The 127,282-nt window shown below is 38.0% G+C and overlaps 2 protein-coding genes across 5 annotated transcripts in view; one reads left to right on the forward strand and one right to left on the reverse strand.

Moving 5' to 3' along the window:
- The first annotated feature begins 15,964 nt into the window (after window positions 1-15,964).
- On the forward strand, window positions 15,965-70,814 carry ZC3H12C (zinc finger CCCH-type containing 12C). 3 transcript variants are annotated; one of them, XM_010862855.1, is made up of 6 exons: window positions 15,965-16,241; window positions 32,925-33,673; window positions 52,608-52,747; window positions 60,387-60,621; window positions 62,612-62,718; window positions 63,534-70,814. In XM_010862855.1, exons 2-6 carry the CDS (start codon window positions 32,997-32,999, stop codon window positions 64,931-64,933), a joined length of 2,559 nt encoding a protein of 852 aa, XP_010861157.1. In that variant the 5' UTR covers window positions 15,965-16,241; window positions 32,925-32,996; the 3' UTR covers window positions 64,934-70,814. The 3 variants fall into 3 exon arrangements, with proteins under 3 accessions (XP_010861157.1, XP_010861156.1, XP_010861154.1); XM_010862854.1 differs by lacking the exon at window positions 15,965-16,241 and adding an exon at window positions 20,346-29,165; XM_010862852.1 differs by lacking the exon at window positions 15,965-16,241 and adding an exon at window positions 20,346-27,732.
- Window positions 70,815-78,513: 7,699 nt separating this feature from the next.
- RDX (radixin) overlaps window positions 78,514-127,282 on the reverse strand; it is a 90,823-nt gene continuing 42,054 nt past the window's right edge. The window contains exons 11-16 of one of the 2 annotated variants that reach the window (XM_010862858.1): window positions 113,611-113,771; window positions 111,456-111,548; window positions 105,243-105,485; window positions 103,599-103,759; window positions 83,869-83,966; window positions 78,514-78,968 (exon numbers count right to left, since the gene is read on the reverse strand). In XM_010862858.1, coding sequence (XP_010861160.1) covers window positions 83,900-83,966; window positions 103,599-103,759; window positions 105,243-105,485; window positions 111,456-111,548; window positions 113,611-113,771 — 725 coding nt within the window. In that variant the 3' untranslated portion in view covers window positions 78,514-78,968; window positions 83,869-83,899. Of the gene's footprint in view, window positions 78,969-83,868; window positions 83,967-101,228; window positions 103,760-105,242; window positions 105,486-111,455; window positions 111,549-113,610; window positions 113,772-127,282 lie in introns of those variants that run through there. The other variant, XM_010862857.1, reaches the window with a different exon arrangement.

Here is a 127,282-nt window from a genome sequence, read left to right on the forward strand (position 1 = left end):
CCGGTCTGCCCGACCCCCGAGGCCTAGGGCTCTGGTACACTCCCAGCCGAATATGGAAGCGGGCCCGGGCGTCCCGGATGGACAGGGACCCACAGCCCGTCTCCTGGAGCTCGGACCCGGAGCGCCCGTGGGGTGAGGCGGCATCCGACCGCTCAGATCCAGCCCCAGCCATTCGATTTTTATTATCCGTCGGTCCAGCCAAACTGCCGCCCCCAGGCGGGCCGTGGCGAAATCCCCTCTGTCCTCCCATCCCGCCTGCACCCCTAACCCCTCAATCTCCAGACGAATTCTCATTTTCGCCCTGCGCTCATTCAGCTGGACCGGTTCCCACGTTAAACTCCCTACAAAGAGGTGTTAAAGATGTAACTCGGAGAAATGAATCCTGCTTTTCTTCCCTTAACTGCCTCGTCCTTACCCCCTTGAGGTCCTTAAAAACAGCCTAAAGCTTCCAAGGGCTGATTACTCTAACTGGGTATCTTGCCGTTTGGGTAACCGTTAACAATTCTGGTTTGTGATAGATACAGGGATGAAATACTAATCCAGATTTAGGGAAAGTTTTCCTATTGGTTGCAAGATTGTGTTGGAATATCCCCATGCCCATGAGACGCTTATTGATTCAGGTTTATTTAATTTAATTTTTTTTAAATCATCTTAGAATAGTTGCAGAGATACTTGGGCCTCGGTATATTTAGAAATTTGAGAAAGTTCATCAGTTCTCTTATTTCCTCATTTAGTTTTTCTAATGCATATTGTAAACGGAAAACAGTGAAAAGACTCATATAAGTTTTGGACTTTATTAAAATCACAAGGAATATAATGTGTTATATATTTTTTAAAGTCAATATATTTAGGGTATGAGGGTATGACTTTCATTTACTTAATCACATATTCAATATTAGTAGCGGTTTCTCAATTTTGGTGTTATCTGTTATTTGAATATAAGTATAGCTTCACCAAGTATTTGTAAAATTGTGTTTCTGTTGATAACCCCAGGAAGATTATTTCAGACTTGCCTCTCTGTTCACCTGTTTTCCAGTTTGGCATTCTGATTTTAAATTACCTTAATCTGTCTACTTGAAGGTACCCTACAAATCAGAATGGACTAGTAACTGACTGTGTATCTATAATTTCAAATGTTTGAGTATTTTATTTAGTTTAAGAATTCATTTTACTTTCAAAGTAAGTTACATTTCTACCTCCAGCATCACACAAATACTTAAACACTACATGTAAAGTAAAATGAACTTTTAAACAAAACAACAAAAAAGAGGCCACTTTTTTTAACCTGCTTTTAAAAATGAAAGTCTAATGAAATTAGTTTATTATAATGGAAAATATTAAAAGATAGGAAACAGAAACTTGGAGTGTTTGTATGCTGATGGAAGTTTTTATTAGTCATTTCCTTTTACTACATTTTTGTTTTAATTACTGGACTAATAAAAGTATCCTATTTTATGTTACTGGCTTCTCTGAAGTTATGTTTTCATGGATTATATCTGCCAAATTGGACCCCAGGTGTTCAGTGGATATCACAACTGAGCAACTGTATTTTGGATCTGATGGCATAAAGATAATTTTCAGGTCTGTGATGAGATAGCAGTTCTCTAACTTTGCTTTGGTTTTTATAGCTAACATAATAATAGCTATTGAAGAGTCGGACATGACTGGGTGACTGAACAACAATTATGCATAGATATGCCAATGTCATGCTTATCCTTTGTTTTTATTATTTTCATTCTGCAGATGAGGAAACTGAGACTGAAAGTTTAAGTAACTTGCCCAGCCTAGTAAATTGCAGAAGGGAGTTTGAACCCCTGAGTCTGACTTTGAAAGTCATCCCTTAACTACCGGGCAGCTCTGCCTTCCTGTGATACTGTTTTTTAGTTTGTCCTTTAAACTGTGTGTTATTGTGTGTTTGTATGTTGATAAATATAGTTTGAAAATGTAAAGATGCATGATAATTCTTATGCCCAGTGAACTAGCATCAAGTAAAACCCATAAGCAGATGTCTGAACATTCAAAGCATTCTGCCTTTAAGATAAATTATCAAATCTCTAAAGGTGGATAGGGAATAAAAATCCCAAGATCTTCCTGCTTGCCTGGAATATTCTTCCTCTAGTCCCTCTCACCTTTTGCCTGGTTCACAGCGCATTACTCAGGCCTCAGCTTAGATCTCACTTGGTTTACACCATTGTAGGTTAAGATTGATAGTAGGTGACACTGTGCCAAGCACTGTTCTAAGTGCTGTACATACATTAATGCATCTAATACTTACTGCACTCCTATGAAGAAGTATTTCAGTACTTTTTTTTTTTTTCTTTTCTGATGAGGAAACCAAACTAACTTGTGTTTAAATAACTTACTAGAGGTCTCACAGTTAATAATGACAGAGCAAGTGTTCCAACCAGTTGGATTATTTGGTTCAAGTTGGCTGAGAACCAAATATTAAGGTCTCTTTAACTTAATACATGTTAATAAATATATCTATCATTGTGAGATTTAAACTACATAATGGCATCATCTCAGAGGTTTGGTTCTAAAAAGGTGTATCTTTTTCTTGTATAATTGGAATTAACACTGTTTATAGAGCTTGGTGCTCCATCTTTACATCCCCATTTAACATGCACTAAGGATTTTCTCATGAGCGTAAAAATAGTTCAAACATTTTCTTCCCAAGAACCTATTTTATGTAATCATTCTCCTATTTCAGTATTTGTTACTCCCTAATATTTTAATGGCTTCCCAGGTAGCACAGTGGTAAGGAATCCACATGCCAGTCCAGGAGACACAAGAGACTCAGGTTCAATCCCTGGTTTGGGATGATTCCCTGGAGCAGGAAATGGCAACCCACTCTGGTATTCTTGCCTGGAAAATTCCATGGACAGAGGAGCCTGGCAGGCTACAATTCATAGGGTTGCAAAGAGTCGGACACTACTGAGCAACTGAGCACACACAATATTTTAATATCATACTTGAGTTGAATATCATAGTAAAATTTTTTCTACATCTGTGTTCTTAGGATGAATTTGTAGAAGTAATGATCAAAGAGAATAAACTTTAAGGTCTTTGATGATGAAAAAGTTTTCCAGGAAAGCTGATTGATATGTACACTCATTAGCAAAGAGAGAGCTGATTGCATTCCATGTATGAATGCACTATTAACTTAAAAATTTTGGCAGTTTGCTAGAAGAGCGTTAGCACAATTTTAAGCTGGTTTTTGTTCTACTTATATTTTAAGATATTAAAGTAGAGCAGGTTGATTAAGGAAAAAAGCAGAGAAAAGTAAAACCACCTGAAATTTTATCCATAAATAGCTTCTGCAAATATTTTGATAAACACTCTCCTATTTTTTGTATTGCTGTATTTACATGTTACAGAATTTTTACTTGGGTTTTAAATTGAAAACACAAGCATTTTCTAATCCCTCATCTTTAGGTGAAATGATTTATTTATTCTCCTGTGTTTTCAAAATACTGTGAATCCGTCTATCGCACTTGCATAGTTGGTGATAGTTAGCTATTTCATTTTTATTCCTTTTTTGCTTTCTGTGCCTGTTATTTCCATCTATAAAACAACAGAAGAATACTAGCTCAAACCTAAATCTGTCATCAGGATGAACAGTCATACAAAATGTTTATAGCTGTACCCTATACTTTGTCTAGGATCTTCTTTATCTTATTTGGAGTCTTTAGGCTCCTCAAGGGCCAGGACTCTGGGCTGTTGTTTTATCCCAAGTCTTCTACTCACCTCATAGATACTTCATGAATGTTAAAGGCCACAGAGTATGCTCTTTAAATGGATCTGCTGAGATGTGGTAGGATGAACAAAAGCCAGGAAATGGTTAAGAGATGATCGTAATAATCAGTGCAGAGCAAATAACACAATTGGTATACCCAACATTTTAAAATTAACTTAAAATGTATAATGTCATTTCTTGAGTGGCCGTATACATTTGCCCTATAAAAATATAATGAGCCTTATCTACCCCACTTAGCTGGGAAAGGTTATTATAAAAGTGAATTTCTAAAAGTTAGTCTTAAGATCTTCCAAGAGCAAAATGTTTTAACTTTTAAATAGAAAAATTTATACCCATAAATTATATTTTTCTGCCTTCAAGTCATATAGCCTTTAAGTTTACTTACTGTAAAACATAATAATAGCCAATATTTATTGGGCACTAATTTATGGCAGGTACAGTATTAAGCACTGTACTTCTATTATCTAATTTAGTTTTACATCAACTGTATAAAGTTTATACTGTTGTTTTGCCTATCTTCCAGGTGATGGAATAGAAGTTATCAAGATTTCTGATTTATCCTAACTAAACAGCAATGCTTGTTTAGCTTTATTATTATTATTATTATTAATGATGATCAGGACAGCAGAATTCAATGATTTCTGTTGATTTATAGCAGTGATTTTTGGTCGTTTTTCCTTGTTGACGTTGTCACTTCCTCTAATTTGAAGCAGATAACTGCTATGGACTGTGAAGCTGAATGACAACAGCTAATATTATGGCTAAAAGTATTTTAGGTAACAATTAAAGGCCTGTAGGACTCTCAGACTGCCTAGGTTGGCAAACTGAGAGACTTTACTTTGAAAGAGAGCAGTTGGACCCCTGATGGTAGCTAGTGCGTGCATGCTAACTGGCCTCAGCCGAGTTCAACTCTGAAACCCTATGGACTGTAGCCCGCCAGGCTCCTCTGTCCATGGGATTCTCCAGGCAAGAATACTGGAGTGGGTGGCCATGCCCTCTTCCAGGGGATCTTCCCCACCCAGGGTCAAACCCACTGTCTTCCTCCGGCTCCTGCATTGCAGGCAGATTCTTTACCCCTGAGCCACTGGGGAAGCCAACATCAGCTAGACCTGGGTTTAAATCCCAGCTCTGTCCTTTACTGGCTGTGACCCTAGACAGAACTCAGTTTCTCTTTGATTTCTTGTTCAGTACTTTGCAAGTTGTTTTTACTAATTCAAGCTAATGAGTGTAAAAGTGTCCAGAACATAGAAGACACTTAATGTTATTATAAAATGATATAGCAGTATTCACTGAATTGATTAGACAGAGATTTTGTTTTGTTGTTCTGTCTACTTATTCACTGACTCTTGTGTTCTGAGTAATTGAGATTACCAGATTAAAAAATATTTGTAAAATCAAATTTACTGCTTTTAATATGTCAGTTTACATTTTGGATTTTTCAAAGTGGAAGTCGCTCAGTCATGTCCAACTCTTTGGGACCCTGGAATTCTCTAGGCCAGAATACAGGACTGGGTAGCCTTTCCCTTCTCCAAGGGAGCTTCCTAACCCAGGGATCGAAGCCAGGTCTCCCGCATTGCAGGCAGATTCTTTACCAACTGAGCCACAGGGGAAATGCAAGAATACTAGAGTGGGTAACCTATCCTTTCTCCAGGGGATCTTCCCGACCCAGGAATTGAACTGGGATCGCCTGCATTGCAGGCAGATTCTTTACCAACTGAGCTCTTCGGGAAGCCCTACATTTTTCAAAGGACTCTCAAATTTGTTACCTCCTGTCTTTTAGGGTGAAGCTAAAATTAGTTTCTGTTCTTTGTTCTTAGTCATCTCTACTCATTTCCTATTCAAAATTATGTGGGCTTAATTTTATCCTTATTCTGTAACTTTGGTCATTTTTAAATCTTGGCTTTTACTTTATAATTTATTGTTTTGTATACTTACAGGGAGCAGGTTTCCCATGTAATTAAAGCTGCCTCCCCACTGTTGACTTAAATGTTTTTTATCTTTAAGTCATCATGTTCTTTGAATTGCTCCCACTGAGTTGGCAATTTTATGCATTAGATACTTCTTGGAATTTTGCTGTCATTTTAAATGATTAGTATAGATCTAAAATGCTGGAAATGTTTAATAAATTATCTGTTTTGATAAAGTAGGTATTTCTATTTTTGCTAAGATAGAAAAGTGCCTTAAGTAACATAAAAATTTTAAGTCATAAAGTGTGTTAAAATTAGCAGTATCATGCATAGGAAAAAAAATGGTTTCAAATAGAGATGTTTTCTAAAGGCATATCTATCATTTTATCTTTTAAAACTAAATTTTGAGTTAAAGTTAAGTATTTTTTTTCTTTTTTTTTTTTTCTTGCAAGATATTTGCTTTACAATATTGTGCTGGTTTTTGCCATACATCAACAGGAATCAACCACAGGTATATATATATTCCCTCCTTCCCGTCTCCCACCCCTCTCACCCTCTAGTTGTCACAGAGCACAGGGTTGAGCTCCCTGAGTCAGATAGCAACTTCTCACTTGAGTTAAATATTTTAACACATTTATTTTATCACGTTTTTAAAATAGAGAAAAAGTTAAAAAAAAAAAAAAGATACATAATTTTCCCCTAGAGATAACTTAAAGTTTTGGTAATTTTTTTTTTTTAATTCTCCTACTAACTATAAACACATCCTTTAAAAAATTTGTATGCATAGGTAGTTTTGTTCCTTACTGTTCATTCAATATACTATGTTTTCCTATATCATTAAATATCCTTTTAAAGATCATTTTTGTATGTGAATATTGTGATTATTATTTTGAATGCCAAGTGGCATTCAGCATGTTCAAGTATGACTATAATTTAATCAAGCTTATATTGCTAAGTATTTAAAGTATGACTATTTTTTATTGTTATAATGAACAATGATAAATGTCCATGTATGTAGATCTTTGTACACACTTATGAATGTATTTTATACAAATTCCTAGATGTGATCATACAAATTGCCCTCTGGAAAATTTGCACCAATTTATATTCTTTTTAGAAATCCATGTGTGTTGCTCTCAGTACCCATCACTCTTTGCCTGTACAACCTGTCTTTGTTAATTTGATAGATAAGAATGACATAATAGTGTTAAGAAAGATTTTTCAGTAGAGTCAGAAAGATTGAATTTGAATTCCTGTTCTAACATTTGTATATTCTTGGGCAAATTTCTTATATTTTCCTTAGCCTCAGTTTTTTGTGTGAAATTGTGATGATAGTACCTATATATAATATCATGGTTGTGGATATTAACCAATAATGTGTAAGCCCCTGAGAGATGTTAGTAATCATTATTATGAATGAGATTTTGCCTTACTATATTTTATACTTGATATGCTTATATATTATACCTTGTAGTGCGTGGTATAAAGGAAAGTTATTCAATTTTAAAGAACCTAGTTACCCTGTGCTCAGTTATGTTTGACTCTGTGACCCCATGGACTGTGGCCTGCAAGGCTCCTCTGTTCATGGGATTTTCCAGGCAGGAATAGTGGAGTGTGTTGCCATTTCCTTCTTTGGGAGATCTGCCCAACTCAGGGATCAAACCTGCATCTCCTGCATTGGCAGGTGGATTCTTTACTACCCAGCCACCTGGGAATCCCCTACTGAACTTTTATGTACTGTTAGTTATATTGTAGGACTTATTTCTAGTACGTTTTCAGTTGAGTCTCTTGATTGTCAGGATCTTAGTGACTCCAAAATAATACCAATTTTTAAAAAACTTCAGCTTTTTTTCTTGTCTTGTTGCATTGGTTGAAATCATAGAACAGTATTGATTAATAATAGGTATTTGAGCTTATTTCTGATTTTAATGAGTCTTTTTCTGTTATTTCATATTTTAAATGCCAATGGCTGTTGTTTCCTGACATAGGTATCCCCTGCTTACATACATATATTCCTGTAAATACCTATAAAAGTTAAACATAAGAAGCTTGAAAATAGATTTATATATTATGGGAAGATTCCCTTAAATTACTAAATTCCTAAGTATCTTTTAGGCACATCTTCAAAATGCATTTTCAGCATTTGACTGATGTTATTTTCTTTTTCAGTTAAGCATGCAGTCAGTCATTTTAAATAAGGCTTAAATGTCAGTAAGGCTGACTTTTACTGCTTTCAGTCCACTAAACGATTCCACCCTTATCTCAGACTTTGAGACCCACTCTACTTTTCACCACTGTCCACTGCTACATGATATTTATAAAATATGACTTAAAGTAAATGAAGCAGATTCGTCTCTTGGAATAAAACCCTTTCTTCAAATAAAGTCTTAGAGTCAGAGTCCCAGTGCCCTCATTACTCAGGCTCTGAGGCAGTTTGCAGAACACTTTAAAATCGACTGCCCCTCAAAAAAGATTCAGATAATTTACAGATCACAGAAATGACACTGCTACTGAAACTGAAGTATTCAGAGGCCAGCAGGAAATCAACCTTGTGATATAATAACATTTATATTAAATAATTTTGTATCAAGGTCCTAATTTAGCTTGATTTCAAAAATAATTAAGTATAGCAACATATACTATATTAAAATATGGTATTCACAAATCTAGCTAGTATCTAGTGTCATTGTTAAATTACTAAAATTTGGATCCTGAACACTCTTCTTTTTTCTACAGTTTTCCATCCATCCAATACTATATTTTTAAATACCATCTACATGCTGCTGCTGCTGCTGCTAAGTCACTTCAGTCGTGTCTGACTTTGTGTGACCCCATGGACTGCAGCCCACCAGGCTTCTCCGTCCATGGGATTTTCCAGGCAAGAGTACTGGAGTGGGTCGCCATTGCCTTCTCCATCTACATGCTAATGACTACCAAATATTTATCTCCAATCCCGACTTCTCTCCGTTACCCAGCTATCTTGGGACAGCTCTACTTGGATAGCAATTAGTATCTGAAACAAAATTATCTAAAACAGAATTTTTGTCCTTCCAAATCTGTCTCTTTCCAAGTCTTTCCCACTTTTGTAAGAGTTAATACCGACTTCTCAGCTGCTCAAACCAAAAATCTCAAGGTTCTTTGTTCTTCATGTCTCTTTCATCTTCCACATCCATCCAAAACAGGTCTTTAATCATTACTTATGATTAAATTAATTGAATTAACAATGTTCAATATTAGAAAAATCTATTATAGAATAAAATCTACTGGCTAATGTGTATTATTATAATTTGAATATACTATATAACTTATCTTTCTTACATTTAGGACTTTTGGATAAAGTATAAGTAAGATTATACATATATTTGGTTAGTTTTGTCCATCTTTGTTAGGTTTGTCAACATAATTATGCTATTCTCATAAACCGGTTGGGATGTTTTTCATGTTCTTAGGTGCCCTAGAAAATCTCAGTAACAGGAGTTTGCTAGATACCCATAGAACCTATAGGTTTAGTATTCTTTGTGAGAAATGGAATGGAGGGTATAAATCTTAAAGTTTTTATTTCTTCCATGATTATTCACATTTAAAAGCCTTTTATTCCTTTGTCTGCCTTTATTTTTGGTTTGTTTGATCACTTTGACCTTTGTAATTTAAATGTTTAATTGCTTTCTTTTTTTATAATACATTTACACCATTAATTTTTCCATTGAGTATCGGTTTGACCACATCACAGGTTATAATCCTGTTGTCATCCATTTTTAATGTCCAGAATTTTATTTTTCTTTAACCACCAGGTTATCTGGAAGAGAGATTTAATGTATATGAAACCATTTACCTCAGATTGGGACTTGAACCCATATGCCAGGACTTGAACCTAGCAAAACCCAGTTTGGGACCTGAAGCCAGCCAAAATCCTGCCTGGGACTCTAACCCATGTGGCTAGGACTCAAACCCAGCCAAAGTCCACACTCTCCCACCTGAGATCTCAGACCTGGTTTTAGGACCTAATGAAGCTCAGTTTCTTGATGTCTCATTGCAGAAAGAATTCAGTGAGAGACAAAGTAACAGATAAGAGAAGTGGCTTTATTCAGAGAGAAACACATTCCACAGAGTGTGGACCTTCACAGAGGGCGAGCGCAACTTTGAAGTGTGGTGTGGTTTGCTTTATGGGCTGGGTAATTTCATAGGATAACGAGTGGGAGGATTATGACAACCATTTTGGGGAAGGGGCTGAGATTTCCAGGATTGGGCCGTTGCCCATGTTTTGGTTTTTGATGGTTGGCCTTGGAACTGTCTGGCGCCTCTGGGTATATTATTTAGCTTGCTGATGTGTTACAATGAGTGTGTACTGAGGATTAAGGTCTAGTCAAGTTGACTTGTCTGCCATCTTGATCCATTTGATTCTAATCAGTTCATGTTGTGTCCTCGGGCTATGTCATTCTTTTAAAGGTTGTGCCCTGCCACCCTCCCTTCTGTTTCATATAGCTACTGAGTTTTTATGGTTTTTATCATTTAAGGCCTATGGATAAACTAAGTAAATCTAATGCTTTGGATTGTCAGGGCTTTGTGTCATCATTGTGTAAGGATAGGATGGTGTAACTTTCAAAATAAGCTAAGTTCCCAGTTTATTTTAAAAATATTTGTGTTCTATAAACGGGGCATATCTGCCTGCAAATCTCTGCACCTCTTGATCCTCATGTGCTCCCTTCTGTGTGTGTGCTAGGATTTCCTGAGGTTGGAGGTTGAACCAGCAGCTCTGTTTTTCTATGCTCTTTCCTAGTTTAAAGTATTTCAGGGCGTACCTTCCAGGTACTCCCCACTCTTACCCACCAAATTGTAAAGCTTTGGAAATAAAAACTAGTTCCTTCCTGACCGGTTTCTGGATGGGATGAATATATTGGCCAAGAGAAACTGCAGAATTATAGAAAGTACTCCACATTCTTTAAAATGGACGGTGGAGACCATTCTAGTTATCCCTATAAGTAAGAAAAACAAAATGCCTTAAATTGCTGCCCTTTTATTTCCCATTAACTTCTTTATTTTTCAGTGTTCTTTCAGGCCTTTTGATTACATTAAAGAGACCTCTTTAGAGGTCCTAAGGTCTTTAATCTCTCCCTTTGAGTAAGAACGTCTGCAGGGAATCAGAGGCTTCTAATGTTTGAAGTCAATCCTGATCCACAAATTAAAAAGATTTTCTGTACTAAGAGAGTAGGTTCAGAATATAGTTACTATAAATGTGATTCTGAAAAAAAAACCATCAGGAATTGGCTTATAAGAAAAAAAACTTCACAAAATTAATTTTGTGAATTTGGTTGATGTAGAAAATTTTACTACTGGCCTAGGTGGCTGGGAAGCACATGCCAGGTTGGCAGCTGCAACTTAGCTTCTAGACCATCGCATGCTGGGATAGCACCTGAGTGACGATCTGGCAGGTAGAGAAAGCACTTTGGAATTCCTAAGTGACAGCCAGAAAGCAGAATGTGAATTTGGCAAGAGCTCTGCCAGGTGCTGAGTCTTGGGCCTAAGCATTCCTCAAAATAACATGTAGATCATAAATGTTTATTCCCCACATTGATAGCAAATGAGTACTTAAGTTTTATGTGCATTTTAATAGGCTGAGTACTTATTTGATGATAAGCACCTAGTATAAGCTAATTCAGTTCAACATGGATTTATATTTTATCAAAATCCTGAAATAATTTCCTGTAAGTGTGTACTTAGCCTCTTCTGCAATTTTTTGTGTTAGCTCTTAAAAAATAGTCAGAATTAGAAGATAAAATAATCAGTTATTTATTTTAGAAATACTAGGTCTAGGGACTTCCCTGGCAGTCCAGTGGTTAAGAATCTGTACTTCCACTATAGCGGGTATGGGTTTGATTCCTGGTCTGGGAACTAAGATCTTGCATGGTGTGTAGCATGGCCAAAAAAAAAAGAAAAAGTACTGAATCTAGAGACTGATAGTTTAATTGCTAAATCTTTGCTTCCTAATAAAGTAGTCTTTTGCTTACCAAACCCAATGGCTTAAGAATCTCTTCCAAGAGTGAGAACTGTGGTGAAAGCGTTCTATGCTCCCTGCATCCCCTTCTCCCCAAGCATGTGTGTGTGCTTGCACACATAACGCACACAACACACTCAGGCACAGAGGAGGAAAGGTGAACCGACGAGGAAGAAGGTCCAGAGACTGTGCTAAGTTTTTATATTTAACAATCTTTCATCAGTCTTTTCAAATAGTCGCTTTGTTTAACAAGCTGTCCGTAGAGTATCCATTGTACCCCTTCCTCAAGAATCTTTCACACTTAGATGCTTAATAATTTCTCTGATCATGTAAGCGTCACATTACCCTCACTGATCTTTCTTTTCAAGTTTTGATTTTTTGTAGGGAGACTGGCTGGAGGAGCTAGGACAGGAGTATTTAGACTGCCAAATGGCAGCATTAAGTCTCTAGGTATCTTGAAGGCTGAGAAAGAAGATTGAAGATGCATTAAAAAGAGGAGGCAGAAGAGCAACTAGAGCGCACCTCCTGCCCTGAACACTGGCAGTGCCCTGGCGGTGCCCGTCCTCACCTTGCACTCTTCTTTCCCAGTCGGTCCTGGCCCTCTGGGGCTTGTGGAGGCTGGGAAAGGACTGCAGGGTTGAGAGTGGTAGTCTGGTTAATTTTGACCAAGAATTACAGGGTAAAGGAGAGCCAAGGTTTGCTTCATTGAACCACCTCTGTTTTCTCGTATGTGTATATGTGCTCAGTTGCTCAGTCATGTCCAACTCTTTGCACTCCCATAGCCTGTCAGGCTCCTCTGTCCGTGGGATTTTCATGCAAGAACACTGGAGTGAGTTGTCATTTCCTCCTCCAGGGGATCTTCCCAACCCAGGGATTGAACCTGCGTCAATTGCATCTCCCATATTGGTAAGCAGATTCTTTACCACTAATACTACCTGTTTTCCCAATTCACTGCTATTCCTTCTTTTTTTTCCTCTTAAGTTATTGTCCTTTTATTTATTACTAGTCTTTAATTCATACATAAGTGGGCATGCCTTTTTTCTCTCCTGCCCCATTGAATCCATTCTCCTGGTTTAAAGTTCTTAAACAAACAAAAAAAACTTATATCTCTCTCCCCACCAAAATATCTTTCTATATCTTACTCTTTTTCCTGCCAAACTTTTTAAAAGAATAAGATGCTGTCATCTCTTCTTCAGATCACACTTACTCCTTAACTGGGAGTTTTTAGCCTGTGTTCTGTGGTTCCCTGAAGCGTCCATTGATAGAAATTGGGCATTCTCTGATTTGAATGGGGAAAAAATTAGTATTTATATTTATATCCTCTAATTGAAATTTACTGTTTCAATTGTTAATGTAAGCAACAAGTCCAATTTTAGTAAGAGCAAATGTTTCCCTATTGTGTTACAGTTGAAATAAATATTCTTAACTATCACTTTTAACTACTTTTGAATCATTAAGAGTTATTAGATCTGCTACGTCTTATTATTTTAATATATTAATAAAAGGCATATATTTTACTGTATCACATTTTTACATATTTTGATGACTATTTTAATATAATTGATTTTTTGTAATGCAGTCTGTATTTTACCCATTTAAAAACATTACTTTGAAAAGTGGTGTATAGTCTTCATTAGACTGAGAAAGGATCTATGATATAAAAACTTGGTTAGGAGCAGCTGCCTCTTAACCCCATCTGTCTTCATATCTCCAAAACAGCTCCCTCAGTGCCACTCATCACCTTTACCCGATGTCCTCAGTCATTCTGCAGTGTATTTGTATCATTTGATGCCATCAATTATTTTTTGTTACTCTCTCCCGTTTTGTCTTTAATATCAAATCCTTACTGGACCCATTGGCTCATCTTAGAAAATATCTCATAGTACCTTCCTAACTTATCTGCTTTGAGTTTCTTGTCCCTCAAAACTAATTACAGCCGGAATTACCATCCTAAAATGTAGTTAGAAACACGTCATTCACATGCTCAGAAACTTTCAGTGGTTCCCCATTCTTTCTGTTTTTATTTCAAGTTTTATTTTATATTAGTGTATAGTTGATTTAATTACCTTTCTAAAATGTGGGTAGAACTACACCATTCCCTTTTTCAAAAACCTTCAGTAATTTCCAGGTAACAAAGTTGAGACATTAGTATGGCATTCAAGACTTTGCATGGACTATCTACATCTTGACTTTCTAGCCTCTTCTACAGCAGAATTAAGCTCACATTTATTCTGTATATTTTCTCACCTTTCATGTCTCTGGGCCTTTGATCCTGTTTTCTCTAGGGAAAAGTCATTCTTTCCATTCCTTACTCCAGTCCACATCTTGCCCTACCACAGACACATACACAATAGTATATACAGGAATGTGTGTCATCATTGTCATTCTCTTCTTAGCTTATACATCCACCTCTCACAACTTTCTCAAATCTGAGCAAATGTCTTTGTCTCTTGCATTCCATGATTTCAGGCTTCCTTGGTGCTTCAGTGGTAAAGAATCCTCCTGCCAGTGCAGGAGACACAGATTCAATCCCTGGGTCGGGAAGATACCCTGGAGAAGGAAATGGCAACCCACTCCACTGTTCTTGCCTGGAAAATCCCGTGGACAGAGGAGCCTGGTGAGCTTCAGTGTATGGGTCGCAAAAGAGTCGGACATGACTTAGCAACTAAACAACAACAACTCCATGATATATCACTATTACTAGCATTAATTTTGACATGCCCTATATTGTATAGGTATTCATCTGCTTGGTTTCTTTAGTATATTTATATTCCTTAGTGTAGCAGCTGTATTCATGTATCCTCTCTCATCTTCACTCAGTATCTCTCATAGTAGGCATTCAAATAAACAAACATTTCTTGAGTGAATACATGAATTCATTGAATACTGACTTAACCTGGTTGATTTAGTTTGATTAGGTGAGCATGGACCAGGCTGCTATTGTTCTGCCTTTCACCAGAGTATTATAAAAAGTGTTAGTTGTGCACATTTAAAAATGGAATTTGGTCACCTAGCTAACATCTGCAAAAATGCCATAAGAACTAAGTTACTTCATATCTAATGATAATACTATCAAAATAGAGTCCTAAGTCATAGGATTTTTTTCATAAAAGATTTGTTAAATAACAGTTATTTAAGGGAGAAAATTATTATGGCTTTAATTTTTTATAGTAACTTACAGATCTTAAGAGAAAGCTAATTCTGAAGAGTATACTAATTTATTACTTTATTAAATGTTAATGAAATTATGAGAGAGGTGGAGGCAATGGCTGATCATTGTCTACAGCCATTTATTTTAAAATAAGTTTCCACAATCCACCATCTATATTGCTAAGCTGAAAGAAATGTTTTCTCATTTTCTGTAAGAAAACCTTTGTTTCCTTTCAGGTGCTTATTATACTTTCTTCTAATTTTACTTCCATTTTCTTCCATGTCCCTTCACTTCTACCCACCATCAAAATCAATGTATTTCTTGTAAATTACTGATTGCCATTCCTTTTTTAAAAACAAACAGGAAACAGACCTCTGTATTTCTGCCTTGTTTTCCCTCATCCCAGCCATTTTTTAAATGTTGTTATTGATTTTTGGCTGCGCTGGGTCTTTGTTGCTGCACACGGGCTTTCTCTGGTTGTGGCGAATGGGGGCTGCTGTCTAGTTGCAGTGAGTGAGCCTCTCATTGCAGTGGCTTCTCTTGTTGCAGAGCACGGGCTCTAGGTGTGTGGGCTTCAGTAGTTCTGGCACTTGGGTTTAGTTGCCCCAAGGCATGTGGAATCTTCCCAGACCAGGGATTGAACCCATGTTCCCTGCATTGGCAGGTGGATTCTTTACCACTGGGCCACCAGGGAGGTCCCCCAGCCGTGTTTATACTCATATTCCTTAGTAAGCTTTTTACCATTACCTTCTTTTTTTGGAATATTTTTTTCTTCCAGTTTTATCAAGATATAATTGCTGTAGCACTATATACATTTAAGGTTTACAGCAGAGATTTGACTGACATACATTATGAGATGATGATTGTAGTAAGTAAACATCTATCATCTCATATAGATACAAAATTAAAGAAATAGAAAAAGTATTCTTCCTTGTGATGAGAACTCTTAGGATTTACTCTAAACTTTCATATATAATGTACAGCAGTGTTATTTATATTTATCATGTACATTGCCTCCCTGAGTGAAGTTGCTCAGTCGTGTCCGACTCTTTGCCACCCATGGACTATAGCCTCCAAGGCTTCTCCATCCATCGGATTTTCCAGGCAAGGGTACTAGAGTGGGTTGCCATTTCCTTCTCCAGGAGATCTTTCCGACCCAGAGATTGAACCAGGGTCTCCCACATTGTAGGCAGATGCTTTAACGTCTGAGCCACCAAGGAAGATTGCATCCCTGGTACTTTTTAATCTTATAACTGGAAGTTTGTACCTTTTGACTGCCTTCCCCTATCCCTGCCCCTAGTAACCACGAATCTGATCTGTCTTTTTCTATTTTTTTGTTTGCTTTGAAGTATAATTGATCTACAACACAATGTTAGTTCCTGTTACACATCATTGTGATTTGGTATTTCTATACTTCTCAAAATAATCACCAAGGTAAGTCTAGTTATGATGTGTCACCATATGTATTCATATTTATTGATACCATTGTCTTCTGCTGCTAAGTCACTTCAGTCGTGTCCGACTCTGACGGCAGCCCACCAGGCTCCCCTGTCCCTGGGATTCTCCAGGCAAGAGCACTGGAGTGGGTTGCTATTTCCTCCTCCAATGCATGAAAGGGAAAAGTGAAAGGGAAATCGCTCAGTCGTGTCCGACCCTCAGCAACCGCATGGACTGCAGCCTTCCAGGCTCCTCCATCCATGGGATTTTCCAAGCAAGAGTCTGGAGTGGGGTGCCATTGCCTTCTAATTATCCTTATTAGCCAAAGTATTCCATGACACTTAAATCTTGAATTGCTTTTCTTCTAAAAAAAAACTTTTTTCCAAAAAATTTTGGGCTTTTCCAAACTAAGTGTTCTTCCCCTTTCCCTCTGAGAAACATTGTTCTAAATTATTTTATTAATTTAACAAAATTCATATTGTGAGATCATGAACAAAGGCAGAACTTTAGAATTATATTAATGAAGACATAAAATAATGAAAATCAGGGTTTCTATCATTTGTATTGAAGTTTCACTTTCAGGATAAACTTTTAAGATAAGAATTAATATTTACTATGTGCCAAGCACTTTTTTCCGATCCCTGGATCAGGAAGATCCCCTGGAGAAGGGCATGGCAACCCATTCCAGTTGTTGTCATTCTTGCCAGGAGAATCCCATGGACAGAAGAGCCTGGTAGAGCCATGCACACAGTTGGACATGACAAGTGACTTTGCACGCATGCACTATTATTATATATTTATTACAACTCTGTGCTCTTGGTGGTGTTTTTATCCCCATTTTATGGTTGAGGAAACTGAGACACGAAGCAATTGTGTCATTTGTCCAGGATATTTGGATACTTTCTGAGAGAGTGTGTGTTACGGTGTCAGTTCTTATGGCCATTACATTATGAGATCTCTCTCTTGCTCATCCTGTTTTCTGTGAACACCATGCTGGAATATGCTCTGTCCTAGAACTTCTAGTAAGGGGTCCGGTACAGGTTTCAGAATACCAGTAAATTAGATATTAGAAATAGTGGTGCATATATAGGAACACATGGCCCAGTCTAATCTAGTTCCCTTTGGTACATGGGGCAATTACTTTGTCACTGAGAAGTTTGGGTAGAATACCATATCCCTTTTCTAACATTAGCAAGATCGTGGTACCCAAATGTGGCAAAGCAAGTAAATTTAAAAAAAAACAAAACTAACAAGTTAGTCTTATGATTATTGATGTAAAAATTCATAGGACAGTATCAGCATATATACTATAATCCTCCAAAATGTTTTGATATTGGTAAGTCTGTTATTTAGTTCACAGTATTAGTAACTCAAAGATGATTATGATCATCTTCAGTTCAGTTCAGTCGCTCATTCATGTCCGACTCTTTGCGACTCAATGAATTGCAGCACACCAGGCCTCCCTGTCTATCACCAATTCCCAGAGTTCACTCAAACTCACATCCATCAAATCGGTGATGCCATCCAGCCATCTCATCCTCTGTTACCCCCCTTTTCCTCCTGCCCCGAATCCCTCCTAGCATCAGAGTCTTTTCCAATGAGTCAACTCTTTGCATGAGGTGGCCAAAGTACTGGAGTTTCAGCTTTAGCATCATTCCTTCCAAAGAACACCCAGGACTGATCTCCTTCAGAATGGACTGGTTGGATCCCCTTGCAGTCCAAGGGACTCTCAAGAGTCTTCTCCAACACCACAGTTCAAAAGCATCAATTCTTTGGCGCTCAGCTTTCTTCACAGTCCAACTCTCACATCCATACATGACTACTGGAAAAACCATAGCCTTGACTAGACGGACCTTTGTTGGCAAAGTAATGTCTCTGCTTTTGAATATGCTATCTAGGTTAGTCATAACTTTCCTTCCAAGGAATTCCAAGGTCTTTTAATTTCATGGCTGCAGTCACCATCTGCAGTGATTTTGGAGCCCAAAAAAGTAAAGTCTGACACTGTTTCCACTGTTTCCCCATGATCATCTTAATGTATCATATTAATTCAATCCATATTTTAAATTTTTTCCCCTAAATCTTTCCTGTAGAAGGAAAGCATACTTCTATAAGGAACTTTCTAAAGGCTGCATATTGTGTGGTATGTAAATGTATAGCTCTATATACATATAATTACCTATGGGTACAGAGGATGAGATGGCTGGATGGCATCAGCGACTCAATGGACATGAGTTTGAGTGAACTCCGGGAGTTGGTGATGGACAGGGAGGCCTGGCGTGCTGCGATTCATGGGGTCGCAAAGAGTCGGACACGACTGAGCAACTGAACTGAACTGAACTGAGCACTTATTGAGTGCTTACTTTGTGCCTGGCACTGTTCCAGTGTTAAGTGTTTTGTATATGTTAACTCATAAATCTCAAAACAACTATTTATTTACAGCTGAAGCATGAAGAGGTAAATTTGCCCAACATGATAGAAAAGTATGTTTTGTGTGTATGAGTATGTACAACCTAACGAGCCATCAGTGTGATGTGCTGTATGCTAAGTATAATGCTTGAGAGTAAAACACCAAAGACATTCCCATTAATATCAGGAGCATCACAAAATAATCACTGTTAACGCTGCAATGTAATTAGACAAAAGTATGGGGCAACAGATATAAAAATTGGTAAGAAAGAGGCAATCTGATGATTTTACATTCTTATATATGCCTGGAAAACCCAAGAGCCTCAGTGAAGCACTAATAGAAACACTGAGTTCCCTGAGATACCTCAGTCACTAAAGTTTCATATATGTGAATAAAATAAGTATTTTTTTAGACACCAACAATAACTAGTTAGAAAATATGAGGGAAGGAAAAAACCACCATTCATAGCAAGAACAAAAGCAAACTATTTTAAGACAAGTTTAAAAAGAAACTTATAAGCCCACTACAAAGAAATCTAGGGAACTATATTGACAGAGGAAATTTCAATAAATTATTCCTGATTAAACAATATAATCTTTCATGCTTTTTAAGCAAGTATTACTGCAACACACTCTCCATCAAACTCCCATTAGCTTTTTGGTTGAAACTTGTCAAAACAGTTCTTAAGTATCTGGAAGCACATACATGCAAAAGATTCTCCTATGATTCAAATGGTGTGTAAAGTTTTGAGAAGCGTTGCCCTGCAAAGGTCTTCATGATGTGGCTTCCCTGGACCTCGCCTTTCTGACTTCACTTTCTGACTCCTCCCCTTGCTCGCCTGCCACCAGTCATACAGGCCACCTTGCTGTCCTGCGCTCATCTCAGAGCTTTGTACTTAGCCCTGCGTCCTCCTTTTACACCTTCCTTCCACTTCATTTTGGTATCTGCACAGACACCACCTTATCAGAGAAGGCCTCCCTGATTAAAAGTTTCTCTGTAGTATCTATTGTCACCTGACATGTGTTTATTGTTTGCATCCTCTCCCTCTGTGAACTTGCTGAGAGAAAGGACTGGCTTTGTTCCTGCTGTATCCCCAGGACCTGGCACCTAAGAGGTGCCCATTTGCCAAATGAAACTGGCATTAAAAATTACAGGTTCGATCACTAAGAATTCTGAGGAGAGAGTGAAATTACAGTCAATCTTGTTTTTCCTTGAACAGTTTGCCCTTGAATATCACAGGCAGTAGGGACACCACCCACCCTCTGTGCAGTCAGAAATTCTTCTATAACGTCAGTCGGCCCTCAGGATCCAGGGTTCCGCACCCCCGGATCAGCCATCCCAGAATCACACAGTCTCGTGGATGCATGCATTTCAAACCCAGTGTTGTTCCAGGGTCAACTGTAGCTATGTTCTGTGAAGTTACGACAAATACTGAACCACTGCTCCTGAGGAAATACAAGATTAGGGTCCTGCAAGCCTCCTGTCGGAACATTTTCATGGACCACTCTATCCATAACCTTATTGTACATGTGGTACTGTTTGAAAAAGTGAAAGCAAAGTCGCTCAGTCGTGTCCGACTCTTTGCAGCCCATGGACTGTAGCCCGCCAGGCTCCTCCATCCATGAGATTTTCCAGGCAAGAATACTGGAGTGGATTGCCATTTCCTTTTCCAGGGGATCTTCCTGACCCAGGCATTGAACCCGGGTCTCCCGCATTGCAGGCAGACACTTTGCTGTCTGAGCCACCAGGGAAGCTAAACGGTACTGTGGTACTGTTTAGAGACACTTTATTAAGTATACACTGTCGATTCATTAACACTGAACCTATAACAGCTCTGTAACTTGTACCTGAACAAAGCTTACCTAACACGCATATTTCTTCATAAGACACCTCACGTCTTTCTTGCACTTAGCACTTCAGCACTAGACTTGGGGCCCATTTAAACAGCAAATTCACCAACAGAAAGCACAAAAATGCGAAAATCATAGAGCTAACCAGTCCTTTTTAGGACACTTGTTTCAACATGAGGGATTTGTTCAGCCTCAGCTGGAATGTGTGCTTCTGGCAACTCAGATTTTTCGCCTCTCTGCACAAGCACATGGCTGTGGAATGGCTGTAAAGCACTGAAAGCACTGCACAGCCCGATTTGGGGGTAAATAGATGTCAGTGAATAGGCAAGTTTGCAAGTACAGAATCTGCAAATAATGAGGACCAACTATGCATCATTCTTCCAATAAGTATGTACTGTGTCTCTACTATGTACCATGCCCCCAGACATTTATCAAGTCCCAACCGTATGCCAGGCCCTGTGCAATACTCAGATAATCCAAAAATGAGTTTAACGGTATTCTGGGAAAGGTTTCAAGGCAGAGTTGGGAACCTTCCATACTAATAGGTGAGATTTTATCCTGTGAAGCTATGGAGAAAGGTATTTTAGGAGAAAGAATCTTTAAGTCAGTGTTTTTAAACTTAGCTGTACATTAGAATCACCTGGCCTATGGCCATGCTTCACCCAGACCAAAAAAAATAAACATCTCTCAGGATGAAATTCATATGCCAGTATATTTCAAATCTCCCCAGATGATTCCAATGTGCAACCAAATTGAAGGAACTGCCTTAAATCCTCGTGTTTGGCTGGAGTGCAGGTTATGTGAAGGGAAGTAAAGAACAAATAAATCTGGTAAAGAGATTTTTGGCCCAGTTATTGAAATGCTGTAATTTAGCACATATTTATTAAGCACCTGTAGGCACTCTGCTAGTGCTGGAAATACAGCAGAAAACGAAATACAAGAATCTTTGGTCTGTTAGAGTTTATGGTTGAATTGTTTTGGCAGCTGTTTAGGATGATTCATAGTCTAGATTTAACTTATAGTATTTGGTGATTTTCATTTAGAAGGAATCTTGTCAGAATTCTAAATTTAATTGCAAATTACTATATCATCCTCTGATATGAATAGACCTCTATAAAGAAAAAATTGTGTTGTGAACTTCTGTGCTAGTCTTAGCATTTTCTAACACAACCATTAATTTTGTTAGCCTCTCAAAGAGTTTTTCAGTTTCTTGCACACTAGGACAATTATCTAAAACCAGTAGTACCATTGGAAGTACTAACTCAAGCATTTCATTTCTCATCTTACAGGAATTGGTGTATAAGAAACAACTGTCTTGATTATTAGTAAGAATTTATATTTAGATCAAACTTAACAATTAACAAAGAACTTTAATTGGGTCATAGTTGGTTTGCAACTCCTTTTATATTATTTGCTGTAAGCTACATTTTATTTTTTCCTGAGTTCCTTTATGTTCAATGTCCTATTATATTATCTTCTAGATCATTAGCAAAAAACAGAGACCCCTAGAGTCCTCTTATAATTCTGTCTGATACGGTTATTCCTTATGGTCTGAGTCTGTCAATTTCACTTTTAAACTTTTGGTCAAGCAGTTTTGAATTAGCTTGCTAAATAGTTATTTAACACCTAAAAAAGAAAAGACCTGTGCCAACCTCAGCTTGTATACATACTCTGAGCTGAAATGAAGGTGCATGAGTGAGCATGTGTGGGTGGGAAGTGGGAGGTACCATGCTATGGGGTCAGAAGGAGAGACTAGGCTTTGAGAGGAAAGTTGTAAATGTTATTATCATTCCTGTCAGAGATAAGGTGCCACATATACCATCCAGTTGTCTTATAATGCGGAGAATATGTCTTGCATATATTTCATATAAAATTATACAGTTTGGGTCAGCTTTTCCTCAGTTTCAGGGGTGCTTAATACAACTGTGTGTTTTAACATGGATGATATCATGTGCTTCATACTTCTTTTAAATCATACAGATCCTTTTTCCCTCATGAATTTTCTCTCTCCTGCTCCCCACACAGCTGCCTTCGCAACCTAGTACATCATTTTGGGTTCATTTATATTCCCTGAGCTCTACTAAAATCTCTCATTCCTTGAATATTTGCAAGTTGTATAGGAATTGAAGATCACCTTTTTAAAAAACTTGCTTGTTTATTCGAATTTTTAAAAAATGTGAAATGGAGCTTGCGGGGCCTTAGGGGAGAGAATTGCCTGGCCATCCAGTGGTTAGGACACGGTGCTGTCACTGCATGGGCCCAGGTTTGATCTCTGGTCCGTGAACTTCAATCCCACAAGTCAAGCCACACAGCCAAAAAAAAAGAAAAGAAAAGAAAAACTAAATGGAAAGCTAGTCATTAGGAAATATTTGAAGTCTTAGGATATGGGTTATATTGTCACTTAAAGTGACTAGAAAAGTTTCTTTGTTTTTAGATCACTGAGAAAAAATTCTACTTTGTGGATATACTATTTGTCTCTGAACCATAAAGAGAATCAAGATTTGTCTTCTCTTAGTCATACGGTGCTGAAGTATTCTTATAGTGAAACCCTAAGAATTTTGACTTGGGGAAGCATTATCTTTCTTTGTTATAGAATTGTTTCTTTTATTTTTTTAACTTTATCCCTTCATAGTATTTTTAAAGTGGTCTGTTCAGAGTTAATTTATGTAAGTCTTTTAATCACCTTTTTTTTTTCCTTAGTAGCTCTTTATAACAAAACGTTATTGAATATTGTTTTTTCCCGTCTTAGTTCTGAACCAACTGAGAAACAGACAAAGGAGCCAGGCAGATGGACATAAAAACAGCAACTCTTGTTAATGAAGCTAATGCAGAGCATGACTTAAGAGCACAGCACAAAGGGCTTAGTAACACTGAACCCCCAAATTAGAAAGATTTAATCACTCAGTCTCAGGCAGCGCTGGAGAGCAAAGCAACTCTGTGCTGTCTGCACCAGGGTGGACCCCAAGAGAAATGTGCAGAGGCAGGGCCACTCGGCTCACACAGACCCCTTCCCCAAGAGGAGTAGGAGGCCGTAGGGTAACTCCAAAGGATGCCTCTCTAGTCAGGAAGTTGGGGCAGAGAAGGGGAGACCAAGAAGAGACCTCTCATGCCTGCCAGGCCTGAGCTTATTACTCAGTTGCACAGCTGCCCTGAATATTGAAAGCAGCCCCCATGGCAGAGCCAGGGCTGTGGAAACACTGCAGATCACTGCGGGCTCTTTGATAAGCTCACCCTGTTCACCAGGAGAAATAAAAGCTAGCAGGGAGCATTTTGTTCATGTGAATGCCTGCATTCAAATTTGCAGGAGCCCATTTCTTTACTGGTCCTGTTTTTCAGATGTCTTCTAGATAGCAACACACTGCTAGGTACCATATAGGTTTTTTTTCTGAATGGATTAGGAAGATTAAATGGATCTGCCCTCAAGGAGCTTACAGCCTGGTTCATAAGTAAATGCTATATTGTGCAGTACAGACTATTCATGTTATAGAAATTCAGTAAAAACCGGACTGGTCCAAGAAGATTTTATGGAAGAGTAAGCCTTGAGCTGGAATTAGAACAAATATGATGTGGGTAGGTGAGGCTGTGCAAGAGAACATGAGTGAAGGGACCGTTGTTTCAGCATCTGTGACTTCACCTTAATTGAAGTGGGAAATAAGATGACAGAGCTTAGGGGAGCCCCCACTGTAAGGGGAGTCTTGAGAACAACCCAGAGGACAAGAGATGGGGTCTACTGCTGAGATTTTTTTTTTTTAAACCTAAGAGTGGTGTCAGTGAAAATTTCTTTGGCAGGGATGTACTTAGGGAGTATTGAAGGAAGGAGATAAATTAAGAAACAAAAGTAATCTAAGTCTAAGGAAATGAAATATAGTAAGGGTCTCTCATGCCCATCTGACTTACTACATATATAATAACTGTCATAGGTTAGAGAGTAGTCCCTGATTGATTTTGCTCCATTCTTTTACACTGGGTGCATAAGTTAGGTTTTTGGTTAGTTGGTTGTTGTTGTTTAATCAAATTAATAAGAGTTTTTTGTTTAAATTTAATCTTTCAAACTTCTAGAGACAGTTGGGAAGATTTGAATTAATAATCTTATTTCAGTGGTGGTGTTGTGAGGATCAAAAGAGATTGTAGATTGAAGGAGAAAAAAATGCATAGTAGGAGAAAGGTTCCAGGAAGCCAGGTTGGATCACCCCTGACAAAGAAAATTGATGCCAACACCAGCATGACAGCCCACGTGTTTCCCACTCATACCTCAGCCAACAGTTGAATTCTCAAATGTTAGGAAAGCCTTTGACACTGACAGATTTTAGTATTACAGCCTGATACAGCTGTTTGCATTTTCTCTGCAACTGGGAGTGGAGCAGGACCATTGGACTCAAAAAGGCCGGGGAGGGCCTCTGTTCACCTACAGGTGTTTTAATGTGCTTATCAAGTTATCCAATACTAGCAACCAGCATAGTCTAAATACCACAGCAGGATCTGATTAGCTTTTTCAGATCACTGCCTTTATTTGCTGTTTGCAAAAAAGCTTAATCCAGTCCTAGGGATCAGGCTTCCCACTGAGCCTGTGGGTAGTTTTCTCTCATTCTTTGTGTTCACAGTGGCAGGAATTAGTGAGAGGATTCCTCCTCCTCCTGAATTAAAGCTATAAAGTAGTAACTATAGTAGCAATGGGGAAAAAGAGAAGAAAGAAAGTCCAAGGGAAAGAGGGACTGTCTGTTCATACTAAAGAGTATCTTTTTTATATACAAAAGGGAAAAGGGTTCAATGTAAATTCATAAATATTGACCTCACTATCTCTAGTCAGTACATAGCTTATGTTTTATTTGGTTTTAGTTAACTTTGCATGAATATATATTATATTATCTTGATCTTATTTAATCAAATTCAGTTTTACCAAAAGTCTATTTATTAACTATACTAGTGGCCTTGATTTATCTTTCTTACCTTTTACTCATGAGATTTTTTTTTTTAAGTACCAGCACACCACCAAAAAAAAAAAAGATAAAATTCTAACTTTTTTGATTCCTGTAGTGTTCATATGCATAAAATTTGAACTCTATGAAATTCACTTTATAATTTTCAATAAACTCTAATATTAGAAATGCTTTATATTGATCTCTAGTGGCTGTATGAAATTAGGCCATGGGTGTAACTGTTGCAAAAACATTGCTGTAATCCTTGGTAGAAAAAGAATAATTCTTCCTTTAGAAATTAGTTTGATACTTAGAATCTAATCATTACATTTAGTTTAAAAGTATTTCCACAAATTTTAAAATTTTCTAACAGTTTTAGAATGACATACGTCCATGGAATATTAAGTTCTTTTTGAGGAAAAATATCTGTAGACAAACAATGACCTACAAACACCATACTTCATATTTTAGTTTTCTTTCTGGAAATACCACTAATTTTTAGGCTTTTAGTAGGCATACGGAATGTTTTCAGTGAGGTAGCTGAAAAATTTTAACCGTATAGAGTATATTTTCCTCTTATTTTGTAAACAGAAAGCATCTATCTGACTTAAATTTGACTGAGTACAATAAAGACACGCCCAAGAGTCCCAACCAATATTAACTTTTTTCTAAGTTTTCTCAAATGGTCCTGTGAGTAGTGTCTATATATTTGTATGTGAGAAGAGAGATTGATTTAGATTGATTGAGATTGTTTGGGGTGCCTTAGCCAAATTTTATACCTGTACAGTGCTTGATTATGTAACGGGAAAGCCTAACCTTGGCTTCAATGAGCTTATATCAGAAAATTGTATTTTAAGAGGAGCTTTTTGCCTTCAGTCTTCTAATTTGCACTGGAATAAAAGAGGATGTGTGTGTGTGTATGTGTGTGTGTGTACGTGTGTGTGTGTGTGTGTTCTACATCACATAAGCAAGTAGTAGAACAGCTCTAGATATTGTTTAGTAAGGAAATATTCTCACAACACCTGATGGTGTTTAAATTTTGATTGAATTTTCATAATCAGAGACCACTCAAGATATAATTTATGCAGCTCTCAAAAGCAGATAGTCCAGAACATTATAAATACTCTAGTCTGGCAATCTTTGAAACAAATCAGGATAACAAGCTTCCTCACTGACAGGGATGATTTCTGTATACTTGGTGCCCTTGTAAAATATTTCAATGTTTCTTCTTTGTAAATAACTTTGTTACTTGTTCCTGAACTGAAATTTATACATCTTACAAATTTTATGGAATACAAATACAACACATAACATCATGTTGTATATTAAAGCATAATGAAAGATCTTTCTTTCATTACATGATTAGTTTCGATAATAAAATAATTTTACACTATTTGACACAAAGTGGGTCATTTTGGTGGTTTTAGATTGAAATTAAATAGTTTTGTCTAAATATTCAGTTTGGATGACTCACTTGGCATAAAGTTGGACCAGACTTGCTTTATTTTACTACATTGTACTTCTAATGAACTTTTAAAAATCATTTCTGTTTATAAGCTCTTAAACCTTTTTCTTTTGCAATCTTACTTTCATCTTATTGTCTTGCAACAAATCAACCAGTACTTAACAAATATTTTATATTTCCTAGTATTTCCAGGGAAGTAGTTCTACTCTAACCTCTGTCTCATTTCCCCTGTAAATCATTTATTAAAGAAAAGGGGTTACTGCAGTAGTTAATTACTACTTTGACACACCTCATTTTCTTTTTTTCCTCAGAAACAAAAAACTCAAAGACTAGAGGATAGCCTAAACTTTTAGGAAACATGCAACTTTTACTACTTTAAAATATAATTGGTTTCTTTGTTTTGTTTAAAAACAAGGAGGAAAAGCTGAAGTCTGCCCAAGCCAGGTGTTTCTTGTTGGCAGCCTGCTCCCTAATGACTCTGCTCTCAAAGAGCAGCTGCCTACTAGCCAGCTTTGTATGGCCTATTGTTGCTGCACACCCCCTCGTTAATACACAGGCTGCCCGGGGCAGCCCCAAGAATGACATCAACTTGCTTATCTTAGAAACCTGCGAACCTGACGCAGGGTGCTGAGGTTGGCTTGCATCTGCCTGGCGGACTAATTGTGAGCTTTCTGGCCTGTGATTGGCTGTTATTCCACTCGGTAATAGGTTAAGCAAAGACATTGCCATTCCATCTGTTCACTCATTCATTGTTCTTCTTGCCTGCCTTGAAGTCTGCAGCTAAAATTGTGTTAAGGAGTTACTCCTGAAGCTGCTACAGAAACCAATGTCTTTGTATTTTCCTGTGAACGTGAGTATATGTGCTACTTAATGCCTTGGAAGTTAAACTTTGCTAAATATTCAGAATATTACTTTGAACTCTGTTAAGGATAGAATGCACACATTTGAAAGGCTACCAATTGTTACATAGTGCCAAAATACCAGAAAATGTAATTCTTTCTGTAAAACATGTCTGTGAAGCAGACTTTACATTTTTATATTCTGCAGTTATATAAATGATTACTTACAGTTTCATAAACATTTGCAAGACAGTAGGCATGTAAGTAACCATTTGTACTTAAAGATAAGTTAAAATATTATGATATTTTGATAAACAGTGAATTTAGATTTTATCTTCTTGTCGCATTCCTAGTTTCCTTAAGGTGTCACTGTCAGACCTAGATGCTGCAAAATGATAGTAAGATTTGATAGATTTTTCAACTGTCTTAAAAATCTAGCTTGGGGAGATGGATTGCTGTTTGATGTTTCATCTTGTTGTAATTATGATGATTAAGCATTCATTTGCTTTGTCAGCAGTTTCAGTACTCATGTATAGTTTCATGAGTTTCTTCCCACTTTTTTTTTTTTTTGCTTGCATTAGTTTTAGATATGAGATTGAAGATGTCTCTTAGAGAACTGTTGCTTTCAAGAGATCTGTAATGGGGAAGGGAGGAGACAAAGACTTTCATCTATCAGTTGGGAGGAAAAGAAAGAGCATAAAGGGTTAAAAAAGAGGTTTTCATTTCTACCACATGCCCTATTGTGTGAGCATATGCGTAAGTCTATTGAAAGTTTTCAGAAGATGGGCAGGCCACCAGTTGCTGGTCTCCTGCAGTTCCAGTAGACATCTGTTGCCCCAGAGCATTAACCAATCTGTTCAAAGGGACATCCTTCTTTTGTTAGCTAGAGAGATGCAGACAACAGCACTCACTGAAATACAATGGTAATTAAATACACAGAGACTACAGCAGTAGGTATTTATTACATATTCATTATTTTATTTTCATTGTTCTCCTACTATTACCATTTGGATAACAATCAGAACCCACTTTATGGCATTGTAACTCGATGTTACAAACAAACAACTTGATTTAACAAGTTTATGGTCTAATATTCCTGATTAATATGATGCTCTTTAGAATATAAAAATATTTTTTTACTGGATTTGAGATAAAGGATTATGTAAGTTATCTAATGAGAACTTTAAGAAAAGCTCACTAAATGGGGGAATCTTTGTGTATGCAGCAGATTTTTAGTAAATAGCCATTGTATCATAAATCTGCTTTCAGCTAGTATAAAACTTCTTTTTGGCAATTAAATAATTGTTTATACTTTATCATCAACAAAATTAGCATGACATTTTAGTTCTTTTTCAACATATAATATTATTTTTTAACTTACTAGGCCTTCAGCAAGAAAAATTGTTCATTTCCAATACAATATTTGAAGGAAATCTAAAGCTCTGTGAGTGCAGAAATCTGTTCTTAGACTATTAGATGTTTCCCTAGTACCTTTTGTGTTCATGAATATAGTATATATAAGGACCAGTCATAACGGGTCTCTGATAGAGAGCCTAAATGTTAAGCTGTATTCTTGGAGTTTTTTGATAACTGTGGGAATATAAACACTGACCTACTTTGTGTATGAGACTATCTAGGCTGCTCCTTCATGAAATGAGGAAAATTACCCTTGTTAATAGATGATTAAAGATGATTTATATGTGTTTGCATTTCAAATGGCAAAACTTAAAAGTTCATGGTTTAAAAACTGAGGAGAAAAATATTTTCTTCCTTGCATGTAATAGTAAATTTTGTGATGTTTTTGGAATCTTTGCTAAATATTTTCAAAATTATATTGGTCATTTTTAAGGCACTGAACACAAATTAAGATCATATACCATTCTTTGTTCTAAGATGTCTTATAATAAAAATTCCTTGTAAAGTTTTGCACATTACATTAAGTAATACTGCAGTCTATGAAACTATTTTTGTTGGCTTTTAAATTTTAAGAATAGCATTTAATTTTTTTTTGACTGGATTTCAAAATATTGCCAATTTTTCTTAGTGCCATATTCGTTCAGGGCAATCTTTTACTAATTACAAGTAAATAAGAAAGCATTTTAGAGATTAAAGTTTTAAAAACCAAATCTTTACCATTTGGGTCAGTAAAAATAAGTTATTTCAAATTTATATTATGTAATGGAGAAAATATATGCATCTTACAGATCTGGTAATTAAACTTATTTGTTGTTATATGTACTGTTTCATATTTAGTCTGTTGATTTATAGGAACTAAAAATTATTTAATTGCTTGCTTGATACAAGATGACATTGGATAACATTCTTTGAGGTAACCAGTGAAATCTGGAAGATGAAGAGAGGCCTGTCAGTGTGAAAAAAAAGTTCAACCAGAATATTTTAAAAGAAAAGTTGTTTTGCCTAACAAAATTAGGTATAAATTTTTTGAGGTAGTGTAAATCAAGCTTACACTTATACCTAATATTAAAAATCGTGTTAGCTTACTTGGAAACATTTTAGTTTCATAGTACTTATATGAATTATCACAAGCTAAAGGTGTGGTATTCACTCAGTACAAATGAGTTTTATCTAGCTTAATATTATAAAAAGGAAACAACTGATAATACCATTTTATCCCTATCTAATCATTATAGTCCTATAATAAAATTACACAGAGCAGATTTACATAGTGTTACCAACACTTTTAGTATGAGACTGAAAGTGATAACAGAAAATATTTAAATACGTTTTTAGGCTGGTTAATTTTCAGTTTAAAAACTTTATAATATCTGGTTTTACTTCAACAAATGTGAAAATTCTTTAAACATAATATTTCATTCTAATGTTCCCCACTGGCTGTATTTTTCATAAAGTGTTCATTTTGTTTAAAACAGTCCAAAAGAAAAACATTACAGCTCAATATTAAAATAATATTTCCTAGTTCAATTCAGGGATTTGGTCGGTGAATCATTATCTTGACGAATTATCTCACAACAGCACTTATGCAAAATCCAAACTTTTTAGGGGAGATCAAAAATGTTGCCCATTAAATACACTTCCTGCAGTCAGAGCAGATTGTGAGGTTTACAGAACAATGATGTCGGAGCTTCCAGATTGGTTTGGCAGCTGCATTGTTCTCAGAGGGTAAACCAGACGCACTTAAGTCCCGGTCTCTTTTATAGGCTTTTGTTCATACCAAATTATTCTTTCACTGTGCTAGCATTCATGATGGCACGTTGAAAGAGTGCCGCTTAGCAACCAGCTCTGGTTGCCAGGCAGCCCAGCTTCCAATAGGTTTTCCTTGTTTAAGATACTTTTGGTGGAAGCTCTACCAAGGCCACAATACAGATTTTTTTTTTTAACTGTATCCCTTTATTAGAATGCTGTTGTGATTTGTTGCTTGCATTATGGTGTCAGTATATTACAGTAGTTAATAAATCACTGAGTATAAAAATTTGCTATCAAAATCCCTTCCTTTAATTCTAGTAATTGGGCTCATGCACATCCATATTAATAGAAAGAAATTGAAATGGATACAGCTTCATAATAGAGCAGATGTATATAGAGGTCTCCCGAGGAAAATTTCTTTTTTTATCATTTGTGCAATCAGAAGCAAAGAGAGGGTGATGTTTCTTTAAAAACTAATGAATGCCATATTAGAACAATGATATTAAAGTTATCTGTCTTCTCAAGGGATAAAACCTGAAGAAACTCCTGTGGAAATGTGTAGGAGTTCTACACTGGAGGGATTTTAAGTGTACTGTTATCAAGCTAAAGATTCCATGGTCTCTTCTCTAGTATTTACCGTAGTTAATATAATTTATTTCATTATGTAGAAATATTTCACTCTGTAATAATTTAATCAAATGCATTCAAATGTGCAGCTTCTTAGAAAATCACTTAGCATTTTCTTTTAGCATTTATATAATATCTTCTTTCTACTGTAAATAAGATGTTGAGGAACTGTAGAATAAGATGTTTTTCCAATTTCCTTTTTTAGATTATTTAGGTGTTTTATGACAGTCTCAAATTCAGCTGCCACTGGCTTACTAATGTTAATCATGGATAGAACACTGAAATTGCCTTAATAAGTAAACTACTGATGTGCATATTGTCCCTCCAGTGAAGCACAAGAGAAAATAATTTTATTTTGCTAACCTGTTCCTGGTAGAGAAATAATGATGAATCTCAATAGACTCTAAAGAAACTAGTAAAATGACAAAAGTGTTTTAAACGTAAAAGCATTCCTGCATGCGGAAAGTAGAAGAAAAGATGACTTTAGCCAAATGCAGATGCAGTTAAGTAATTATCTAATGTGATACACAAGTATTTTCTGCCATAAAATTCAAGAAATTAGAATAACATTTATTCACTTATTCAATGTACTTAATTATCTGCCGCTAATGAAATATATTCCTATACTTTCTATAATTGTGCTAGAATAAGAGCTTTTCCCTCTGGAATGAAAGAGACCACTCTTTGGCACTTAATAAGGGTAGCACAGTGTTGAGAGTTGTATTCTGTTACTATGTTCAGGATTCACAAAATAAAGATTATTAGGGCAAAAATATTCACTTCTTAAGTGGAATATAATTCACTTTGTAATTATTTCATTCCTTGTTGGCTCTTGTAGAATCTGTGGTCTTTTATTACCATACCTAAATTATTTTTGAAAGTCTTTAGATTAATCCAAATTAACAGCTTTTAAATTATAGTAAGTTAATGTTTTCCTTTTCACATGGCTTTCTCTTTAAAAGAATTTTTGCAAATTTTTGTGAATTCTTTTAGAGAAAATGCATATAACCTGTCATAGCACATCTAAAATATGCTTTTTTTTATTATAATATTCTGTGTGTCACTGTAGAAACAGGCCTTTCTAACTCTGGGAAAATCTCTTCTATCTAGATTGAGAAGCAGCATGATACTGTGGAGAAAGCAAGGGTTTGGAAACCAGACAAAACTGGGTAAAAAAAAATCAGTTCCTCCACTTATTTACTTTGCTGCCTTGGAGGGAATACTTAGCCTTTCTAATTCCTAACTTCATTGTCTGAAAAAGACACGATACTATCTTGGAAGTGTGTTACGAGTAATGAGAGGACGTAGACAAAACAAAGTTGATATTCAGTAGTTTGATAACTCCCAACTTTTTTGAACCAGAAATGAACCAGTAAATATGAAATTCTAAATATTCTACATTTTTCTCTAGGAATACGGGGTGCTTTGCATTCAAGAATACAGAAAAAACAGCAAAGTGGAGTCAAGTACACATAACAGCTTCATGGGCTTGAAGGATCATCTGGGGCATGACCCAGGCCACCTTTATGTGGAGAGCGCTGACCCACATTTAAGTACATCTGTACCTTGGTCAATGGTAGAAAAACCAACAATGGATAAAGTTAATTCTGGCAAGGAAGAAAAGGAGGTGTCTGAAGAGAATGCGAGCTCTGGTGACTCTGAAGAAAGCACAAATTCTGATAATGAGTCAGAACAATTGAGTAGCATTTCAGTAGAGCCATGCTTATTAACCAAGACTCACAGACAGCTATGTAGGTCTCCATGTTTAGAGCCTCACATACTCAAATGCAGTGAAATATTTCAAGACTTTAAACCTGAAGAGTCCCAGCCATCCAAGGAAATGAAAAAACCCCCTGATGTGGTGCGAGAATACCAAACAAAACTGGAGTTTGCACTGAAGTTAGGTTATTCTGAAGAACAGGTTCAACTTGTGCTAAACAAACTTGGTACTGATGCTTTAATCAACGATATTCTGGGAGAGCTTGTCAAACTTGGAAATAAAAGTGAGGCTGAACAAACAGTTAGTACACTTAACATTATAATGCGGGAAACGTCTTCCCTGGAATCTCAGCGTTCTGAATCTCCAATGCAAGAGATTATAACAGATGATGGGGAAAATCTGAGACCAATAGTTATCGATGGCAGCAACGTGGCAATGAGGTAAGTGGGGAAATCTTCATTCATTATTACTAAACAATCTTTAAAACATATTTCTAATTTTGTGACCATTTCTCTTAATGTCAAAGCTGTTCTTCATCCCAGCATTAGCTTCCATATTTCTAATTGTGTCTTTCTTAGTTCTCGCTCTTACTTCCAGAGTGGTCAGCCATTCTCACCTCATTTGTCCCTAAATAAAAGACTTCCTTTTCCCCAGAAATGTTTCCCCCCACTCATCTGGCTAACTTTACTATGGTATAAAAATTAGCACATATCCCAGTATAAAGTTAAATATTAGTTTTAATTGAAGAATTTGAGTATGATCATATTGAACAGTTTTGGAGTCTAGAGGGATAGATGGCCTATTTCTCTACAAAGTCAAATAACCAAAATCCCAGTTCTTTGAGAAGATTTTTTTTTTTTAATTTGGGAACAAAGCCATAATTTCAGGTGTTTGTTTTTTTGTTGTTGTTGTTGTTCCACTTAAGAAACATAATTCAAAAATAATTTTTTAGGATTTTGATGGCTTAAAATGTAAAGTGAGTCTAAATTCAATTTGTATATAGTTAACTGTCCACAATGTTCAGAATACTATGGGGATATAAAAAGGTATCGGTTCTTCTTTCAGAAAGCTTAACATTTCATATATCGTTTCTCAAAGTGATCTGAGAATAACTACCAAAGAATCACTGGGGAAACTTGTGCTAACTTGTGTGCATTCTAGAGCAGTGCTTGTTCAATGGCACAATAAAAAACAAGTAAAATTAATATGAAAAACATTTTAGCTAGGCTAATAGAGACAAAATATTATTATTTCAATATATGTCCAATAAAAAAATTGTTAGAGATATTTTGGCATTATTTCTTTCATATTAAGTGTTAAAATTGGGTATCTTACACTTATAGCACATCTCAGTTCAGACTGACCATACTACAGATGCTTAATTTGTAGCCTGTGTCTACATATTAGACAGTGTAGTTCTAGAAACTGCCAAGTCCACACATAGACCTACCAAGTCTAGATCAAGGTATAGCCCAGCCATCTCCTTTTCTAACAAATACCCCCACTGATAATGGTGCCTCCTAAAATTTGAGAACCACTGTTTTATAGGAGTTAGCAAGCATTTCTGCATAGGGTATGAGAAGGATTAACTTGTAATCCTCAAAATAATACTGCTTCCACTTGATGGAAAGGGAAAGGGGATCTTTCATTTATAAGCAAACTTGCCCAAGGTAAAATGTAATTCACATCCAGGTGTCTGACTTCAGAGTCTATACATTTTTCACCATCTAATGAAAGGTGTAAAGCAAGTTAAAAATGTTCAAGTCAGATTTTCCAAAACCTCAAATACCAAGCTAGAGAATTTAAACTTGGCTCTGAGCCACAGGTAACTGACAATCTTTGAGGAGGGAAATGTCAAGAGTAGAGCTGTGCCTTAAACTGATAATCTGGCCATGATATTTATAGTGGATTATAGGAGGCACAGAGAAGGCAATGGCACCCCACTCCAGTACTCTTGCCTGGAAAATCCCACGGACGGAGGAGCCTGGTGGGCTGCAGTCCATGGGGTCGCTAAGGGTCGCACACGACTGAGCAACTTCACTTTCACTTTTCACTTTCCTGCATTGGAGAAGGCAGTGGCAACCCACTCCAGTGTTCTTGCCTGGAGAATCCCAGGGGCGGGGGAGCCTGGTGGGCTGCCGTCTATGGGGTCGCACAGAGTTGGACACGACTGAAGCAACTTAGCAGCAGCATAGGAGGCAGGCGATCAAGTTGGATGCAAACAACACTTTCTAATGGAGTAAACAGGGCCATAAGTATAAAGGTATGAAGTGTACATACAACTTTGAGAAGTCCTTCAGCAAAATAATCTCTCTGTTGTTTAATCTTTCCCACACTTGGCCATGAAATGATTTTTTTTCTTACAAATAATCCAGAACTATTGAACAAGTACCTTAGCAGAGTGATAATGTGTAAAGCCAAAACACCATGGAATCGCCAAATAAGTGAGTAATGAAGGAAGGCAGCCTAGAGAAACACCTGCCACCGTAGCCATATGCAGCTAAAAGCAGCAGAGGGGTTTTTAACAAAATACATTTTCCAGGGCTCAACTCTGACTCAGAAGTGTATGATAGAGCTCAAATAACTCTACAGTATTTTTAAAGTGCCCAGGTATTTCTGATGCATAGTCAGTGTTGAGAACCATTCATCATGAAAAGTATGGATAGCAATAGGTCGGGAGGTGGAAAAAACTAATGATCCAGGAAAAGAGTAGTTTAGAAAATACCAGTTTTAGTAGTGCTAGTAAAACCAGAGACACACAAATGCCATCAAAGAAGAGGCTTTAAGGAGAGAATATCCTGTGGGTAGAACTGAAAAAAGATCAAGGACATGACAGCCAGGAAGTCATTGTCTTCAAGAGCCATATAGTATTAAAGATAGAAAGCTGGTTACAGTATGTCAAGAAATGAAGGAATAGAGCTACACTGTTATTCTAGAAAGTTGACAGAGGAAGGGAAGGAAGAGGAGGAGCTGGGAAAGGACTTTTTAGTTTTACATAAAATGAAACTATATCAGCTGAGGGGCTTCGGAGAAAGTCTTCACAACAGCAATAATATGAGTGTTCAATTTTTGAAGCAGAGTTCTCTGAAGGAGGAGACAAAAAAGACGAAAGTGGAGAATTTGGCATTGGAGGTAAAGGCACTTTGGGGTTGTCAGAAGAACAACCTAGAGGGGAGAAACCGCATCAAAGTCCATAGAAGTGAATTCTTTTAAGTGGATGTCCTTTAGATAAATGATGTCACAGTTGAATCAACTCACATGATTGAAATCTAGTTCCCAGTGGCAATTGAAAAGTACTTTAATAACTAAAAATCTACATAAAACTCTAAACTTTTTGTATCCCAGATGATGAGATACAAAAATAAATGGCATAATGGAGGCATTTCAAACAGTCTGTTATATATAATTATCGAAAAGATACTTGTGCTGCTGCTGCTGCTAAGTTGCTTCAGTCGTGTCCGACTCCATGCGACCCCATAAATGGCAGCCCACCAGCCTCCCCTGTCCCTGGGATTCTCCAGGCAAGAACACTGGAGTGGGTTGCCATTTCCTTCTCCAATGCATGAAAGGGAAAAGTGAAAATGAAGTCGCTCAGTCGTGTCCGACTCTTAGTGACCCCATGGACTGCAGCCTACCAGGCTCCTCCATCCATGGGATTTTCCAGGCAAGAGTACTGGAGTGGGGTGCCATGGCCTTCAACATAATTATTGAAAACACACTTATACCCCCACACTATTTGGGCCCCATTCTGTTCCTTTTACTATGAAGATGGAACAATGCAGATTTGGTTCTCACCTCCATCATATATTTTATTCCATCATGTAAACTGAGATGCTTCAGGCATTTCAGGAGAGAACGTGAGAGCACATTTGTATTATAGCAGGATTATACTGTAAGTCACAGTGAAATGTAATACCACGCCACAACTTGGAAAGTGCCAGAACTTACGGAAATTTACAGTAAACTTCTACATTCTGCCACTTATGAGATCTACATAAAGTAAAAAAGTCATTTAGAAATGCATATCTACTTCAGATTCAAAATCTTAATTTTAACAAAAATGCAGAGAGATTTTACCCATTTTCTGTTGTATAAAATATAACAAACATGCTTTTACTTTTTAACCTAACATCCTACTCATGGTACTTTACCAAACCTGTTGTATAATAAATTTATATACATAATAAATTATAATAGGTAAATGTGAGAGTAAATTAAGAATAGAATATTTTATTTCCTTTCTGATTTCTCAAGCAGATATATTCCATACGTAAGATGAATATATTTTAATTTCATTTAAATGCTAGTAATAGTACTGATATAAATGACTCTTTAGATGTAAATTAAAAGTAGGAAAGAAAGGCACTTTATTAAAATTACCAAAATGGGCTTTTAAAAAAGTTAGTTCTCTACACACTATGTTTGTGATTCTGAGTAACTTGTTTAAACTGTCCAACCTCAGTTTTCAGGATTCTAAAAAGGGGGGAACTCTTATCTTGCAGGCTTGTTACTAGAATTAAAGATGATCAGTACCAAGGGCCTGGCATGTAATAGGTGCTCAGTAAATTACAATTATTATTACATTATAAAGCTAGATTCTACATTTTAATCCAGAATATAGTAACTAATGTAATGAAAACTTAGTTGTTTCAGTTTTTTTATTCAACATTTCAGTTCAGTTCAGTCGCTCAGTCGTGTCTGACTCTTTGCGACCCCATGGACTGCAGCACGCCAGGCCTCCCTGTCCATCACCAACTCCCGGAGCTTGCTCAAACTCAGGTCCATCAAGTCTCAGTGACTCCATCCAACCATCTCATCTTCTGTCGTCCCCTTCTCCTCCCTCCTTCAATCTTTCCCAGCATCAGCATCTTTTCTAATGAGTCAGTTCTTCACATCAGATGGCCAAAGTATCGGAGCTTCAGCTTCAGCATCAGTCCTTCCAGTGAATATTCAGGATTGATTTCCTTTAGGGTTGACTAATTGAATCTCCTTCCAGTCCAAGGGACTCTCAAGACTCTTCTCCAACACCATAGAATTATGTTGAATTATAGTTAATTCAGCATTTAACCCATAGGAATTTAGCAGTTCATTTTGTTCTTATGAACCTATAGGTGTATTTTAATTCTTCATATTTATATCATCAATTGTTTTCAATGATTTCTATTTGTTTCATAAAGGAGACTTGGGCTCTTAGATCTGGGTGAACCCAAAATTGCCCAAGGATAAGCCCTATAACTGTAATATACAGCATAGTTCCCAAAATGGCAGGGATCCTGTGTTGCTTTGCAGGAAGCATACTTCTTTCAGCTTATTAATATCCCCTTACAAATGTGCCACACTGATAGAAGTTATGGGTAAGTTTCTTAAATAACCAATTCACCCAAAATTGACAAATATTCAAAAATAGAGTAAACTAATAAATTTAGCAAAAGCCCTAAATTTTTGTACCAAAGTTCTTGGTTGCTGAAATATAAAATAGAATGAAATTAATATTTAGTGAAGCTGGACTAACTAGCAATTACTGACAAAAAGGTGCAGTTAATTCTTCAAAAAGCTAAAAAAAAAAAAACAAAAACTTCTCAATAATTTTGCAAATTGGTCATTCAGCAAATAGGCCTCTTTCCATAGTAGGGCAGATACTTTGATAAGTATACCATGAAGTGTATCAGTTCAGTTCAGTTGCTCAGTCGTGGCCAACTCTTTGCGACCCCATGGGCTGCAGCACGCCAGGCCTCCCTGTCCATCATCAACTCCTGGAGTTTACTCAAACTCAGGTCCATCGAGTCGGTGGTGCCGTCCAACCTCTCATCCGCTGTCGTCCCCTTCTCCTCCTGCCTTCAATCTTTCCCAGCATAAGGGTCTTTTCCAATGAATGAAGTGTATACTCCACATTTAGACACGGAAATAAAGCATAAGCAATATTTATCATATTTCTAAAGTGAAATTCTAAATGATACTGTGATTTTTATTTCCTCCACATAGCTTTACCATTCTTCAAATTCTGATTCTGTTAAAGCTGCAGTAGTTCAGCAGTGGGGTATGGAATTATTCTCTATCCACATGTATCCGATAGTTTAGTTTTTCCTTAAATGAGTCCAGTGTTTTCATTTGCCTGTGGTTTTAGGTTCAGATGACATTTCCTGCCGTTAACAAAGTACCATGTTGTGAGCCGTCAGGGAAGGGAGTGTAAGTTGGATGTCAGTGCTCTTGATTTCTTCAGTAGGCTTTCATGACCTAGTCACTAGACTTCATTAAAATTGTTTCTCTACATTCTCCTTTACCTTCTACCAAATATATGAAATAAAAGTGGTGAACAAGAAAAAAACCCAGAGCCTTATTACTTCCTCTATGCCATGTGCAGCACAGATTCTCCTGTTTCATGGAATAGAAGCTAGGCGCAGCAGCCTTCTCTATTTGATATGAACAAACTGTTGACACTCCTCCTTACCACTACTCCCTATCATTGCAATTCCTCTCTCTTGGTCAGTAAATCCAGCCTTTTGGTTTTAGAGCGAATCTCCTAACTGGTGGGTAGGCCTTATTGCTGGATGTTTGTGTAGAATATTAGGAAGATATTTTCTTTGCTAAAAATCTTAGGTGGGCCATTTTTGACCAATAGGATCCCTTCCTGTATTGCCTTATGTTTATATTTACCTTTAAGAAAGTCGACTCTATAGAGAAATTAAGAGAAGGATTTGAGCACTAAGACTGCAGACAAAGACACCTATTTATATTTGAAAATATATGCAGAAGTTAAATTGTGGACAACTTCTGGCAAAAGAACTAAGAATATTGCTTTTGTATACCAATCTAATGGCAGAGAATACAGATATAAAACAACCATCTGCTTGATCCCTACCCATCAAAAAGACTTGTCTTAGAAACCAGCTGGTGTGGCATATATCTGAACCTTACCTGGGGTGAAGAAAAACACTCCAGGTGAGTCATTGAAGTCATTTTCTTAAAGTCTAGACAGATACAGAGTCAGAATATGAACAGAAAAATGTCCAAGTTGTATTAACTTTTCTTTATATCAAGAATAGTGGACTAAGCCTACATATTTATAAAATACAAGCAGAATTTAGCAGTGTTTATAAATAGGATTTATTTATATAGATTAATCTTTCTAAAGGCACAAAAGCTTTTATGTATCTAATCTGATTTGTGAAAGTTAAATGGACTTGAGAACTCTTTTCAGTGTGAATTTGAATATTGAAGTCTGTCTTGTCTAGGCTCCATAATTTGCCTTCAGCTGTTGGGTGGGTTTGCCATCCTGTTGCCTGTTTACCATTTTAGTATACAGGGCTATACTAAATCCTCCTAGACACCTAATCCAAGTTTTTGGCTTAGATTACAGATATGAGACTACAACTTGCCAGGGTTCAATCAAAGTTGATTTTGGTTCTGAACAAAATGTCTCAAAATTATGTGCAGTGGACCTGCATAGTCCAGTATGGTGACTACTGGCTACATGTTGAGCTATTGAAATGTGCCTAATCCAAATTGAGATAGTCTGTAAATGCAAAATACATACCAGATTTTGAAAACCTAGTACAAAAATATGTGAAATATATCAACAATTTTCATGCTGAATATGTATAAAAATGATAATTTGTGATACATTGATTTAAATGAAATATATTACTAAAATTAATTTCACCTACTTTTTACTTTTTAAAAGGTAATTTTAAATTATATTTGTGGTTCACATCATACTTCTATTGGACAGCTTCTCAGTGAAATATTTTTTAAGTCCCAACTTAGTAAGGGCTTAATCAATTAAAGGACAGCTTAATTTCCCTCTAGATGACTGTCAGCATCATAGCTTCTACTTAAGGTTAGTTGGCAGTGTCCCATTTCTTATTGTTTTAAAGAAAATCCTAGATACTACAAAAAGAATCAGAGAATCAGAACTAGTTTTTTCTGTTGTTTGATTATATCAGGGTGGAATCTGACAAAGACAGATACTAGTTCTATTCCACCGCATCTCTTTATAACCCTAAATGTGTCTTCTACATGTCATCAGTCATGAATTTTAATACGTGGTCAGTAAATGGTCAGTAAACTTTCCTGTTATCTCATATGTGCCTATTTAAACCTTAACCTATGAAATAGCAATGTTAATAATCCCATTACATGTGAATAAAGTTATTGATAATTATAAATCACCTAACTAGTGATTATAAGAAATGGGAAAAGTCACCCAGTTATAATAGGAAAAAGTGATTCAGGTTTTACATTTCTGCATCTACTTAACAGACACGTTCTCTTCAGCATCTTTAAGCTAATTGACCCACTTGGATCTAGATTAGCTAGATGTGCTTCCTATTGTTAATTCTGGCTTCAAATTGTGGGCCTTATAAAGTGAGGAAATCTTTCTACTTCCCTTTTTCCTAATCCTTTCCGATTCTCAAAACTTTGGCCACACTGCTCCGTGTCTGTATCAACAGGAAGGTAAGAGTAAACTATTTCATGTTAAGACTTCCATTGTAATTTTGGGGTTGAAATTTTCATTGTCCTAAATCAGTGATTTTTCAGACTTTTATTTTCCTTTAAAGCAGTACAATCCTGCAAATCTTAAAAGGAAGCCCACTGTTTAAAACAAACAAAGGTAGAAACGGAAATTAAAAATTCCCTTCATTGCCCCCTACAAAGGCCTCTGAGCCACACTGGGATTTCTATTTAGGACACAACTTGGTAAACTTGATCAAGTTACCTGCAACAAGGGAGCATTTTCTGGGTGTATTGCCTCCTGACCAGTAGGTTTCGGTTCAAAGTGATCTTGATGTAGTGGGAGAGAGATCAGAGAATAAAAGCTGAGTAGCTGTAAGAGTGACAAAATCAGCATAAATTGCTCCTTATGAGCCTTGAGTATAAAAAGTTCTAGATGCCCAAGGGTCAGCATATGCAATTATAGATATTTAAATACAATATGAAATTTAATTAGACTACAGTGATAGGAAGGAAAATATTCTCTTATTTGCATATTGAAGATGATATCCAGCTGCACACCTTTCTCCCTATTTAAGGGAAATGGGATAAATGTTGGAGAATTTCTTAACAATCATTTAACAATGATAATGCATTAGTTTTTGAAAGCGTTGCTTAAAATTAAAATCTATTTTCACGTATTCAACATGATTTATGTGCAATGAGGCCAAAAACTGAAAAATTAAAGTCATCAAATATTTGAAGAGCACCTAGGTATGTTAATAATTTAGTATTCAATAAATATTTTTATTATTACTATTATATTAATATAATTAAGCTAACTATATCTAAACTTGAAGGACTTAGGACTTTCAGTACTAAAGATTCAAATATGGTTTTCTAGTTTAAAAGGATACATTTTACTCATATTTTTCATTCTAAGTACTTCACTGACAAACTTGTATCCTTATCATTATATGTAGCTGATTCCCTGGTGGCTCAGATGGTAAAGCATCTGCCCGCGATGTGGGAGACCTGGGTTTGATCCCTGGGTTGGGAAGATCCCCTGGAGAAGGAAATGGCAACCCACTCCAGTACGCTTGCCTAGAAAATTCCATGGATGGAGGAGCCTGGTGGGCTACAGTCTCTGGGGTCACAAAGAGTCAGATACGACTGAGCAACTTCACTCACTCACTCATAATGACCCAATAAAGTCACAAAAGTTTTATGATCATATTTGAATATTCCAGTGGAGAGTGTAGCAAACTTATAGGTCAAGGTTTTGATTTAAATAAAAAATGATATATAGAAGCTTATAAAAAACTGATGGATTATCTTTTAGGTTTTTTTTTTTTTATTTTTTTTTTTAGTCCCCTGATTAGCTTGATCTCATTTTTGTTTATTTCCCTTGTGGCTCAGCTGGTAAAGAATCCGCCTGCAAAGCAGGAGACCTGGGTTTGATCCCTGGGTTGGGAAGATCCCCTGGAGAAGGGAAAGGCTACCTACTCCAGTATTCTGGCCTGGAGAATTCCATGGACTGTGTAGTCCATGGGGTCACAGAGAGTCGGATACGACTAAGCGACTTTCACTTAGTGATCTCCACATATCAAACACATTGATCTAAAAAAAAAAATCACAATTTACTTTCAGCAGTGAGATTAAAGCTATTACAAATTTACTGGTTTCATTTTCATTCCAAAGTAGGCTTTTTTACCATTTTCTAAAAATTAGGACCAAAAGGATATGAGGAAGTAAGGAGCTAGTATTTGTTGAAACCTTCTGTGTGCAGGCACTCTGTTTCCTGCTCTGTGGCTGTCACCGTGTTCAGTTCTCACTATCCTGTAATGTAGGTGGGATTACCTCCATTTTAAACATGAGAAAAGTGAGGTTCAGAATAAGTAACTTGCCAAGGTCACACAGACATGTACTAAAGAAAATACTTAAATTCATGTCTAATTCCATACGTTGTTATTTTCACTGTGTTGACCTATTCATGGAAAGCCATCTATTTAATAGTAATGCTAGTTAGTCATAGTATTAGTAATACTAATACTATCATGGTAATTAGTAGTCCTAATTTACTATTGCTTTCCTAGTGGCTCAGATGGTAAAGAATCTGCTTGCAATGCAGGGGACCCAGTTTCAATCCCTGGGTCAGGAAGATCCCCTAGAGGAGGAAATGGCAACCCACTCCAGTATTCTTGTATGGAAAATCCCATGGACAGAGGAGCCTGGTGTGCTACAGTCCATGGGATCGCAAAGTCAGACACGACTGACCAACACTTTCTTTTCTAATACTTTGAATTTACTATTAGCAGTAGTACTAAACATGCCCTTCTAGGTATGATTTTTACAATTAGATTTTAGATGAGTTAAGGAAAACCTTTTAAGAATGGCTTTCCCGTGTACACCCATGGCGGATGCATGTTGATGTATGGCAAAACCAATACAATATTGTAAAGTAAAATAAATAAGTAAATAGCTGAGCAAAAAATAAAATAAGTAGTATTGGATTATAATCCAAAATGTAAAAAAAAAAAAAGAATGGCTTTCCTTTGATCATATACAAGTATATAAGGGATACACTTATTACATAAATTTTAGAAAATAAGAAAATAAAAACCACCTATGATTTCCAAGGTTCTTTACAAGCATTATAAGTAACAAGTTATGTGTATGTGCTTAGATGCTGAGTCATGTCTGACTCTTTGCAACCCTATGGACTGTAGCCAGCCAGGCTCCTCTGTCCATGGGATTCTCCTAGCAAGGATACTGGAGTGGGTTGCCATTTCCTCCTCCAGGGTATCTTCACAACCCAGAGATGGAAACCATGTCTCTTACCATGTCCTGCATTGGCAGGCAGATTGTTTACCACTAGCACCACCTGGGAAGCTCATAAGTAATAAGTTAATTCAAAGCAAATACTCAAACTAAATCAAAATCAGATTTGAAGAAATAACAGATAATTGGATAAAAGGTTGCTTATTTTTCTTTTTAATGCCTTGAAGAGAATTATAAAGAAGCTGTCCCTTCTAATAGTTGCTTTCATTCCCTTATTAGGTTTCTCCGTGTTTCTCAGTTGCTCCTCATGTCTGCCATGGGAAGATAACAGTTATAATTCTAAAATTACCCTTCCTTATCCTGTGGTTAACCTAGTAATGATATGTGTATATATAACTTATCAGTGTAATACATGAAACTATGTTTCCTAAATACAGCAGACGGAATGGTTCACCCATTTTCCCTCTCTTCTAGGTCCTGTATTGAGGCAGGCTACATTAAAATGTGTGGTTCCCTGAATTTTTCTCTGCATCACAAAATATACCTTTGTAATCTATTAATCATCACAGGTGACTAATTTAATGCCACATAATAAGCAAGTGTACTTCAGTTCTCTAGTGGAAAGTATATATGATATTTTTATGATATAACAAATATCATATTAATTTGAGTGTTTATGAAATTGCCCTTCTGTTGAAGATAGAAAAGTAGAACTGATGGGCTTTTCAAATTTGTTACAGTACTATATGTGAATAAATTAAAGATAATCCCATTATATATGAGATAAAGTGAACCTACAAAATAATGAAAAGTTATGATAGTGGAAATCGTATAAAGAATATGTTTGTCAAGATGATTTTGTTCATTTCAGCTTCCCTTGGTTTCCAGTTTCTAGTTCACGAGTAGGTACATACATCTGAAACTCTGAGTGGGAGTCCCTGGATACACGCAATGAGGCTTCAATTAGCCAAGTGCCAGACCTTCCTGGCACTTTTCACAGCCTGGTCTACAAATTAATTTCATCTTATTGTCTGGAATGAGCTCTACAATGAATTACAGAAATCTGCTGGGGAAGCTGCAATGACTAATAAATGAGCAGTTCATTTTCCATGTGGAATATTAGTTGCCCATGTCCTAGAAAACCTCTCATTCAAAATTTGGGCCCATAGCCTGGCACACCCCTAGCACATATTTACTCTCAGTATCATTAAGCACATACTCACCATCTCCTAGGAGTTTCAAAAGTCTTCTACTTGGAGTACAGAATATGATAGCCTTTTGTTTATCCAGGAGATATCTTCCCAACAGATGAACAGCATTTAGAGACAAGAGAGGCATGTTCCTCCAACAGAAGACCTATTTGCTCAGGAACCTTAGGGAAAAAGAAGGGGTAGAAGGTTGTCTGGGATACCCACAACTTGGATGTTTTTCTCTGTACAGGTGGGATGAGAGGGGTCAGTAGAAATTGCAGAATATGTGCATAGTTCCAGTTCTGTAAGAAAGGATAGGAAAAGTCTAAGGCAGGAAAAAGAAACATATATAATGTGTTTCCATGAGGCTCCTCTATTAGGTCGGTTTTGCTCATTAATAGTTGGCACCACTTGCCAATTGTCTCCTGTCTGCTTTCAGCAGAGCAGTCCCCACTGGAGATGGGAAAGCTTCAGAGTGAGGCAGCATTCCTTATGTCTCCCTCAGTTTCTGGCAGCGTTCCTTTTCCTGATGTCCGGCCTTCCTGCGATGGTAACATATTGACTTTTCATTGTCAAGTCTACCTTATTTGTTGGTAGGCCCAGAAACCTGTTTGCTCCCTTTGTGCATAACTCTCACTAGGCAGGTAGCACTGCATTCTTGAGTTTCTTTTTGTCTTCACCTTTCTCCACTCCCCCTCCCCCCCGCAACTAGATAACTGTTGCCAGTACCTGAGTAACTGTCCCTGATGTACAGATGTACATCCCCTGATGTACAGATACCTTTTCTCTTATTTGTGCTTGAATTCCAGCAACAAAGCTACCATGGAAGTGGAGAGGATTAGTGTCTATTCTGATTCACCCCTGAATCCATCCCCTTTAATTTAGAAAATGCCTCCGTGAACCACTGATGGAATCACTGGGACTCACATAGCAGCAGCTCTGCAGCTTCTCCCACATCCCCTTTTGCAGAAAGACTTAAAAGTCTGCCATCAGCAGTGGGTGTCCGAGGCTTGAGGATCCTCCTGAGTCACTGGAGAAGAGACCCGCGGCCATGGCACTCCATTCGCCAGTCATGCCTGTTCCATCAGTCAGGTGTCCATCCTCACACACGTGGCTGTAAACTGAAACCACACCGCAGAAAACCTTGGCACATTATTGCAGATCTTTCTAGGGCTCTGGAAGATAACTCTTAAGGTAGACATCAGCTAGAGAAAAGGGTTGTGGTGTCCTCACCACATCTGATCCACCCAGCAGTACTAAATTCTAAAAAGCATTAGAGTCCCTGGAGCTCCAAAGGGAGAAGGCTGATTCTCTCCACATTTGATGAAAACCAAGTGGGCTCATATGGCCCTGTAGTTTCAGGCTCATGCTGCTGTTTTGCAGCCTGACTCCTTTTGTTTCCCCTTCCTTCCAAGTTATTAGGGCAACTATTTGCCAACCTGATGCCTTAATTCGCCAACCTGATGCCTTAATTCTAGGATAGTTTCTTATCCACATTCTCAGACTCCTTGTTACTTTCTCTTGATCATTTCTGCCTCCCTAGCTATGTTTTGCATGTTGAATGTAGGGGGAGTCTTGGAGGTGAAATCCATACCAGAACATTCAAGTAAGTTATCCCCAAATCCTAAAGCCCTTGGGAACCATCTGTCCAAGAAGCCATCATCTCCTCTTCCCAGGTCCCAGATGAGCAAAGAAGACTGAGGGTGGGAGCTTCTACTGAGGTGGAAGGGAGCAACCGCAGAGAAGGGTTGAGAACCTGGAGAAAGACAAAGGTGCTTTCCATTTCTTAATCTCTTCTTTCCGTTTTTAAATTCATTCTTACTGGCTGTCCAGTTCATTCTTTCATTTATTTCCTGAGATCCAGAGATGCTAATAATCCTTTTAAGTAGGGTTTTTCTAAAATTTGGTATAAATATACCAATTTGTCTGCTTCAAATGAGCCTTCCTCTGGCCACTGCAAAGCAAGATTTTTCTAAACATGCCTATTCCAAACATGACAGAGTAAAATAAGCCCTTTCAGAAAGAGATCCACTGGCCGGCTCCTTATATTTTTCTGCATTAAAGGCCAGGTTTAATCACACACAACCTTCAAGGTGTATTATCCATTTTGCTCAACAGGAACTTAGAATTAGCAGTGACTTTGGTATTTTCCCTGGGAAACCAATCCCACTGAGCAAAAGTAGTCGAAAGGATACTTTATAGCAAACATCCAGGGTCTTTTCCTAATCAAAAGTGGCCATAAATCTTCTGAGTCACCAACATGACTTGCTTGCGGTATACCATCCTATTGCCAAATTGTTGAAATAACAAATAGAGGCCCATAGGATCATGCCAATTCATAAATAGAGAATTAGCTATTTTTACTACTAAGCAAAAAACCCCAAATGCATACACATATAGCCTGTAAGTGACTACAGAACCGTGATGAATTTCCTTCTCTATTTATATGGCACTAGAACTACAGTTTGTAAACATCATCCTACTTCTTTAGTAAACACTCAACAGACAGTTAATTTGCACTGATAGCTACACTGTGTTCACTCTGACATCCTGTTTTTCATAACTTTTTTATCAAGATCACTCTGTTTTTATAATTCTTTATCAGAGCCTCCCTCAGTTGCTCCTTATATTATAACCAGCACATCCTTCAACACGCCTCATGAGGGTAGGTCCAGTTCAGTCTCCCCCAGCCTCTCCCGGTCTGTGGAAGTCCCATCTGCAGTTTGGAGTCACCCAGTAGCTGCTCACTTTCCTGTTACTAGGAATGATTCTGGGCCTTGGCAGCTGGCAGGGACTTCCAAGACAACAGCAGCCATTCCAGGGGTTTCCTAGTTAGCATTCATTTCTTTGGCCTGTTCAGGAAAGGACTGGCTGGGGAAGTATTGGACACCCAGGGACCAACCCTACACGTCCCCAGGTGCCTGTCCCTTTCCCCACCCTAGCCATAAAAGAGAAAGAAGACGGTAGCCTGCCCCCATGGGAGATCTCAGGCTGGCCAACTGCTGAGTACTTTCAATCCGATTTCAAGGCACCACTGGATGTGGAATTACTATGTTGAGAGAAAACACGGCTTTCAACTTGATAATAAAGTATTCCCAAATTGCCCTCCTGAATAGTCATACCAATTTATACTCCCACCTGTAATGTATGAGTTACTTCTGTCACACATCCGTGGCAACATCTGGTGTTTGCAGACTTTATTTCTTCCCATATGATGGGTGTGAAGTGGTGTCTCACTTTGGCTTTAATTTGCATTTCTTCACCGTTGAGCTTTTTTCATTTGTTTGTTGGTCATATGGGTTTCCTCTCTTGTAAATTCACTGTTTATATCTATTGCCTTAAAAAAAAATAAAAGGGGAGGATTACCCTTCTCAATGTACAGGAATACTTTATGTATTCTAAGTACTAGTCTTTTTATCAGTCCTGTGTATTGCAAGTACCTTCTCAGTCTATGGCATTTTTATTTTGTTTATGGAATCTTTTTCACAAAGAAGTTTTATGTACTCAAATGTATCATTCTTTTCCTTGGTAGTAAAAAGAATTTCTCTATCTTGATATGAATGTGTCCTGTAATTTCTTCTAAAAGTGTTACAGTATTTTCATATTTAAATCTTTGATCTGTATACAATTTATTTTTATGTGTGGTATGAGGTAAAAGTACAATTTTATTTTTTCCACCTAAATAATTGGCTGCCCTAGTACCATTTGGTAAATGATCCATATTTGTCTTCATCTATCTGTAATGTCACTTTTATCATTTATACACATGTAAAGCTGGAAGTCCAGTCCTTTGGCCACCTGATGGGAAGAGCTGACTCATTGGAAAAGACTCTGATGCTGGGAGGGATTGGGGGCAGGAGGAGAAGGGGACGGCAGAGAATGAGATGGCTGGATGGCATCACCGACTCGATGGACATGAGTTTGAATGAACTCTGGGAGTTGGTGATGGACAGGGAGGCCTGGCGTGCTGCGATTCATGGGGTCACAAAGAGTCGGACACAACTGAGCGAATGAACTGAACTGAACTGATATATGTGTGCGAGAGAGATCGATCTTAGGTTCACTTTTCTGTTGTTTATTTTCTGTTTTTTAATCTTAACTAATATAACACTGATTGGATTTCTGTAGTTTTATGCAGAAGTACTGATAGCTAGGGGGGAAGTTCCTCCTTTTTCGTTCTTCAGGATTACTTAACTGTCCTTGGCCTCTTGTTTTTTCAAATGAACTTCAGGATCAACTTCTCAAGTTTCACAAAAAACCCTTTGATATTGGGATTTCAGTGTACTAACATTAATTTGAGAATTACCATCTTCATCCATTGAGTCTTACCATCCATGAAAATGGGATATTGTTCCTTTCATTTAGGTCTTCTCTTATGCTCTTTAATACAGGTTTTCAATGTTCATTTTCTCTATAAAGCTCTTATAATATTTTCTTTAGATTTGTTTAGTTTTTGTTAGTGTTATAAATAGGGTCATTTTTTAAATTAAAATTTTAAATTGGTTTATGGTATATAGCAATATTAATCTTTAATAACATTGTCAACATTGTATGATAGATTCATGTCTGTTGAAATCTATTCTGTGGCCTAGTGCACAGCCAATTTTATAACTCTTCGTGTGTTCTTGAAAAGATTTTCTCTTTAACTCTGTGCAAGGTTTTGCATTTGTCTAGTAGGTCAAGCTGGAGAAGGCAATGGCACCCCACTCCAGTACTCTTGCCTGGAAAATCCCATGGATGGAGGAGCCTGGTAGGCTGCAGTCCATGGGGTTGCTAAGAGTCGGACACGACTGAGTGACTTCCCTTTTACTTTTCACTTTAATGCATTGGAGAAGGAAATGGCAACCCACTCCAGTGTTCTTGCCTGGATATCCCAGGGACGGGGGAGCCTGATGGGCTGCCATCTCTGGGGTTGCACAGAGTCGGACACGACTGAAGTGACTTAGCAGTAGCAGTAACTTTTTTATTCCTAGTAATGTTTTGCCTTAAAGTATATTTTTTTCTGATGTTAATAGAGTTTTGCCAGTTTCCTGTTGGTTTATGGTATGAATAACATAGCAGTTAAGGATGTGTTTAGCAGCAACTAGTTTCTTAAGCAAATGTTAGGGAGCTGTTTGTTCTCAAATAACAAAATCAGAGAGAGATGTGGGTCCAGCAACAGCTGGTCCTTCCTTTTGCCTTTCACAGTGTGGCAACAGAAGTCATCATCTTGTTTGCTTCCCCCTGTAAGGGTTTGCAGGATGGGAGGCAGGGCGTGGGTGCAGGGGAGGGAGCAGATAATGGGAACAAGCTTTGTGGTAAGTGTTGCATACGGTATAATACCTGGGTTAGAATCTATAAAATCTGTGTCCTGTGTTTGTAAGTGGTTTGCTATTTATACAGATTTTATGAAAGTTCTTTACTTACAAGACGGAATCTTTCTACAGTGCGAGTGACGGTTGCCTTTACCAACTGAAGTCACCTTCACAAAATGCTTACGGTCCTCCCTTTAGAGCCAGAGGCAGTGAAACGCTCAAGTCTCAGCACACCAAATGTCACAGTGACTAGTAAAGCACAGTACACTCAAATCTCAAAGCATTAATGCAGACTGTATTTATCCTTGGCTCTCAGCATGTTGAGTTTTGTCTTGAGGAATAATTAGTATGTATATCTTCACAAGAAAATGCCATCATTTTTTTATAGTTTTCAGAAAACTGCTTAAATTTCAGTATTTTCTAGGAAATTTAACATCACTCTGTACCATTTGCTGGGGCGTTGTCAAAGCCATCAGGTATCCCTTCTTACCTAGCAAATGTACTTCAGACTCCCCCTTCCTTTAACCCTTCCTCTGAAACTTTCAGTGCATCTGATTTCACCTCTAATCTTGTCCCAAACCATTAGGACAGGTCTGTGGAACACAAACAGTCCTGTGGTTTTGCATTATAGCCTCCAACACCTACAAAGCAAGTTATTCTATTTCTGTTTTGTCCTTCAAATATGGTTAACCATATTTAGACAGTTTTACTGCTTCCCAGAGAACAACCAGAACAATATATTTATATACCTAATGTTTGATTTGTGTTAAAGGTTAACAGAGCATTTACTTACCTTATTCCATTCAGCCCTCCTTAGCCCAAGAATTAAAGAATTTCTGCCCCATAGATAAGAATGGAGCCTTCAGGGCTCAAACTATAATAAGAATGTAATTATGTCAGTGAAAGCAGGAGACTCTTTTAAAACATTAGAATAGTGTTATTTTGAATTATTAGGTTAAAGTGCAGTACTAAGATAAATATTTATTGAATGACCACACTGTTAGTTGGGCATTTTCATTTAGACACTAAAACTGCTAATCCAATTTTGAATGCCCTTTTGTCATTAATCCTTGTCCTACACAATATTGTTAAACAGAAACCAGGTGTCTTTTCACTGCAGGACATAGAAAGTGTTTCTTGTATGAGATTAAGCATTGACTTTTTCATTTAAGTGCATGTGTGAATGTGTTTTACATTAGTCACCTAATAAATTTCGTGCATTGCTTAATCATTGGATTCAAATATATGCATAAGAACTCTTGAGAAGGAAAAGTGTTTAGAAACTCTTATTAAGTATTCTGTTTCCACTGTTTTTACAGATTTTTTTCTATGTGATTTCTTTTTACATTTGACTGAAATTATTCTCACTGTGCTCAGGCCCAATTTTCCCTCTCCTATCAAAAAGAGCCTTCTCTTTCTAACTAGTTTACCTTTACAACTTCTCATTTGAAGACCCACTTTTCTTTATTCTCCACACAATAATCCTAATTTTCTTTTTGTTCCTTACATTTTTCCATTCCTTAGTTATTTCATTGGTCCTCTGAGCCATAAAACTCCATCTTAAACTTGAATTTCTTTAAACTATTTTAATTATGTTATCATGTCTGTTTATAAATTTGAATTAATGAAGTCAAATTTAGGTTTCATTGTGTTTTAAGTGTTCTAAAATAATATTTCAGCCATGGAAACAAAGAAGTCTTTTCCTGCCGAGGAATAAAATTAGCAGTGGATTGGTTTTTGGAAAGAGGCCACAAGGACATCACCGTCTTTGTTCCTGCTTGGAGGAAAGAGCAGTCCCGGCCTGATGCGCTTATTACAGGTGAGCCCGTGAGCTTCCGAGCACACCTGAGCCAGCGTCTCACTGAATAATCCGTGCGTCTGCCACAGTTTACTCAGTCCCTTGGTGGGACATTATTTTCTAGTTTAAAAACTATGGTTATGTAAACTAAACAGTAATTCTTGCTACTTAAGCCATTTTTTTTTTTTTTTTTTTACTTTGCAACTTTTTACTTCAAATTTTGTAAAAATTCTGACCTTTAGAGACGTGCTAGGAGTCAGGAGGCCTAGATTCAAATTCATGGCACTTTGAGCAGCACACTGACCCTTCTGGGCTCCAGTTTTCTCATCTGCTGTATGAAACTAGGCAATAATCAAAAGACCCTGATGCTGGGAAAGATTGAAGGCAGGAAGAGAAGGGGACAACGGAGGATGAGATGGTTGGATGGCATCACCGACTCAATGGACATGAGCTTGAACTCCAGGAGATAGTGAAGGATAGGGGAATCCGGCATGCTGCAGTCCATGGGGTCACAAAGAGTCGGACATAACTTAGCGACTAAATAACAACAGTGACTACAGATCAAAAAAGACCCTAGGGTCAGCCTGTCTGGTGTCAAGTAGAGGAAATGATTCAATCCCAATAAAATATCCATGTTTTGCATTATCTTGTAATTTTTAAATGTATGAGTTTCAGGCAGAGGTGTCCCCTGTAACTGTTAATTATTGCTGCTCAACATTTTGCTCCAGTCAGTGGTTCTCAAATAGCATTCAACCCTTCCTGCCCCTTTCTGCACCTAACATTAACAAAACTGAGGAACCCGTGTGAAGGAAGCTACACTCTTCAAATAAAAAACCAATGGAGTGACCACCCACCGTGTACTCCAAGGGAAGTTTAAGACTTTATTTTTCTCTATAATTATTAAATTAGAATAAGAACCCGTAGACAAGTTAGGATGGAGCCCATAGTCATGGAATCGGACCCTAGCCTATATAAACTGTGAGTTCCCTGGTGGCTCAGAGGATAACGCATCTGCCTGCCATGTGGGAGACCCGGGTTCAATCCCTAGGTTGGGAAGATCCTCTGGAGAAGGAAATGGCAACCCACTCCAGTATTCTTGCCTGGAGAATCCCATGGACAGAGGAGCCTGGCGGGCTACAATTCACGGGATCGCAAAGAGTCAGACACAACTGAGCAAGTTCACTTTCACTTTCACTATATAAACTATAAAGTGGGAAGGGTGGGCATAATTCAGTCAGCAGTCCCAAGACACTGGATAACTCTTTGGAAAAAATATGCATATTTAGATCTTTATCTTACACCATATAACAATAAATTGCAGATGGTTGAAGAATTGTCAAAAATCTCCATCAGAGATGATAAATAGTCTTTGAATGGCTAGGTAAGACCTTCCTAAATTTAAAAGTTTTAGAAGAAATTATGACAGGAAAGATAGATTTAATTGGATCAAAATTCTGTATTTCAGAAAATTTTCTTGAAAATAAGCAAGAAAAATACAACAAATAAACAAAGAATCCACATCCATAACATAAAAAGAACTCTTACACATTGATACAAACAGTGCACATTGATAAAAACAGTATATTTGGAAGAATGCAAATGCCAAATAAGAGGGGAAAATTGTTCAACCTCATTAGTAAATAAAGAAATGCAAATTTAAGTGACTTTTTTTTTAAACCCATCAAATTAGCAGAGATTAAAAACTTGATAATACTCAGTGCCTGGAGGGAGTTACTTGTACACTGCTATGGAAACATAGATGTTACAACCTTTCTGGAAAAGTTTGGTCTTAAAACATTAATACTTGAATCTACTAGTCCCCCTTCTAGGAATAATGCCCCAGAAAATAAACAAAGGTACAGGGAAAAATTTTTGACCACAAAGACATCCAGTGCAATATTACTTATAATAGAAAAAAAAATGGAAATAAACCATACATTAATTATAAAAATGGCTTAGTAAATAAATATATATCTATATGATAGAATATGTAGTATTAGAATATCTGGGCAGAATTTTTAATGATCTCAGGGAATGCTCTTTTACTTTAAGGCAGGTTTTGTTATTTTATGGGTGTGTGACATATATGTACATACATAATACACACATATAGAAGGAAAAAATACATAGAAAATGATTAGAAGGAAATATGCCAAAATATTAACAGTAATTGCCTCTGGGTCATTTCTTATGAAGTCTTGTTTTCTCCCTGCTTCTTAGTACTTTTTCTTTCCCAGTTTTTGACAGGAAACTATAATGCATTAATAATCAGGGGGAAGATAAACTGAAAAAGAAAAAGCAATATTTAAACGTATAAATGAAAGCTTCTTGAGTGTGAAAGGAATATGAGATCCAAAAGAAGGGAAAATGGTAATACTCAGTGTGAGATGTGGCTGAGTTTAATCTTTCAGATACTAGCACATCAGGTCTCTGGAGCTCATCAGTATGCAGTTTACTTTGTGAAATGTGTACCACTATTGTCAGAGGCTCTTAGGTGTTTTCTCCTCCAGGTAATAATTCTTGACTAAAACCATCAACAAGGTAATAACTAGTAAGTTGAATTGTCCAGTCTTTTTTCACTATACCAAAAAAATAAACTTGATAAGAAATATTTATGCCAGGTTGAATGACTCACAAGCTGGAATAAAGATTTCCAGGGGAAATATCAACAACTTCAGATATGCACATGATACCACTCTAATGACAGAAAGCAAAGAGGAACTGAAGAGCCTCTTGATGAAGGTGAAAGAGAAGAGTGGAAAAACCTGGCTTAAAACTCAGCATTCAGAAAACGAAGATCATGGCATCCAGTCCTATCACTTCATGGCAAATAGATGGGGAAAAAGTGGAAACAGTGACAGACTTTATTTTCTTGGGCTCCAAAATCACTACAGTGGTAACTGCAGCCATGACATTAAAAGATGCTTGCTCCTTAGAAGAAAAGCTATGACAAACCTGGACAGCGTATTAAAAAGCAGAGACATCACTTGGCCAACAAAGGTCCATGTAGTCAAAGCTATAGTTTTTCCAGTAGTCATGTACAGGTGTGAGAGTTGGAACATAAAGAAGGCTGAGTGCTGAGGAACTGATGCTTTCAAATTGTGGTGCTAGAGAAGATGACTGAGAGTCCCTTAGACAGCAAGGAGATCAAATTAGTCAATCCTAAAGGAAATCAACCCTGAATATGCATTGGAATGATTGATGCTGCAGCTCCAATACTTTGGCCACCTATTGCAAAGAGCCAACTCATTGGAAAAGACCCTGATGGTGGGAAAGATTGAGGGGAGGGGGAGAAGAGGGGGACAGAGGATGAGATAGTTGAATGGCATCACTGACTCAATGGACATGATTTTGAGCAAACTCTGGGAGAAAGTGAAGGAGAGGTAAGCCTGGCATGCTGCAGTCCATGTGGTCACAAAGAATCGGACAGGACTTAGTGGCTGAAACAACAGCAAGAAATATTGTAAAGTTTTCAGATACAGATTCAAGCTTGCTCTTTAGCTGGGCTTCCACTGATTGAACAGATATTAAACAAATGAGCACAAGACTGTTATCAAGTACTGTGCTAGGAACTAGAGATTCAATTAACTTACCAGCTAGACTGAATTCATATTTATTTAAGTAAGGACTGTTTATCCTAATTAATTATCACTAATTATCTTCCTAATTAGTGTCCTTTTAACCTTCTTTGGCTGGTAAAGAAATTCAAATTAAGCAAGATGGTGATGACTTTTAGGCAACCATCCTACTCCTCCAGTCACTTCCAGGATCCAGGCATATCGTACATGAGTAAACACTCCCACAGATAAAGGGCCATGGATTATGCATGAACAGGGCATAAACTGGACAGTGAATAAACTGGAAGACCTCAGAATACACTTCTTTAACTAGCTTCCATATTCCTTTCACAGTCATTTATTGAGTATTCTTATCTGAGTCCTGATGATGGGTACACTGATAAATGAGATGTCAAGGGGCATCTCAAAATGTTTGTAGGGGGCACACACAGTAACTATAACATGGCAAATCCTGTGGCTGAGACTGGTCTTTTTATTTTGTTTTGGTTTTCTATCATTTTCAAAAGAGATCAAAAATTACATGCATCTATTAAGGATTAGATCTGATAGACAAGAGTGCCTGATGAACTATGGATGGAGATTCATGACATTGTATAGGAGACAGGGAGCAAGACCATCCCCAAGAAGAAGAAATGCAGAAAAGCAAAATGGCTGTCTGAGGAGGGCTTACAAATAGTTGTGAAAAGAAGAGAAGCAAAAAGCAAAGGAGAAAAGGAAAGATACACCCACCTGAATGCAGAGTTCCAAAGAATAGCAAGGAGAGATGAGAAAGCCTTCTTCAGTGATCAGTGCTAAGAAATAGAGGAAAAGTATAGAATGGAAAAGACTAGAGATCTCTTCAAGAAAATTAGAGATACCAAGGGAACATTTCATGCAAAGATGGGCTCGATAAAGGACAGAAATGGTAGGGACCTAAGAGAAGCAGAAGATATTAAGAAGAGGTGGCAAGAATACACAGAAGAACTGTACAAAAAAGATCTTCACAATCCAGATCATCACATCTAGGTCAGTATGATCACTGACCTAGAGCCAGACATCCTGGAATGTGAAGTCAAGTAGGGCTTGGGAAGCATAACTATGAACAAAGCTAGTGGAGGTGATAGAATTCCAGTTGAGCTATTTCAAATCCTGAAAGATGATGCTGTGAAAGTGCTGCACTCAATATGCCAGCAAATTTGGAAAACTCAGTAGTGGCCACAGGACTGGAAAAGGTCAATTTTCATTCCAATCCCAAAGAAAGGCAATGCCAAAGAATGCTCAAACTACCACACAATTGCACTCATCTCGCAGGCTAGTAATGCTTAAAATTCTCCAAGCCAGGCTTCAATAATACGTGAACCGTGAACTTCCAGATGTTCAAGCTGAATATTTAGAAAGCAGAGGAAACAGAGATCAAATTGCCAACATCCGCTGGATCATCGAAAAAGCAAGAGAGTTCCAGAAAAACATCTATTTCTGCTTTATTGACTTTGCCAAAGCCTTTGACTGTGTGGATCACAATAAACTGTGGAAAATTCTGAAACAAATGCGAATACCAGACCACCTGACCTGCCTCTTGAGAAACCTATATGCAAGTCAAGAAGCCACAGTTAGAACTGGACATGGAACAACAGACTGGTTCCAAATAGGAAAAGGAGTATGTCAAGGCTGTATATTGTCACCCTGCTTATTTAACTTACATGCAGAGTACATCATGAGAAACGCTCGGCTAGAAGAAGCACAAGCTGGAATCAAGATTGCCAGGAGAAACATCAATAACCTCAGATATTCAGATGACACCACCCTTATGGCAAAAATGAAGAAGAACTAAAGACCCTCTTGATGAAAGTGAAACAGGAGAGTGAAAAACCTGGCTTAAAACCCAACATTCAGAAAACTAAGATCATGGCATCTGGTCCCATCACTTCAGGCAAATAGATGGTGGAAACAGTGCCCAAAATCACCGCAGATGGTGATTGCAGCCATGAAATTAAAAGACGCTTACTCCTTGGAAGGAAAGTTATGACCAACCTAGCTAGATAGCATATTAAAAAAGAGAGACATTATTTTACCAACAAAGGTCCATCTAATCAAAGCTCTGGTTTTTCCAGTAGTCATGTGTGGATGTGAGAGTTGGACTATAAAGAAAGCTGAGTGCTGAAGAATTGAAGCTTTTGAACGGTGGTGTTGAAGAAGACTCTTGAGAGTCCCTTGGACTGCAAGGAGATCCAACCAGTCCATCCATCCTAAAGGAGATCAGTCCTGAATGTTCATTGGAAAGACTGATGTTGAAGCTGAAACTCCAATACTTTAGTCACCTGATGCAAAGAACTGACTCACTGGAAAAGACCCTGATGCTGGGAAAGACTGAAGGCAGGAGGAGAAGGGGACGACAGAGGATGAGATGGTAGGATAGCATCACTGACTCAATGGACATGAGTTTGAGTAGGCTCCAAGAGTTGGTGATGGACAGGGAGGCCTGGCGTGCTGCATTCCATAGGGTCGCAAAGAGTCAGATACTACTGAGCGACTGAACTGAACTGAACTGATTAGTTGAAAGACACAGTGTTTAGTGAGAGCTTTCTGAACACTGTGCTAGGTGCTTTCACACCTGATAACTCATTGATTCCTCACAGCCTATAAACAGCATTTGAGAACATAAAGAAGCAGGCTCAGTAAGACTACAGTTGCTAGATAGAGTGGCAGAACCTGAGATTTATCCATGAGTTCTGAACTCTGAACACTCATACTTCTACTTCTCTGCTACTTTTCTAAACCAAAGTTCTGGTCCTGAAGTCATTTTGTCTCATGACAAAACTCATTTTGACATCATGAAATCTACATGCCAAGTTGACCCATGTCACCTCTCCATCCCCTATACTCTGCTCATACTTCCGTTGTGGCAGTTACAAACCCAGCTTGCCCAGTCTACATGCTTGCCCAGCCCAATAACTGAGGCCTCCTTGAGGAGAGAATATTCTTCATTTTGGACATTATTGACAGCACAGCACATACCATAGAGTAGGCATGTAGTGATTATCCACTTAAAAGAGAAATTTTTCAGAAATCAGTAACTCCAGTTAGTAAGCACTGAGGAGAAGTGGGCCTTTTTTAAAAAAATATTATGACGTCTGTCAGCTCATACCCAGCACTTTGTGCTAGAACTTAACAATGGTGGGAAGTCTGGGATTGAAAGAGCTAAAGTATGAAGAAGGCATGGTGAGGAGACAGTTTTATCATTAGTCAAAATATGAGCTCTGCTACCTTTAAAAAAACAAAAACAAAAGAACCCAAAACACTAACAAGTCAGTAGAGTTAGAAAGTGCTGAAAGTGTGTGCCAACCAAAGAGAAAATGAGCATTCCCCTACCTGTCCATTTTTAATCAATGGCTGTTTTCCCCACGTAATCACTTCTAATTTCTTGCTCAGTCCAGCCCCACAAGACAGCTGGTCTTTGTTAGTACCTGTCTCAACAGGAAAGGACACAGAACACAGAATGGCCTTGTCCAGAACAGCACTTGTGACTTCACCACCTCCTTGCTCTTTGAAACTTTTGCATCTGAAGACCCTTCCCTTTGCTAGCTCGACGTCTTTACTTCTCAAACTCTGCCACCATCATCACATCCACTAGTTAGAAAAACAGCACCACAAAATAAACATGGGGGAAAGAATCTGTTGCTCAGACGTAAACCCACCACAACTGCTTTGTTAGGACAGTGTCGTGCTAGGGGCGTGTGAGAAGCTAGTTCACTGTGTAGAGCTGGTGGCTCCAGCTGTCAAAGAAAAGTTTTATGTGATGAAAATCAGACTTTGTTCAGTCATGTTTCAGTTTTATGCTTTTTTTTTTTAAGATTTAAACTTTTCATGTTTTTTAGGTTTGCTTTGTTTGGCTTTTTTTAAACCTTTTTTTAATTGAAAATCCTGAAGGAAAACTGTTACTGGGAGCTACAAATTTGCTCCATCTACAAACTATAAATCATAACCCCTAATTAAATGGGTGCATGCATCCAGTTCATGTTATAAAAACTGACTTTGTATGAAAGTTGTGAGATGTGTTTTGCATGTTTTTATTACTGAAAATCCTACCCTGATTATTCTTGCAGATCAAGAAATCCTACGTAAATTAGAGAAGGAAAAAATCCTGGTGTTCACGCCTTCGCGACGAGTGCAGGGGAGGCGAGTGGTGTGCTATGATGACAGGTTCATTGTGAAACTGGCCTTTGAGTCGGATGGTATAATTGTGTCCAATGATAACTACAGGGATTTGGCAAATGAGAAACCAGAATGGAAAAAGTTCATAGATGAGCGATTATTAATGTACTCATTTGTCAATGACAAGTAAGTAAAACCACTTACAGTAACACTGCTTCCCTGCAAATCTAAGTATCCCTGGCAGCAGGCTATAGGCTTGTCTTTTTGCCACTGACCAGACCTAAGACAGTTTCTTCCAACTATTGATGTCCCCACTCATCCTCAGTGGGAGTCAGAAAATGGCAGAGTCCTGCCTCAGGAGGCCCTGTGTGAGATGCAGGCTGCCCTGAGTGACTGACATGTGGAGGCTGGCCACCTTCAGAGGATGCAAATGTGCAACACACTGACCACCAGAACACTGCCTTTCAAAATCTACTTTAGAGCATTGAGAGCTTATTTAAATATAAGATTTTTAAAAAATATTGTAGCAATGTAAAACTATTCATGATTAAATTGATAATGGACATATGATATGCACAAAGATGTCAGGTCAACTGTATTTACCAATATGTGGGAAAAGCTCACCTGTTGATAATCAAAAATGAAAATTAAATCTACAAAGAGTATATTTTTCACCCATTTAATTCACAAAATTAAAAAACATATTTTTGTATATGCCTTATGCTGTTATCACTGGAGAAGGAAATGGCAACCCACTCCAGTATTCTTGCCTGGAAAATCCCATGGATGGAAGAGCCTGGTAGGCTACAGTCCATAGGGTCGCAAAGAGTCGGACGTGACTGAGAAACTTCACTTCACTTCACTATGCTATCTATTAAAGACATAATGAAACTGATAAATTTGGGTATGGTTTAGCAGAAGTCTTAAAAATACCCTCTCAAAGCAATGGTCTCATTTCTTGGAATATATAATGAGGGAAAAAGGAAGATCAAAAATGTTCACTTCTGTATATTTATAATTGCAAAAATTCAAAGACAACTAAAGATACAATACAGAAATCAGTTAATTGCGGTACATCTCCTAGTGGAATATTATTCAGCTATTCAGAAACATGGGGAAATATTTGTTAAAAAGCAAAGTATAAAATTGCATTTGTGCTTGTAAAGTGCTGTGTACATAGAGGAAAATAACTAAAATGCAACACATAATGGAGAATAATTGTATTAAGATTGTAGGATTGAGTGTTTGTCTTCCATTTTTAATCTTTTAATATTACCATATTATGTGTATAATAGTAAACATCATAGTTGCTCAATGGTATTACTCAGGCATGTTAACACTCCCTTAGGAGTTGACACATTATTCACATTTTACAGGTAAACATGTGGTTTATTTCATGTTCAGTAACATAACTAGTAATAGAAATCCTCAGTCACCTCTTGACAGTATTCATGCCATGAATTCTTGCTTCGATTGGACAGTTGATCTAAGATAATAAGTTTATTTCCTTAAGATCTTTTCTATCTCAGCTAAGAAGTAACCTTGTTATAGTGGGAAGAGAATGAATGTGGAGTTAGACAAATTGAATCTTGGTTATACCATGTGAACTGAGATAAAAATACTTAGTTCATCTAAGCCTAAGTTAGAAAAGTGTAATCACCTGTGAAATGGAACTAATTCTTCAAGGGATTATTGCTGGGATGAGATGCAGCGATGTGTGCAGGGCATCTGACACATGCTAGGGGTCTGGGTCGTTTCAGTCTGCCTGATCCTCTCTCCCACCTCTCCCTTCTGTCCTTCAGCAGCTTCTCCTGGCTCCCACCTGCCTCATATTGCTTCGCAAGATTAATGTTCTTAAAGCCTGTTGTAAAATGCCATTGTGATCATTTTCTTAAGTCCTTACAAAATCCCGTGAGAAAAGGAAGAATTAATTAGAACATGCTAGGCCCAAAACTTGTTTGAATTAAATGCAAGTTCAGCTTGAGACATTTTAATTTTGTTTTCATTAAGAAAACTTTTTGTACTGATTTTTTTTATCCTATAAATGTTGAATCAAAATATTTGGATTAAAATCTCAAAATAAATACCTTAGGGTGAATATTCTTTACACTCTGTCTTTAGAACTAAATTGTCAACCTTCTACTTTAGATATAATTTTGTATTATGTCCATGACAGGTTCATGCCTCCAGATGACCCTCTTGGCAGACATGGCCCAAGCCTGGATAATTTTCTAAGGAAGAAACCTATTGTTCCTGAACACAAAAAGCAGCCTTGTCCATATGGTAACTTTCTTTATAGTATCTAATAAATGCCTTTAAGTAGCTCAAATGGTAAAGAATCTGCCTGCAATGCAGGAGACCGGGTTCAATCCCCACGTCAGGAAGATCTCCCAGAGAAGGGAATGGCCACCCACTCCAGTATTCTTGCCTGGAGAATGCCATGGACAAAGGAGCCTAGTGGGCTACAGTCTGTGGGGTCACAAAGAGTCGGACACACTGAGCGATTACACTTTCAGTTTTTTTCACTTTAAAGCACAATATTAAACATTTGTTATTAAAAATAAACATAAAATTTTGGATGGCATATAGTATGCGGTTCTTTTGAATGTAATTAAATTAAAAAAATAATAATTGTTTTTACCTAGTTGGGTTCAGTGTATATTCATTTCCCCTGAAATTAAAGCACTGTTCTAAAAACTCAGATAAATTCTACATGAAGTTAGTTTCCAGATAGATAAAAACTTGGAGTTCTTCCATCTAGCTGCATATCAGATTAGAGTGGCTTTATCACATCACAGCAGCACATTTTGCTCTGCAAAACAAAATGTCCTACCTGACTGCAGAGTTGTACTGGAAGAGGAGAGGCGGGTAGGAGTTGAGGACGTGAAAGGAATTATTACTCAGTCAGCTGACTTTCTTATTGCTCTTGATAGCACTGACATGGGAAGACTGAAAGGTGGCATTTCTCAGAAGCAGGGAGTAGAGTGGCCTTGAGCACAGCTCCCATTCCTGCGCTTGCTTCTTTCTTAAAAGTGCCACACTGAGTGTTTAGGATCTGGCGGAATGCTCCTTTGCCTAATTGATTTTACTCTTCATAGGAAAGAAGTGTACCTATGGACACAAGTGCAAATATTATCATCCGGAAAGGGGCAGTCAGCCTCAGCGGTCAGTGGCTGATGAGCTGCGTGCCATGTCCAGAAACACAGCGGTCAAAACTGCGAATGAAGGAGGACTGGTGAAGAGCAACAGCGTCCCCTGCAACACTAAGGGCGACAGCACTTCTGATGTCAAGCGAGGTGCTCCAAAGAGGCAATCAGACCCAAGCATAAGGACTCAAGTCTACCAGGACTTAGAGGAAAAGCTTCCCACCAAAAACAAACTGGAAACCAGGTCTGTACCTTCCTTAGTTAGTATACCGGCTACTTCTACCGCCAAACCCCAAAGCACTACATCTTTAAGCAATGGCCTTCCATCTGGAGTTCACTTCCCACCTCAGGATCAAAGACCACAGGGGCAATATCCTCCGATGATGATGGCAACCAAAAATCATGGAACGCCAATGCCTTATGAACAGTATCCAAAATGTGACTCGCCCGTCGACATTGGATATTACTCCATGTTGAATGCGTATTCAAATCTGAGCATCTCAGGCCCACGGAGCCCTGAAAGGCGTTTCTCGTTAGACACAGATTACAGGATCAGCTCTGTCGCCTCTGACTGCAGCAGTGAAGGGAGCCTGAGCTGCGGGAGCAGTGACTCATACGTGGGGTACAACGACCGCCCCTACGTCAGCTCCCCCGACCCGCAGCTGGAAGAGAACCTCAAGTGTCCGCACATGCACCCTCACGGCCGCCTTAACTCCCAGCCCTTCCTGCAGAGTTTCCACGACCCCTTAACCAGAGTGCAGAGTTACAGTCACGAAGAACCAAAGTACCATCACAAGCCTCCGCTCCCGCACCTAGCCGTGCGCCTGCAGCACCCGGCCGTGGGCGCGCGGTCCAGCTGTCCCGGCGACTACCCGTCCCCGCCCGGCTCGGCACACGCCAAGGCGCCGCACCTCGGGCGCTCCCTGGTGGCCACAAGGATAGACAGCATCTCCGACTCGCGGCTCTACGACGGCTCTCCGTCCAGGCCGCGGAAGCCCCACGCCCGCCAGGAAGGGCTGGGCGGCTGGGACCGGCAGAGCTACGGGCTGGACGCGTACGGCTATCGGCAGACATACTCCCTGCCCGATAACCCCACGCAGCCGTGCTACGAGCAGTTCACCTTCCAGAGCCTCCCCGAGCAGCCCGAGCCCACCTGGCGTGTCCCATACTGCGGCGCGCCGCCTCCGGACCCCCCCAGGTACCAGGACAGCCGAGAAAAGGTCTTCGTCAACCTGTGCAACATCTTCCCGCCGGACCTGGTGAGACTTGTCATGAAGAGGAACCCTCACATGACAGACGCCCAGCAGCTGGCTGCAGCCATTCTAGTGGAGAAATCACAGCTGGGCTATTGAAAGATGATGCATCTTTGTGGTGTTTAGTAGTTTTTTTTTGTTCAGCTTAAACGCTGAGGGAGGTTTGCTACAATAGCACATGTGATCTCCTTCTCAGCAAGGAGGTTATATAGTATCCATTTTTGTGAAATACTGTATCATGGAATCTGTATGTATAGCCCCACATAGTGGAAGTATCACGGGATTGCTTTACATTCAAACATTTTTTTTTTAAACATTTCCTTTTTAAAGCTATATATCCTTGGCTGGAAATTTTTCCAGTTTATTAGATGTATCTGTGATCTTTGATATTAATCTTTGGTGCATCAGGGGTTTATATGCAGCACTTTTTATCTTTGTTTCATGTTTTATTAACTTGGTGTTTGTCTATCACTTGCAAGCAATTACAATACCTTCAGAATGTTGAACATTGGACTAGACCTAGCAGACTGTTTTTTCAAGCCAAGCTTAATTGGGGTCTTTTACAGCTTTTTAAGTTATTTTTATTTGGGGAAAGTGGGCTTCTTTGTGCTATAATCATTATTTATAGAAACAAAGATATACTACAGCACTGACTTTATATTTTAAACAAAATGTAAGTTACAAGTTTATGTTGAAATGGGTAACAGTATATATTAGAATGATTTACAATATGGCACTTTTCATTGTTCTATTTTCGTTTGGATTTTTTGTGTTAAGTAATTAGTTAATTTAATATGGTTGACTTAAAGGAAAGCAGATGCAATCAATGGAAAAACTCGTTTCCATTTTTTATATATAAAAAAGGCAAAAGCCGTTAACTGTTACAGTATAGAGCTTTGTTATCCAGCTATGATGTGCTTCTAGACAGTAGAAATGGAATTGAATTCCTAGACTTCCATTAACTTGTATTTTTTAATGTGTTTGTTTGTCTTTTTGTTTGGGGGCACAACAATACTGGATAAAATAACCCTTTTGCAGTACTTGGCTGTTTTTAATGAATCTAATTATTCTCAATGCAACTTTTATATTTAATATACTCTTTAGCTGTCCTGCTATTTATCAAGGCTGGCCTGAGGTGGTTTTATGTGTTGAGGATATGCAACATTCGTTGATACTGCACTATAGAAATGGTGATGGAGGAGTTGTAAATGGTAACTTAAAATTTTTGTAAGATACTGTATATTTTCCATTTTCCTGAAGGTAATTTTTTTGGGGGGCCTGTCATATTATTAAGGCCAGATTCTTGCCACAAATAGTGTAGTTTTAGATACAGACTGAAGTCTGTTCTTGTATTAGTAAGGGATATTTCTGGTTTCAAAGTCATGGGTTTTGCTGAGTGTGGATTCGTTTCTGTTGTTGGTTAGAAGAGAGATGTTGCAATCCGTGGCAGATAGTCGTGTGACTGACATGAGGACTTCACTGTTGCCTCCAGTTTTTGAATTTTGCTTAGTTTAACAGACTCATTCTGAGCTGTTTCTGGAGTCGGCCTAGATGCCATGGTTATCCTGATTATTCTACATGCTACAGTTTGAAGTAAAGCCCTGAAAAACCAGAAAGTACCTTTTACTGTTGATACAAATTGTATCTTTTTAACTATAAGAACTATTTTGATTTGTAGATCTAGTTAAAACACAAATGTGTAACTCCGATTAGACTTTTGGGCAACATTTTATCCCTTATTTAAATACAAATTTTTAAAGTAAAATCTAAGTCTAGAATAGGGTAGAAAATAAAAGTAACAATTTAGGTAAATAAAAGTGTCTGTCTTATAGTTTTATATATTAAAATATATTAAATGAATTTATTGGCATTTTCTTTCTCCTAAAACTTATCTAGCGTGAACTTAAAATAAAGGTAAAATGCTGCCTGAAAATAACGTCCAAGCACCTTTGACTAGTACAACATTTTCACTACTCGTGTGACACTGTGTGTCACATGAAGTAGGATTTGGGTTACAGTAAATGCTTCTAAAAGGCATTGTGCATATTGACATATCCAATAATCTGAACCGTGTTCAGCAAACCTAATTCAGGAAAGTGGGGTTCAAGTCGCTGCTGCCGCCTGCGAGGTGAGGTGCCCCTCGCTGCGCCTGCAGAGGATATGGGCGCTGCCGCACACCCCTGCCGCAGCGCCCTCTGAGCGACCTGCTCACTTGTGAAATCGTTCTCCTGATTTTCTCGGTCACTCTCTGTAAACAAGTTTAATGTAGACGTTAACCCAGTGCCAAAAGTAGGGTTACAAATGTGGAGTACCTTTCATTTCAGTCTTCTAAGCTTGCTTTTTTTTTTTAAAGTATGAAATCATTTTTAAATTGTACATGTAGGTTTTGCTTCCATTTTCTTAAGTTTTAGCATTTGAATTGTTTGAAGATTTTGCCAAACTTTATTACTTTTCTTAAATGAGCTCTTAGATGAAATGTATAGCACACCCTTTAATTTGACCTCCTAATGTCTGTAGCTAACCATCTGTCATTGCTTCCTGGATTTTAGACTATGGCAAAACAGTGGAGCTTGCCCCTGCCTGTCCTGACGTGACTAGCTCTGAGTAGCCACACTGAAATCCTTCAGTGTAATTGACTGCAAGTTAAGAAGTAGCAGTTTTCTTATGTCGAGGCAATCTGTACTCCTCTCCGTTTTTTGGAAGCACTGATGTTGCTTTTGGAGCTTAAGAATGAGATACAGCAGTTTGGCTGACTTGAGATACAGCAATTTCTTAATTATCTAAAGCAATAAGTAAAAGGATCCATCATTAAATTCAGAGCTCATCTCAGAACTTCATTTTAGCCAAAACTTTCACTTTAATCATATCTTCAGACTCACTAACAAATAACCGGAGAGAGGTATATTAGTAAGTAATGAAACTGCCAGTGGTGGTCAGCTGACAGAAGAGGAGGGATTCAGACTGGAATATTCTGCCCTGAGTAATTGACAGTTGACTGGACTTTACACAGTAACTAGCCGGTTTGTTGTCTCTGTGTCTTACTACAGAGGGAGTTGTACTCAACTGGCCAAATTCTGGCCCTTAGTATTTCCTCCTTTCTTGCATGCGATACCTAAGTTTTCAGTCTCCTTTATATGATCCCTGTATCCTGATAGAGTGTGTCACTGACCTAAACATTTGAAAGAAATGTACACCAGTATAAAATATTTGATACTGGTAGAAACTTGAACTTTGTGTTTTTATGAAAATTCATTTATGAGAATATGTAATATAACTAAAAAGAGTGTTTTATATATATATATATATATATACATACACGCATACACATTTGTTAAGAAGTATTAAAAATGTAAGAATGTTACTCTTTTGATGGCTAACTTTTCCTTAATTGAACTGTTTCTTTGAGTTGTGGACGACCAAGTCTGGAGTCTGGATGACCAATGATAAGATTTAGAACCACTTGAATGGAAAGCAACTCTTTACTGGCTTTATTCCTGATATTTTTAAAGAATTATTTTAATAGTTTTAATAGAATGTGTAATTTTAAAACACACAAAAAACTTAAAGTAGTATTGCTTATACAGATAATTATTTAACATGTCTTTTATGGATGTATCTATATGTATATAGACAGTAATATATTTATAAAATAAATACACTTTATGTTGTAGTTGTTGTAATAGATGGGAGGATGGATGGCTCTGGATATGTCTGTGTGTGTTTTGAAAACTCGAGCTGTTTTTCCCCTGACTTAATGGCAATTACCCTAAGGGATATTTGCTTTTCATTATTCTTCTTGCTACTCAGCTTCCTTATTCAAGATAAATAGGATGTACAGTTTCCTGGCCATTCTTTTAGGTGTGGCTCATCCATTTTATTATCATCCAGCTCCTGGAGAATTTCTGAGTGACCTAAAATCAAACAGATTATGGCTGGAGAGATCAGTTGTGTTCCAAATATGTTAAACACAGAAATTCAGCTAGTATGTTGAGTTTCCTTGTTACACACCGAGAAAGCAGAGTGTCAATAACAGTAGAGAAGTAAATGCATTATTTTATATTGGTCTGGGAAACCCTGCAGGGCAAGGGTTGACAAACTTTTTCTGTAAAGGATAGGATAGTAAATAATCCAGGCTTTGAGGATCATATGGTCTCTGTAAACCATTCCCCTCATCCCTTAAAGTGAAAGAAGCAGCCGCAGAAAATACATACATGAATGGGCATGGCTGTATGTCAGTTATATGCTCACAGAAAGGGGCTGCAGGCCAGATTTGGCCCAGGGGCCAGAGTTTGCTGATTCCTACCCTAGAGGGAGAAAAACAGGCATATTAAGCAGCAAATACTGATACACATTAAGAAATCATACTTATATTTCAGTTGGCATTCAAAGAAAATCCACTATTGATGACCTTAAAAAGATTTCTCAGATAGTCACATATTAAAAGCATCTTAATTCACTTATGTTTTCTGCCTGGTCACACCCATTATTTAGTAGAGATAATTTCTTGTTAACCATCCAAAAATAGAATTCTGTAAAAAGATGTTTTAATAAATATTGGAATTTTTTCATGAACTTTATACTGATAAATGGGAATCCTTACCTACCTTTTGGTTTTTTAAGGGCCTCATGGACCAAAAATTCTGTTGTATTTTGAAAATTAGCATATAATTAGCCATAAAATATTTTAAAGACTGCATTTATCAGTTACATTTTTCTGCTGGTTTTTGATTTCTAAAAAATGACAGATTGGCCCTTCTTTAAAAATGGTTTTAAAGAAGATCAATATATTTTAAGTTTACATGCTGTAAACTTTATTCTGTAAAATTAAAAATTGTGACTAGTATAATTGTGAGTGCACTTGTTGTATTGTGAATCTCTTTATAAGAAACAAAATGTATACCTGCTTTCTCTATCCAAACGTCTAGTATAGATTTAAGACACCTTAGGACTGTCCTCAGTGAAATACTCTTAACAGGATCATGTATGGTTTTAAATTCATTGGAGTACACCACTGAGCGTGTTCATTCACAGCGCTTTGTAAATGATGTTAACATCATAAAATCACATCTGTTGGAACCGTAGTTTTGAATATTGTCATCCACTTAAGTTGCTATAGTTTCTTTTAAGATTGGAATATAACTCTAGTTTTAACGGGTGTTTACGGTTTTAAATGTTTGTGTTTTTTTTTTTTCCTTAATGCCCTCTGTTAACCTGCTTTTTGCTTCTGTTACAATAACACTTAGTTATGTTGGGAGTGGCTTTTTCCCTAAAGCTCTTAGTCTTTCAGATTGAAAAACAGTTTAAGGTTTTGATCACTTGACAATTTGGCAGTAAAAAAAGAAATTCTGTGCGTGTTTCAGTTCAGTTTTATAGATAGTGTAAAATTTCATTTTTTAAACCATATACCGAATTTGCCAATTTTCTGTCTAGATATTTCAGATGAATAACAAATTGTTCATTTAAAGCTTTTGACCCCATTCTTGAAGCAACTTGTGCCTCAAGGGAAGACAACATTGAAGAACAATGGTTTGTTTTTATAAAGAATGTGTTTTAAATATGAAGACTTTCTTCATTTGGGGGAAATTATAAACATCTCATCTAATACAGAACACCCGTCAACGTGCACACTTCCACAAACATGCGGACATGGCATTGCCAGTGAACCCAGTTACGGACTTTATCTTTTCCTTCTAGGTTTTATCCTCCCAAATCAGAGTCGTTTGCTGAGAGTAGAAATTCCAATTTGATCCTTCAAACTTATAAGAAAACAAGGCGAAGAATATGTTTAGAATAACCATCTGATGAATTCATGTGATTCTGTTTATTCTATGTCTGTTCTGTGTGTTTGTGTAGTGGGATTTTTACAGCTCCAAAAAAGCAGTATTTTAGACCTACCGGAAATCCATATCAAAACAGCTATGTGATTCTGCCTCTGAGAAAAAATATATATATATATTAAAAAACTCAGTTTTCTTATGGTGGTCTGTTTTTGTTTCTTGAAGAAACTGACATGCAGCAGCACGGAAGCCCCTAATGACAAGCGTCCTCCCCTCGCCCCATGGCCCGCCCACCTGCCTGCAGCGCCTAGGACAGACACGTCCTCTGTAGCGTCAGCACACATTCAGTGTCAGTGTGTGTTAGAGCTGTGATTAATTCCTGTGACGATCAGAATTAAATGCCAAAGACAACTAGTCCTACCTTATGGTTCTAATAATGTCCCATCATTGATTAACTCAGGCTGTTTGTGGCTTTGCCTTGAGGCTTCTTTATCACCTCTTGTAAATCTTTGTTGTAAAGGTCTTTCTGCATCTCTCCTTGCATGAATCAAGTTTAGTATCTTACTAATGCTGCCCCCAGTAGGTTCCCTTCACTTCTTTTGCGACCTCTTAGGAATTTTTCATCTCAGATAGCAGATTTATTTTACCCCTCATTGCTTTTCCGACTTTTGCTTTTCTTATTTTTTTTCCTGAAGTTGCTATTTGCCATTGTTAAGTATACTCTTCCCCTCGCCCCCACCCACTTAAACTTTTTAACTAGGATCTTATGTGTTTAGGTAACTTGTTTCAGCTTTGTCAGCAAAGTTGATTTTTCATGTTAAACTATGGTTGGCAGAGAACTCAGCAAATCCACAGTATTAGGTGGGAGAGTCTGAGCTGAGACTCTCAGAGAGTGTTAGACTACAGTGTTGGCTGGGGCTAGTAGTTTATTTCTCCCCCACCTAGAACTTTTGTCTAAAGAGAAAAGATTCATACTCACTAATCAATCAATTAACGTTCAGGAAGAGATTATAAAACGAAACTGTAATGATGAACTTATTCTAAACAAAATACCTCCAGTTGGCCCTCTCATTAGTTAGGGTATGTACTTAACATTGTTTATCCTCAGCCTCAGATGCTCTTTTTAAATTAATGATGTTTATTTGGTGTTTTAAGCCTTTTTATAAGCATTTTTTTTTTTTAGTCTTTCAGTGTTTTAAAGGTTTTCTTTTAAGATCTTTAACCTTTTTAAAAATGTATTTCTATGTTAAGAGTACAGCCTTTGGAGGCAACCATCTTGCTGCATACATCCTACAGGTAGAGACAGGCACGTTCAGTTCAGTTCAGTCGCTCAGTCGTGTCCCACTCTTTGCGACCCCATGAATCGAAGCATGCCAGGCCTCCCTGTCCATCACCATCTACCGGAGTTCACGCAGACTCCCGTCCATCGAGTCAGTGATGCCACCCAGCCATCTCATCCTCTGTCGTCCCCTTCTCCTCCTGCCCCCAATCCCTCCCAGCATCAGGGTCTTTTCCAATGAGTCAACTCTTCGCATGAGGTGGCCAAAGTACTGGAGTTTCAGCTTTAGCATCATTCCTTCCAAAGAAATCCCAGGGCTGATCTCCTTCAGAATGGACTGGTTGGGTCTCCTTGCAGTCCAAGGGACTCTCAAGAGTCTTCTCCAACACCACAGTTCAAAAGCATCAATTCTTCGGTGCTCAGCTTTCTTCACAGTCCAACTCTCACATCCATACATGACCACTGGAAAAACCATAGCCTTGACTAGACAGACCTTTGTTGGCAAAGTAATGTCTCTGCTTTTGAATATGCTATCTAGGTTGGTCATAACTTTCCTTCCAAGGAGTAAGCGTCTTCTAATTTCATGGCTGCAGTCACCATCTGCAGTGATTTTGGAGCCCCAAAAAATAAAGTCGACACTGTTTCCACTGTTTCCCCATCTATTTCCCATGATAATTTCTTCTTAAATTGAAGAAAGTAGGGAAAACCACTAGACAGGCACGTTACAGAGGTAATAAATGAGTTAAACCCTCTGAACACATCGATCCATAGTGTGCATTTAATGACAGCTATTGTTAGGTGAATGCGAGGTGCTTAAAAAACAGTTGTTTGAGATGTTTTCATGAGAGCCTTCCTGTCTATCCGTTATGTTGCAGAAGAGCTGGACTCTCGCCATTAGTGTAATGAATATTCCATGCCCATGTGCCTGTCAGTAGGGACACTCCCCTTTGAAGAGTTCTTGGCACCCCATGTCCTTGCTATCCCTGTGGCTGGTCCTTCTTGGCTTACAGGTTTTGTATAGTATTTTAATGAGGAAATAAATGGAGTAACAAAAATAACAATAATAAAACAGAAACTCTTCCAGAAGCTATAGTTCAGTAGGCTGTGGGCTGAGCGCCTGTTTCACTCCTGAATGTGAGGCTGGGCAGACCTGTCTGCCCCTCTCCTCTGACCTGTAGGAAGGGGACATTGGCCCCTCACCCATCAAAACCTACAAAGCCAGTCTGGACACAGGAGCTGATGCTTCATGGTTTATAAGTAACTGCTGCTCTTAAGGGCTTCCCTGGTGGCTCAGACAGTAAAGAATCCGCCTGCAATGTGGGAGACCTGGGGGGTTCAATCCCTGGGATGGGAAGATCCCCTGGAGAAGGAAACAGGCTACCCACTCCAGTTGGAGAGAGAGGGCTGTGGGGAGACCACTCACATATGAAGGTCTGGTACAATAGATAAAGTATAATCACACGAAACAGGCATTATCCCTATTTTACAAATGAGAAGACTTAAGACTTTAAAGCACTTGCTCAAAAGCAAATGCCTCATTATATGCTTCCAAACTTTTTTTTTTCTTATTCTGCTGCAAGACAAGAATGAACCCATGATCATCCTAGGTGTGTTATTTTATTAAAGTCTAGTTCTGAGGAATGCTACACCTGTGGCATTATGTAGCCACTGTACATTCTTAGACATGCTGACTCAACCTGGGGTCAAGGCAAGACCTGGAAAACTGTACCAGAACTTTACCAGACGCACACCCGTCTGGTTTGTGTGGAGTCATGAGCAGCCTGTCTCTTGTGTGGGAGGAAAGTTTTCCCAGAGAAAACCTTTCCCAGAGGTCGGAAGGCCTGTGAGGACTGGCCTGGCCCAGCTGCTAGGCCCAGGGCCCAGGCCACAGCCCCTCTGACGAGCAAAACGGTTCTGTGGTGGATGGAGGTGGTTTTACAGTCTGGACCCCCATCTCCACTCCTTGGCGCTCTTTGTAAGGCCTCGAGAGGAAAAGGCAGTACACTCATTACTAATGTTTCCGGTCACGCACAGAGTCCCCCTCAGGTGTCTTTTTCAAAGCCCCGTTTAGCTTTCAGATTCCTGACAAGGCCTTCTGAGCACACAGCAGCTTCTGTGTGAGGCAGCTGCCATTTGCATTTTCCATTTGCACAAATTCAGCATGAGATTAGGAATAGAAAAGTTAAATTCGCTGTCGAACAAATTCCCATGAGAGCCGAATGAGGGACCGAATACGGTGCTCCCATCCCGTGGCCTCAGGTCTGGGCGCCGGGCTGGGAGCGCGGGGTGGCCTCCACCCTTGGGACGCGCGCGGGCACCGGCCAGTGGGGTCTAGGAAACTGGCCTTATCACCACCTCAGCCTTCAAAGCTCTCCTCTCCCCCTCCACTCTTTAAAGATGTAATTCTCATTCATTTGAATAATTATTTCAAACATGCCTTTGAAAAGATTAAGGGAGACTGCAAATAAAATTTATGACTACATGAAATGCTATTGAGTAAACTCCAGAGGAGATTTATCAGTTTGCCGTGTCTGTTACCAGATTAACAAATTCAGGACAAAGCGCCTCTCGCAGTTGTGAAGGCCGCACATGTTAAAATGCTGCACATCATGAGGCTGGGAGGCGAGCGGAGGGAAGTGAAGGTCCCAGTCCACGCTAAGCGGCATGGGCTGAGTGGAGCTCTGGAGGTGGGGAGCTGCAGGAGGGGCCCGAGGGGGCCCCGAGGAGGCCACTGGCCCAGGGGCAGCTCGGGGACCAGGCTGCCGGGCTCAGGTTCCTCCCCGTCAGGGCGCAGAGCTTCACACCCGCCAGCCTTTCTTTCTGCTTCTGAGTCTCCCTGCGGGGGAGCTTTCTCAGTTCTGCCCCTTCACCCGCCCCAGCCAGAGTCCGCCCACGGCTGAGACCATCAGGTGTCTGTGGGGAAGAAGACAGCGACAGGCTTCCAGAGATCCCCATCTTTCTAACAATTTACAGCCTTTTGAATCCGCATCCCAGATTGGGAGTGGGAAATGCCAAGTGGTTAAAGTGGAGGTTCAGGGAACCTTTGAATCCAGCCACAGACTCTTGTTCTGTGGTTAAGATACACAGTCATTCCAGGATCGACCAGCTCTAGTGGCCTCAGTGCCGAGGGGCTGAGAGGCGGGGGTGGGGAGCCCCACCAGCGGCGTGGTTCCTGACTTGCAGCCCATCTTGCAGGTCTCTGTGTCCTTTGAAACAGGTAGCAGTGTCACCAGACTGCCTTCCTGAGCCTTCTTTGCTGAATGGGAGGCACAAGCACAATTTCCCATCTCTCCTTGGGTCAAAGTGCACCACCTCCCCCTGCAACCACGGGCAAGCTCTGCCCACACAGCCCTCCCCTCTGATCGATCCAACATTTGGGGGGGCTAACTGTATCATCCCAAGGGAAAAGAAATGGTTTTGAGAGGCATCGGCTCTTTCAGGTTGTAAAGCAAAACCTTGTCGTTCGCAGTAATACTCTGCCAAGGGCCTGGAGCAAAGCAGAGACCCAACAGCAAGGAGAGCTGGGTGGAGGGAACCAGTGGCTAAGGGAGTGGGTGGGGTGGGGAGTGGGGTCCAGACTCTGGCCAGGGGAACAGACTGCCGCTCAGTCCTGTGGGAGACTGTGGTGCTGGGGTGGCCGGCACAGCGGCAACTTTTTCTTCTCCTTTTATCAAAGGAGAACCGTTCATGTCTTGGATTCTGTTTTTAAATCAGTACTTCAGGCTGCTGTATGGCTAAAATTGATTGCTCTCATGTTTTACTCAGAACAGAAATGAGCATAATCCACAACCATTTGTTCCTGCCCAAGGCTGTGGGCTAGAAGAGGACATTGATCTGCAAGAATTACTCATACAGACCAAGAATGTTTTCTGGCCCCAGCTGAGTGAAGGGCACCCAGCTGACTCAGCCAGCCTCGAGAACATTTGGTTCTGGAGTCTGACAAAACCAGTAAACAGAACTCCTCTCTGTTCAGTGCCCCCGGGCCTGTAAGTGTGGTCCTCTGTCCTGGACCCCACCCCTGACCCAAGAATCAGACACTCTGGGGGGCGGGGTAGGGTAGGGGACATCTGTGGCTTCACAAACCCTCGAGATGATACTGATGCTCATAAAGTTGAAAGTAAAACCACCGAGTGAAACTGAGAATTAAAGCAAAATAGTAAGCAGGTGAAACTCACATGATCACCTTCAGCTGGGCTTGTGCGAAACTGGGCTCCCTAATGTGTATGTCAGTTGCTCAGTCCTGTCCGACTCTTTGCGACCCTGTGGACTGTAGCCTGCCAGGCTCCTCTATGGAATTCTCCAGGCAAGAATACTGGACTGGGCTGTCATTTCCTTTCCCAGGGGATCTTCTCCACCCAGGGATTGAATCCAGGTCTCCTGCATTGCAGGCAGATTCTAATACTGAATCCCAAATTTTACAGACACCCGTCTTGTGCAGAAGTCCAAGCCTGCCTCATTGGAAGTACGGCATGGAGGAGCCAAGATGGTGTGTGTTTCCTGGGGACAGAGAACAGGAGTGGGAACACGACTCCTCTGCAAACTCACCACTCAAACGACCTGTCCCACTTGCCTGGAAAGGAAGGAGGGGGCCAGCGGAGGCCAAGGGGGCAGAGGCGCTGTGCTAGAGCAGTTGTGTCTGTGCTGGGCGAAGGTCATGCTGCCCACCGATGCATTCCTAAGTGACTGGGAGTGATCGGCATTTCTCCCTTTGGGTGGCCATGCCCCTGACAGCTTGGCTTGAGCAGGACTGAAGTCTAGCAGTTCACAAGGGCCTTGGCGCTCTTCACGGCATTGCCGCCTCTTGGTGTGAGCAGTTCCTGAAGAAAAGGGGCTTCTTGTGCTGAGGCTTCAACTCCCCACCCATCAGTCCCAGGGCCCAGTGTAGACCACAGTCTCTCTGCCCCTGCAGAAGAGAGCTCACGAGGAGTCCAGCCAGTTTCCTCTCCCACAGGAAGTAGGAGCTGAGTATGTTGTTTCCTCAGAAGGAGTTTGACAAAGGTGGTGCTTTAGCTTGTTATCTTCATGCATTTCTTATAACCTGAAAATGAGTGAGCTTCAGACTCTCAACTCCCAGCTGCCCACCTGTGCCTCCCCCATGACCAAAGGAAGCTAACTCCCTTCCTAACCCAAAGATCAGAAAGGGTTTTAGACATTTAGTCCAAATGTCTCATTTTCTGGCAGACGCATAGGAGGCTCAGGGCACTGTAGGGAGCCGTCCAGGGTCTTCACCATGACCCATGCCTAGGTTTGACACCCATAGGCTAAAAATCTGCAACCTTCCCCACCTCCACGAACAAGCTTTTGAGCAGCTGGTTATGTGGCATTATCTATAGTTGTGTTTCTCTTTCATCACACTGTAACAGAGGCAACTGATCATTCATCCTGCCTCTTTTCTGGTAATTCTCCCTGTATCAGCAGTCATAGCCAGACCGATCTGTGTGTGGAAAGATCCGTCTGATGGTAGCACATGGGAATTTGCTGCAGTAGCAGCAGCCCACGCTGCGCCTTTCCCTGTTGACCTCAAGCCTCGGGGTCTCCGATGGATCTATTAAAAGGTGAAAGTAAGCACATACCTGGCTGTTTGGATTGTTACCTGATCAGTGGTTCAAAGGCCCCAACCAGGTGATTTCCTCAAGTGTTTCAGTCTGCACTGTTTTAACACGGAACAGCAGTCTCTCAAGTGCTGCCTGAGAACCCCGGCCACAGGATCCCAGCTCCGGGCTGCACTGCACCCCCAGGCCTTAAGGCCGAATGCTTCTATACCACCTGCCGCTTGTCATAAAGGAGCGGCCTGGAAAACCGCAGTGTGATAAGAAACCACACAAAGTATGGGATATCTTTCAAGTTATAAAAAATGCCTGATAAAGCAAAGACTTCAAATAAACTATGAGACCAGCCTGGGAACAAATATTTCTTGAAGTTGACAAACGGCATAACAAAGTTGTTTCCTATGTGCTCCCTTTGGAAAGGCACAGTTTCTAAAACAACCAGACTGACTTAGTGCCCTTGGAAAACCTCAGGGACAGATTCAATATCATGCTGGCATATTTTGTGTGGTTTTTCTGAAAGTCTTTAAGAGGTAATTCTGTGCCTGACCGGTGAGCACCTGTCATATAATTGAAGCACAATACATTCTTCAAGGATGTAAGAGTGGCTATTGAAAAAGCCGACTCCTGTTGCAACCTGTCACCCAATCCTCTACGCTTCAGTCCTCAGACATTCAAGCCACTTTGCAGTGTCAGGAATAGTGCCACCTAGTAAATTAATAATGTGGCTTCACGTCCCAGCTCTGCCACCATACCCCTCAGCCTTCTTTCTCAAACACTGGCCGACTCCAAGCTAACACTCTGTAAAATCGGAGAAGACAAGAAGCTGAGACACGGCAGGCAAGCCCGCTGGCCGGTAGGGCAGTTCCTCGAGAATGTGGTAGTCACTGCCCACCATCAGTGTGCAGAATCAAGCAGAAACTAGTGCCCCAGGCTGATGTTAGAATATATTTATTGCTACATTTATGTACAGTTATACAAACAGCCAGGAATGAAAGAGAGTGCTGCAACAATTTTTCCAGATTCCACAGATGTGTGCCAGGAAACAGAGCTATATACCACTGAGTCTGCTCTCGGTTCAAAGCCAAAAATGTCACATTTTTTTAATGGAAAGTTCTTGGAAATCCTCTCAGCTTATCCCTCCTTACAAGCTAGTCATGCAGAAAAAAGTGGGTTCTCAGAAGCCTACGCCTTCAGGCATCTGTTGTGAGGATGGAGCCTTGAAGACAGGATGCTGGCTTAGGACTTTCGGGCGCAGTGCAGAGCTCGCCTGCCCTGGCCCAGCTCTCTAAGCTCTGTCCTTAGGAAAGACAATCGAGAAGGGTGAGGAGAGAGACAGAATAGCAAGAAAAGGGAAGCCAACAGTCGACAGGTGTGGAAAGAACCACCAACAAGAGCCCTGACTGAGGGAACATTTGTCCATTGGGCTCCAGCTGAGATTCTGGACTTTGGGGGAGAGAGACGTTCAAATCATCAGGCATGTCTTGGTATGACCTTATCTTAAAACTCGCCATGTGTCAGATGCCAGGGACCTGCATGAAGACACAGAAAGTGAACAGGAAAATTAGGCAAGAGAGAAGAAAACACAACTTTTATATATCACCATAATACGGTTGAAAAGGGCACCACCCTGAACACCTTTCCAGTGACACCTAGCCAAGACTGAGTTTACTATTGAATTATGAAGGGGGATGGAATGCCACAAAGGAAACACAATAATGTACACATTGCAACAAAACAAAGGTGGTTCCACAGACTCTACACTGTGACCTCAGCCTTGCTAAAATCATTCTTGGTTCTCAGAAGGAATCTAACATGATAGATCTTGCCGTGTTCCAGAATCTTGATGCAGATATGAGATCATGGTATAAACAAACTCCCCTTAACGTCACAGTCTGATGATGCCTTTGTATGTGAATCACAAGAGAAGCAGCTGAGCCGTGAGACAGGTGTGCCCAAAGAATCAGTGACTTTATTTTCACCAGTTCTGTCTTACCCACCTCAGGCCACTCCCCCTCCCCCAAGATCAGGGGCCCAAGAAAGGTCATCAGACCAGGTCTAACCCAGTCTCCTGAACCAAAATCAGCCTAGCACCTCAGAGAAATGACAAGGCCTAAAGGTTGAGAACTAGAGAAGGAAATGGCAACACACTCGTGTTCTTGCCTGGAGAATCCCAGGGACGGGGGAGCCTGGTGGGCTGCCGTCTATGGGGTTGCACAGAGTCAGACATGACTGAACTGACTTAGCAGCAAAGGTTGAGAATAAGAAGCCTGTTGGTCTGAACGCACCAGACAACCAGAGGCCTCTGGGGCCACTTCATGACTCAGATACAGCCTGGCACCCGAGGCTGTAGGTGTTCTATCCCTGAAGACACCTGCCAGCTATAGTTCGTTGGTCCATGGCTATCCATGTCACGTCTAATTTCTCACCATCATAATCCCTCAGGACCACTCAATCACAAGGAAGAGGGTAAGGATTCTGATAGAGAAATCCGCAGGACCAGAAACCTGTCAGAAGTCCCTGTCTTTTTCCTTGGGTCAATAACACTATAATCAGCTAAGGAGGGGCCCAGCTGTTCTTCTGAGGTGGACAACTGTGTGACTTTTCAAGCTGAAGGATGTGCAAATTTCAATTGGAAGGATTTTGTTGGTGGTGGTGTTCAGTTGCTTAGTTGTGTCCGACTCTTTGCGACCCCATGGACTGCAGCATGGCAGAGTTTCTTGTCCTTCACCATCTCCTGGAGCTTGTTTGAACTCATGTCCATTGAGTTGGTGATACTCTCTAACCATCTCATCCTCTGTCGTCCCCTTTTCCTGACTTCAATCTTTTCCAGCATCACGGTCTTTTCTAATGAGTCAGCTTTTCGCATCAGGTGGCCAAAGTATTGAAGCTTCAGCTTTAGCATCAGTCCTTCCAATGAATATTCAGGGTTGATTTCCGTTAGGATTGACTAGTTTGATCTCCTTACAGTCCAAGGGACTCTCAAGAGTCTTCTCCAATACCACAGTTAAAAATCATCAATTCTTTGGCACTCAGCCTTCCTTATGGTCCAACTCTCAATATCCACATATGACTACTGGAAAAACCATAGTTTTGACTAGACAGACCTTTGTCAGCAAAGTAATGTCTCTGCTTTTTAATATGCTGTCTAGGTCTGTCATAGCTTTTTTTCCAAAGAGCAAGCGTCTTTTAATTTCATGGCTGCAATCACCAACCCCAGTGATTTTGGAACCCAAGAAAATAAAGTCTTTCACTGTTTCCATTGTTTCCCCATCTATTTGCCATGAAATGATGGGACCAGATGCCATGATCTTAGTTTTTTTAATGTTGAGTTTTAAGCCAGCTTTTTCACTCTCCTCTTTCACCTTCATTTAGAAGCTCTTTAGTTCCTCTTCACTTTCTACTGTAAGGGTCGTGTCACCCGCTTATGTGAGGTTGGCATTTCTCCCTGCAATCTTGATTCCAGCTGTGCTTCAGGCCCAGCATTTCATATGATGTACTCTGCATAGAAGTTAAATAAGCAGGGTGACAATAGACAGCCTTGACATACTCCTTTCCCAATTTTGAACCAGTCCATTGTTCCATGTCTGGTTCTAACTGTTGCTTCTTGACCTGCATACAGGTTTTGCAGGAGGCAAGTAAGGTGGTCTGGTATTCCCATCTCTTTAAGAATTTTCCAGTTTGTTGTGATCCACAGTCAAAGGCTTTAGCTTAGTCAATGAAGCAGAAGTACATGTTTTTCTGGAATTCGTTTGCTTTTTCTATGATCCAACAAATGTTGTTAATTTGATCTCTGGTTCCTCTGCCATTTCTAAATCCAGCTTGAACATCTGGAAGTTCTCAGTTCACATACTGTTGAAGCCTGGCTTGGAGAATTTGAGCATTACTTTGCTAGCATGTGATATGACTACAATTGTGTGGCAGTTTGCATATTTTTTGGCATTGGCCTTCTTTGGGATTGGACTGAAAACTGACCTTTTCCAGTTCTGTGGCCACTGCTGAGTTTTCCAAATTCGCTAGCATAATGAATGCAGCACTTTCACAGCATCATCTTTTAGGATTTGAAATAGCTCAACTGGATTTCCATCACCTTTGCTAGCTTTGTTTGTAGTAATGCCTCCTAAAGCCCACCTGAGTTTGCACTCCAGATTTTTGGCTCTAGGTGAGTGATCACATCATCATGGTTATCTGGGTCATTAATATCTTTTTTGGTATAGTTCGTCTTGTATTCTTGCCACCTCTTCTTAATATCTTCTGCTTCTGTTAGGTCCACATAGCGTCTGTCCTTTATTGTGTCCATCTTTGCATGAAATGTTCCCTTGGTATCTCTAATTTTCTTGAAGAGATCTCTAGTCTTTCCCATTCTATTGTTTTCCTCTATTTCTTTGCATTGTTCACTGAGGAAGGCTTTCTTATCTCTCCTTGCTGTTCTTTGGAACTCTGCATTCAGGTGGGTATATCTTTCCTTTTCTCCCTTGCCTTGCACGTCCCTTATTTTTCAGCTATGTGTGCTTCTCAAGACAACCATTTTACCTTTTTGCATTTCTTTTTCTTGGTGATGGTTTTGATCACTGCTTCTTGTACAGTGTTACAAACCTCTGCCCATAGTTCTTCAGGTGCTCTATCAGATCTAATCCCTTGAATCTATTTCTCATTTCCACTGTATAACTGTAATGGATTTGATTTAGGTCATACCTGAATGGCCTAGTGGTTTTCCCTACTTTCTTCAATTTAAGCCTGGATTTTGCAATAAGGAGTTCATGATCTGAGCCACAGTCAGCTCCCAGTCTTGTTTTTGCTTACTGTATAGAGCTTCTCCATCTTTCACTGCAAAGAATATAATCAATCTGATTTCAGTATTGAACATCTGGTGATATCCATGTATGGAGTCATCTCTTGTGTTGTTGGAAGAGGGTGTTTGCTATGACCAGTGTGTTCTCTTGGCAAAACTCTGTTAGCTTTTTCCTTGCTTCATTTTGTACTCCAAGGCCAAACTTGCCTGTTATTCTAGGTATCTCTTGACTTCCTACTTTCCAAAATGGAAGTTACTTACATAAATGCCTGCATTGGAATTAATGGTTTAAAGATGAATAGATAAGAACAGTATTATTTGTGGCAATCTGGATTGTTCAGAACATGTTTTAACCAAGGATTTTAGCTCAAATATCAATAAGATTAACTAGATTCTATGGAGTCACAAACAGCTACACGCCTTTCAAATCAAGCCCTTCAAGTGGATTTCAAAACAATGAAAATATTTTGGGAATGTCATGGAATGTCAGAGATTCAGTGAATGACCTTAAACTCAATTCATAGCAATCCAGAAGTCAAGGTAATTAAAAAGAGTGAAATAATGCCATTTGCAGCAACATGGATGGAACTAGAGATATCGTACCAAGCAAAATAGGTTAGAAAGACAAATACCATATGATGTCACTTACATTTGAAATCTAAATCTGACACAGATCTATGAAACAGAAACAGACTCACAGACATAGAGAACACACTTGCAATTGCCAAAGGGGAGTAAGAATTGGGAAGTATTGGGAGTTTGGGATTAGAAAATTAATAAATATCAAGGCCAAACAAGCAAATCATTTCTAAAAATTATCCAGGCTAAGTGAAAATATATCACCGTTTGTTTAATGTCACATGAAAAGAATCTAAAAAGTAACAGTAATTCCACGTCTTAAAGTATTGTCTCAAATATATTCTGAGTTTTGTGTGTAGAATTTGGGGAGGTTTAAACAGCAAGTTGGGAGACTCAAATGTGCCATTCAAGATCTATAAGATAAACTGTACTGCCGTAGTTTTATTTAGAAATGGGATGAGTCTTAACATAACTTTGAAACAATTTCATGTGGTAATCACATTGAGCAATGATTTTTAAATATTTCCAAATTGTGATCAACGCACAATACTAATCTGGTTTACGAACCAATTCTGGAATTCTTTTACTTAATACATAGGTATGACACTTCATTTTTAAGTATATCTGAACATTTTTTCAAATAAGAAAAAAAAAAATCCTTCTAGCAGCACACAAGTACCATATGTGTGAGCTGGCACAGCGTTACTCTACATCAAGAAGGTTCTTTCACAAAGTAAGAGAATAGTCTAAAGTAGCATGTCTAATCACCTCATGAAGATTACAGCTAAAATCTCACTGTAGTAAACTCTGTCTGACCTCAATGTTCTTGACTGGCAAAGAGCTGAGAGAGGCAAACAGCTGAGAAAGAATCTAGAGTGGGTGAGATTAGGTGCTGCACAGGGAGGGCTGGCTCTGGGTCAACTCTTTTGACTGGCATTTCACTAGACTAAAAGCTCGGGGCTGTGGATGCACAGATTCAGGTTTTATGGGGTCCTGCCAGCATTTCTGAGGTGGCAAGGGTGTGGCAGGTCTACTGGGAATCTGTTACCAGTTGTACTTACCCAGTGAGGGAAAGAGCCTTCTTCCTAACTGTTACATTTGCTTTATACTGCTTTGGCAAGAACGCATCTGGAACAATGCATACAGTTTGGGTCCCCACCTTTTAAAAGAGACATAGAAAGGTTAGAAAGCATTTCAGCAAAAGAATACAGAAGGAAGCCAGCGCTGTAGTACAGAAGCCAGAAGCACCCTTGTCCCCTGCATTCTGTAGGGCCCTCTAGGTAACCAAATTGCCAAAGCAATCTCTTTCCTAATCTTTAACCTCTAACTTTTCTTTTTCAATCACTTTTGAATCTCCACAATTATTACAATGTGAAAATAAGAATAATGTTAAATCTCCTTTTTAAAGAGATGCTAGGATTCTCATGGTTGCAGCCTTTCCGCACAAACTAGTCTTAGTCTTGTGACCAGGGAGAATGGAAAATATTGTTAACCGTATTTTCTATGCTTGAGGGTTAAGCAATTGGAAACGCAGTTACTGATAATCTCTATCTTATAGGTGGGTTATTTATCAAAAGGGCAGCTATGGTGGGCTGTTTCCCATGGAAACCATGTTATGGATGACTAGTTTGGTTTCCAAGCAGTTTAATGCATCAGTCTTTGTAGTAAAATACAGTAGAACTCTCAAAACTTGGATAAAGGAACACAGAAACAATGAAACAAAGGAGTTTTACAATTTATTCTTTATAGTGAACTTTGATGTTAAATGGGCAGAATTAATTAGAGGGTGATTAACTAGTATTTGAAATTTAAGAACACTTTACAGAAAATTTTAAGTATTTTCAAAGACTTTGAAGGTTAGCAGAGCTGGCACTTTATTGTACCAAATGTCAGTCTACAATGTATTGCTGTATATTTCCCCCTAGTAACCAGCACTGTTCTCATCATTCTTAACAATGAGGTAGATTTATAGTAACCATAAAGGAACAAAACAGGAGAGAAGGAAAAGGAAGGAAAAGAGAATGATTGTCATGAGTATACTGAAAAAAATTTTCGTACGAGCAAGAGAAAGGAGGATTAGAGAGTCAAGTGAATAAATATTATGGTATAAGAAAGAAAATAAAAATAAATGAGGGGTTACAGTTATAACAGAGAAAACCATGCATGCAGTTGGCCTAAGAGGTGAAAAAGAGTATCAGAGATGTTGAAAGCTCGCCAGCAGGTGGCACCATAAAATTAAAAGCCCTCTAAGAAAAACAGCAACTCGTGATGGGGATGGAGGCTGTGAGTGAGAGATACATACACATCAGCGAGGCATATATTCACAATACAGGTGACTCTGTTCATGGAGTGCCAAGCCATAGGGTAGGATGTAAATCATACTAAGTTATCCTGAGAATGAAATTTGGTTTAATACTAGAAAAATCTACTAATTCAATATGCTAACAAACAAGCACACACACATTATCTCAAAATACAAAGAAATTGCATTTGACAAATTTTAAGTATCCTTTTTATTTAAGAAAAACTCTTGGCAAAATAGGCATATACATATAAAGAAGTTTCATTAACCTGATAAAGGTCATCTACCAAAACAGCAAATATATGTCATGGCAAATGTTAGAAGGATCTTTTTAAATTAGAAATGAGGTTCTACATTGTACCAAAAGCTTTAGTCAAATCAAGTTGGTAGATAAGGAAAAGAAGTTATATGGATTGAGAAGACAGACTGAGAACGGTATTAACTGCAGAAGAGGCCTATTTATGCAGAAAGCCCAAAAGGCTTCAGAAATTATGAGAAATAGTAAGAATTGAGCAAGATTCTTAAATATAAGATCAACAAACAAAAATCAACTTCATTTTTATATACCAGCCACAAATAGTTTTAAAATATAACTACTAAAAAGATGGTAAAAATAAGATGCTTAATAATAAGTCTAACAAAAGAAATAGGTGATCTTAATGGAAAATTTAAACTTTACTGAAAAGTATTAAGGAAGACATAAATAAATCCAGAGACATTACATATTCATGACTAGGAATACTTAAGTATTGTACAGATGTAATTTTTTCCAAATTAATCTATTAATGTATTTCCAACAAAAAGGTTTTTTCCCTATGGTATTTAATTATAAAATTTATGTAGAACAATAAGAAAGGGTCAAAACTAGTCAGAACTACCAAAACAAGGTGGAAAAACTTTTAAAGAAAACAGGCAAAAAAGGCTATTTCAAAGGAGACATGAAAGGTCCATAAATTTAAAAAAAATTCTGAACTATATTAGTAATCAAGAAAATGCAAACTAAAAGCACATTTTAAGCCTTTCAAACTGGCAAAAAGTTAAAAATCTAGTGATAGCAAGTGTGCTCGAATCAGTGCGGACATATTCTTCCTTTGAAACACAAGTTGATGCTGACACAGAAAAGCTGAACTGATCAATTCCCCTCCATAGGTGCAGATCCTGTTGCTTACGTTACTAGGAAACATGTTCAAGATTTCAGGCTATATTGTTTGTAAAATAAAAAATACTAGGAACAATCCAAGTGGGCATCATTAAGAAAGTAGAAAAATTATAGTGCATTCATGAGACAGACACTTTCAGGGCAGTGAAAATGAATGAACCACAGCTATGTTCATCAAAACAGGTGTGTGTGTGTGTGTGTGTGTGTGTAATCAAAATTAGGTCAAGTCCCTATGCATGCAAAAGAAGACATACTGTAGATACAAACAGTTAAAAAAAAAAGGGTGATGTGATAGGGGAGGAATACCAAATGCCAAAGCGACTGGGAATGTACTATTTTAAAACCTGATGCCTGAATATCTATTATATATATATATTTACTAAGAAAATGTACTGTATATAATAACATTTTTTTGTTCATATTTCTCCTAGGCACATTCCTTTCCCTAACCCTGTTAAAAGCACTCTCTCATTTGTATGTGTTTAAAACTTTCAGAAACCAATGGAGGAAAAATACTATAATAGAGTTATAAATTTGGTTCCAATTATCTTTGATCTTTTAATCATTAGAATTTGAAGGTTTCAAGCCCTCTAGGTAGATTAGTCAATAGCTACTCTGAGAACACTGAGTAAAAGAAGCAACTGTGTTAGTCTCACAGGGGCGCACATCCTCATTCTAAGTAAGTGATTCTCAAAGTATGGTCCCAGAACAGCAGCATCAGCCTCCTGGTTAAAGATCCAAGTTCTTGGGCCCCACACAGACTTGCTGGATCAGAAACTTTGGGAGGGAGGAGCCCTGCAAATTGGCATTTTAACAAAGTCTTCAGATGATTCTGATGTACCCAGTTTGAGAATCCCTGCTGGAAAATTTTAAAATTTATAAGGAAATCTCTTCATTATTACAAAATAAAACCCCTCTACCATGAAATAAACAATCTAGACAGCTGAGAAAGCCGCATTACTGGCCCTTGGAAGAATCTAATGATTTTTAAAATCCTTTAATTCAGAGGTCAGCAAACTATGGCTCAAGGACCATTCAGCTCATCTATTTTTTTTTTGTTGAGACCATGATTTAAAAGTCAAAAGAAGATGATATCATGACACATAAAATTATAAGAAAGTCGGATTTCAGTGTCTGTGAATGAAGTTTTATTGGAAGGTAGCCAGGCTCCTTCACTCACATCACCTATGGCTGCTCTCGTGCCAGAACAGCGGGGCTGTGAGATGCGACAGAAATTGTCTGGCACGCGAAGTTGAAAATATTTAATATCTGGACCTGAAAATATTTAATATCTTTACAGAAAAATTTTGATGACTCCTACTTTTTTCAGTAATTACAGTCTACTAACCTCAAAGCGAAATATAATCCTAGCGATTTTTCTCCGAAAAGTACAATTTTCCTTTTAATTCCACAGGCAAAAATCTAGTAGTTTAAAAGAATTCTTAGGAAAGTTAAATCAGATCCATTTTTTATCGATAAGGTAAAGCAAATAACCCACACAGAGCATCTGAAGAATGTTTTTAATTATGCTACTTTCTCTGTCTTCAAATATTCTAATAAGTGACCAAAAAAAAAAAAAAACAGCTGGTGAATTTTAATGAAATATTTCATCACATTTAGCTCTGGAAATTAGCTTAGAAATCTCCATAGGCATTTCCTCAGGTGGCTCACTTAAAGTGTGAACTTGTCTCAAGGCTGCAGAGACTTGTTTCTCAGGCCTCACTCTGCAGCCGCCTTCCTCCGTGGCTCCTCTTTGGCTGAAACTCTCTAGGCAATCTGATCCTCAGTCTCTTGAATTTTCTTCTAGACCAAGTTCACTTCTTATTACTGAGGTCCTGCTCACCAAATTCAAGAAATGTATTTTATTTAACATCTATTAACTAGCTGAAATGGCCTGTTTCTAGCCATAACCATCTTCATCTCAAATTTTATTTTCCACTAGATTTCTAAGATCCCTTGAGCACAGACCCATTTGATTTTGAGAGCTTTAACACTCAATAAAAATAAAAGGATGTTTTCTTACCCTCACAAGAATAAATCACATATTTCAACTTAAAATCTTAAAGCTATACTCACCTTCTCTTGAAAATGAGAGCACTAAACTCTTCACAGGTTGGCATTACTAGCCCATACAAAAAGTGGAATAAGTCTGATCTCCAATTTGATGGAGTTTGGTCTCCAGGTCAGTGTTACTCTATATTCAGTACAATATTTAGAGCATTCTTCTTTGCCCTCTAATGAATTCACTCACTTTAAGTTACGCAGACAGGAAAATCCTCCAAAGGGCAGTCATGTGAAAATGTCTCGATTGGAAACTTAACCTTTTATATTTTTAAAAAGCAGGGGGAGGGCGACTTTCAATTCAAAGAAACCCATACCCAAGGCACACTCTGCCATTATAGTGGCCTTTGGGCAAGTTTTGTGTGTGTTAGTCACTCAGTCTTGTCTGACTCTTTGGGACCCTATGGACTGTAGCTCACCAGGCTCCCCTGTCCATGGAATTCTCTAGGCAAGAATACTGGAGTGGGTTGCCATTCCCTTCTCCAGGGGACCTTCCCAACCCAGGGATCGAACCTGGGTCTCCCGCGGGTTCTTTACTGTCTGAACCACCAGGGAAGCAGGTTACTGAAGTCTGAAATGGGATAGTGCACCTACCTTCAAGGACGCCTGCAGCATTTATGGTATCCTTGTACAGATTAGGAAAGGGTGTCTGTCCCTCCAGGCATATGGTCCCAAGGTGCATGCTTGTCTGGCACACACTAAATTTGCACGTCTGTCCCTCCACTTCTGACCTGTGCTTCTGTGGGCTCCTTTCCAACTTCATTTCACAGATAACTCTCCCTCAGGCTCACTTAGCTCTGGACATACTGCCCTCTTTCCTGTTCCTTGAACCAGTTGAAGCCCTTTCTTGCCTCAAGTTCTTTGCACATGCTTTTCTCTCCCCTTGGAATGCTGTAAAGCAAAGCTTATAAAGCAGTGTCCAGTGGGCCACTTTTGGAGAACAGACACATTGTTTGGCTTGCAAAATGTTTTCTAAATGTTTTGAAATAAATGACATGCAAACTTTAGGAGATTTCACATAAAATTACATTTCTACTTGAATGTTTAAAGCATTATTCTTTGGACACTTTTTTAAAAAGGTGTCTGCTGGCTTATCCTGGAGAATCAGAAGGCGCAGCAGCACTGAGGGTGCTGCTTTGAGGAGCTGAGCCCTCTCTGAACAGGCGTGGATTCCCCGTCAGGCCCACTGTGCTCCTTTGATCCTTCCGGGCATTTACATTTGCTGTCTTGATTTACTTTAAAATCTTTTTTTTTATATGCAACTTCCTCTCAGAGACTTCTTCCGACCTTCCTACCCTAATTATCATATTTTCCCCAACTCACTCCCTTGTTCCTTTCAAAATATTAATATAGATCTGTTGCTTTCATAGGTCAAAGATGGCTGAACATCATCAATTTTTCATGATCCAATCTAATACAATTTACAACTTTTAAATTACTCTGTGTGTGTGTTTCATGTTTTACCATACAAAGTAAGCCCATTGATAAGGATCTAGTCTTTTTCACTATTACATTCTCGGTGACTAGTATGTACATAGTACCTGGAAGGTACCAGGCACTAAAATATTCGGGTGACTAAATGCCAAGGGCTCCGCCACAGAAGTTCCTTAGTAGCTCCAGAACAAACATAAAAGCCATCTTAACCTGTCCTCAGGTCCCTAGAAGTAACCCAAGTGAACTTTCCTAACCCACAGCCCAAGGCAGTTCTACTGTCTAGCCCCTCAACTCTACAGCTGGCTTTAGTCCCAGACTTTATCAGCCTCTGCTTACATAGCTGACACCCCTGATTTTAGTATTGGAAATTACTCTTAAGGTACAATTTTTTCCTTAACCCATGTGTAAACCAGCCTTGAGAATACCACTGGACATCCACATCCCATGGGGTCACAAATGGTCGGACAGAAATCAGCGACTGAACAAATAGGTAGTTCCAGCATAGCCCTTGTCTGGAGGTTTTTGCACACATAACTCCTGCTATCTGGATGGCCCTCCTAGCTTTGCCTCTCACCCCCAACCACCGACTAACTCATCCTGAAAGACTTGGCTTAGGAATCATCTCCTCCAGGGAGCCTTCCATCAAGATTAGATGCCTTCCTTCTAAGCTCCCAGAATTCATCCACCCCATTCATTTAATAAAAATACACAAACATATATATTGAAATATAAAAATATATGCATAGTACATTGGATAGTAAGTGCTACATAGAGAAGTAGTTAAAAGACATAGGTAGGGAATACTGGGGCAAAGTGCAATTTTAAATAGGGTGGTAAAGGGAAGGCCACACTGAGGTGACACTGAAGCAAAATCCTGGACGTGATAAGGAAGTGCATCGTAAAAATATCTGGGGAAAAAGTCATTCTGGACTGAGGTAAACAGGAGCACTGGCTAGTTTAGAAGATAACACTGAAGCCAGTTGACCTCAACTCAGTGAGAACAGGGGAAATCAGCAGACAAGGTCAGAGTGACAAGCGATCAGATCTTGGGCTCTGAATGGCCACCGAGAGGGATATAGCTTTCACTGAGATGGAAAAGGTCTGGGGGTTATTCAGGCATAAGTGACAGGATCTGACTTACCTTTCCAAGGCTACTGTCCTCATAGACTGTAGAAGAGCAAGAGAGGACTCCAGAAAGCCCATCAGAAGGCGCCAACAACACTACAAGCAATCCTGGTCTGTGGGATGAGCTGACAGCTGTGGAGGGTGTATGAATGGTTATTTTTTAAATGTATTATTGAATGTTGGGCCAACAGGTTCGTGATTAGATTGGGTGTGGATTAAGAGAGGAAAAGAAGAATCACATTACAGTCAAGGTTTGGGCCAGACCCACTGAAAGAAGGATCGGGGAAGTGAAAGGCTGATGCAGTAATGAGTGGGCGGGGGGAGGAGGAGGAAGACCTCAAATTTGGTTTGATGTAACAAGTTTGAGATGCCTATTAGATATCAAAGTGGAAATATCAGGTAAATAGACACACACATCTGGAGTACAAGGGAGAGGGTTTTGGGTCGAAATTTGTTTTTAGCATACAGATGGTATCTCAAGCAACAACACTGCATGAGGTCACTAAGACAGCCAAGTACTGTAGACCGGGCAGGCCTGGGCCCTGCTACACTCCAACATTCAGAGGCTGAGGTTCCCTGAACCTCACTTGTTCAAACACACACATTATTTTCTAGCAGTAGACCACAAACTCTTCATGCTCAGGACAAACTGTCTATTTTAGCTCTACAGACATAGTACAGGGCCTGGCACACACTCAATAAACATATGCTGAGCAACATGAATGAATATGCTGGGTTGGACAAAACTGAGCGACTGAACTGAACTGAACCTTCTAAAGAGAATCACAAAGTCCTTAAAAGGCAAACAGAAGACAGAAAAAATAGAACCCACAGGACTGAGGGAGGTACAAATACTAATACAACACTGAGAGATGAACAAAAAATATTATGAAAAACAAAAATGACATAATAAATGCCTTTAAAACACCAGGCTGTAAACAAAACATTCCATGTATATTATTACAGTCAATGCTCAGTCAGTGGTACTCTCATTTAACAGATGGAGAAACTGAGGCTCAAAATGGCTGAGTGGCTTCTGAATGTCACATATCTAGAAAGTGGCCAGATCATAATACAAACCCTGATGAAATTCATTACATTGTGCTGCTTCACATCTATTTCAGACACTCTTTAAGTGCCAAGCAGACTGCCTGTTTATCTAACCTGATCTGGACTGATAACATCTGGATCTATGTATCTATTGTAAAAAACAAAACTGCTGTTGAAAAAGTAAGAGAATCTGGGAAAGGATCCTGCACCCCTAGAAAGGGGATAACCATGGGCTAGGAAGTCCGTATGTTGACTTAACTAAACATTTCTGAGCATGCCTAAAACCTATGCAAAAACAGAACTCAGCAGCTGCAAGAGCAATAGAAAGATGGCAACTTACTACAGATTGAGGACCTAGACTTCATGAGCCTCTCTGGTACATTAGCTTAGAATTTACTGTGACTCTAAGGGAACAGGAAGAGAGGCAGACTGCAAACCACTAACATCACTGTTTCTTCTGATTGACATGAAATATCATTAGCACTTCGAAACTAATCTAGGTTGTATCCCCCCAAAATATTTGGGGTCCAAGAAAATCACTTAACCAAAAGTCTCTAGGTATAAGAGCAATATTTAACCTGAAAAGTCAAGTCTGAAATCAAAGGACATTTTCCTAAGGTCAGAAAAGAAGATCACATAAATAGTAGGATGAATTAAGTTGATCTACCTCCTTAAAAAACAAAGAAAACTTTGATATTCTATGAAGTACTTTTGCCTCTGCTTGATGTCATGGTCAAGTGCTTCGTTTGCAATTATCTGACCTTGCCATTTTTCATTTTTAATCAAAGTAAGCAAATGAAAACTCTACACTGAGGAAATGGTGGCACTCAAAGGAAATTAAAAACCAAAAAGCTACCAAAGTACCTTTAGAAAATCCTACCCTACTGATTTGCTTCTTTTTTCTTTAAATAACATTTTCTGATTATAAAATTTGAAGAAGTCAAAGGAGTTTTATATACTGACAGATCTTTTACCCTTTAGCCCTCAAAAGTGAAAAGACCATTACAGCCATCTCATCTTTTAAACTGAAATACAGAAATCCAATTTATGAAAAGGAAAAGTGTCTACTTTTCTTATAAAGATGCTTCTATAAGCACATATTACTATTTACATTTTTAAAAAGTAAAAAGTGCACCTACATCATTTGAGTAAACCAAAAACCTCCTTTATTTTAAGAATATCTAAATCTTTTATAAACTTACCTCATCCACACTATGACACAGTATCTTAAACAGGATAAAATGCAAGCAGTGTTTGTACAAGAATACATGGCAGTACTGTTTATAAAGCAAAGTATTAGTAAAACTATAAATGTTCATAAGTTAAGGGGCATCCACATAATTAAATACTGTGGTAGTTTTGTACTTCTATGTAATAATTTCCAAATTACACCATTCAGTGAAAGAAGTGCAAACTATGTATACAGAATGCTACACCTCATGTAAACAAGTAGTATATAACATATCCACGCTTCTGTATGGATAGGTAATTTCCAGGAGGCGTAAGTTGGAAAAAAATACTGGGTTGGCCAAAAGTTCATTCGGGTTTTTCCACAACATCTCATGGAAAAATCTGAACTTTCTGGCCAACCCAATAGTTAACTTTGGGGAGAGCTGCAAGACTAGAGGACAGAGGGAAGTAAGCTTAACTTTTCTGTATTACCTTATTTCTACCTACTGACTTCAGTTTCATGGTTACACATGAAAATTAAATTTTTTTAATTTTAATGATTTAACCAAGTTCTTTAAAAAATGACACTTAGTCATAAAGTAGTTAAGTATGGCCTAAAGTACCTTTACAAAGGCAACTTCAACACGTGATAATAAAGACAATGAAAAATGTCTTAAAAAAAGAAAAATGTATGCCTTTAATAGCTATAACTAAATAGCTACTTTCCTAGTTTTTAAAATTTTCTTTACGCATAGCTCAAAATTCTTTTAATAAAAAAGAGAGGGAATCTGGCAATAATAATTATTTTAATGATTAAAATAATCTCCAAAAAAAGTAACCAAAAGAGAAAAAATCCTTCAATACTCCAGTTTTCTGAAGCTTAGCTGTGACACAAACTGTTGCTATATATGGATATTTACAAAAATCAACACAAACAATTAACCACTGTTTGAGAAGGAAATTCTACCTGTACTGTTTGGGGTAATGGATATCCTGATATTTACTTAAAGTAAAAAAGTAATTTATAGTAAAAAAAAAAAAATGGTAAACTTAGTGGAAGGTTAAATAATTAATTAGCAAAAGCGCTATAAGAAAGCTGAATATTAAATTATATTTCAATACTGGCTATTCTAACATAAACCATTATTATTCAGTAAACTCTATTATAAGAAAACCAGATACACTGATATTAAAGAAAATGCAATTATTTAGTGGCAGAGAATCAATATTAGGATGCCTACTCAGTGATTAATTTATAACTCTGATGCTCCCCAGGAGCTTGAATTTTACAAATGAAGGAAAATTTTTCCAGTCTCATTAATCAAGTCAATATCATGTTTCTTTGTATACTGATCATAATAACCTCTCATTTTAACTCCTGAACATTTTATCTCAACTCTCCTTCTGATTTTTTTACTACTTTACTTTTAATACGTTAATTTGAGTTCATGTCTCAAGTGCCTAACTAGTTTCCTTGACACATTCACAGGGTCAAACCTGTCTCATAACTCTACCGGGGCTTTGCATAAATAGCAACTGCTCTGCAAATCACTGGAAGAATGACTGCCTCTATGAATGCATACGCATGTATGTATTAATCTTATTACTTAATGGAAGAAAATCCATGCCTCCTGGTTTCCCATTCATCTTTCCTTTCATAATACCATTAAACTGAAAACCTCTTAAAATTTCAAATGCCTAAGAACACATAATAGCTCAAAAATAGGTAGTGGGGAACATTTTCCTACTTCTGTACATCATCACATCAGTAATTTAGAGAAGACATACTGGCTTCCAGTCTTCCTAATGCTTGAGAATATTCCCAAAATGTTAAGGCCAACAATCTGCTCTAAAAATGAACTTGCTTTTCCAATGGATGTATCTTCTATACATTTTGATAAAAAGCCTTTGGATACAGCCTATGCCCCCCCACCTCAATTCATTATATTCTTAAAACATCAAGTATACTGAAATGTAATGTGGCCCAGCACATTAAACTGTAAATGATATACACGGTTAGGTTCTGGGTTCTAATTCAGGTTTTCTACTGTTTGGTACTCTAGTTTTTACAGAATGAAGGTATTCACAATGTATTTTAAGAATACAAATAAAGTGCTAAATAAAAGCGATTTGATTTTGCCCCCAATCAACAGAAATATTTTTCAACATTTTTAGTTTTTAAATTTTTTAGAAAATTAAAGTGAAAGTCCCAAGAAACTAAAATGTGTGATCATGTAGTACATTTGCAAATTACTAATGAAATAATTTAAAAGAAAGCAAATATATTCATCAGATTATGATTTCGTTTTACATATATTTTGTCTTGATAAGAAGTACTCTTAAAACACAAATTAAAAAGCTTCAAACATCTACATTTAATCTATATACCAATGATAAATCAACATATTTTAAAGTTAGTGGGGGGGGAAACCATCCATCTGTAACTCAGATTACCAAAAGAGCATACATTTATATTCAGAATTCTACGGCCGAAAAATTGAGAAGTATATTCAAATTGTCTGGGGAAAATAAGCAAAAATAAGGGGAAGAAAACAAACATATCATTTGGGCATAAGCACATGAATCAAAAAAAAAAAAAGAAAGCTAAGTTGATGAGCATAATCAGATTCTCAACTTTAAAAAACCTTCAGAAATTTCCAAATTAATTTGTTCAAAGTTGTCACAGCCAGTGAAGAATTAGGTATGTATATTGAGATAATCTGGAGAAGGCAATGGCACCCCACTCCAGTACTCTTGCCTGGAAAATCCCACGGACGGAGGAGCCTGGTTGGCTGCAGTCCATGGGGTCACTGTGAGTCGGACACGACTGAGCGACTTCACTTTCACTTTTCACTTTCATGCATTGGAGAAGGAAATGGCAACCCACTCCAGTGTTCTTGCCTGGAGAATCCCAGGGACGGGGGAGCCTGGTGGGCTGCCGTCTATGGGGTCACACAGAGTCGGACACGACGGAAGTGACTTAGCATAGCATAGCACAGCATAGCATAGCATAGCATTGAGATAATCTTCATTGAGTTGTGTTTCGATATATATACTCCCTTCATAATTATCTGAAAGAACTTTTTCCTGGATCCCTTAAAACTTAGTTTTTCAACTATAAACAATTCTTAATAATTCAAAACTACATGGATGTTAACATTTGGTCAACACATGCCAATGAAACAGTAAGCCTGGAATCTAAACGTCTGTATCTGATCCCAGTGAAATGCTCCAAAAGAGACATTCTGATTCAGAACTATGAAATCGCTTATAAAACTAGAGCGTAACAGAGTACGATGACCTGCCTGTAATGAGAACTCAGAATCTAGTCTATTTGTTCTTGGATGTTCTTAGTTTCCAGCTTTTTTTGTCCCACTAAAGAACCCACTCTTAAAAGCTCACAGATAAAATGGATGTCTTAACTGTCTTCAAAAGATGTTATTTGGAAAACAAGCGGAAGGAAAAACATTACCACATATAGCAAACATGAGAGCCAATTACATCTAAATGTTTGCTTTAAACACTCAGAAGGCAGTAATACCATTTCCATGACCACAGCCTTTCTGCAGGCTAATTACACTATAGCTCTTTCTAGTCCACTGTACAAAGCAGCATGAATTTTCCTTGGGAGCAAAGTTCAGTTATTATTCCCTTCTGTAAGTGCATTCCCAAAGGGACCAGATGTCTTCAAATCAAACTAAACCACCTCAGCGAAGGATTAAAGCCCCCTTTAATTCCTGACTCAACCTTCCATATCTTTACCATCCTGCAGTCAGAACACAGGAAATTACATTTTCTATTCCAGTTAAAACAGTCTATTTTTCCTCTCTCTAGACTTTGACCACTCTACATAATCTCTCTTTTGTCTCATTAATAGTTCCTTCATTAAAAGGCATTTTTTTCCTCTTAAAAAAAAAACAAAGACTAAAACACAGGCGACAAAAGAAAAACAAATTACATTTCATCAAAATTAAAAATGCTTGTGCACCAAAGAACACTATTGATAGAATAAAAAGGCAACTCACAGAATGGGAAAATATTTGCACTCGTATATCTGGTAATAGGCTAACATCCACAACGTATAAAGAACTTCTACAATTCAACAAGTTTAAAATGGTAAAAACATGAATATACATTTCAGCAAACAAGATACCGCATCATAAGGAAATTAAAGTCAAAATCAAGATGAGATACCACGCCATCCACTTGGATTGCTATTAGCAAAAGCAACATGAAAGGGATTTCCCTGGCTATCTAGTGGTTAGAACTCAGCACTTTCATTGCTGTGGCGTGGGTTCAATTCCTGGTTGGGAGACTAAGATTCCGAAAGCAGAGTGGCCAAATAAAATAAAACAAAATAACAACTGTTGGTTGAGGATGTGGAGAAACTGGAACTCTTATGCATTGCCAGTGGGAATATAAAATAGTGTAGTTGCTGAGAAAGACAGTATTGGCAAGTTTCTTAAAATATTAAACACAGAATTACCACATGATTCAGCAATTACATTCCTGGGTATATACTCAAGAACTGAAAGCAGGAACTCAAACAGAGATTTGTACACTAATGTACATAGCAGCATTGTTCACAACAGTCAAAATGCAGAAATAATCCAAATGTCCATTAACTAATGAATGGATAAGGGAAATCTGGTATATGTGTACAATGAATATTACTTAGCCTTGAAAAAGAATAAAACTTTGATATGTCCTACAATACAGATGAACCTTAAAAATATGCTAAGTGAAATAATTTAGATACAAAAGGATAAATATAGGAGTCAGTCCACTTATATGAGGTACCTAGTATTGTCAAATTCAAATACACAGAAATCAGGATAATGATCACCAGACACTGGGGAAAGGGAGGAATGGGAAGTTAGTATTTAATGGGTAGAGAGAGTCTGTTAGGGCTGATGAAAAGCTCTGGAGATGGAACAGTGGTGATGTGTGGTTACAAAACAATGTGAATACCCTTAACGTCACCAAACAGTTGAAAATGGTTAAAATGGTAAATCTTATATTTTAATACAGTAAAGTAATGAAGATTCAGCTGAAATCTAACTCTACTAACCTTCTCAGTATTGAACACAGATTACTATACTGACTGGTTGTCAATTGGGTATAAAATGAGTCTTTTTATAAAGTTAGAAAAACTTTCTAAAGAGTATCTTTAAATATTGATCAGTGTTTAAAATTTGACCTATAAAATGAAAATTAAGTCATTTATCAGATAACAACCATACTTAAGAAACTGTACTGTATATTCTTATTCTCTACCGGTTGCTTATTTTCCTCTATTGCTCTTCTTTATGTTGTGGTAGTCTCCTTCATCACACAGTGTATCTTTTTATCCAAATCAGCTAAAATTTAAAAGCAAAGTAATTACATAAATGGAATGATGGCATATAAAACTAAAATGCTACATCTGAATTACATAGATTTTAGAGTATAAACAAAAGGAAAGAGAGGAAGGAGGTAGTGTTGCCCTATGAGTCTAAGACATTCCTGCATATCTAGGCCTATAAGATAAAACATCATTTTAAGTCGCAAACAAGATATAATGGCATACATTACAATACAGTGCTAGAAGGCTTTGATATAATAAATCCATATTTTACCAAAAGGAATTTCCCCAAGGATTATTACACAAATCTCAGAAATTCTGATCCCATGTTACCACTAAGAAAATGGACATATGGCTATACAGACTTAGTTAAACACCACCAGTCAACTACTTTTAGAAGCAAACTCAATGACATGCATAATCATCAAAGTAAACCTAAATTTTAAAAATGTTCATCAAATAAAACTGAACAATTAAACCAGTAATAAATTACAAGGATGGAAGCAACTGACTAGATATAAGCACGGAGGAATCTGGGCATACAAATACCATGAATCAATAAAATGGTGTTGCCATCTTAAATTTAGTAGTGTAACAAATTATTGCTATGATCCAAGAGCTAAGATAAATATTTGAGGTTTCACACTTTAAGATAGTCCAAAACAATGGGTCACAGTCATTCTAATCATACTTCTATATCCTAGAATATACAACACACTGAATAAAAGTGTATTGGCTAAATGTGTATGTGTGCTAAGTTGCCTCAGTTCATGGCTAGACGAAGGGCAGTTAAGAACCTGGAACTGTTTAGTAGCTAGGGAACTCCATAGCCAAACATAAGCTTGAATTTAAAGACATGCCATGGGGTAATTATCTCAGTCATAATTTTTAACCCTAAAATTCTGTAAGGAATGATAAAGAATATTTCAACTCCTAAGGCAGCACTCAGTCGTGTCTGACTCTTGGCAACCCCATGCACTATACAGTCCATGGAATTCTCCAGATCAGAGTACTGGAATGGTCAGCTATTCCCTTCTCCAGGGTATCTTCCCGACCCAGGTATCGAACCCAGGTCTCCCACATTGCCAGTGGATTCTTTATCAGCTGAGCCACAAGGCAAGCCCAAGAATACTGGAGTGGGTAGCCTATCCCTTCTCCAGCAAATCTTCCCAACCCAGGGATCGAACTGGGGTCTCCTGAATTGCAGGCAGATTCTTTACCAACTGAGCTATCAGGGAATCCTCTAAGGCAGCATATGTAACCTCAAATCAGAAAACTTTTGTTATCACAGTTTAAGGGAGGTTGAAATATTGAGGCAGCAAAGCAAGAAGTCATCATCTTTCCAGAGGGAAAATGGTAGCTCTTAAAATCACTAAGATGGAGACATTAAGAAATAGGTCCACTGGGAAAAAAGGGGAGTTAAAATTAACTGGGAAAGCCAGGGATGAGAAGGTGACAGGCTTTAATATATGGTAGGCCAATTTTTCCTTGCGAACAGTGTACTACGTGAGGAGTCATATTGCCTTGACGGTTTATGAAGTTATGCTATCTGCTGAATACACAGTGCTTTTAAAATGTAGTAGAATATTTGTCATTCTACATGATAAACCACACAGGACTATTTAATAGACTATCTTCTAGTTAAAAAAAAAAAGAATGAAATACAGAATAAGAAAAGCTAAAGTTCTGTTTATTTAGAACAAACAAACAAGAGAGAACTACCAGGGTAGTTCCATATTTAATGTTTCCCCTTATTATAGACAGATATCTAAGCTCTGGTTTACTAATCAGTCCAGTAAATTAATGCTAAAGGCAATAATCCCTATACTTTAAAGTTTTAGATTTCAAAAAGACTAATTACTTTCATTATGCATGCATACATAAAATGGGATTCTTTGGGACCTAAAAAATCTTTTTATCTTCAATTCTAAAAATATCACCAACCAACAGGTAGTTAAGAGCTGAGACAGAAAGTAATGGTATTAATCATAACATTGGAACTCTTTTCTGATGATAACCAGGAGTGAGTTCTAATCAGTCTAAGGTAACTTCGTAAGTGTTAATTCTAGTTCTAAGAGAAAAACTCTACTCAGATAAAAAGCAAAATATTGTAATAAAATTCCCGCTTCTTTTCTTTTTTTTTTTTTTTTATAGGCAGAGGTTTGGCACGGCTCTGCCTCTCCTCGAATTCAAACGCGGCGCCGGGAACGTTACAAGAGCCTACGCGCCTCTTTTCTTTTCTAACAGGATCAGAATAAAGAGATCACTACCTGTTTTTGAGAGTAGAAATAATAAAGTGACAAATATTATTATCAACTGAGAAGACACCTGGCTTTTATTTTTCTTAGAATAGATTTATCACTTGTTTCTTTAGGAATAATCTTCATGATAATAAGAAGCACTTAGTATATAGCTCTTTAGAGAAAATTAACATTTTAACAGTGAGAGTAATCAATGACATGAAACTCTTTCTTCCTACGGAAAATTAAATATTCACTATACAATAAGAGCAATGACTAGAAATCTTATATGATATTCTATTAGGAAGAGGGCTGATCTTTAATAATTTAATTTCTCCAGAAAATTAATAATCACTATTACTTCCATACCAAAAATGATATATAATTTTGGGGAAAGAGTAAATGTATGAGGATTTTACACTTTTTCCTAATCACTTCTCATTTTAAAAATATAATAATTTACAGATCTATTAGAGATTATAATTTTCAGGAAATATATATAAGGAATCCATGTTAAATAACAACAGTGACCCGTGAAGGCATGAGCTTTTGTCACTTTATTGTTAATCAATGAATGTTATCCAAAATTATAGATGTAACTTAATTGTACAACACAAAATTATGCTAATGGAAAAAGCCTGTTGGAATTTACCAAATACTCATTAATATATTTTTACATTGCTATATGAACATGTGCTTCTCAACTGCTAATAATAAAAGTTATAATTGGTTTAATGAAAACCCATATTGCAAATAGCTGTTCCTGTTTAGAAAAATTCACACAGCTTTAAAAATGGATTAAATCCATTTTAATCCTAATCTACAAATAGATTATAAACAGCAAATATAACTGGTAGTTTTTCAACACTGTAATCAAACTGAAGTAGGAATGGTAGTGCACACAATTCAAAATGAAGCAAATTAATAAAAATCCAATAGAAATCCAAATTATCACCTATTATGGCAATTGTTTAATGCTTTGAAGTGAACACATGCTTTAACCATGAATAGCAGGGCTCACCATCTATTGCTCTCATGTGCTACAAGGAGAAACATCCTCTTCCACCGTGTTTTGAAGGATGTGCACAACCACTGTACAACAGTCACTTCAAGGTTAACCAGTTACCTTTTGTCCTACTAAATCCAAAAAATATATTAAATGCAACCTTTCCTTCTCATAATGTCTGCCCAGATTAATCCTTTTAAAGTCAGCAAAATCAAAAAAGCACAAGAGATACTTTCAGACACAACTTAAATCTATTGTGCGTGAAAAATGTCTAACAAAATGGCAATTTTAATGGATAATTGTAAATTTGAACGCATAATACCAGATGGAAAGTAGCTGAACCACACAGAGAAAACAAGGCTTTCCGTATCTCCAAATCTAGATGTTTTACAGTAAAGAAAATGTTAGAACATGTGAATATTCAACATCTTTTAAACTGGAAAGATTTCTTTGTAAAACATTAATGAAATTAATATCACCTAAAATTATAATTTCTAAAATACAATTAACTAACCAAATTTAAGTATCTTTAGAGATTGAAAAAATAAGCACAATGATTTAGAAACCAAATATGCTAAAATGATTATGTAATAATTACATCAAGAATGAAGGTACAGACATTCGTCATATGCTACAAGGGCAACCTCTCTCTCACACATTCACACACACATACACACTTCCTCAGATGTACAACACCCTTCCAGAAGATAGTATACCAGTGAGAGCTTACAATTTTAATACAAATCAGAGTCCCACAGTTCAGTTCAACAAAAAGGCAGTTAAAATTTAGCACTCTTAAGATATTCTGAAGGAAAAAGAAATCTCAAAAATACCCCTTTATGATGGGAAGTATCTCTACGTATTATAAAACATAGCTTACACATTTCACTGTGTTTGAACGACCAGTCACTGCAGGTATAGTAGTGAGGTAGTATTACTGTCCCCTTCTTGGGACTGATGTTTTCATACGCTGCCCTTCCAGAAAGGTCCAGGGTTTTTTTTAATGACAATCAATTACCAACAAATGTATAATTTCTTTTATTAAATATCTGTTTTTCTAATCAATCTATGAAATATGTCAGAGACAACTGTTATTTGCAGTAGTGTTTCATCAATAAACTTTCCTAGGGACTTACTACCTGCTGTCTATACCTTTATGAAATCAGTGGGCAAAGAAAACCAAAGGATGACAGGAGATGAAACACCAATCAATCCAGCTGTCAGAGGACTGTAATTTTAAAAAATCCAATAATGTTTTAAATTGAGATTTAAAAAATTAACCATAAGCTGTACACTATACTATTAAACTTTCTAATCCTTTTCATGATTCATAGCCATCTTCTACACAATAATCAAAGACTTTTCACCTATGCTTATTTTAATCACTGCCAATGATTAAAATATGTAGTGCTATGGTTAGAGGGCATATTAAGGTATGGAAAGTACACACTGAGAAAACGAGAATGAGAGAGAATGTGGAAATACATGGAGCTAAAATGTGGAAAGAGAAGGAAAGAGTGCTCTACCTAAACACTCATTAAGTCACCATCATCCTGTAAAATGTACAAAGTGCTTAAATCATACACACACAATTGTCAGACATGATAATTAGTGTTAATCTTCAACAGAAAAAAAAAAAACGGAAAATGAAAAGTATGAAAAAGGAGGTGATGGAGCACTGTTCTTCATTCCCTGGCCCAAAAGAAAAAGAAAATCAAGCATGGTATGACACTGCCTTAATGTTGAAAAGCTCCCCTTAAATGTCTTTTAGCCACCACAGTCAAACTGGTGTAACTGCTTTGGCAAGGTGGGATGCGTTCCATCACATCCGCAAAGGCCTGCTTTTCTCTGTTGGTGGTTCAGCTTATGAAGAACATGTATGCAAAATAACAGCTCTCACATTGCTTCAAACTCATCAATACGTTGCTTTGTATTGCCTTGCCGAATCTGTCGCAGAGTCTTGTACTTATCACGGCCTGCTTTAACATTCTCAGCATGAAGAACATCATTTTGTGTTTTCTTGGTTTCATCTCTGGCTTGGGCTAATTCTGAACTTAATGCCTGTTTAAAAAATAAAGAGTATGACTATTATTATTTTCTTAGATTTAAAAAAAAATCTATGGAAAAGGTTTAAAGACAAAAATACATATATAACACATCTTTGACTTTGTACTATATTAAAATTTCCACAGTGAAATCTTTTTCTTTAAATTGTTTAAGTTGTTTTACTTTTAGTAATGGTGGGGGATAGTGGTTAGAAAGGAATACCCATGGCCTTTCATTTCTGTACTCTGCAACTATGATGATTTGTGTGTTATTCTAAATTTCCTTAACCTTCTCATCTAATACTTGAAATGACTTAAAAAGGTTCAATGTAGCCATTATGGTTTGTGTTACCATAAGATCTAAAATCTATACCATGAGAGAAACTTTCTCCAAAAGGATAATATTACCACTATCACCTCATTTTCCTTATTAATACTTAAAGATTTCACAATTTAAAAATTACAGAACTTATTTTAGTAAGTTCTCCAATGGGTATAATACTACTAAAATTTACTATTTTGACCTAATTATGTACATTTAATAAGCTGATCTTTTGCCAATACAAAATCTGAACAAAAAATTTAGATTCTGTAATGTCTTACAGGTAGTCTATTAAATTATCATCGCTTTATATGTATACTGTTTAAAAACAAAATTTGTTTCTTAAACACAGTATTAACATTAGGTTCTACTTTTTAACTATAATTAAGTACAGTTAAAAGCTGTAATTAAATAATAACTTACTAATTAAGGTCTCTCACATCCATAAATGACCAATGGAAAAACCACAGCCTTGACTAGACGGACCTTCGTTGGCAAAGTAATGTCTCTGCTTTTCAATAGACTATGGTTTTTCCAGTGGTCATGTATGGATGTGAGAGTTGGACTGTGAAGAAAACTGAGCACCAAAGAATTGATGCTTTTGAACTGCGGTGTTGGAGAATACTCTTGAGAGTCCCTTGGACTGCAAGGAGATCCAACCAGTCCATTCTTAAGGAGATCAGCCCTGGGATTTCTTTGGAGGGAATGATGCTAAAGCTGAAACTGCAGTACTGTGGCCACCTCATGCAAAGAGTTGACTCATTGGAAAAGACCCTGATGCTGGGAGGGATTGGGGGCAGGAGGAGAAGGGGACGACAGAGGGTGAGATGGCTGGATGGCATCACTGACTCGATGGATGTGAACTCCGGGAGTTGGTGATGGACAGGGAAGCCTGGCATGCTGCAGTTCATGGGATCGCAAAGAGTCGGACACGACTGAGCAACTGAACTGAACCGAATTAAGGTCTCTACACAAAGCTAACAAACATCTGGTAACAAGAACATACAATGGAAAAAATAATGTGCCTGTAGGCCAAGCACTTACAAACCAACCACAAGGCCAGCTAGAGCTAAACGCGTCCAAAAATCAAGTATTCCTTTTTAGTTAAGTTTGTCTTAACAAAAGGGGGAAATGCAAACTATATTTAAATGTGCATACAAACTGCAAATTTAAATACCTGAAGTTGCTTCTTAACACGTTCATTTTTCTGTGTTTCTGTCACACGTTCCTCCTCACTTCTATGGTTCATTACCCCATCATTTGATAATTCAGCGCTAGCCTCAGCATTATTCTCATCATGCTCATCGTGTTCATTTTCTGTTGGAGGAATGACTGGTGGTGGTGGAGGCGGAGGTGGGGCAGACATCACAGTCTTTAACTCTTCTTTGGTCTTTTCCAAGTCTTCCTGGGCTGCAAAAGCCTAAACATAAAAAAATAAGCTTATAAACAACTTACTTTGAGAACCAGTGATTAAAAGATTCAAGTCATCCTTTCTATATGTCAGGATAATAAAAACAAGCCCCAGTGATAGAAGCTTATTTTCAGAATTAAAGACACCACTGTGTAAATCCTAATAAAACTGTTAATTCTAGCAAGGATTATCAATTGCTGCTAAAAGTGTACAAATGGTTGATGAGAAAATGGATATAGGTATAATGACAAAGAAATTCACACGTGATAGATTACATTTTAGCAATGATAAAATATAATCAGACATGGGAAGAATAAGACTGTTATTACTCTAATCCCATGATCAATTAAAATAACTGGGCCAATCAGATATTAAGTGTCTTCTGATATAATACAACAGGAAATATCGAACATCACCAATTGTCTGAGTAATTATATCGTGCTGGGTTGCCTGGAAAAGTCCTGGTGTAATTATTAACAACACTCCCTTACATTCTCAAAAAGTGTTCCAGTTTGGATAATAAATTGTATGAAAATTTCTCTTATGAGGCATCACAGCCAGAAACTTTTAATTTGAATCCTTTAAGCTTTTAGATTTATCTTTCAGCTTACAAGAATACCGAAGGAAAAAAGACAAGCTGAATGACATCATAAGGAAACTAGAAAAATACAGAAGTAGGGATAATGCAGATCCTTTTAATAAATCAGTATCACAAAAAGAACTGTCCTACTAAAAGAGACTGATCAAACAGAAGCAATGCAAAATCCTACTCTGGACACTGGCTTGGCAAATTAGCTATAATAGACTTTTTGGGTCAATTCTGAATACTGTGTGCCCAGAAATATACTCACGCATATATGGTTAACTTACAACAAAGCAGCCAAGAATATAGATTGGGGAAGGGAAACTAGACAGCCACGTGCAAAAGGATGAAACTGGACGCCTACTGTACACACCACAGAGAAAAATCAACCCAACATGGATCGAAAGACTTGAACATAGGACCTGAAATCATAAAACTTTTCAAAAAAATATAGACAGTAAGCGCCTTGATATAGGTCTTGGTGATAAATTTTTGGATTTGACACCAAAAGCAAAAGCAATACAAACAAAAACAAACATGTGGGACAACTTTAAACCAAAAGGCTTTGCAAACCAATATATATATACACACACACATATATATCAAGAATATGAAAAGGCAAGATACAAAACAGGAGAAAATACATGTGAATTATAGTTCTGATAAGGTGTTAATACCCAAAATATGTGAAGAATTCATACAGCTCAACAAAAACAACAACCACCCTAATAGTATTTTTTTTTAATGAGCAAATGATACGAATAGACATTTTTTCTAAAGAAGACAGAGATGGCCAACAGGCACACGGAAAGATATTCAACATCATTAATCATCAGGGAAATGCAAATCAAAACCACAATGAGATAACACATCATACCTGTAAGAATGGCTACTATCAAAAAGACAAGAAATAACAAGTGTTGGTAAGGATGTGGAAAAAAGGGAACACTTGTTCACCTTCACTGGGAATGTGAACTGGTGTAGCCACTGTGGAAAAGAGTACGAAGATCTCTTAAAAAATTTAAAAACAGAACTACTATATATAATCCAGCTATTCTACTTCTGAGTATTTATCCAGAGGAAGAAAACGCTAACTCGAAAAGATATATACATCCCCCCAATATGTTCACTGCAGCATTATTTACACAACAGCCAAGATACGGAAAAAACCTAAGTGTCCATCAGTAGGTAAAGAGATAATGAAAAGGCAGTATACGTATATTGTATTGTTGTTCTTTCATCACTAAGTCATGTCTGGCTCTTTGCAACCCCATGGACTGTAGCTTACAAGACTCCTCTGTCTGTAGGAGTGTCCACGCAAGAATTACTGGAGTGGGTTGCCATTTCCTTCTCCAGGGGATCTTCCTGACCCAGGGATTGAACCAGAGTCTCCTGCATTGAGGGCGGATTCTTTATTGCTGAGCCACCAGAGAAGTCCCCATACAATGCAAATATAAATATAAATATATTCAAATATTAAGATTTTGGATTTCTAAAATCTTAAGATACTGGATTTCCATCCAGTACACATATACAGTGGAATATTATTCAGTTATAAAAAAGGAAAATATTGCCATTTGCAACAACACAGATGGACCTTGAGGGTATTATGCCAAGTAATATAAGTCAGACAGAGAAAAGCAAATTACCACATGATCTCACTTATATGTGGAATCTAAAAAATCAAAACACAAACAAACAAAAAAACTGAGCTTATGGATACAGAGAACAGATCAATGGTTACCAGAAACAAAAGTTGAAGAGGAATGGGAGAAGGGAATTAAAAAGTACAAACTCCCATGTATAAAATAAATGAGTCATGGGGATATATATAGAGAGAGCATTATATGGACTAACACGGACTATAGTTAATAATATATTCTGTATTTCAAAGTTGCTAAGAAAGCAAATCTTAAAAGTTTACATTACAAGATGAAAATTTATGTAGCTATATGATGATGGATGTTAACAAGACTTACCATGATGATCATTTCACAACAGATACAAATACCGAACCATATTATACACCTGAAAATACATTATATGTCAATTATATCTAAATGAAAAACTTTTGAATATAGTCTGAGATGAGATGAAAACTGACTAAAATGGAACAGTATGTACAGCATGAGCTCACTCTGGACATACAAATGATTGTTGTTGTTCAGTCACCAAGTTGTGTACAACTCTTCGTGACTCCATGGGCTGCAGCATACCAGGTTTCCCTGTCCCTCACTATCTCCCAGAGTTTGCCCAAGTTCATGTCCATTGCATCGGTGATACCATCCAACCATCTCATCCTCTGTCACCCTTTTCTCCTGCCTCCAATCTTTCCATGCATTCTGGGTCTTTTCCAATGAGTTGGCTCTTCTCATCAGGTAGCCAAAATACTGGAGCTTCAGCTTCAGCATCAGTCCTTCCAATGAATATTCAGGGTTGATTTCCTTAAGATTGACTGGCTTGATCTCCTTGCAGTCTAAGGGATTCTCAAGAGTCTTCTTCAGCATGACAGTGCAAAAGCATCAGAGTTCAAAAGCATCAATTCTTCAGCGATACCAATGTATATGTATACACATACATGCACTCAATATGTCAGCAAATTTGGAAAACTCAGCAGTGGCCACAGGACTGGAAAAAGTCAGTTTTCACTACAATCCCAAAGAAGGGCAATGCCAAAGAATGTATAAACTACCACACAACTGCACTCATTACACATGCTAGCAAAGTAACGCTCAAAATCCCTCAAGCTAGCTTCAGCAGTACATGAACCAAGAACTTCCCGATGTATAAGCTGGGTTTCAAAAAGGCAGAGGAACTAGAGATCAAATTGCCAACGTTAATTGGATCATGGAGAAAGCAAGAGAATTCCAGAAAAATATCAACTTCTGTTTCATTGACTATGCTAAAGCCTTTGATTGTGGATCATAACTGAAAAATCCTTAGAGATGGGAATACCAGACCACCTTACTTGTTTCCTGAGAAACCTGTACACAGGACAAGCAGCAACAGTTAGAACCAGATGTAGAAAAACGGACTGGTTCAAAATTGGGAAAGGAGTACAACAAGGCCGTATAATGTCACCCTGCTTATTTTATCTTGTATGTAGCACATATCATGTGAAATGCCAGGCTGGATGAATCACAAGCTGGAATCAAGACTGCCAGAGAAATATCAACAACCGCAGATATGCAGATGACACCACTATAATGGCAGAAAGTGAAGAGGAACTAAAGAGCCTCATAATGAGGGTGAGAGAGGAGAGTGAAAAAGCTGGTTTAAAACTCAACATTCAAGAAACTAAGATCATGGCATCCAGTTCCATCACTTCATGGCAAACAGAAGGTGAAAAAGTGTAAGCAGAGACAGATTTTATTTTCTTGGGCTCCAAAATCTCTGGGGATGGTGACTGCAGCCATGAAATTAAGACATTTAGCTTTCTGGAAGGACAGCTATGAGAAACCTAGACAGCGTATTAAAAAACAGAGATATCACTTTGTCAACAAAGGTCTGTGTAGTCAGTTCTGATTTTTCCAGTAGTCATGTACGGATGTGAGAGTTGAACCATAAAAAAGGTTGAGAACTTTAGAACTGATGCTTTCAAATTGTAGTGCAGGAGAAGACTCTTGCAAGTCCAGCAAGGAGATCAAACCTGAATATTCATTGCAAGGACTGATGCTGAATTTCCAATACTCTGGGCACCTGATGGGAATAGCCAACTCATTGGAAAGGCCATGATGCTGGGAAAGACCGAGGGCAGGAGGAGAAGGGGGCAGCGCAGGATGAGACAGTTAGATAGCATCACCAACTCAATGGACATGAACTGAAACAAATTCCTGGAGATAGGGGAGGGGAGAGGAGAACAGCACACTGCAGTCCATGGGGTTGCAAAGCATCAGGGCACAACTCAATGACTGAATAACAACAACAGCACACATATGCACATAGGAAAAGATCCTGGAAGGATAGGCACCGTGATGTTAAAATACTGATCCTAGTTTGTGGGAATGTGATTTTTCTTTTATGTGCATTTTCTGATTTCTATAATTCACAGGATGTGTTTCTGTGATACATTATTTTTATAAGTTTGTGTGTCCCTGAAGTTCATAAATCATTCCTAAGAGGGATACAATTCTAATAAGAGAAGTGTTAACATATAAGTTAACAGTGCTTTCACTTCTGTGGAGCTCTATGTACATATATGGGCTTCCCACATTGCCTGCCAATGCAGGAGATGCGAGTTCGATCCCTGTGTCTGGAAAATCCCCTAAAGAAGGAAACAGCAACCCACTCCAGTATTCTTGCCTGGGAAATCCCATGGACAGAGAAGCCTCGAGGGCTACCATCCATGGGGTCACAGAAGAGTCAGACACGACTTAGCAACTAAACAACATGTACATATATACATAACTCTAATATAAAAAACTCCCCTATGAAATCCAAAGTGCTACAAAGAAAATTTAAAGTGAAAGAAAACCATTTTAGCTAACAAGTACATGTTGTTGTAGCAAAGTCACGGAACTATATACCTTTGAGTGTAAAAATTATTATTATAGTTTCATTTAAAAGTTTAAAGTCTGAATTAAATTCTCCTCTTATATTCCCCACCCTTCCAAGTAAAGCCTAATTTTTCACTTTTTTGCCATTTCAGACAACAGTAGTTTCACGTACTTAGGAACTCTGGAATCTTAGTATCGTTTTGATTACATTCTTCTAATTCAACTTTAGAGCCAATCATTTGGTTGCCATGCCCCTTTGAGTCTATGAAAAAATGTCCTTCAACAATTCCTGTCCCTCTCTTTTCTCAATGCCACATCCTTAGTGAGTCATTAGCTCATAAGTAATCCTGTCCACTATCCTAATCCATCCATCATTCTGATTGCTAAGCTGTTTTTATAAAATCATGCTTCATCATGTTACAAACGTGTTCTGAAATCTTCAAAGCCCAAAGTCTACAGATACTTCCCAACATCCTTCTTTTGAGCAGGGTGTTTACTTAAAGCCTTTCACAGCTTAATGACTTCTCTAGCCTCAACTCTCAAAGTTCCTGAAATAAGATTCTTCCTATGCTCATTCAATTCCTACAATCTGGAATGACTATCTCTTCAGTCCCCATCTTTTCTACTCCCAAACTGAATGTCATTCAACAGCTAGCTTAAATTTTTAAGGGTGGGTGTCCCCAACACCTGCCTCATTCCTAAAGAAACTAACACTTCTGTGTTCCCAACGTACTGATTAGCTCTTATCACTAGATTAATATTAAACTACAATATGTACACATTCATACAGTGGTATCTCTTCCCATCTAAATCATGACTGTATCTTAATCTCTATAAATTCAGCATATGCTGGGTACAAAATAGGTGTTTGGTAAATGATAGTGATGAACAAATGATTACTTTGTGTTGCCACTCAGTAGCCTCCTCTTCCTTTTTCTTCTTGGCTTCCTCTAGAAGTGCAATCTTGGCAGTGAATTCGGCAAGTTCTGCTGCCTAAAATAAATGAAACAATTGCCAATACTAAAAAATATAATAGGGTTTCAATAATTTAAGTCAAAAACGCTTTAATATACATGAACTGTTTTTTCTTTTTGGGCCACGTCGTGTGGCTTTTAAGATTTTAGTTTCCCCACCAAGGACAGAACCCATGCCCCCTGCAGTGAAAGTGCAAAGTCCTAACCACTGGATTGCCAGGGAATTCCAACATGGACTCTTTTTATGTGTTTATCATAGAGCCTTCTGTTTAAAAAAAAAGGAACTATTTCTTTCAGATCATAAAAATCTTATTTGTATTATAAGCTCATAAGGAGACAAAGTGAGACTTTTTTTTATTATTCTATATACACAAAGTTACTCCTGTTTTCATAGCAAGAACCTAGGAGCTACTTTTTAACTTTCGTCAATAAAGTATTTGCTAACGCTTACAGAAGGAAAAAAAAGAAAAAACTGTTTACATAATGCTTTTTATGGCACTTTGTCAAATAATCTCACGTGACACCCTATTAGGTGGTTTTACTCCATTTTTCAAAGGGAGGGATCTGAGGCTCAGAAAGACCCAAAGACACAGAGCAAGGAAATGCCTAAACCAATACTTAAATCCCAATTCTTCTGGCTTTCATGCATACTCATCATTTGCAGGTCCAGTAAATACACACAAAAAAATCCAGTCATGACCCATCTTATAATTAACTTATGATTATCTTATAAAATTTAGAATATACATAATGGCAGTTTATCTAAAGCAAAACATGCCAGTAGCTTATATAAAATCAAAGTGGATCAGAATCCTTTGTTAGCTACAAGCTCTATGTATCTTTTATGGTTTTATTTCTAGGTTTCTTTTTAAAAGAAGAAATAAACAGTTTAGACTCATTTCCAAACTCTGTCATTAAGTTACTTGGATCTTAGGTTTGCTTTAAAGAAAGTATAATATACCTAATTTTACAGAAGTTTTCTCTTTTTTTTTTTTTTCAGTTTCCATTATCTGAACTTATTTTCTTATTAGTCCTCATTGGCAAACAAAATTTTTACTGTTGATTTTGGGTACAAGACACTTCTAGCAGTGGCTGCCCAATATTGATCATTTATTTAATACAGTAAATAAATACTGCAACCTCCAAACTGTCTATTTTTACACTGGTACTACCTTTATGATGACAGGTATTCATTCCTCTGTCTGAATACAGAAAATGGTTCATTTATTTCATGGTTTTCATGTTTCTTTGTTATTCTACTTACTGCTTTAAAATACATTCAAATAATAGTACAGGGAGGGAGGTGGGAGGGGGGTTCAGGATGGGGAACACGTGTACACCTGTGGCGGATTCATTTTGATGTATGGCAAAACCAATATAATATTGTAGAGTAATTAGCCTCCAATTAAAATAAATAAATTTAAATTATATGTATAAAAAAAAAGGTATGTGAATGTATTTTAGGAGTTCATGTTTCAGCCTCCCTGGTGGCTCAGCTGGTGAAGAATCTACCTGCAATGAAGGAGATCTGGGTTCAATCCCGGGGCTGGGAAGATTCCCTGGAAAAAGGAACAGCTTCCCACTCCAGTATTCTGGCCTGGAGAATCCCATGGACTGGATAGTCCATGAGACAAAGAGTCAGACACAACTGAATGACTTTCACTTTCACAAAGCTATGTCTTTGCAGTGAGTGCACACATACCATAGTGAGGAGAGCTGAAAACACGTTTAACCAACACCTTTGTGTTCAGAAGGCTTCCCAGGTGGCTCAGTGGTGAAGGAGTCCACCTGCCATGCAGGAGACACGGGAGATGTGCCAGTTCGATCCCTGAGTCGGGAAGATCCCTTGGAGGAGGAGATGGCAACCCACTCCAGTATTCTTGCCTGGAGAATCCCATGGACAGAGGAGCCTGGCAGGTTATAGTCCAAAGGGTTGCAAAGAGCTGGACATGACTGAGCGACTGAGTATGGAACGATGCATTTGTGTTCAGAGAATATATAGTCTCAAATTGTGGGACTGATTTTATCCATACTTTTGCCTAAATTTTTCTTTTTCCCTAATAGAACCCAGGTTCCCTTACCAGCTGCTCCTGATTCTTCATCTGGTCGGCAGCCTGTTTCGCTAGAGCAGACTTGGCCTCTTCAGCAGCTTGACGCTCCTTTTCAAGCCTTTCTGCCTCTTCTTTTGCTCGTTTTCGTTCCTGGTCCAATTCTAGAGCTTTTCGAGTCTGTTCTTCCAGTTCTGTCAAATATATGTATCCCCCAAAACAATGATTAATTCTAATTTTCTCATTATGAAAAGAAGCTGAAACAGTAGCAAGGAATATAAGCTGTAAAGTTTTTAAAAATTAGCACATCTTTAAATGAACATACACCTTGTTTTTAACTTGAAAAAGGCCTAATACATTTTAAAACTCTATTTACACTCCAAAAATGCAAAGAAATGAAAATTCTTTATAACTCAGGTTTCTATCCTAACTCTAGAAACATATCCTCTATTTTTTAAAAATATTCTCTCCAAAAGAGAACCCTCCTACACTGTTAGTGGGAATGTAAAAACTGGTACAGCTACTATGGAGAACAGTATGGAAGTTCCTCAAAAAACTAAAAATAGAACTATCATATGACCCCAAAATCCCACTCCTGGGCATATACCAAGAGAAAACCATAATTTAAAAATATATATGCACCCCAATGTTTGCTGCAGCACTATTTACAACAGCCAAGACATGGAAGCAAGCTAAATGTCCACAGACAAAGGAATGGATAGAGAAGATGTGGTATATATATATATACAATGAAATATTACTCAGCCATAAAAAGAACAAAAGAATACCACTTGCAGCAATATGGATGGACCAGAGATTGTCAGACTGAGTGAAGTGAGTCAGAGAAAAACAAATATCATATGATATTGCTTATATGTGGAATCTAAACAAAAGGGTACAAATGAACATATTTACAAAACAGAAGTCAAGTCACAGATACAGAAAACAAACTTATGGTTAGCAGGGGATGGGGGTGGGGGTAGGTATTGGGACTGACATATACACACTATTATATGTAAAACATAAATAAGAACTTGCTGTATAGCACAGGGTACTCAATTCAATACTGTGTAATGGACTATATGTTAAAAGAATCTTTAAAAAAAAAGAGGGGATATATGTGTAACTGATTCACTTTGCAGTACACTTAAAACTAACACAACATTGTAAATCAATTACAATTCAATGAAAATTCAAAAAACAAATACCCTCGCCAAACTTTTTTGAGAAAATATATATCGCTCGTTTTAAAGTTTTTATTTCATTTATGCTGGGTTCTCGTGGCGTGTGGGCTTACTCGAGTTGCAGCACAGGAGCTCTACAGGACTTGGGCTCAGGAGTTGCGGTGCTCAGGCTCTCTAGCTGTGGCGCCCAGGTTTAGCTGCCTCGGGGCATGTGGGATCTTAGTTCCCTGACCAGGAATCGAACCCCTGTCCCCTGCATTGGAAGGCAGATTCTTTACCACTGGACCAACAAGGAAGTTCCCTCTCCAAAGTTTTGACCAAACAAACTGCTATCTATTTAAAAAATCTATAAAGTAGCACACTTTAAAACTTGTGGAAATTTTTACTTATCTAAACTAAGTATTAGATAAGTAAACCCAAGACATTAAGACTGAAAACAATACTTACTGACTCAAATAGAAATTCTGATGTGGATTGTATGAATTACTGAAAATTTTGAATTATCAGTACACATCCATTCCTCAAGCAGGAAGATAAGAAAACCAGTTATTTGGTGATGAATGAGATGAATTTTAATCCTTAAGTATACAGATCATAAAGTTAATTCTCTTATTCTAATGAGCTGAGAAAGGAAAATATTACTAGCATAAAGCCAAATGAGTTTAAATCAATTTGAAAGTACTAATTTTAAGAACTACTATTATTCTGACAATCTGCAGTAAGTAGCAAGGACATCTGTGACAGAAGACAAGAGGATGTCGTCTATGAAGATGGGTGCAATGTCCTACGAAGGATGACTCTCCCATTCTGTATACTTCAGAAAAGAGGAAAACCTAAAAATCTATATGTCAAAAGGTTTGAAATCTAACTGTCACGTACAAATCACCTTACTGTTCTTAACTTTGCTGTTTTTGGTCAGAACTAATTTAAGTAACTACAGTTAAGACTTGGGAGGATTTGAGAAGATTGGGAAGAAAAATGACTTTAAACTCTAGATAAAGTGAAAAATTCTATGTGGCTATTTGGCTATAAAGATGAAATGTATGTAACGAAGGACGTTACTGAAGCTAAATTCTAGAATTAATTCATTTTAGTATTTGTCTTCTAAAACTTAGACATCAGAGCTAGCTAACCCCTCTAACTCTTATTATAATATTCTATCTGATTGATTGACATATAAAATAAACCTCACAAAGTTCATGACTTTATCCTTCTTCTAAAAAAGCAAACAAATAATTAGAAAAGTTTACAAATGAAAACAAAGCTTTCTCTCGTAATAGAAATTCTTTCTATACTATGATACAATAAAGAAAAATAAGTCTGGGTTACAAAGTTAACTTTCAAAATAAATATTTCCTGATATTCTTTGTTTTCTATCAGTTTTTTTTTTTGTAGTAAGTATTAATTTGAGGAACAGAAGATAAAGCAGTGATTGCTTTGTTGTATATTAAGAATTACACATAAGTCTAATTTTTTAAACATTGAGAAATTAACTGAAAACTTCAAATCTACTCTAGCCTCTTCTAGAAAGTAAGATTTTGAAATGCCAACAAAGATCCTCCTACTTTTCCCTCCAGTGAACTATAATTTGTAAACTATGATTCACTGATCAAACCCAACTCAATATCTTATTTTTGTAAATAAACTTTTACTAGAACTCACACCCTCTCTCATTTAAGTATTGTATATGACTGCTTTCGTGCTGCAGTGGTAGAACTGAAAGCTGTAACAGATCACGTGGCCTGCAAACCCTGAAATATTTACTACCCAACCCTTTACAGAAGGAGTTTGTGAACCCATGAACAGAATATTTTAGGAGTTCCCTGGCAGTCCAATGGCTAGGCCTCAGTGCTTTCACTGCCGTGGCCCCAGGTTCAAGCCCTGGTGGAGGGAACTAGGATCCCGCTGGCCACGTGGCACAGCCAAAAAAAAAGAAGAGTGTATTTCTATGAAACAAACATCCCTCCAGACCTTGGATCAAGTTAGAGGCGCTTGAGGAGAAGGATTAGATAAGAAAAGTGAATAACATCAATGTTTTTACCCATCTGGGTCATAAAAATCTAGAACCTACAATTTTTGAGGATCTGTCAAGTGGCAAGCCAAGGAATCTGGCTTCTTTTAGAATCTCAGCTCTTTCAGGATGAAGGGGGAAAGTTTCCAGAATAAATTGTTTCTCTCACTAATAGTACACAGCATACTGATGCAGATGGTTATGGAAGTTAAATTAGGAGTAGATCAGGAAAGTTATTCTAAGTTCAAGCTAATAAAATTTGTGAAAGTTTCTCCTTCTTAATCAGGTTTGAATACAAGTACCACTTGATTTTGACAAGTCTAAGACTTTACAAGCCAAATGATCTCTAATGTTACCCCAAGGGCAAAGATTGGAAACTATAAAATTGCAACAGTTATAAGTAAAAAATATACTACTAAAAAAAAATCTCAGAAGGAGTATAGGTTTTTTTTTTTCCTCCTCTTTCCAGTCTAGGGCAACAGTTCATTTTTACACTGGAGAAAGAACTAATACTATTGATATTCTAAAACAAAAGCAAATAAAAGTCCTATTATTAAAATTCTTAGAAATCACAGAAAAAGAATATGATCATAAATTACTTACTGAAAAAGGAATTTTAAAGTATCTGTACTACATCTAAGCAATGAAGTATTGTGTTATTGTAAAAAAGGAAGGAAGATATCTTTGAATACATATGGACTTTCAAGATTACATTAATTGAAAACAGCAAGGTGCAATTTGTTTAAGAAACAAGTGGAGAGAAAGCATATCTTTGTGTGTATATCATGTATACTTGCTTATTTTATATACAAAAAATGGTATATAATAGTCCTAGCAGAGTGGAATAAAGGCAGAGCCTGCAATATTCTATCAAGCTGAGAAAACAGAGATCTAGACTCTGGAGCTGCAAAAGCATCCAAGACTTGAAAGGACAAGATCCTGAAAAGAAATAAATAGAAAAGTCTCAAAATCTGTGTGTTATTTCCCCTCAAGATATTTGCCAACTCCTAAAATGTACACATATGGGCTCAAATACTACAGAAACAAGTAAAAAGCAGCTCTAAGAGTGCAAAGAGCTGATCTAAGAGATTAACACCCTCTTGCAGTTTGGCAATCAAAGGCTGGATTCAAGGCCCTTTAAGATAAGATAACTGTCCTGGTAAATACTCAAGTCTTTCAGATGACACCCCCAAATGGCTACAGACTAGCAGAAAAGGAAAACTAGAAAGAGACCAACCTTAACAAAGCCTGAAACCCAGACAACTCCATCAAGGTGATCTGCACATATTCTTTCTGTCAAAAGAAAATTAAATCCTCCCTAAAAGAAAATGTAGGCCTTTCTTGGTGGCTCAGATGGTAAAGAATATGCCAGCAGTGCAGGAGACCTGGGTTCAATCCCTGGGTTGAGAAGATCCCCTGGAAAAGGGAATGGCAACCCACTTCAGTATTCTTGCCTGGAGAATCCCATGGAGGAGCCTGATGGGCTATGGTCCATGGGGTTGCAAAGTGTCAGACACAACTGAGTGACACCACCCGCCCCCACCCCCACCATCCCTGAAGGAAAATAACACCGTCTAAAGTCTCTATAACTTTTTCACACACAGTGTCGTGCATCTAATCAAAACTACCAGGCATACCAGACAGGATCAAATGAGGTCCTTTAAAATCCCCTCCTCCACACCGAAAAGGGAAAACAGACTACAGAATAGACCCATAAATTAGCCAGACATTGGAGTTAACAAGCAAGGTCATTAAAAGAACTATGACTGATACTGTTCATCTAGGAGAACCTGGGAAAAAAGCAAAGCATGAGGAAAAAATCAAAAGCCAGACAAACACTGGCAATAATGCAGAAATGGATTTTCAGAAGTCAAAAAAACCCTCTGCAAACATGCCAAGGGCCAGAGTCCCATTTGTAACTATAAAAGTTCAATTTACCACTCTTTTTCTTATGACTATGAACACAGTCTTTCCTTTACTACCTTCTAGAAACTCCGTACCACCTTTACCTTTAGGCTCACCATTTACAATCGCTTCATAAAGACAACCAGCTAAACGCTCAGCTCTTTGACAGAGACCAAACACACTGCTAATTTTATTTTAGCAAAACAGTGAGCCACACACTAGAATCATGCATTAAAGGAGAAAAAAGAAGCCCCATCTCAAAAAAGATAAAACATTTATAACCACCAAACAAATAGCAGAACTGTAAATGTGAAGAGTGTGTTAAGCTCCTCCTGTGGCTGAAAATGAAACATTAAAGGAAAAAAATCTGAAAGAAAAAAAAAAATGTACATACATACACACACACACGGGCAGTGGTGGAGAACTTAACAGAAAAACATGATTATAAGTGCCAACTTAGAAGATAAATCAGAGTTATGGAGCTTTCATCACATTCAAAAACTGTTATCACATCCTCAACCCACAGAAGTTTGCAGCAAAAACATTTCAACAGCTGATCTTCCTCTCCTGGAGTTTCCATTTCCAGAATATCTCCTCCAGGAGCTCTCTCTTCAAAAAAGTATTGTGAATAACTAGAATAGAAAGTCACAGAAGATTGGAGGAAAGGAATAGTTAATATAGCAAAGAGAAAACTACCAACCTAGGAATGAACCAGGAAGTGCATCACCTCACAATACTATGAGAGGAGAGGGTCTATTCTGTGAAATAGCAGTATATTCAGATTGTTGACTTAAATGGAAGAGCCTAGTCTTGGCAGATATTAAACTCTTCTGTAGACATTAGATGTCTTCTTATAAATTAAATGGCTCTCTAATAAGTTTTTCAAGTAATTAATATTTTCCATTTCTCAACTTCAGGATTATAAAAGTATATAACATATAACCATTAACAACTAATACCATAAAAGATTAAAGATAAAAGATAAAGTAACATGGCAGCCCAAGAGTCACCTTGTCCTTGAAACATGCTTCCTACCATTTTATTGTATACCTATGACTTATTTATGAGACACATCAGTTAAAAATCTTTTTAGATACAACTAGTAAATGAACTCTGTGGCACTGGCAATTCAATAGGCAAACTAGTAGGTGGAACAAGGGAGAAGGCACTGGCACCCCACTCCAGTACTGTTGCCGGGAAAATCCCATCGACGAAGGAGCCTGGTAGGCTGCAGTCCACAGGGTCGCTAAGAGTTAGACACGACTGAGTGACTTCACTTTCACTTTCCACTTTAATGCATTGGAGAAGGAAATGGCAACCCACTCCAGTGTTCTTGCCTGGAGAATCCCGGGATGGAGAAACCTGGTAGGCTGCAGTCCATGGGGTTGCACAGAGTCGGACACAACTGAAGCGACTTGGCAGGCAGGCAGCAGTAGGTGGAACAACGTCTAGCAATAGATTCACACACAGAGACTTCTGGATTTGTGACAAAGGTGATGCTATGTACGGTACAAAGTCTTAGCAATAAATGGATCTGGGTCAGTTAGAAATACATATGGGTAAAAAATAAACCTTGACCCTTACAAAAATCACATATATGGACTATGGACCGAAATGTGAAAGGTAAAACAAAGTTTCTAAAAGGTAGTAAAGAATAACACATTCATAATCATAAGGAAAAAGAGTGATAAACAGAGCTTAAAGTTGACTGTCTTTTCATTAAAAGACACCAACCATTAAGAGAGTAAAAAGGTATACCATGGAGAGATTTTTTTTTTTTTTAATAATACATGTAAAGATTTCCTTTACATGATCAATAGGATCAATAGATCAATAGGAAAAAGAAGAAAATCCAATGTTTTTCTTGAATGGGCAAAACAAGTGAAAAGGCATTTCAGAGAGAGCTATGATTTGTTAAGGTGCTCAAAGTCATCAGTCATCAAGGAATGCATTGTACTAACTGTATTCACTAGAACAGCTAAACAAACAAAAAAGAAATCATGACAATAATGAGTGGTGGATGTAATGATGAAGATGTAGAGCACTGGGAGGAATGAAAATTGATACAACCACTTTGGGAAACTGATGGCAGTATCTACAATAGCTCTGTACAGCTGTGATCCTGCAATTCCACTCACAATTCCAGTTGTGTACATTCAACAAATTAGTGGACAAGTATACCAACTACTATTTTCAAGAATGGTCATAGCAGCCTGATTTTATAATAGCTTCAAACAGGAAATATCCCCAATGTCTAGCACCAGTAGAATGGATAAACAGGTAAATATGTGCAGTCGAATATTATACAATAATGTAAAAAAAAAACTACAGCTATCTGCATAAGTCTGAGCAAAAAGAAGCCAAAAATAAGTACACGTGAATTTCTATGTAGTTCAAACACAGGCAAGATGATTCTAAGACATTGTGCCAAAAACTCAAGTAATAAAAGCCCAAAATAAATAATAAATTGGACTTTATCCAAATTTAAAACCAAGGAATACCATCAACAAAGTGAAAAGATTACCCACAGGAGAAAATACTTGCATATTATATATGTGATATATGAGATTTACAAACAAATTTTTAAAAAGTCTTATACCTCAACAACAGAAAGACTTGATTGAAAACTGCAGAGAAAATTTGAAAATACATTTTTTCCAAAGAGATACAAAGGGCCAATAAGGATGCTCAACATCATTAGCCATTAGGAAAACGCAAATCAAAACCACAATGAGACAGCACGTAGTTGCCATTTATAATGACTATAATCCAAAAGACAAACACCGTCAAGTGCTGGTGAGGATGTGGGGAACACATGTCTTGCTGGTAGGAATGTTAATGGCAAACAGTTGTCTTAGAAATCAGATGGGGAAGTCCTCAAAAAGTTAAACACACGGCCCAGCAATTCCACTCTCAGGCTTACAGCAAAAAGAAGTGAACACGTATGGATACACAGTAACTTGTACGCAAATGTTTACAGCAAACACAACAGTCAAAGGGTAGAAACAACCCACAAGTTCAAAAACTGATGAAAAAGTAAAATGTGACATCATATGCATAAAATATTATTCAGCAATAAAGTCCTTCAAAGATGCGAAAACAGGATGAAACCTGCAAACATTATGCTTAGCACAAGTCACAACAGACCATGATTTGCATGACTGCATTTATGTGAAATGTCCAGGACAGCAAAGTCTATAGCGATAAAAAAATTAAATTAGTAACTGCCCAGGTATGGGGGGTGGGGAAGCAGGGAGAAATGGGAATAAATGGGAGTGAATGCTAACAGTTATAGGACTTCTTTTAGGGGTGATGAAATTGTTCTAAAACCTTGGTGACAGCTGCGTAACTCCTGTGAATAATACTAAAAGCTATCACATCGTACACTTCAAATGGCTGTGTGGTATGTAAATTGTATCTCAACAAAGCTACTAGAAAAAAAAAGACTAAACTTTATGATACAAATCAGAAAGATATCTCACATTTGGAATGAAAAACTGGGAAGAGACACACGAGGGGGTTCCCTGAGGGCAGGTAATGTTCTCTATCTTGTTTTGGGCAGTTACAAAAATAAATTCATTTTATAAAAATTCACTGAGCCTTACATCTAAGAGGTATGCACATTATTATACCTACGAAAAAATTTCAACAAAAAATCTTTATCGTAACTATATAAAAACGTCAGTAAACTAGATTATTTACTTCCATTTTAGAAGTTAGGAACCTAAGGAGATCTAGAGGCTAAAAGTGACTCGCTTATGGTCATATTGTAAATTAATATCTGAATTAAAGCTTGACTTCTATTTGTAAACAATGTATACATAAACCCCCTCCTGCTCACAATTATTACTTTTATCACATTATCCTGTTTATCTTCTTCACAGCACTTACAACTGCATAAAATGATTTTTATTATGTTACATTTATTACTCTGTCTTTCCTCAATAAACTGTAAGCTACACAAGTGTAGGGATCTTACATGTTCAATACTATATCCCCAACAGCCAGAAAACGGCCTAGAACAGTACTGGGTGCTTAACAAGCTATTGAGTTGCTACTCAATAGCTCAATCGTGTCCAACTCTTTGCAACCCCATGAACTGTAGCCCTGCAGGCTTCTCTGTCCATCACCAACTCCTAGACCTTGTTCAAACTCATGTTCATTGAGTCAATGATGCCATCCAACCATCTCTGTCGTCCCCTTCTCCTCCTGCCCTCAATCTTTCCCAGCATCAGGCTCTTCTCTAATGAGTCGGCTCTTTGCATCAGGTGGCCAAGTACTGGAATGTCAGCTTCGGCATCAGTCCTTCCAATGAATATTGAGGACTGATTTCCTTTAGGATGGACTGGTTGGGTATCCTTGCAGTCCAAGGGACTCTCAAGAGTCTTCTTCAACACCAAAGTTTAAAAGCATCAATTATTTGGCACTCAGCCTTCTTTACTGTCCAACTCTCACATGCACACATGACTACTGGAAAAACCACAGCTTTGACTAGACCGACCTTTGTCTGCAAAGTAATCTGTTTTTTAATATGCTGTCTAGATTTGTCAGAGCTTTTCTTCCAAGGAGCAAGCATCTTTTAATTTCATGGCTGCAGTCACCACCTGCAGTGATTTTGAAGCCCAAGAAAATAGTTTGTCACTGTTTCCATTGTTTACCCATCTATTTAACATGAAGTGATGGGACCAAGATGCCATGATCTTCGTTTTCTGAATGTTGAGTCTTCAGTCAGCTTTTTCACCCTCCTCTTTCAACTTCATCAAGAGACTCTTTAGCTCCACTTCACTTTCTCCCATAAGGGTGGTGTCATCTGCGTATCTGAGGTTATTGCTATTTCTCCAGGCAATCTTGATTCCAGCTTGTGCTTCATCCAGCCCAGCATTTCGCATGATATACTCTGCGTGTAAGTTAAGTAAGCAGGGTGACAACATACAGCCTTGATGTACTCCTTTCCCAATTTGGAACTAGTCCGTGGTTCCAAGTCTGGTTCTAACTGTTGCTTCTTGACCTGCATACAGGTTTCTCAGGAGGCAGGTAAGGTGGTCTGGTATTCCCATCTCTTGAAGTATTTTCCACAGTTTGTTGTGATCCACACAGTCAAAGGCTTTAGCATAGTCAATGAAGTAGATGTTTTTCTGGAATTCTCTTGCTTTTTCAATGATCCAATGGATGTTGGCAATTTGATCTCTGGTTCCTGTGCCTTTTCTAAATCTAGCTTGAACATCTGGAATTTCTCAGTTCACATACTGTTGAAGCCTAGCTTGGAGAATTTTGAGCATTACTTTGCTAGCGGGTGAAATGAGTGGTGCAATTGTGTGGTAGTATGAACATTCTTTGGCACTGCCTTTCTTTTGGATTGGAATGAAAACTGACCTTTTCCAGTCCTTGTGGCCACTGCTGAGTTTTCCAAATTTGCTGGCCTATTGAGTACAGCACTTTAACAGCATCATTTTTTAGGATCTGAAATAGCTCAGCTGGAATTTCATCACCTCCACTAGCTTTGTTCGTAGTGATGCTTCCTAAGGCTCACATGACTTCACACTCAAGGATGACTGGACTTCACACTTTGGCTCCAGGTAACTGATGACACTATCATGGTTATATGGGTCATTATGATAACAAGTATCCAGAATGAAATCACTATACCCCAAACTCTTTCCTATGGTTTTTTTGAAAGTGGAAATTCATTTTGAAATGTATTTTTTTAGAACAGAAACTAAATTCAAGTTTGGCTGTCATATCTCAAATACAGTCACCAATGTTATCTTAAAAATAGTTAAAAGAATGACAAAGGAAGCTAAATAACTTAACAATAATGAATATGGCAATGCAAACTGTTAGCATGATTCTGTTTAATTATTTGTGACATTTCAAATTTCAAATAATACCATCAATATCAAATTTTTAAGAAAATAACAATAATGAAATATGTTTCTTTTCAAACAAAAAATTACTGGTTTATCTACTGAATATCATGATTTAGAAATGGTTGGAGCTACTTATCATTTGAATGAGAATTTAGCATAAATTACAAGACAACTGAGGCAGAGTTTAGGACAGCCTGGAAAAGCTTTATTATTAGAAAAAAAAAGAGGAAACAAGCAAAACTGGATGTCCTTCGCCTTAAGATGACTGATTTGAAACTGTCTTGACAAGGATGCTCTATATTTTTTCTTGTGTTCTATCTTCCTTATATTCTTTAGTGTTCACTTACTTAAGTACTTGTCTGTATGTAAATCAGTAATATTTTTATCAAACATCTAAATAAATGATTGAAAGATTTAATAGCTATTCTCTCAGAAAAGTTATTATATAAATGAAAAGCTGCTATCCTTCAATCTTCTCTTTAAAATCAAAGCAGTATTATAAATTTCTTTAAACTTTCCTTTTATAAAAAACACTTTAGTACATTCTAGCTTTTTTTCCCAAGATTTTTCCTCTAATATAAATATTGTTTACACTCTTCACATAGCACTTAGCACATGTTATCTAACTTTATTAAAATTTTTATGTATCCATCTCATTTCTGTCAAGCACACAGGATTCACTCCCATGAATGCTATGTATCTGTCTGTCTAAAATTCAGCACAAAGTTGGCACATCGTGAATCTCTTGCTTTAATTGATGAAAAACCACCTAGAGTGGCAGTGTGTGTGAAACTCGCACAGTCATGTCCAACTCTTTGTGACCCCATGGACTTCTTCAGGCCAGAATACTGGAGTGGGTAGCCATTCTCTTCTCCAGGGGATCTTCCCAACCCAGAGAGCGAACCCAGGTCTCCCACATTGCAGGAGGATTCTTTACCAGCTGAGCCACCAGGGAAGCCCAAGAGTGGTATAAACGGCATCAAGCCAGAATTCAGGAAACTAGTTTTACCCTTGTGCTACGGCCTGCAAACAAGTCTCTTTACTATCTCAGGGTTTCAAACTAAATAGTTTCTAGGTCTCTTACAGCTCTGAGAAGGTTCCTCATGAGTCAAGAGTAAAACCCAGGGCTTTGTAAAATCTATTTCTTCTCTTAGAAATATTATTTCCAATCATCTTACAATTGGGATGATCAATTTGTGCATTTATAACAATCTTTGTGACTTCCTCCTCCAGTTATCCATCTGGGCAAATTATTCTACCCACTGCTCAAGAGCATCATCCCACCATCAGCTGATACAAGGAGCAAAAATAAACCTTAAATAAAAGTAACAGCTATTTCAACAGAACTGAATGTCTGATTCTACTAGTCATCAGGAAAGCAAGTACTAATTCTTAAGAAGGAACACAGCATTTTATTTTGCTCATTATCTTTTTTGTCTAAAGTTACTTCATATAAACCACATTTGCTAAATATAAATGTAGCCCTTCTAAATATACATTGTAGTTGGGACTTCCCTGGTGGTCCAGTGGTTAAGAATCTGAATTGCAACTCAAGGAATTCTAGTTCAATCCCTGGTTGGGGAACTAAGATCCCACATGCCATGTAACACAACTACAGAGTCTATGTAGGACAAAAAAAGATTCCACATGACAAAGTGAAGATCCTGCATTGTCACAGCTAAGACCTGACATAGCCAAATAAAACAATATTAAAATAATAAAACATTAATATAATCTAACATTTTGGTTACCCACTGTCTAGGAAGTAGGTTCTTCCAAACATGTTATCAAAAACTAACAAAACATGGCTACGTGTTGTGTATTTTTTAATATAATGAAACTAGAGACTGAGTTCTAGAAGAGTTTAAAAAGTCACAATAGCTTAAAACACCTTAAATTACCTAGATGCCTTAAAGTACTTAAATATCCATAAAAAGATTTTGTTTAAATGCCAGAAAGCATTGAAAATGTATTTCTGTGTAGGGAACCCTGGAGAGTCCAAAGGAAAAAATTAACACATATAGTCATTTGTAATTTACAATAATAAAAGTACATATAAAAATATTTGAGTACTTAAGTAAATGAAAAACAAATATATGAGCACTGGATACATGAATGTGCCTTAAAAATGTTTATGATTTAATTCCACTAAGTATTAAATTGGCAATTAAATAGAATTAGGTCTATATATATTCAAATCCTGAAAGATGATGCTGTGAAAGTGCTGCACTCAATAGGCCAGAAAATTTGGAAAACTTAGCAGTGGCCACAGGACTGGGAAAGGTCAGTCTTCAGTCCAATCCCAAAGAAAGGCAATGCTAAAGAATGCTCAAACTACCACACAATTGCACTCATCTCACACACTAGTAAAGTAATGCTCAAAATTCTCCAAGCCAGGCTTCAGCAATACATGAACCGTGAACTTCCTGATGTTCAAGCTGGTTTTAGAAAAGGCAGAGGAACCAGAGATCAAAGTGCTCATCTGCTAGATCCTCGAAAAAACAAGAGAGTTCCAGAAAAACATCTATTTCTGCTTTAGTGACTATGCCAAAGCCTTTGACTGTGTGGATCACAATAAACCATGGAAAATTCTTCAAGAGATGAGAATATCAGACCACCTGACCTGCCTATTGAGAAACCTATATGCAGGTCAGGAAGCAACAGTTAGAACTGGACATGGAACAACAGACTGGTTCCAAATAGGAAAAGGAGTATGTCAAGGCTGTATATTGTCACCC

This window comes from Bison bison, unplaced genomic scaffold (genome assembly GCF_000754665.1).
Source record: "Bison bison bison isolate TAMUID 2011002044 unplaced genomic scaffold, Bison_UMD1.0 scf7180017864485, whole genome shotgun sequence".
NCBI lineage: Eukaryota > Metazoa > Chordata > Mammalia > Artiodactyla > Bovidae > Bison > Bison bison.

Coding starts and splice junctions, on each gene's coding strand:
- ZC3H12C (XM_010862852.1), top strand. CDS start 27,709: ATGTCTTTGTATTTTCCTGTGAAC. Junction 33,674..52,607: donor GGCAGCAACGTGGCAATGAG/GTAAGTGGGGAA, acceptor ATAATATTTCAG/CCATGGAAACAAAGAAGTCT. Junction 60,622..62,611: donor TACTCATTTGTCAATGACAA/GTAAGTAAAACC, acceptor TGTCCATGACAG/GTTCATGCCTCCAGATGACC.